This window comes from Vairimorpha necatrix, chromosome 2, assembly GCF_036630325.1.
Source record: "Vairimorpha necatrix chromosome 2, complete sequence".
Lineage (NCBI taxonomy): Eukaryota > Fungi > Microsporidia > Nosematidae > Vairimorpha > Vairimorpha necatrix.
This window is the reverse complement of record NC_088817.1, coordinates 289261-395947: the sequence shown is the minus strand read 5'-3', so window position 1 is coordinate 395947 and position 106687 is coordinate 289261. Positions and strand designations below refer to the sequence as shown.

Here is a 106687-nt window from a genome sequence, read left to right as displayed (position 1 = left end):
ATATTAAAAGAATAATATTTTCCTTGGATTTAAGACTATTATGCAATCCGAGATAACATAACCTCGAATTCTCAAGAGGTGATTTACAATGATATTGTTACTTACTTGTATCTCGTAAAACAAAAAAGCTTGATTTTGTTGTAAGATAGCGTATATAAACAATGATCCCCAACATTACCGGCAAAGCTATAACAAGACAAGCGGACATGCCTTTTGCCCGCAGAAAGACCATTTGATGTCCGCATAGAAAATTTAATAAAATCAAGGGTAGATGCCCGATAAAGTGAGGGTAGCTTAGAAAAGAAGAAATAATAGTTGGTAATTAATTCTATAACCTTATTTAATTTAATTTTAAAGCGGATTTTATAAAAAAACATTTAAGCATCCAGTGACCTGCAAGAATGCATATGTCGTTTCTTATGATAAACTTATAAAATTTGTTCAATTTCGTAAGTGAATACATATAAGCATAAAGATAAATTTTTATGCAATGCAATTACTTAAGTAGCTTAAATTTTTTTGTTAAAATAATGTTTGTTGAAGTTGATATTATTAACATCAATGAAAGTAAAGTAAATGGCTATTATTTGTTAATATTGAGATTTATAATTGTCTTACGGTCATACACTTTTGGAATCTTATGGTAATATATCTTTTAATTATTTATTGTATTCTTTAGATGAAAGATCGGAGTACTTAAGATATACTTATCATATTTCTAGATATATTACTAGTCTTAAATAGCTCCTCGTCTAATATCAGTATTATATTTCTTTTCTCATGTCTTTGAAAAATTTTCTTTCTATAATCTCAATACTGCCGTAAATACCAGTATGCCATATAATAATATCTTGATCAGGTTAAGATCTATTTTCTCTTGTTTTATTTTACCTAAAATTACAACGAGTAGTATTTCACAACACCGTACTCTTTTTTTTTGACTTATTTTAAGGTTGGTTATATATCCGTATGATATTTTAAAATTCTATTTAAAAAGAAAACTTTGTCGGATTGCTACGGTTTTCACCCTGGTTAGGGTTTAAATTGATATACTTGGGGAAATCATCAAATGGCACCTAAAATTTTTTTATTGCTTTGAAAATTCATCATACTGAGCTAAAATTGTTGTACTTTCTTACTACTCTAGAACAATCTAAGACATCAAATAGACCCAAAAAAGACTTCCCGATGTTTGAAATTGCTGAGTAAACTCATGGAAATTCTGCTAGATTAAAATTGCAGATCTATGTCTAAGAACATTAAATAAAAATCCAATATTGTTGTTATGAGGGCCTTGTCTCCTAAGAAAATAGATCCGAATATATGTATGTTTTCTAATTAAGTAAGAAAAAAAAATACATGCTTTTAGACAATTTCACAAAACACCCCCATAATGATGTTATAAATTTTAAAAACATTCGAAATAAATAGTTTTAAATACTAAATATAAAGCTAATCTTTGTGACCATACAAAATAACTCGCAAATATCTATGTTTAACCCGAATTAAGTATTAAAGAAAACTGTTTATTCTATTTTTACGTGCATTAAATTAAAATACACTAAATAAAAAAAAATTTCTAAAAATGTTATCTGTTTTATATACCATGCTCCTGGATATAAACTTTTTAATTTAGTTTGTTTTTTTGTTTGTGTGTAGCAAAATGTCAAGTAAAAATTTGACGCGCAGAATATCACAATTTTATATTTTCTTAATATTCATAGCAAATGTTTTATATATTATCTCATACTTGATAACAAGCAATACCACATAAAAACTTATTTTGAATTAGTAAATTTTTTAGATCCCATATTTGGTCGATACGGAGGTGCCCTTAGCTCAGTGGTAGAATGCGATGCTCATTGAGCAATGGCTGGGTTCGATTCCCAGACGCACCAAAATTGTCTCTCCTTCTATGATGCAGTTGGAACAACTTAGACGATATAAATGTCCAAAATAATCATTAAGTTATTTCAATGAAACCTGTGTGTGTCCAGCCACAAGGGGATTGGCATTTAGTGTAGAAACGTACCTTAAGGCCAACAAATTATCACCCTTGTTGACTAAGTGATACATAAAAGTGTATGATGGGTACGGCCTAGTTGGAGCCCATGACTGATGCACTCTAGAGTGGGATCCTAGAGCTAACTAAGAGACTAGACGAAGTAGGGCAATAGAAAGTCTCGTTGACCCTATCCTACATGATTCTGTAACACGGTGACCGAAACTAGTGAAAGACTGGTGGTCAACTCAACCCAAAAAACGCCGGGCTGGTGATGTGATCGTGTAAGGATCCGTGTGTGCAATACAGATGATTGTAGGGACCTTTGAGTCTGTACTATGATGTCTCTCCTCGGGTTATAGATAACCATGCTCGTAAAGTATATCCGCTGTGAGGTCACTCTGGACGCGATTTGAGGTATAAATGGAAAGTGTTCTCCTGGAGCTAAAGTCCAATGGATACGGCGGAGCTTGTTGCACCGGCAAGTTGTATGGAGGAAGTTTTAGTGAGTAAGAATCTCACAGTACCAGTTGGATGAGGATCACGCCCAAATCCCTTTGGTCCCTAAGTAAGGTTTTTCCCTACCTCATACTTGCAACAAAAAAATTTGATGGATACGGCATCAACAAAAGAAATAAATAATTAATTTTGTCTACAATGCATTTTTTAAAGATTCAAAAATACGTTAGCTATACAACGAATTAAAAATAATCTATTATGTTTTCACTTTGTTAATATCGTGTTTTTACAAATAAAACAAATCTAAGACTATTGCAACGCATGGTACACACATAATAAATTGTAATTAGAATATGAAAAATATTATTTGCAATATGATTTTAAACTATCTACGGTATATATACTGTAACTATATTGTTGTCAAAATCAAATAAATATAAGTCAAAAAAGGAATATAGAACATTTTTTATAATTTTATGATATAAGAACCTGAATTTTACAAGTAACTCTTTGTACTTGACAACATTTCTCTATTGTTGCTAGTATCATAATATGGCGGAATTGTTTCATATACATTTTGTCATTAATACTTATATTACATGATGAGAAATGTTACGAAAACGTTTAGAATTATGCAGAAAAATCACATTATTCTTAAATTTAATTAATTAACAACTTAGTACTAATATTTTCATAAAATTTTAACCTAAATTTCCGCAATCATTTTCACAAATTACAGATTTTGTTCACGAATATAGATATTTTTGCTTGTTTAAAAGTCAAAATTCGCTAAAGAAAAAATGCTAAATTTAATTTCTAACTCGATTATGCACCTAATTAATTTAGATTGATAAATTAGAAAAATGTTGTAAAAATTTAATTTTTATTAATTCTTCACTTAAATCAAATATATATATATATAATTTTCCGTTTTGTATGTTGTCTATTTTTTTAGTAATGATTGTTTTTATTCTTTCTATTTTAGTAATGATCAACATATATATATATATATATGATAAATTTGCACGAGTTATTACTTCTGAATACAAATTTTTAAAAAAGGGATGACCTTCTCCTTATGATTTACTCAAAATTCTTGTAATCATATATTATTTTTTCAATTCAATCTATTATAAAATTTCGTGTATCGGTCTTACATTTCCAAATATCTTGTATAAATGATCTTTCAATAATAAAATATATTTAACCATACACACTTTTTATTCAGAGATTAAAAACATCGGCCGTATAAGAAAATCTAAGGCACTGTTTTAACTGTACTATCAAATGTATTTTCTTATCAATACTCAAAGACATTTCTCGGGGGTTGTCCTAACATTTTTTTTATTTGCTAGTAACATCATTTAAACATATTTTATTGTTTGTATTAGTTAAAATCTTATTCATTAAGCGTCATTGTTAACAATCTCTGGTATTATTAATAATTTTTATTTTTTCTCCATTGCAAACGGGTTTCTACGTCAAATACCAATTTGAATGAAATTTACAGCAGTTAAAATTATACCATTTTTGCATAGCATGTTCTGAAAACATCTTGTAAAGAGTATAGATCATGCATTTTTAATATATTTTTTTTTATCATGTGGCTTTTGCAAGTTTTTATAAATGCATTTGTAGTATATAGTTACTTAATTATTTTGCACATTTTATGATTGTGTAATACTTGAGGAATATATAATATTACTACTTTTAATCAACGAAAAAAAAAGAATTGGGTCGTAAAAAAAGTTAATTATTTTGTAACTATCTAGTAAAAAAAAATTCGAAGTGCGTGTAGTTATGCTAAGTGAATACACTGGCTTTATATGAAACTTGTTTGTTTACTTGTTTTAATATTAGCACAAAAATATTAAAAATGAGTACATTTTTTTTATTTGTTTGTTGTAAATTATGTATATATCAATACATAAATGTCAAAAAAATCATTATAGATATTTTAACAAATAATTTGAAAATTAATGTCAGTGTTGTGTTTGGTTAAACTTTATTAAAAAACAAAAAAAAAGTTTAGATATATTAAAATATCATTTTTTGAAATCTAAATTAATAAGATTTTACACTTAAAATTATAATCCTTTAGAATATTACTTCTTTTAACATTTATGAAGCATAAAACACACCAATATGTAAAAAAGTAAAGACTAAACAAAAATTAAAATAACCTTTGTTAATTTAATTTGAAACACTGCGCAAATGAACATGTGAGTAAATAAAGAGAAGTAATTGTGTTAAAAACAAAGATAAAAATTTAAGTGCAACTTCTTTATTATGCAACTAATATAAATATCTATTGTAAATTTGAATTTTAAAGTTCAAAAGTATAGATTTATATTTTAATATTGATTAGTGTTGTAAAAGGTGTGAAGGTTAGACGTTTCAAAACTTAACAACTAGATTACCCATAGATAATATGAAACTTGATAAAAAATTACAAAAATACTTAACTTTTAAAAAAGTCTAACATATCGCAAGTCATGGTAGTAATTAAGAAAAATATAGCACCTAATGGGAATAAAAGCATAATGGACATATTTATATTTTAAAAGTATTTATATATCACTGTAGTCAAGTTACTATTGTGAAATCTCTTTAACTAGTTGGCATTAATAATTTACGATGTTAGACAGAAAAAGGCGATTTTTAAGAAAAAAAAGATGTTTATTTTGAATTACTAAAAAAACATATTATTTTATGAAAAATTATTTTCAAGCATTATATATTGTTTTTAATTGGAACAGGCAATATTGACATAAAAAAAATGAATTATATGTTATAAAAAATAAGTTGGCATACAGTACGATAGATTATGTAAAAATGAGCAGAAATAAGATTGTACACGAGAATATCTATAAGCATTTAAACAACCTTTAATTTATCACACTATTTTGTATCGGTAAAATGCAACTTTAAATATCAATTGTAGAGTTGATAAAAAATTCGGGAAGACTTTTACAGTCGAGAGTGAAGATTAAAATAAATGATTTTTTTAAAATTGGACTGGGTCTAGTATTTGAATTCGTACAAACATCTAAATGTGAGAAAGCAAAAGGATATGTCAAAATATCTTAGAAAGTTTATTAAAAACAAAAGTAAAAATCTTATAAAAGCATAAATTAAGTCTAATGTCCTGAAGAAAGCTAAAAAGTCTATTTTATAGAATTAAAGATGAGAATGGAACTAAGATTTACAAAAAAAAACAACCTTAAATATTCTTGTACTTCTTGTAAAGGCAACTAATAAGGGAATGTAGTGTAAAGACACGAATGCTAGAAGATTTATTGAGCTCATATATAACATTACTGTATCTAGAATATGAAGGATTACCGTTCAAAAGAGACAACGTTATATTGTATGTTAACAAAATCTAGATCCGCCATAAATTAAGACAATAAAATATTTTATATATTTGTGGAAAAGCAATTATATATGAAGACATCAAAATTTTATGATATAATTCTAGTAAAAGACAAAAACAATTATTTTTATGGTTTGATTTGGCTGTAATCTTTGGAAGATATACAACTACATAAATTATGAAGGTAAAAGATGGGAGAACATTAATGTTTTAGTAAATAGCTGTATAGAGAATGAAAAAAACAATGTTGTTTCAAATTGTTCCAAACAAAATGCCTTCATAAGGCTGAGCTATATAAGAAATAATGTAATTAGATACTTCAAAAATACCCGACGCATTTGTATTATACCATGCTACCGTTAGTAAATTTGTATCTTTATATGTTGTTGTAATATCAACATGAGGAAAGTATTCAAAATATTTTTGTTGTTATTTTTGTAATTTTTTCTATTCTATCGTGGACCATTCTGAGTAAAATATTTAAATTAATGTTGGAGGGAAACAGGACGAATTTAGAAAGAAGGATTTTAAATATTATTTTGATATTTGAAATATCATATTAGTCTTATTTCCAATGTAAGCTTTTTCAATGCTATAGTCATCGCACTACACAAATATAATATACGTGAGTTGGTAAAAATTGATTATGAAGAAGAATAGAAATAAAAAAGCAACATATTATTATTTTATAATTTAGTCTAATAAAAATAAATACTCTAGATGCACTTAAAGAAAGACTTCAAGTATATTCTTTTATTAGTATAATGGATTTTTTGTTTTATTAACCACAATGATTTAGAATTCACATAGAACCCTCTTTTTTAAATAAAAATATAGAAGTCTTTAAAACAACATATATTACGATCTTGCAATTATTATTTCTCTTATGCTATTGTAAATATGGGCAAAGCATTTTGTTTTTTACGCTAATTTTATTCTTACCAAGTTAAGTATAAATAAAGGATGAAGAAAAGGGAATTTAAATTAACACAACATTCTATTGGTAAAAATTCGGACTTTGAATAAATGATTAAATTTTTATAAAATTACACATTTAAATTAATGCCAAAATTATCATCAATAATACATATTTTATCTTTATACCATTTGGATTTATTTTATATGAGAGACATAGCGCGATAAAATATTAAATTTTGAGATATATGCATGAGGAATCGAAAAAAAAAATTTGAATGAGAACAACCATTTGTTCGCAAAATTCGTGGACGACACTAAATTTTAAGTATGCGAATATGCATCTCAGCAATTATTTACAATTCAAATGACGCTTTCTAAATTGGCCAGTAGGGTTTATGTATACCCCTACCTATAAATGTAATATTGTTTTTATACAAAATGGCTGTTATTTGCCGCTCCTTATATGCCTCCACGTTAGCTCTTTGCTCAAATTGATCCTGCCAGGGGTGTGTTGTGTTTATATAATTGCTGATGACAAAAAGGAAATATTTTTGTTGCAAAAACATTTTTCAAATGAATATTTTCTTGGTTCTGATTACATAAAAGGATCATGCTTACTCAAATTAAAGTCAATTAGTTTATTGGTTTTCAATCACACTCGCCCAAAACTTATTTCTTAGGAAATAAACCTCAAATTCCACTTAGACTTGTACATAATATTAGATCTTATAAAATTCAAAGTTATGATAATTTTAAGATTAAAAAAAAATATATCTGTAAGAAAACTGCAATTTGTTAATGCATAAAATTGAATAAATTTAACAATATAATTTGATTTTCTATATTGTCTGTTTTCTAGTAATGATGTTTATTACTTCTTCAATTTTAGAAATTATTTGCATTTTATATTTACAAAATTTTAAATAGACTTTTCTTAATTTATGTAAATCCTCTAGAATTTGCCTAAAATCCTCATAATTGTCTTTTATTTTATCTTCAAAAAAGTTTATAATATTTTCAATTGTATCTTTTAAATTTATTCGCTCTATGACTGTTTTTAGTTTCCAAATATCTAACTTGTAATAATCTTTCAGAAGTAAAGAATCATATTTTAATTTAATATTATGACTTTCAGGTATAGTAAATCTCGCCAACCTGTCAATAAACTTTAAAATGTTGATAGTTACAGTATTGTCTTCTAGATTCAATTGTTTAATTCTGTCAATAAGTGATTGAAGCGTGGTCTTAAAAACGTCTCGATATTTATTACTTCTATGGCTTATATTAGTTCTTATGTTATTAATTACTTTTAATTCATCTTCATCAAATTTAATTTGTAATGTTTTAATTGTAAATTCTGATAGTTTTCTATTTTTTTCTTCTTCTATTAAACTAAATTTTCTCTCCATGTGTTCAAGTTGATTATTTAAATATTCTTTAGTTCTATGAGTTTTGTCGTTGTCAGATATAATTTGTTTTATGTTAAGATCAAAAATTTTATTGCTTTCTAAACTACTATGTGGCGACAACTTCATATAAATTTCATCTAAATCAACCATACTTACATCTTTTATTTCATCGTGTGGTTCTGCTAATATTTTTTCAATGTCGAGATCAAAAGTTTCATCAATTTGATTATTTTGAGGAATCTCGGGGTCTATGTTGCTTGTGAAAAAATTGTGTTTTGTGCATTTTATCAACAAATTAAGCAAAAACATAAGGGGAGTAAAAATATTTTTTTAGAACAACAGTGAAAAATGTTTTTAATATTGTTAAATTCAGATTGTCGAATCTAAATTCTAAAAAATTCTTAATATGAAATCAAATACAGGTTTCGGGGCAAAAAGATCTTGAAATTAATTCTAAGATACATAAATTTTTATTAGCTATTAGTGTGCAAAAGGGTTTTTTTTATAATCTATAAATTTTTATATTATTTGATTTGTTTTTTAGTGGTAACTAACTGTGAAATAAAAACTAACTTTAATTATAAGCATTTAATAGAGAAATTATCACGTTGTGCTATTATTTTACAAGTATTTTTTTTTATAAAAGGTTTAACCATATTCTAAGTATTTTCATTATGATGCTGAACTCGGATAAAATTTCGAGCAAGTCTGTTGAAAAAAAAATTAAATAGCGTCGTCTTAGTTATTTTAATTTATGTGTGTACTTATTTGTATTATCGGTTTGGTATAATTGATGGTGTATTTTGATATAATCTTGTCCAAAGTCAAATTCACTCTTTCATTTTAACTTGCAATGTTAAATTTTAATAAACTCTTATGCTAATATATCAAATTTCAATAATACCTACATATTTTTTTTTCTTATTCGCAGCTTAGCAAGTTTTTCCTCCTAAAATGGTGCAATCTATTTATTTTTTTTTCATATTCAAAAATGGCAGATTTATATTCTGAAGCATGAACTGTACCTGGTATTTCGGCGTGTCTAAATAGGATTTTCATATATTTGTCAATTATTCTTAGTTTCTATTCATGACTTGGTCAAAAGATGAAATTCTGTCCTGTTTGTTTTTTCTATGTTAGTAATGAGTTTTTATTTGATAAGAAAGGTGTTTTCTATGCAGCTTTCCATATTATGATGTTATGCGCACAAACGTATACTTTTTAGTCCGTCATTTGTGTGTTGACGATGTCATTTTTTACGTCTACGTTTTTGCTGTAATCGAGACATGACAGCCGGCGGTTTCGAGTCTTTATGTCCTACTTTATCGCAAGAGGTACAAGAAGGATGTCTATTACATAATCATTTATATAATGACAACAAAAATTGATGGGAGATCGATTTGAAAGTAATTTCTCTCTCGTGAAGATAAACTATCGAAAAATATTAAAAAATAACATTAAGTATAAATTTATTAAGTTCTAATAAAACCTTAGTGGATTTTATAGAAAAATCACACTGTTTTTATTTTTACAACAGTCCATTTCAAAATCTCTTAAGATTGCATCAAACTAACAGATATTACACTTATTGACTCATTTTATAAATTTTGAAAAGGGACTGTAACATAATTTAACATGGTTCGTACAATTAATGTAATAGAACTTTGAATGTTTTATCATGGATGTTCCAGGCTCTTGTGTTTTCGTGGTCCATACTTGATTTTTAACCTCGATTTTTATAGATTATTGATATATTTCCATAACTATAATCAAGGATCTTTAATACCAGATTCTACAGTATATTCACTATTTAGATATAAACTTGTACGTCTACAAATTTCGAATCCAACAAATTTTAAAAACCAAAAACTACAGAGCAAACCAATTGTCAAAGAAAAAAAATTAGAATCTAATATTTACAATATATTTATCTGAAAATATTTTCAACATCAGGTATATAATGAAACAATACAAAAGAAGAGTATGATCTTCTTGAATAAAGCTATGCAACATTCTAATCCCGAAATTATTCTTCTTTTTTACGTGCTAAATCTGAGCTCAGGCCGTGAAGCGAGATTGTTTTGTATGAACATGTACCTAGAAGTTTAAATTTTTAAATTTATATAAATTTCATTCGGATTAACATTCCTCGAGTTAGAAACTTTTTTTCTTTTTAGAAATAGTTTTCCCTTATGGTATGTCTGGAGCCGCTTGACAGTAAATCAAAAATCTTCTAAGGCCCTAATGAGACAATATGTTGGCTAGTGAGCGAAAATTTACTAAAAATAATTATAGAATGTACGAGTTGTCCTATTATAATAGTTTATCATTGAAGATTCATACATAGACTGCCACAGGTTCAAAAATGGGGAAAGACTGGTTGTGGGACATCAATAGAATTTTTTAAAAACTTCATTTTCTAATGCTGATTACCTATACGAAATTATTTGTATATTTTGCATTCATATACTATAAAACATTAGAAACTATACTTACACAAAAATTCTCGTGTGTCAGCTTCCAGTATCTTCAGGACTAAAAAATTTTATGTCCACTAAAATGGCTATATCAAAGATCAAAAATAATAGGAGGGTTATTTAGGTGGCAAAAATCGTTAAAAAAATAATTGCAAAAGAGGAATTTGTAAAGTCGCCAATAGAAGAAATACTCATAATAAACTGTTTATTAGGGACAACAAATGAGCCACATTAGAATTGAAGATTAAAATAGTACCTAACCGTACTATACATACAATTTCCCAATTTCTTAGATATACATAAAAACGAAAGAGCCGTATAACATAGAAAATAAATTCTATCTAAAGTGCACAAACTTAACAAGACAAATCCTCACTGTAATTTATGATGAAGGTTATATAAACGAAGCGTATGAGACTACAAATTTGATAGAAGTAGTCTAAGCATATCTTAACTGTGTTATTATATCTAAAAGCAGGATTAAAGGATTTGAAAATCTTGATTATTGGATGAACTTAAATGTTGGAGAACACGTGTAATTTATTAAAAATCAAGAGTTGACAAGATAGACATAAACTTTTTAAGGTTTTTAAATTATACTACTTTTATTCTTTTTCGTTTATCTTAAGGTAGAACCCCTATAGAAAAAAGAAGCCCGCCCCGCCGATGCGCCTTAAATTTATAACGTTGATCATCGCGTTGTGGCCATGGTGGCGGCTTTAGATACGATGCAGAAGAGACTACAAATTTAATAGAGGGGGCCTGGGCACATCTACAATGTAATATAATGGCTAGAAAGGGATCAAAGAAAGTGTATCCCAGATTTTTGGAGGAATTCGAATGGAGAAGAAGTTGCGCAATATATAAAAATATCATTTGAATCAAAGAATTTTGATTGAAGTAATCAAAGTTTTTTTAAAATAAAATGCTTTTATTATTTTTTTTCGTTTTTTTAAGGTCCCTTGGAGAAAAAAATTCCGGGCTCGGGCCGTTGCGCCGATTAGGTTTATAATGTCCTTTAACCCGGAGTCAGAAGCTGTGCTTACATTAAGCAATAATGGGGTCGAATCAGAAGGACCAGAATTGTTTTTACTTTCTATGATTTAGTTGACAACTAAGATGATGAAAATGCATACAATTATATATTTAAATTGTCAATGAAATTTGTGTGTGTCCTTTTAAAAGGGATTAGCATCTAGTGAAAACGCACTTTAAGGCCGAAAAAAGCAGTACTACTCTTGAGGTGACTTAATCATACATCGAAGTATCTAATGGGGACGGCCTAAGTCGAAGCCTTTGGCTGTGCACTCTAGAGTAATACCTAGAGATAACTAAGCGACTAGACGAAGAAGAGCAATAGAAGGTCTCGCGGACCCTATCCTACAAGATAATGGAAGGACGGTGGACTAAACTAGTGGGAGACTGGTGGTCAACACAGCCTAGTAAAAATGCCAAACTGGTGATGTGTCAAAGTTCTGGGCCGTTTGTGGAATACAATGAACGTGAGGATCATTGAGTTGCCAGATGGTTCTCTCCTCGTGTTATAGATAACCATCTTCGTTGTGTATTCAGCTGTGAGGTCACTCTGGGTGCGATTTGAGTTATAAATAAAAAAGGTTCTATTGAAGCCAAGGTTCAATAAATAAGGCGCACCTTGCTGCGTCAGCAAAATATTTCTATATAGTTTTTTTAAGTAAGAATCAAAATGCCAGTTAGATAAGAATCACGCCCAATCCCTCTAGTTTTTATATAGGTTTCGCCCTCCCCCTTTTCTTGCAAAGAAAAAAAATGTTTGAGATCTGACAAAACAAGTAAATTAAAAATTGATTTTTTGCCATACTACGCAAAAACTTTCAAATTTTACGATAATCAAGATAATTTTCTTTGTAGTTATGTTCAAAAGGGGGGAATTGGTAGTCATTAAAGTTATGATACAATAAGAATGCATCAAAAATGGGCCGATTTTCATTTTGTACATATATAAAACCAAGGATCAATTTTCGATATCTTCGTGATTATATTGTCGTGCATAAGAATTATAAAAATAAAGGCCAATAGGCGAATAGAAAATAACATAATAACATAAAAATGAAATTTTTTTCATGTATTTATAAATTAGACCAATATCGTACATTAATTTGTAAAAAAAACCCTTTTCTTCTTATGTCTCAATTTCAGTCTATATATGTCTCTCTTTGTAGTAGAGATGATTAGACTTGCCGTCACTTGTCTTTCCTCATCACTTCCGACTTTCCAATCTTCTATATTCTATCATGATGCTTTCAAGTTCTTTTCAAAATAAGAAATTTGATTTTTACTTCGACAAATGTTGGTATATCAGGGCTTCTTCAGTGCATTCCTTGGTATTTGACAACCACGTCGTCACATGTTAATACATATAAATACATCTACATTTAAAGACATACATCGAGACATATCATTACCAGAATATTATATTTTTTAAGCTTCTGCGTTTCCACCTCTTGAAATTATCGATTAAGGAGACTCCGATTTCGATTATGAGCATTTCTTCATACTTTCTGTCTATAACTAAAAGAACCGGTCTTTTAAGTTTAATCTTTATATCGTCTCAATGAATGTGTCTACCCTTATTTCGACGTCTTTATTTGAGACTACTTTCTGTACAGAATGACTCTTAAGTTTCTTTTTCAATTTAAAATCGTATTTTTTGCACAGTAATAGGTGAATGCATTTAATAGATCATTGGTGCTTCTTTGGTAGGCGATAAAATTTTTTTTTAAAAAAAATTCTGACCCCCTAAAAATGAAAAATAATGATTTTAAAATTTCTGATCGCATACCAAAGAAAAGCATGAAAATCAAAATAAAGGCAATACAAAGGCTTTTCTATGGTATTAACGACTTTTTAAACTCACGACTTGAGTTATAAGTCTTGAAAGAGCAAAAGACGTGCTTTAAATGCAATGAGATTTTAAATGTTGTATTATTTAAGGAGAGAGAGGTTAAAAGTGTGCTATACAGGTGTGCTAATTATAAATGCAGTGCTAAAAGGTCAGTTAACAAAGGAAGAAAGTTACCTTTATATAATTTTTGTGAATTAATATTTTTAATTTTGTGTAGGAGTATTTATTTAACCTTAGAGGCAAAACTAGGAGTTTCATCATCGATAGTTTTCGATGCAAAAAAAAATAATTAAAGAAAAATGTAAAAACAAAATGTCTAAGAGGCTTATTATTGATGGACCAGGAAAAATTGTCCAAGTTGATGAGTCTGTAATTTTTAGAAGAGGTAAAATAAGAAATGCACCCAGTTGTGATGATATAATCCCTGATACTGTTTGAACACTTGGTATAGTAGAAGCATCTAATCCTATAAACTTTTACATTACAGTGGTGGATAATAGGAAAGTCGAGTGTTTAACAGTTACTCTAGAAGGTAAAATAGGTGTTGGTTCGATTTTACATAGTGATGGTCATCCGAGTTATCTAGTATAGCACAAAATCTTTGTCTTGAACATAAGGAAGTAAAGCAATCTATCGGGGTTAAATCTGAAGATGGTACTCATACTAATAACATTGAGAATGTATGGTTGAAGATAAAATCTGAAATGACTAAAGAACATTGAGTTAAGCGTAAGGAAATTGATTCATGGCTCAATGAATTTATATTTAGAAAAGGTTTTTGTATAGAAGACAATTTTAAGAAGTTTTATGACTGTTATGTTGATTTATTATATAATTTACTCAATTAAATCAAATTTCTAGTATTTTTTAACGTTTTTTTCATATTTTTTTCGTTTTTTTCCTTTACAAGGGGAGTCTTGGTATCCGATCGCATACCAAAGAAGCACCGATCATTGTTTCTTCTCGTGTAATCTGGTCCTGACATTTTTTTGAATCTAGACGTCAGGTGCTCAACTGTAATATTAGCTTCTCTACAATGTAGACATTTCATTCTCGTTCCACAGAATATTTTTCTGTCTTTCAAGTAACAGAGGGCAGCTTTCCGCCTTATAAGAATGATTCGTGTTATTTTTTATTGCCGAGTCTTTTACAGGTACGTTTTCGTTTGGCCTCCTCAGTTCAACCTTTTATGTAAGGTTTTTGTTTTTATCTCGTTGTACAGTCTTAGTTGGGTACAAAAAATTTATATATAAATAATTATGTCCAGACATTAAATATATGCTATTTGGGTCAGTGGATCGGATTTAAATTTATATTTAGATTACTACATATTTTTAATGTACCAATCTATGTAAATTTTTTCTTCGCTATTATGTTATTACATTACAATCCGCAATTTCGCAAAGTTTTTCACTAAATTTTTTTCTTTTGACACCAAATTGTCTCATACTATTTTACACTATTTCTGATTTATTAAAAAAAGTTCTGTACATACCAGATGAAACTATAATTAAAAAATTAACTTAAGAGCAAAATTTTAATATCAAAGATAAAGGTTTAGCAGATTAGAGAGATAATATTCTGACTTTAATAAGTTTTTATAGCAAACATTTATCCTCGTTGCGGTCTGATCACGGGGTTTAGAGTAAAAAATAGGTAATAATAGGACTTCGCCAGTTGCGCTCATTGCTTATTAAGTTTTTACAAAATGTACTTATATCTGGTATATTTCCTGTTTGTTAATAATTTTTCAAAACAATAAAAACACGACCTTCTAAACAGCACATTTCTATCCTTAGTAGCCTGTATTATATTAGATTTTATTTAATAATTCTAATCTAACTTGTTTGTATAGAGTTTGACAATTAAGAGTCTATTAATACTTAATTTTATTTTAAAATATGCAAATAAATACATGATAAGAGATGAAGATAGAACAATCTCACAACGTGTTTTATGATGAAAGTATGGTTTTTATGTGTTGAAAATATATATTTAATAAACTTAACCTTTAACTTACAATTATCTTTAACATTATGTATTTTAATATACTAGCAACAACTTATTATTACAATCAAGATTACCATGGGAAGGATTTTGTATATTATTTTTGCCAATGATCCAAATATTGTTCGAAAACGCTAAAATTGTAAAAAAAATGACCATGGGAGTAGCAAGAAACAATCAAACAATTTCCACATAAATTTATATTAGATGTTAAACAGTATCAGTTCGTAGTAACAATTGTTACATGCCAAAACTTTTATTATATGAATGTAATTATTTATTATAACTTATGTAAAATTTGAAAGATGTTAAAATATAAATGTTGACTTATATAAAAATTGTAAATGAATTTGAAAATTTTAAAACAACATAAATTACACTAAATGATAATGATTTGTTTATTTTCGCAAAATGTTTTATCTAGTTATATTTTTAGGGGCTTTTTTTATTTTCTGCTTTTTATTGATGATGTCGATAATCTCATTGTTTGAGCTAATAATAAGATTCTTATTGTCACAGAAATTATAATACTCTATATTTATAGCCTCCAAGTCTTCTATAATTTGATTTATAGTCTCAACATCATGTTTCTTAATATTTTCATAGTAGTATTTAATCGTTTCAATTAAATCTGGTACAAAATTAAGGTTAATTAACGTTTCAACTTTCCAAATATCTATCTTACATCTATCTAAAAACTTTAAAGGGGCGGGCTTTATATTTTGATAGCGATTTTCTGATACAAAAAACTTATTAAATTTTTCAATGAAATTTAAAGCATTAAGTATAATTGTTTTATCCAGCATTTTTATTTCCAAGATTTTAATTTTAAGCAATGAAATTCGATTCTTACATATTTTTCGATACTTATTAAAAATTATATTATATGCAATTTTTTTCTTATTTATTGTTTTTTTCTCTTCTAAATTTAATTTAACATTCGATGGTTTAGAAATAATCTCATCGATTTTTTTTTGTTTTTTCCTTAAAAAATCAATATACTTTGTATTCATATCAATAAGTTTTTTATTTAAATTTTCTTTAATTTGTAGAGTTTTTTCATCGTCAAATATCATTTGACTCTGATTGCCAGTACTAAAATTTTTTTCACTTTCTAAATAAACATTTCCTGACAACCACATTTCGAGATCGTCTAGATATTCTATGTCCATACTTTCTATCTCTTCATATGGCTCTGCTAAAATTTTCTCAAGGTCGTTAACGTATATTTCAGTTACTTGATTATTTTGTTGAATCTGTGATTGTGTTTCTCTTGTAGATAAATTATATTCAGTACTTTTTATCAACAAAATAAATAGAAGCATGGGTTAGTTTATAATTATCTGTTTATATTGTATTTATCAAATAAAAAAAATTTTATAATTTACTCTTTTGTGGTTTAAAGGAGTAAAAATCAAAATGTTTAATTAATAATACACAACAAAGATATTTCATTTTAAAATATTAATTTTTAGTACATTTTTAAAGTACATCATTTTAAAAAAGGAGTATAAATTTTTTTTGTAAAAATAATAGGGGATAGATTTGATTGTCATATGTCTAATAAGGTAATTTTTCTCGAATTTTTTATGCTTTTTCAATTTAAGCAGGCTGGGAGTTAAAATGTTGTTTATAATTTTCAATACAATTATATACCTAACTATTTAAAATTAACCCCTTAAAATTTTTTATCCAATAAGAATTTTACATACACAAATAGGCTAATTTAAATTTAATTGTAATCACATTAACATAAGTTTGAGTCTATTTTTTTTTTGCACTTAATTTGTACATAAGTTAGTGATCGGGTTGCCATTAATCCTAGATAAATCATGGTTCCGACATTAAGACATTCTTTTGCATACACTTCATTGTACACCTTCTAGCAGTTTCAGAATTAGACTTTAGAGCGTTATTTTGAAATTCTTAATTCAAAATGATCCAATAGCATATTCTGTTTTCTTGTAAAAAGATGATAAATAACAATCACAAATTATATTTAAAATATTAATATTGTGATGAGAAAGCATCATATTCAACAACTTGAATATACTAAATATTCCCCAGTAATTTATATAACAAGCTCTAAGCAAAGACAGAAAATGTATATCACCTAGTGCCAGAAAAGACATAAATACAATGAAGTATATTGATTTTGCTTGTAATGTATTTTTTATCTATTAAATTTTTTTACAAAAAATACTTAATTAAAAAAATTGTGAAGACTAATGCACGTAAGTCATGATAAGAATGCATAAAAAAAAGAAAAGACAATTTTCTAAGATGACTTTCATCACAACGACTAAAATTAAATTTATACTAGTTTTCATCGAGCTGTATTCTAAAATTCACATAAGAAATTTTTTTTATACATATTTAATCTCTTTGCTACATTAGCACTATAAATTCACGAAAATTGGACAGAGAAAACTAAAGCTTATAAAACAGAAAGATTTACAAAATTCAATATATCATAATGACGACTGGATTAATATCAAATATAGATTTATCTGATGGTATCAAATGAAAAAATTATGTTAAATTTAGCACTTTGAAAAAAAATATAGATAAAACATCAGATTTTTGTTTTTATTTATAAAATTTCGTATAACCAAAAAAACTAATCAGGAAAGGGCTCCAGTACTGAAAACATAAAGAAAAAAAGCTATTACAATTAATCAAAATATTTGAAGCACGAAAGAATCTGTTACAAGACGCAAAACGATTTTTTACTCCGAGAAAACCGGCCACCCATGTTTATCAACCATCGAAAGATATATAATAGAGAAATATAAACTTCATGAAAATATAAAAGTTAAAATACAAATATTAGCTCTAATCAAAACTTTTTATGGCGATATAAAAACAAAAATTAACCAATGAAAGCGATTTGGACTGTGAGACGATTTACTTATTGAATACACAGGCTGTTACGTGGCTTAATAAAGGAAATTTAAGCTCAAGAGAAGAAGGAAATTTATCTGCATTACAGGCCGAAATATTTCTTAGAGAAACAGATAAATTGCCGCACTGTCCGAATGCACAAAGACATTAGATCGTATAGCCATCAATGTGATCGTGTGCTTTCACATGATTTCATGAGACATCACAATCAGGCACTGCGATGCATACACCTGCAGTTGTGTAATAGCAATGGATTATCACATGCTTAAAGAATTAGAAATCATTCAGTCCAGGAATGTGTAGCTAACGAGTATGTTGAGATACAAATTGACGGCGAGATAGTTAAATATCAAAGTAAAATATAACAAGCCTTATCTACTAATTGTGACGAATTAAGGAAAGATGTCCGTTGTCTAGGTTGGAATCCCAAGCTTATACAATATGCATGATGTAGAAACAAAAAAGAAACATAAATGCGGCTTGCTTTTAAATTCTAGGGTTCTCTCTACAAAATTATGCGAAAACTATTTCTTACGTGATGACTTGGACCGAAATAGTAACTAATTAGTGCCGCGCGCTTATAAAAAGCTCCGATTAGAAACGAGAACAAAAGCTTGCAAAGATCCTTGAAAATGACAAAAGAAAAGCTAAACTATGTCAATTGGATTTGGGCTTGATTTTGTTTAGGAAGGAGAATTCGAGAGGCAATTTATAAATTTCATAAGAAACTCAGGAAATGTTAAGAGGGACAGCGTATCTTGTGAAGAGTAATTAGTGAGTAAGATATTATTATGTAATTTAGATAAACTTTGACATGGACAATAATTGTTAATAATTTTCAATATAATTTTTTGGCCTTCTACTAAGAGAAAATATTTTACTTTATTTTTGTTGTCTCTTCTTTCAAGCTTTAAATATAAGTCGATATTTTTTTTTTCCAGTAAAAAACTTTTCCCATACTTTTTTTCTCTGAAAATTCTACTTGTTTATGCATTTTATTTAATTTATTTATTTTGTATAATTATCAATAATCAAGTTTGACATTATTCCATGCCAAGTCTTTGTCTTTGAAAATGTTTCTCTTTTTAAAATACAAATTTTCTTTTTTTTTGCCCCCCTCAAAATGGCAAGAAAGGCTGGTAGAAGAAATAAAAAAGCTAAATCCGCTGCTACTAAAAGAAGTAGATTCCAAGTCAAGAGGCGTAGAAGAAGAGAGTGTAAGACTAATTACAGACACAGAATCAATCTTATAAAACAAGATTATAATAAACAAGGTGCTCTTAAGTTCAGACTTGTAGTAAGAAGAACTAACACTAAAGTCATTTGTCAGATCACCAGATCTTACATTGACGGGGACAGAGTCTTTGCATTTGCAGATTCCACTGAGCTTAAAAATTATGGCGTAGATTTCGGCTTAAAGAATCATTTCGCTTTTTATGCTACAGGATTTTTAGCAGCAAGACGAGCTTTGGCCAAATTAGAAATGGACGATCTTTATAAAGCCAAAGAAACAGATGGAACTTATACAGTCACTGAAGATATTGATGAAGAACGTAGAGCATTAAAAGTATTCCTTGATATTGGTTTATCTAGAAGTACCAAAGGAGGAAACACTTTTATTGCCATGAAAGGGTGTTCTGATGCAGGAGTTTATATTCCTCATTCTGAATCTAAATTTATCGGCTATGAGAAGAATAAGCCTTTTAAGGCTGACGAATTAAGAGACAGAATTTTCTGTAAACATGTCTCTGAGTACATGAAAACACTAAAAGAAAATGACGAAGAGAAATTTAAAATCCAATTTAGTGATTATATTAAGAAAAATATTGAACCAGACAATATTGCAGGAATTTATCAAAATGCTTTAGATGGCATTATTAAGAACCCTAGTAGACAAGAAAAAGAAAAGAAAGATTATAGTGGATTTAAGAAATTTAAAGTTGAGAAATTATCATTAGAAGAGAGAAAGAAGAGAATACAAGAGAAATTATCAGCACTTAAAGCTAATTAAATTTTTATAACTTATTGTTAGTAATGTTATAAATTAGTAGTAGCATGAATTTGTTTGGAAACAAACAAATTTACACTCTGACTCATATTTATTAATTTTTTAGAAATTCCCTTTTTTTTAATATGCAAGATTTAATTAATTTTCATCTGTATATAAGATCCAATATCAATTATAATATGTTGACGTTAGCCGAAATATGAGGTTTTAGAGTATTCTTTTTATTATTGCCCATCCTCATAAATTCGAGGATGTATTTATATTTAATTCTGAAACGTTGTTTCAGAATCATCATGTTTCAGATGTCAAGAAGACAATCTGATTGGTCCGGACTATCCGCCGTCCACAATAATATATTTACATGTTTATATATAATATAATTTATCAATTATAATTTATTCATTTAATAAATCTTATATACATAAGATTTATTAAATTAGATATGTTTTAATTTATGTTTTACAAATAATAAATTAAATTTTTATTTTTTATAAAATGAAGGTAAATTTTTGACAGTATCAAATAATGACACGTGTTTTTTTGATCAAAATTTTGATAAATTTTTCATCTTCTTATTTTTATGCTGTTTTTTTATTCATGCTGATTTTTTTTATTTTATCTTTTTTTTTCATTTATTTTTTCCCCCTCAAAATGGAGGCCAAATACGCTATCAATGTCTACAATGTCCAAGGTACTAAAATAGAAACACTTTATACCAACAGTGAAGTTCTTACCATAGGTAGTGGCTTATTCAATAGTATAAGAATACAATTACCTTCTATCTTAGAAATACATCTTAAAATTTATTTAGAACAGAAGAAAGTTCTTGCCTTTGGAAATGATGTCAAATTAAATGACTTGAATCTTACGATAGGCCAAAAATCAGAATTTGATATTGGTGATACTATAAAGATTCATGGAAGAGCATTTCAGATAGAAATGACAAAACAGAATGATTTAATTGATCAAAATAAGGTTATAAAAGATTGTCCTGAGTCTCTTAAAGAATGTTGTAATTATTACGAATTTGATACAAATTTGTTTATGAATGGAGAAAAAAATCAAAGCAGCATAAACAAAGAAATGTGGAACCCAGAAATGATAAATCAAAAAAATGAAACATTAGAAAATAATGAAAAAATTGAGAAAAATCAAAATATTATGGAGAATAAAATTGAAGATGAAATGACAAGTAAAAAGAAGACTAATATAGAATCAGAAATAACAAGTAGTCATTTTATTAAAGATGGAATAATTTATGAAGAAATAAAAGAGAAAGTAGAAATTCATGAAATTCAAGAGATAGAATTTACAGAAGAGAATAAAATCGGGGAACAGGAATTAATAACTGAAGAAAATAAAGTAAGAGAACAAGAAACTACTTTAGAACAAGAATCTACTTTAGAACAAGAATCTACTGTAGAACAAGAAATGTTTAAAAATAATTTCGAAGTACAAGCTGCTGTAAAAATCATCGACGCCTCATCTTCAGAGACAAAAGCAGAAGAAGCTTTAGAAGGAGGAGATCTCAGTTTAATAAAAGAAGCCATTGTAAATAAACAACAAGATCTAGACGAAGAAATAAAAGAGACCATTGACTTGTCAGTAGTAGTCGACACGCCTATTGACCCACTTATTTCTAAAAAACAAGTGAAAGATTTGGGAGATGCGGTAATTGAGAAAGAAATCTTAAAAGACGCGGAGAAATTAGTAGATGATAAAATTAATAAATCAACAGAGAGTATAAATTTGACAGAAATGATAAACCAAGAAATAGAAGAAGAGAAACATGAGAAGATTAGAGAAGAACAAGAGAAAATCGAGGCAACAGAAACAGAAGAGGAAAAAGAAGAGGTTATATTTATAAGAGAAAGTGAAGCACTTAAAGTACCAATAATAACTGAAACAGAAGCAAAAGAAATCAAAGCAGAAGATGAAAAGCCAAGTGTAAACGAAGATGAAGAAAAGCCAAGCGAAACAGAAATGTTTAAGGCAAGTGAAACAGAGACAAATTTTACAGAAGAAAAAGCAAGTGAAACAAAACCAGGCGAAATTAAGCTAAGTGAAGAAGAAGAAGAAAAAGCAAGTGAAATAAAACGAAGCGAATCAGAAGAAAGGCCAGGCGAAATTAAGCTAAGTGAAGAAAAGCCAAGTGAAACAAAACAAAGTGAAGCAGAAATATTAAAGGCAAGTATAAACGAAGATGAAAACATAGTCGAAGAGGAAAAGACAAGTGAGCCAGAGCCAAGCGAAATAAGGCCAAGTGAAGCAGAGCCAATTGGAGTGGAAGAAAATGTAACTGAAGAAAGAGAAGACGAAATAAATGAAGAAAAAGGTGACGACGAAAGTGAAGAAGAAAAGAAAAAAGATAAACCAGTAAAAAAAGGAAAAGATACTAAAAAACGACCTCTTAAGGAAACTGAAAAAAGTAAATCAAAGGCCACTAAAAAAGTTAAAGACAGTGAAAGAGAATCAGAAGCAGGGTTTGAAAAATTAAAAGTAGAAACTTTACCAGAGAAAACTACAAAAAAGAAGGAAAATACCCCAGAGAAAAATACAAAAAAGAAGGAAAATACCCCAGAGAAAAATACAAAAAAGAAAGAAGATCAAAAAATGTCATCATTTAATAAATTAACTGTGACCCCACGATCCACACGTAGGGCATCAAGGGCTCATGAAAGCGTAGAGACAGTCCCAGTCGCAGTACCAAAAAGAGTCAAGCGAGGTGCATCTGTAAGTTCTGAACAAAAAAATGTCATCGAAACTCCATCTAAGAAAACTAAAAATAAGAAATAAAGTTTAATTTTACTAAAAAAATGAATAAATTTTTTATTGCGTCACAACAACAATTTGTTTGTTTCACATTACGTCATAATGCATAAAAAATAAATTTTTTCAATTTATTTCTTTTTTATTTACAAGCTTATAAAATATTTTACTAAGACATAACTCAGATATATAAGTAAATAACATAATAAATAGAAATGTAAAATATGCTGAAGGTATACTCATTAATATCCACATATTCCCACCTAAGGAAGTATCTTGAATTACAAATAAAGTCAAGAAAAGTAATAACAGGCTCAAGAATATAGCCACATAAGAATAAATTGTATAAAAAGATATCAGCCTTATTTGTCCAAGAAAGACACTAAAAAATACAATCAAAGACATAAGATTATTCATGCCATTATATCCAGCCACTTTCCCGTCTCTTCTGACAAGATCTTTAATAAAAAACACGCCAAGTACAAGAAGGAAAACTACCAAACCTTGAATAATTCCGTAAATTATTCCTAGAAAGATCACGGATTTACAGAAAAAGCTCGTTGTCGATTTGTATTCCCTGGGATTTCTAAGTAAATAATCTTCAGGAAGATCTTTGTCAAAGCAACAAATAGTAGCAGGAATCAAGGAAGTAAATAAAACATTATAATAATTTAAGAAAAAATTATTATAAACTGGTTTACCAGAGAACCCAGTATAAAAATTATACAAATATTGTATAATAATCAAATAAATATTCTTATACAATCCATTTAAAGTCACTTTAGAAAATCTAATGAAATTGTACCTGCCGTGAATAAAAATCAAATATTTTAAACTTCTGAAATCTGGAACTGCGAAATCTGCAGAAATTCCTGCTTGGTTTCCTTCTTTGCCTAAAATGCCAACTCCGACATGGGAGGTTAATAACATGGGCACATCATTGTTACCATCCCCAATGGCGAGTGTATTCTTTTTGAAATTTCTAAGTATTAAAGCTATTTGACTTTTTTGTTTTGGTGTCGATCTGTAAATTATAACTGACTTGTAAGATAAAATATTTGGATTTCTTAATTCTTCGTCCACTCGTCTGCCTTCTATAGAAATTACACTATTATCTCGTAAATTAGTCATTAATCCAGAATCTATTGCACAACTTAAAGCAGTCTCTTTTTTATCACCTGTTATCATCCAAATCTTAATACCTGCTTCTTTTAACATTTCTATGGTCTCTTTGACCTCATCTTGCAATTCATCTTCAATAAAAGTAGTGCCAATGTATTCGAGATTTTTTTCTAATTTTTTGAAGAAAAAATCTTCTTTTTCTTCGTGATCTTCAAGATTTACACTTTCTAGATCATTTTTTAAATTTATTAATTCTTCATTTGTAATTTCTCTGTAAGCACAGATTAATGTTCTGTAACTAGAATTTTTATTAACTATTTTTGAAACTGATTCCCGGTTTAAAATTTTTACATTGATTTTTTTTTCGTCTAACATCATTTGATCAGATCCTTTGGAAAACATGAAAATCTTATCTAAAAATTTTACTATAACAGACATTCTTTGTCTAGACGAACTAAAATCTAAAATATATTCTATATTACATTTTATATTAATATTACCAATTTTCAATAATAAAAAATCTTCTTCTCTACGCAATAATTGAATACCATTGGCTTCTAATTTCTGTAGAATACAGATTTCATCTTGAGAAATTCCTTCTAATTTGCCATTTAAAGGTTCTACACTGTTGCAACACAACAATAAAAAAGTCAAGAAAAAATTTCTATAAACTTCATCTTTAACATTAGAAAACTTAATTAGATCAGAAATTTCATCAATATTAGAGAAATTGAACTTCAATTCGCTAACATCGATTATTTCTTCACTGCCTAAAACATGAATTTTTTTAAATACCATTTTGTTTTTAGTTAAAGTGCCTGTTTTATCACTCAGGATATATTCGATCATACCTAAATCTTCAGTGACATTAGAATTTCTACAGACAGATTTAATTCCGTCTCGCTCAAGATTTTCATCATGTGAAATATAAAGCGCGTGGAACATTCTCGATACTTCTAGAGTTACAAATAAAGACAGTGGTATAAGGTAACTGAACATAATATAATTAGTACCTGTCAATTTTAAAGCATCAGAAGAAAGATAAGTTCCCAAATATAAATATTGTAAATTATTTTTTCTAAGAAAGAGCGAACCAAGTATCGCTGTAGAACATAAAAGAACGAAATAGATTACAAATATTATCATTACAATTTTCGTGAGTTCCATTTCAAATAAAGACGTGCCTTTTCTAGGCATTACATTACTTTTTCCAAGTTTTGTTTGTCCACCTACTGCTACTATATAAACCAAAGCACTGTCTACATTTTTAAGCTTCATTCCTCGTAACAAAATGTTTCGTTCGTTACACAGAAATTCGCGATCTTGTGTCGTCAGCGTACATTCAAATTTATTGAATACGTCACCTGTGTCTTTTACAGTTGAATTCTTGACATTTTCTAATAGGTCGTATTCACATTGGCAAAAGTCATAGGACATTTGGTCGCTTCTACTTTCCGCACAGTTTTGTAAACAGTCTTTTACAGTGTGAGAAGTTTTTTTCTTCAGATTCGATTCTCCATCTAAGTTACTCGTGTCCACAAAACAATAACCTTTACATTTTTCTTTAATTTTGCTTAATAAAAGTACGCAGTCTCCAGGAATTTCTTCTTCTGGTTTTAATATTACAAAATCGCCTTGTTTTATATCTTCGGCGTGTATTTCCTTACTATAAATCATTTTGTCTTCTATATAAGCGACATTTATTATTTTCATATTGACAATTTTATCTTCTTTGTGCCTTTTATAGTCTTCAATTCCGTCTTTTATCATAGAAGTGCCTGTTACAAGCGAGAAAGCAAGTAAATACGTGTAAGGATTGAAAGGCGATATTTGCGGGATGGTGAGTAAGACCATCGTCAATAAAAAGAAAAGATTACTCGGTTTACTGAGTTGATGATACATATTCACAAAGAAAAAAGTGTATTTGTTGTATTTAGAAGTAATGATTCTGTTTTCTTTTTTCATTTTAAAGAGGGTTGATTAACAAACAATATTGTTTTTTTTTAATATAAACAAAAAAAAGTATAAAATTTATAACTTCAAAATTATCAATACAAGCTTGAGTAATTATTAATAAATAATAATAAATATTTTTTAAAATAGTTTTATTCTATTTTTATTAAAGCAGCGACTCCTTGTCCAGTGCCAACACAAAGCGAAATAATTCCATATCCTCGTAAATTATTATTTCTCATAACATTCAACAATGTCGCCACCAATCTGGCCCCAGTGCACCCAATAGGATGACCTAAGGCAATAGACCCTCCTTGTAAATTTACCTTATGACTTGGTATTCCCAATTCCTTGATACAATGAACAGCTTGACAGGCAAATGCTTCATTTATCTCAAAATAATCAATATTTTCAATAGTCAAATTATTTTTACTGAGCAATTTCCTTACAGCGGGCACTGGTCCTTGTCCCATAAGAGAAGGATTAGTTCCTACACACACATAATCGACTAAACTTCCCATAATCTTTAAATTTAATTCACTTGCTTTTTCTCTTTTCATTAGCAAAATCGCAGATGCGCCGTCTGATAATTGCGAGGAATTTCCAGCAGTGCACACGCCATTTTCTTTGAAAACAGAGCGCAAGTTTCCAAGTTTGTCAAGGCTTGTCAGACGAATACCATCGTCTTTATCAATTACTTGATTATTAACCACAACAGGAATTATTTCATTACTATAAAGACCTTTTTCTGTTGCCTCAAAAGCTCTTCTTTGACTTTCTAGAGCATATTTATCTGATTCTTCTCTTATAATATTATATTTCTCAGCCAGTAATTCGGCTGTCTCTCCCATAGACAAAAAACATTCTTTGACTTTTTCTTGGTCTGTATCAAGACAAGTAGACTTCCCTTGGTCGATAGAATAAGATGTCATTGATTCAAATCCCCCTGCTAGTCCTATTTGTATTTCTCCTACTCTTATTTTATTTGCCAGAGTGTTTACTGCATCAAGTCCTGATGCACATTGTCTGTTATAAGTCGAAATCGGCACTGTCAAAGGAACGCCCGCTCGTAGCGCGCCTATTCTCAGTGGCTGTGTGCCATTCAATGGCGACAATCCGTGGCCGAAACATATTTCGTCTATAAGTTTCGCTTCAATTTTAGTTTTTTCTAAAATTCCTTTTATAGCGTAGTATACAAGCATATCATTAGTCAGATCTTTAAAATTTCCTCTTGTTGCTCTAGACAACGGTGTTCTTAAAGCTTCTACTATCACAATATCATTATCAGAAGACATAGAGGACATTTACCCCAGAAGATCAATTTTTTTTTATATGAAAAATTACAATTAATAATTGGTCATAAATTTCATAAATAACGATTTATCACAACTTTAAAGTGTAAAATCTTCTTACTAAATTAGTAATGTCAGTTTTTAATAAAGATTTTTAATGTATAGAATTTTGTCATAATAATTGTAAACATATAAAAAATATTCTTATCACGTATTTATGGTTTACTTTTTCTTTTATTTGATTTTGAGTTTGATCAGTGAAATGTTTTTTACATTTGTGACTGGATTAAAAACGAAGATAAAATATTTTAAACCCTTAAAATAAAAAATATATTTTAAAAAGTAAATGGCAGCTTTATTTTTATCATTTTATTATGATTATGTAAATTGCTTAATATAAAAGTTTTATAAACATTTTGTATATAACATTAATATTATGTCTGTTTTTTACTAAGATCATTTAGAAATTATTACCTTATTTGTAAATTCATATATCAACGTGGAAACATCTTTTATTATAAAGATTATTTATAAAATTTTAATCAAATAATTGTAATATTATTAATAAACCTTTAGAAAAACATTGTGATATTATTTATTAACAAAAAATCCTGTTTTTTATAATTTTGATTAAATCTTTTATGATTCAATATATTAATTATTAAATATGGTATATTAAATATAACGAATTATGTTCATATTACAATAATATGAGTCAACTTATTAATTATACGAATTTATGGATAGACGAAATAGAGGGAGTCTAATTTCAGAACTAAGTATCATAATAAGTTGCAAGCAATTACGCGACAAGTCAGCGCAGTCATCATATGTCAGTGTTAAGGCATAAGTCGATGTAGCGAGATCAAAAAGATTTTATAATAGACAGAGCACCCACTAAAATTTCTAAACTAGATTTAATAAACGCATGCATAAATAATCCTTCGAATAAATTAGTCTTAATAATCATAACTGGCAACAGATTTGCATTAGCCCAAAATTCAATGGCACAGAAGAGCTTTCTGAGTCAAAAGAAAAAAACTCTTAAATGACCTAAATATTAACCAACACTATACATACATACAGTTTAAGCATTCGAATTCTATGTAATACTTAATTTGTCTTTTTTTTAAAATTTAAACCTTAATAATAACAAAAAAAAATTTTAAAAACAATAATTATTAAACTCCTATGAGATTTACAATATAATAAATCCAACTATTAACTTACAATTATCTTTAACATTGTCGAGAATAAAAAATTATTAACCCCAAACAAAAAAAAAGAAGAGATTGTAAGTTCTGTCGAGGCATGAGACGTAAAAAAATGCAGTAGATGTTAGAATGGAGATGGTTGGTTGTCTAACAGAAGAGAAGGCGATGACTTACATCAGTCAAGGAACCGGATAGGTGAAGACGTAGAGGAGTTATGAAGGAAAATATTGACTGTAAGATCTGGAACAAAAAATATCCAGATTAAGTGTAGTGGTAATCTGCGATGACCTGACCAAACAAAACAAAGCTCATCACATTATTTGTTTACTATTTTTAACAAATATTCCATGTTCATATAATGGGGCACTATAATCTGTTGGAAAAATGGTCTATTAAAACTTCTTGTTGTTGTTTGTTTACAAACAAACATATAAAACTATAAATAGCGAAAACCCAAAAAAAGGCATGGTGAGCAAGAAGATGAATACAAACGCTAAAAATAGAAAAAGCATTACTTTTGAAAATACCTTTAATCTCATCGAGACGTATCTCCGCCTAAGATACGTCATAATCCTACCATTCACATTTAAAACTAACGAGGCATGATAGCTGAAGCATTGGTGTTTAAAAATCCAGAAAGATTCAAAACGAGAAGAATATAAAAAAGGAATTGTGTTATAGTTGATAAATGAGAAAGACGGACAAGATCTAAGTCTATTGTTGGAAAGGCATGTGTAAGAAAAATTCCATGCCCCTAGAGTTTATGTATTATAACAAGGAAAGAAAGTACCGTAAAGAACAATACTAGAAGAGATAGTAATAAGCGAAAAAGTAAAGCGCTGCCCAAAGTCAGCTAACATAAAAAATGCATTTTTATTTTGAGATCAAAGTAGTAGAGATAAATACAACGCTCAGTTCTAAATTTTCGCGGGTATGCTGAGAATATATATTTAGAAATTTAAACCTAAACTTACAATTATCTTATACAATTTCTAAACATATTATTATACAAGATTTAAAATTAATCAAATTTATACTTAAAAATTTACATTTCAAATTATACAAAACAATACATAATAAGTAACCTTATGAGCTCGGGATGAAATGAATGAAAAGAAATCTGCGATAAATTGCGATATCAGCAGCACAAAAATGGTTATTATGGCACTGGATGACGAATATAAATACCTAGGAGTTCTAGACCCCGGGGAAAACAAACAAGTAATAGTACAATTGAATTCATTAAGGAAAAATAAAGTCACGAGTAAGAATGATAAGCAATACCAAAATTAACGGCAAGAACACCTACAAAGCTATTAAGGATTTTGCTATCTCAATAATAAATTTTAATGTCGAAGTACTAGATTTAGAACCGTAGATATTTGAGGAGATAGACTCTGCATTAGAATATCATTGAACATCATGGAGGCTATTTACAACCGGCATGCAAAGAAAGGCATACCTGCCCCGTTATGCGCTTAGAAGAGGACTAACTAGTGGAGTATTTAAAAGTGTATGCTATTCAAACTAATATCGGACTTCGAACAAACGGTCAATATCTACCCTAGAAGACGAGCTATTATAATAAACCAGCATAAAAGAAAACTCACTTATCTCTAATCAAAGCATACGTTTCGAAAAATATAAGCTAAAAGATATGGAACAGAAATCGTTAGCGGAGGCACAGCTAACTACCAATACAACAACATAAATAATGCAACATGACATATAAAATTGTTCAGGGCAAAATAAAATGAAATAGTCGACATTAAAAACTCATCATTATGGCTTAAAGTAGGTAACACGAATATCAGGACAGAAAGTAAGTTATGTGCCCTACAAGACCGAAATATATTTATAGATCGATTATAAACTGCACTCATTGTAATAAATCAGCAAAGACTGTGGATCATCTAGCTACAAGGTGCGAAAAAATGCAAGGACACGATTACATGAGAAGGCATAATGAAATTGTTATATTGATCCACTTACTTCTGTGTAAAAATATAAAGTTCAGCCTAAGAAGAAATCAAGAAACCACTCAGTACAAAAAAAAAGTTGCCAACAAAGATGTGGAAATGAGAATAGACACGACGGTAAAAACGGACATAAAGATCAAATATAATAACCCGGACATTGTCGTAGTAAGTAAAAAGAACAAATTGATCAGAATAATCGAGATAGGTGTCACATCACAAGAAAACCTACAGCAAATAAAAAACGATAAGTTAAGAAAGTATGATGTCCTTGCGAACAAACTGGCTTAATATATGGGGTTTAAAACAGAAATAACTTCCTATATAATCACTTGATCGGTATAGTGATCAAATTTCACAAATCTTATACCACAAGACTCGAAATTTCTAAGAAGATAACAGCGTACATCCAAATGATTGCGCCAAAGAAGACGCTAGAAAGCAATTCTCTGGAATATCGAAGGAGAGGAGACGAAGCCGATGCGGAAAGGCCCATGAAGCCGGAAGCTACTACAAGCAGAAGACGCCAACACGAGACCTATTATTGTTAAATTAGAAGTATAAACTACACTTAGCAGCCCCTAATAAAATTTTTTATTTATAAGTAACCTCGAAATTATATAAAACAAAACTGAATAAATAGATGTTAAATTTATAAAACAATACTAAATTTTTTTAAATTAAAAATACAATTTATTTACAATAGTGGACACAAAACATTTTATCTTTCTGATTATTCATAAATGCTTCATTTATACATATTTTGTTAGTAGATGTATGTCTTATCATTTCATAAGTATCTTTAATATTCTGACTTATTAAATCTCTTGATTTTTTGTACAGAATTTTTTCTTTATTTACTACCACTTTGACTTCAATTTTATATTTCTCATCAAAATGTATATTAGAAACTCGACTATAAAAATTTTTAGCGAATTCTAAGCACTTATTTTTATCCAAAAATGCTGCCAAAAAAGAATCCCCTTCATTTCTCAATTCTATTCCGCAAAATTGATCAATTAATTCATAAAAAATATTATCATGTTCAATAATACTCTTCGCCATTTTAAATCGATCTTTATTCCACAGTTCGGTACTTCTTGCTATGTCTGTAAGTACAACATACACAGAATCTATTTTAGACAAAAAAGATCGCTTATTCTTCTCATAAATCTTATAAGATTTAAAATAATGAGTAATTAGATCATTCATATTGAGATTAGTCTCATAAACTCTGTCTTCTTTATAATCCCAACATTTTATAATTGACGATGATTTAGAAGTCGAAATCTTGGTAGATTTGGAACACACCATTTCTTTAAGTTTTGTATCGCCATTAAATACCAAAAACATGTCGTCTTTCGGTAGTACTTTCGCTTTTTTTCTAAAAAACAAATTCATAAGTTCGATGATAAAATTGTTTAATACATTAAAATATTCCAACAAGCAAATTCTGAATTTACAGAAGCACATAATAAGTTTTACACAATAATCAAGCATGTTTTGAACAAACAAGTCTTTAGAAAAATCCATAGAGCCAAGGGTGAAATTATTCAAAAAATATTTAAAATTTTTAAAATTTTTTAAGTAAACAAAAACATTAGAAAAAAAAGATGAAAAATTATTAAAACACTGAGTTATTGAGAAAAATGCAAGTTTTTCTATAAAAATGTGCATTCCACATCAATAAGATTTATTTATAAAATTTTTGACATTTAGTAAATAACGCGTTTTAATTGTGTAAATAAGATTAATAATTGAAATAGTAAAGTTTAAATTTTGACTTAAAAAAATGTCAACAAACAAAATTGAAAAATCAAGAATTAATATATTTTATTTTAAATCCTCAACAATATGATCAATTTAGTTTTCATTTCGCGAAAGGATAATTGATACATGTCAAAATTCCCGCCAATTTAACGAATTCCAGTAAAAAATCTTAATTGACATGTCTCAACAGCTTTTAAAAAGAATCCAAATAATGTGATATTTTTTTACAACACGGTTGTTTAATATTTACTGATGGTTTATTGTATTTGATGTTTATAAGTGATAAAAGATTTATTATACCGATCAGATCTATTGTGAGTGTTTTAAATAATTATAAATATTAATAAAAATTGAACAAAGACATGTCCGAAAAATGATATAAGCTAAAATTTAAATCACTTGTCTAAAGTTTCCTAAACGACGTCAAAATTAATTGATCAATAAAGAACTTAATCTGCCACATTTCTATTAACAAGTCAAAAATTAATATAAACATATTAGCTCAAAATTAAAGGCTGCTTTATATACAACCACAATAAGAAGAAATGAGTATTAGTTATATTTGCAAATAAGACATATAAATATAAAAACAAACAAAGTGTGACACGTCATAACTTAATATACAATACACATCATGTTATTTATGCCTATAAAAATTCTATTGTCTACTGCAGAACTAAACTATATTTAGTGGTTATTTTAATTTACATAAAAAGAAACATGTACATCGAAGCATATAAAAAAAATTTAATATATTGTAGTAAGCCACAAATAATTGTTTTGTTTGTTTGTTTATTATGCATAAAAACTATAAATAGATAAAATTTTGCATAATGCATAAGAGAAAAAAAATCTAAGTAGAAACAAAAAATTGGTTTTTAGGAGTTAAAGTCCATGGTGTATGGCGGAGCTTGCTGCAATATAATTTAAAAAAGAGATATTTGATAGGATACAATCGCCCAGTATTCTCGTTATTTAGTCGACATGTTGCGTTTTGAGGCTCTACGTTCAATGACAAAATAACTTAAATGCGGTTTTCAATGTAGATGAATATATTTAGATATTAATTTTTGCATCTTTTTTATTTTTCTAATTTTGCCTTAAACATCACTAAAGATTGTCAAGCCTTTTCCAAGTACTTCTTACGTAGGTAAGCCTATGATCTACTTCTCCTCTCCAGTAGTCCACCGAGGTGCTCTCAGTGGACTACTGGAAATTTGGTCTTTAATTTCGAGTTTACTTCCTTGTCTTGCGTGGTTCCTCGCAATGTTCTATCCCAATTAAGCACATATTGCATTTTTACATCCAATTTAAGGAAAGAATGTTGGGCAAAGTGTCGTATCTACGAAGTTTATTATTCTATTTGCTGTTTGTCTTTTTATATTAATTTAAATGGATACAAAGATTACACAATTGTGCTTATGAAGTTTAGAAGCAATCAAAGATAGAAAGATGTTATTATTAATTTATTTATTACTATTGACTATTACATCATTAATCTTAAGGATCGTACTGACAAATTGTACTGCACTCTGCAACTGACTTATTTTACTGCTCAAAGTATCAAAGATATTCAGTGTCTTCATATTATTCTCATTAAGTTCAAGACAATCTACGCCTAAAAATGGATTTTTACTTTCAATTTGTCTTTTTCTCAATTCCGTGAGTGTTTTAAGTGAATCAAAGTTACTATTTTGGGCCAGGAGTAGAGGCACTTGTTCTAGTGCTCTACTAAATGCAATGATACATTCTTGTTCTTCTCCAGAATATTTTGCACTTTCTTGCTCGATAAAAATAGACGTAGAAATTTCTGATGCTCCGCCGCCATAGACTAATCTGTCATTAATAAGGACATTTCTTACTGCACACAGGCCATCCTGAAGTGATCTCTTCGCTTCTTCAATGATCATGTCATTTCCGCCTTTTACAATGATAGTCACGGCTTTCTTCTGTTTATTATTTTGGATTATGATAAGCTTTTCATTTTCAGTACCATCAGAAATTTCCATGACGTCGGCTTGGCCCAAATCTTCATATTTCAGATCTTCAAATCTAGAAATAATATTTCCATTTACGTGTACTGCTATCAAATCAAGGTCATTTCCTCCTACCCATCTTATAGCTGGGAGATTATTTTCCATTAATAAGGAATTTGCTTCATCATCAAATCCCCATTGGCACATTACAAGATCTACTTTGGCGTCTTTTAGACTTTTTATCATATCAAGAAAGGTTTCTTTCTCATAATTTTGTAGAGCTTTAAATTCTTCTGGATTTTTTATAAGCAAACTGTGCTTATTTTTCAATTTTGGTGGTTCAAATGGACAAGCTAAAAGTGCTATTTTCGCATTTTTATATTCTTTTTTCATTTGTGGATGACTAAATTCCTTTTTTATGGCCATTCCTTTTATGAGTTCTGTCTCTGACACATCATTGGCAAATTTCTTCTCGTAATTTATGAGACTAAAATCCACATCTTTTCTTTCTACGTCTGCGACTGATAAAATGGCTTCTACACAAATTTCGGCAAATTTATTGTGTGCTTTAGACACGACTTTACTGTACAAACTCGTCTTAGCTGCATTTAGCATGGCTTCTTTCTTATTCTTTATAGGCTCAGATATTTGTGTAAGATGGTCTATCGCTTTATTAAGCATATTGTCATAAGTTTCTGCTATTCTTATAGGATGAATTCCTTTCTCCATGAGTTGTTTACTGTTTTGTAGCATAGCATTGGCCAGTATCAATACTCCCGTAGTGCCATCTCCTATTTCATTATCTTGTGCTTCACTCAGCTGTACAAATAATTGGGCTATGTCATTGTCTGTCATGTCCATTTCTCTGAGAATTGTGGCTCCATCATTAGTGACTGTTATTTCGTCGTCTTTACTTTGTAGTATTTTGTCCATACCACATGGACCAAAAGAAGAAGAAATGAAATTCGTAATGTTATTTACGATGGATATATTTGTATAAATTGTGTTTTTGCCTTGTACTCTGATATTTGAATCATCAGTGATTTCAAAGGCTTGACCAATTTCGTCAGTGAGGAGTTGAGACATTTAGGGTAAAAATTTAACTAGTAGAAAAATATTGGATTTTTAAAAATTAAGTTTTGAAATATTTTCCTTTTTTGGAATTTAATTTTGATATTCAATTTTATTCTGTAAAATATTTCGTATGCCTCCATGATTTATAAAAAAATTATAAATTTTTTTTTTATTTTTTGTAAAATATTCCATGTGTTTCTTCTCCACAAAATACACATTTTTCTAATGCGTCTTTCGATTCTGTAATGCATTCCTTGCAATATTCGTGATTACAATTAGTAAAAACAGCACTAGATATTTTCAGCCTACAAATAGGGCAGATATTTTCTAATGACTGTGTATTAATTCTTATATGTGAATATTTACAAGCATCACCATATTTACAATAACCAGTCTTATTAAAAGGAGTACAAATAGTTTTATGTTCCATTTTAGGGATGAAAAATGAATTTAAAAATTTTTTATACCCCAAATTGGTTATGATTTTCAATTCCAATAAAGTCGTATTAAAATCACGAGACACAGGTTTAAAATATGAAAATGTAAGCTATTTTATTAGAAAAACGATTCAGATTGTTGTATTTGTCTTTCTTATCCTAAAAATAGTTTAATTACAGATTGCAACCACGTCTTCTGTAAAGAATGTCTCATGGAGATGATAGAATTTTCCAAAAAATGCCCGATCTGTTCAATAGAATTTAAAAATGTCTTCAAAGTTAAATTGATTCTACTTAACGAAATACGAGATACTATTTGTTTTAAGAAATTGGTATCTTGTAAAAATGCGAATTATTTTGATTTTCCGTATTTGGCGGTTTATTACGAGGAATCTTTTGAATTTACCGTTAATAAATTAATTTATCAAGCTTGGGATGGACAGCCATATTTTCTGAGTGAAAATATTGTAAAAAAGATAAAAAAAGAAAACAAAGAAGCGCCGTCACTTATATTTGGGATGATACGTAAAATTACGCCTAAAATTATAAAAAAATATAAAAATCTGACCTGTTTGTCTCCTCATCTCCATGATGATTCTGTGATTTATATTGTCGAAATAGAAACCTCTTAAACGGAGACAAATTCGTAAACATTTCTTTTCATTTAAATCTTGATAGAAAATTCACACAACAGACACAATTATAATCTTTGGATAGATTTAACAGATTTTCGTATTTATAAGTACTGAAGGAGAGCGAAGTAAAGAAAAACTGTTTTTCTTTGAAAATCCTGGCGTACATAACGAAGAAACAGTACAGTGAAAAAACACCATCTTTGACATAAAACGGGTCAAGAATATTCTAATTAGAAAAAAGATAAATAAAATAGAAGAGAGTCCTTTGAAAATCAAAAACCACATAGAAAAATATAGACAAGTCGATCTTGCATGTTCTTTAACAAATATTTCTGTAAAAAACATAATATTTTTATGATCTAATACACAAAATTAGCATTTTCAAAAATAGACTAAATTTTCTTATAACTAAGATTATTATTTATTAAACACATTTCATTGCATTAAAGATTTAAAAAATTCATTAATTTTCTCTGTATCCCATAAATATTCCCTTTTCCTGTTACTATAAAATCCACTAAGTTTCTCATAATATTTTTCTTTATTTTTTTTTTCTAATGTAAAATTCAGAATTTAACTTATTTCTCCATTTACATCTGAGATTGTCTTCATAGTAGAATTTTCTACTTTAAAATTTAAATTATTAATTTGTGTATTTATTTTGTTTTCTAGAGTATTTATTTTTTCTTCTAAGTTGTCAATGTTTTCTGGTTTTTTGTAGTTTCCTTCTTTTATGCATTTTGTTAGTTCATAAATTTGTTTCTTTAAATTACTATTTTGCATAAATTTAAAAGGGACAAGAAAATAGTGCAAAACTACATTTTAAAAAACACCCTCAAAATATTTGATTAAATAAATGAATAGCTCTTCATAATCTCTCATTCTTCTTAGCACTTGACCTTTCAGAAGTGCACTTACAGCTCTAGCCACTTATTCCTCTACGGCATCTTTTTAAGTTGAGGATGTCAAATTTATGAGTATTTTTTTATTGTTTTGTTTATGCACAATAAATTATTTATGAGTTTATTTATAACTTTGTTTATGCACAATATATTTTTATTAAGTTTGTTTATGCAATAAATTAAGATATAAATTATAATTTGTTCATTTTTACTTAATAGATTTAATTACTGTTCTTCTTCATCTTTAAAGCTTTAGCTTGTTCTTCTAATTCTTTAATTCTAAGTTCAGCTGCTTGTTTCTTAGCAATGTGCTCCTTCATGGTCACTCTATTTTTAAATAAGTTTCCCTTCGCTCTCTTCCTAAATAATTGATATTCTTCTGCATTAATTTTCCCTTCAGCTTTCATGTCTTTTAATTCTTTCCTCATAACTCTGATCTTCTTAATCCATAAAGTCTTCTTATTGAGTCTAGCATTCGCAGTACCAAGTCTCTTTCCTAAGCCCATGTGTCTTCCTTTAGCAACTGCTTCCTTGTAAATTCGACTTCTTCCTTTGGAATTATATTTGTCTAATTTCTTGATGATTACATTGTCATCAATAAGCTGACGGATTTGTTCCCTAGTACTAACTTGGTTAATCTGCTCTTTACCAGATGGATCTAACCAAATCTTGTTTTTACCACAATTTAAAACTTTGGCTGCCATTGAACGTGCTTTTTCGCTCTTGTTGATTTTTTTTTCAGATTCCCTAAAATTAAGAAATTTTCACTTACATTTTTGTAGGGCAAAAAATAATAAAAAATTATAAAAATTTCTAAAAATTTATTCGGCTTCACATCCGCAGCTCCAAACTCCTTCTACTTTAGTACAATCTTGTATCGGCTTATTTAATCTCTTGTTGACTATATTGTGAGCTTTACAGAGCCATTGAACAAAATTATCATGTGAAGAAACTTGAGGAGGATTGAGACTTAACAATTTCTGGAAATGGCCTGCGCACTCTGCGCAAGGAAAAAGCGAGGAAAGAAGATAAATGAACTGTAGTGTGTCTCTTTTATGTTGTACAGTGGGGAATGCGGGGTATACGGCGGCCATGGTATGTAAAAGAGTCCAAGTTGATCTACCAAGTCTTTCTTTGACTTCCTTGTTTGATAACTTCTTGTTGTGGATTAGTCCTATCTCACCTACTTTCGGAGACACGCTTTGTATCACAGACTGGCCAATGGACTTATCAGACATCGAATTGGGGAAAAGGTAATGTTTCACTAGGAAACCACACCATAGAATTAGTAAAATGATAAATATTCTAAGATAACTTTGTTCTTTGTTCATGTTTATTTATTATTTTTTTAATTAATATATTTCCAGTGAAACATATAAAAATAAAAGTAACAAATATTAAAGACATATAATGCGCTTATTCGATTTATTTTATTAAAATTCTTATTTGTATACGCTAAAACATGTTTATCTTGTAACAGCCATCAAAAAAAAAAATTTAAATGGAATACACATTTTTACATGTTATTTTGACAAAGCCAAGTTTTTATAAAAGAGGTTTCTGAATTTTCAATGTGACAAATGAAACATGTCATATTAAAACTAACACCCTAGTATTGTAAATGATATATATTAGCATTTTAGACTGTGATCTTCTAAATCTGAACCATACTTTGAAAGAATTAAAATCTAATAACATTTCTCATCTTCATCTTGATATTCTTGATACATCATTTGTCCCTAATATATCTTTCGGCCCATCAATAATAAATAAAGTATTGGAATATGATTTCATTTTCGACCTACATTTAATGGTAGCATCCCCTATTACAATACTTGACCTTATTAATCTTCAAAAAGTCGATACTGTCTTTGTACATTTTGAAATAAAAAATTTATCAGACACATTAAAATTTTTAAAAAATAAAAATAAAAAAATAGGCTTGGCTATTTCTCCAGATACAACAGTGGAAGATGTTTGTATGGACGATATTATAAGTAAAATATTGATTATGACAGTGTATCCAGGATTTGGTAATCAGAAATTCATAAAAGAGTGTGTTAAAAAAATTAAAAATATTGATAGGGCAAAAATAGAAGTTGGAGTTGATGGAGGGATAAATTTGGACACTATAGAAGATGTGAAAGATTTTGATTTTGTAATTATAGGATCATCGTACTTTAAGGTATCAGATAAGAAAAAATTTATTGAGACAATTCAAAAATATATCAAAAAATAAAGTGTAAATATTTAAATATATTTGAAAAAACACATATTATTATGAGCATTATTAGGTTATTTGACAATCAATTATAAAATTAATGTGACTTATAAAATATAAATTTATCTATTTATTTATGAGTTCAATTTTAAATTATAATTTATATATCCAATCCCCGATGAAATCATAAGATATCCATCTTCATCTTTTTTTATTTGATATCGGAAATTTGTAAATTTTTTTAATATTTCCAATATCTCAAAATTTTGTTTATCGGGTTTCGAAATTCTTATTCTACTAATGTCACTACTAGACAAAGCCAAATATATGAAAAGTATATTATTAAGCTTATAATCAAATATTCCTCCTCTATTAACACTTTTTAACAAATTATTAGTGGCCTCATTTGAAACATCTTCTGGTTTTTTTATACCTCCATCTTCAGTACTATAAAATATTCCTTGTTTTGATTCACAAAACACTGTACACTGATAACCAACATATGGTCCTGAGTTATTTCTATTATAAATGTTTGTAAAAATTTTTAAACTGTAATCTTCTAATAAATCAATTAGTTTTGTTGACATATCATGTACATAAGTGGAATTTAATCGGGCACTAATTAATAAAGCTCTGGTTTTTTCTAAACATTCTGTGTTTATAATGTCAATATTTTTTATTTCTTTAATAATCCCACATGTAAAATGTACTTCTCCGCCATATGTGTCTATTTCTGCTTTATCATGACTATAAAAGCCTCTTTTTTTTACTTCTAGTTCAAGATCTGGAATATTAAAAATTTTTAATAGTTTAAAATATGCGATACGAATTATATCGATACAATGATTTTTATCTGTCATGCCTGTAAACTTTATTGTCGTTTTTGTATCACTAAATGGTAAGATTATTAGTAGATTGTGAATGTAATTAAACATTTCGTCTGTACATTTGTATTCGTACGTTCCGCCTACTAATCTCCCTGGTACGAAATGAAGATTATTTGATTTTAAAGAATATTTTGAGCCTCTTGTTAATTTACAAATAAGTTTAACAAAACTCAGATTGTTTTCTTTATTAGTAAAAGGAATTTCTATAGTTTTTTTGGTTAAAATTGATAAAGAGATTTGTGTATTAAAGTTTAAGTCTCTCATTAAAAGGGGCAAAACTTTTAATAAAAAATGTCAGTTATTATATTAAAAACGGGCAATTTATTAAAATGTCATTAAAACAATATTGTAGTTTTTAATAACTTAAAAATGTAAAATATTTAAATTATGAAAATTAATTTACATAAAAGAATCCCCCTTACTTTTATTTTGAACGTTAAACAGAAAAACCCCGCACTTCATTATTTATACCACAATAAGAGAAAATACAAATACCCGGAAAACATAGACCAAAAATTTATTGAAAATCCGAATGATCCGTTTTGGATTTCATTATCAAATAAAATTAATATAGACAAGCACACATGCTACAACGAAATTATTACAAAATATTTTCGAAAACAAGGATCTTCGTGGACTAAACAAAAAGACACTTTATTATTAGATTTAGTAGAACAAAATACATCTTGGTTGTCTATCGGCTTTACTTTAAATATTCATCCTATTCAATGTATTAAAAGATATTGGAAGTTAGAAAATAAACGAGAACCAGCATCATGGACAAAAGAGGAAGACAAACAATTAGTAGATTTAGTAGCTAAATATAATAAAAATTGGTCATTGATATCAACTTTCATACCTTCTAGATCGAGAAGTCAATGTTTACAAAGGTATAAAAGGTTAGATGGCAATAAAGGAAAATGGACCAAAGAGGAAGATGCTTGTTTGATCGAAGCAGTTAATAAATATTATTACAAGGGATGGAAGTATATTTCCGAGTTTGTTCCACACAGAACGGATTCGCAGTGTAGAGAGAGGTGGGTTGACTCATTAGACCCTAAAATAAAAAAAGGGAAATGGAGTAAAGAAGATGATGAAATTTTGATGAAGTTTTATGGGAATAATTGGGAAGAGATCAGTGAAATGACTAAACGAAGTGTTAAACAGTGTAAAGATAGATATAAAAGAATAAAAAACAAAAAGTTTAAAAAAACAAAAAAAAATAAATCTTCTATATGACAATGTCTAAAAATAAAATACTAATTACTCATATTAAGCTTTTTACCTTGATGCTATAAACTTATGAACAATTTTGTCCCCTATATGATTTTTAAGATAAATTTGACAGTTAACGGTATTTTTAAAGATAAAAATCTTACAGCATATTTTTGTAACAAATGCTGTGTAATCAAAGAACCTTTTTATAAAGAAATAAAATTAGAACACAATCCTTTAGGCGGATATATCAAAGATGATAAATTTTTGTATTACACAAAGGATAAAATTTATTCGCTTGATATTAGCAAAGAAGACCTCTCTAAAGAGGTGTGTAAGAAAGAGTCTCTTGATTTTGTACTTTTCCTCAATGATAAGTTTATTGTCATCAGTGATAAAGAAATCCAAATTTATAGAAACTTAGTTCTGTCGCAAGTTTATCCCGTCAAAAGAGGCGTATGTGTAGGCGCTATTCAAGATGACAAGTTATATTTGGCATATGAAGACGGCAGCGTCTGTTGCTTGGAAGATAATAAATTAGTAGAGATACTCAAAATGGACGAGAACATTTTATCTTTTGATGTATCAGGGAATAAAATTTGTATATCGTTTTTTAATAATAAATTGGCTGCTTGTGATAAGTCAGGGATAAATTTTTTATACACCGAAGTATCTTTCATTATAAAAACAGCGAGATTTTGGAAAGATCATATTGTGACATTAGATGAAGAGAACAACTTCTCATTGTTTGATCTAAATCTTAAGATTATTTATAATGAGAATTATGAAGGTAGGTTAAGTAATTTTGAGATAAAAGAAGATGTTCTGTATTTGATAATGAAAAATAACACGATAATTATAACAGAAGAAATTAAAGAATATATTTGAGAAATAAAAAAAATTTAAAAAAATGTTGAAATTGTAAAACACATTTTAAAAAATTCATTGAAATTGTAAAACACATTTAAAAAAAAAGTTGAAATTGTACAACTCATTTAAAAAAAAGTTGAAATTGTACAACTCATTTAAAAAAAAGTTGAAATTGTGTAACTCATTTAAAAAAAGTTGAAATTGTAAAACACATTTTAAATATAAATTAAGACTTTAACTATAAAGAATCGAAATAATAAAATATGTAATTTAAAGTTTAAATTCAATTTAATAATTTATCGGCTTCAAATTTATCAGCTTTCTGTCTTGCTAAATCTAAATAGTACTGCTTCTTCTTTTCTTTAAGTCCTTTAATCTTCTCTCTTAATATTTTGGCTTTTTGTAATCTTTCCTGCTTCATGACTTTCTGTTTTTCTAATGAAAATATTGCAGTCTTAGATTTTTTCTTTTCATCTTTCCAAGATTTTTTAAGTTTACTTGCCATTTGTAGGGGCAGTTTTTTTAAAAATTTAAAATTCAAATTTTTTACCCATAAAAATGTCAGCTGAAAATGAAGTAAGATCATACACAAGTGATCCTCAGGAATTACAGCATATTATTCGTATTTTTAATACAAACGTAGATGGTACCAAGAGGATAGCTCATGCTCTGTGTGCCATCACTGGCGTAGGAAAGAGGATATCTAATGCTATTTGTAAAAGAGTAGGAGTTGATGTCTTAAGAAGAGCAGGTGACTTGAATTCTGATGAGCTTGAAAAGATTCAGAAAGCCATTGCTGACCCCACAAGCGTAGGAATTCCTACTTCATTTTTCAATTTTAAAAGAAATCCAGTAGACGGAAATGACGTGCATTTAGTAAGCACAAGAATGGACGCCGAGTACAGAATGATGCTTGAAAAGGGAAAGAAGATGAGACATGTTAGATTATGCAGAGTAGCCTGTGGATTGAAAGTCCATGGTCAAAGAAGTAAATCTAATGGAAGACATATTAGAGCAGGTATGGTATTCCGTAGAAAATAAATAATTTACTAATTTAAAATATTAATTTTTTTTTACTGCATAAAGATGAAACAAGAAAAATAATTTAACATAACAAAATTATATAATCTTAAACCATTTTGAGATTTAGAAAACTATTTAAGAAATCTTAAATTTATCAAAAAAATATAGTTCATCTTCAAATAAAAGGCATTCTTCTCTGCCTCCTTTAAAAAAACCCCTTTTTTATTTATGCATTTTTGATTGGTTTAAAGTTGATCTTATTTTTCAGTTATTTTTTTAATTTGTTTCTTCCCCTGACAAAATGTTTCAAATATTTTCATAAATTGTACCCCCTAAAATAAACAATGACTTCAGCAATAAAAATTAAATCTTATGTACAAAAATGTAATGACTGTGGAGAAGCACAGAATATTATAGAAGACTATAGAAATGGTTTTAATGTTTGTGGTAGGTGTGGTTGTGTCGTAGGCAATCGTATCATTGACGAATCAAGTGAATGGAGATCTTTCTCTGACAGTAACAAAGCCGATCCTTGTAGGACTGGAAGTGTAAGTAATCCATTTTTGGACACTGAACAATTAGACACAATGATCTCATCTGTCCCTGGTACATCTTCTTATAACTTACAGAAGATCCAACTTAAGACAGCCATGAGAGGCCCAGAAAGGGCTCTAAAACATGGCATAAATTTAATAACTGCTTTTTGCGACAGAGCAAATATCACGAAGACTGTGATCGACAGAGCTTGTCATATTTTTAAAATCGTAGACGATAAAAAACTTCTTAAAGGTAAAAATATCGAAGGTGTAGTCGGCGCCTGTATTTACATAGCCTGTAGGCTGGAAGGCTGTCCTCGTACTTTCAAGGAAATCAGTCTCATTACAACTGTACAAAAAAAAGAAATTGGTAAAAGTTTTAAATTAATAAGTCCACATGTGGAAAATTTAACTGTCATGTCTACAAAAGACATTGTAGCAAGATTCTGTTCTGATCTTAGACTGAATATAAAAATCCAAAGACTCGCTTTTTCTATTTCTTCGCGTGTTTCTGAATTGGGTATCTTGGCCGGTAAGAGTCCCGACTCGATAGCAGCCGCCATTATTTACATGGTCACTAATTTGATACCAGAAGAAAAGAAAGTACAGAAAGACATACAATATGTCACAAATGTAACTGAAGTAACAATAAAAAATACTTATAAAGATTTGACAAATTTCAAAAATGAAATAGTTTCCACAGATTTTGTATCACAGGAAGCCATAAATAATTTGCCAACTTATTAAAATTAAATAAAGAATTTATATTCTGTTTTTTACTAAATGATTTCTACAATTTTTTATTTTATTGAAAAAATAGTAAAAATTTTTATTTAATTGCATTAGAAATTAACTTTATCTTATACTTTTTTGACTTAGATAAGATAATTTAAATAGCTTTTTAGATGAGAATTAATAAAGATTTATCAATTTACCAAATCTGGAAGTTTTTATGATTTACCTTTCTTATTAAAATATGTTTTAAAAAAAAGTTAAAATGTACAACTCGAAACATCAATTGTACGTGATTAATGCTTTCCCCGAGGAATAATGCATGGCATAATATGTAGCGGTGAGACAGAACATAAAAAAAAATATAATTACTTTTTGTTCAACGCAAATTTTTTTCTTCATTAATCGAAGTTATTATTAGAACGAATCTGGTAGGTGTTGTGCTGGGCACCATAAGAATTTTAGCACTGCTTTGACGCCATTCTATTTATTCGTCGGGCAGAACAAGTGTTAATTTTTTTGCAAATTTTTTTTCCGACAAAAAAAATCTGAGCTTAATTATATCAATTTACTCTTGATAATATAGTATGCATGTAAATTTGTGAACTTTAGAGAAGATGAGACTATAAAAACTCAATTTAAATCATTCCTAGACATGGTTATAATTAAAATAAAAATAGATATTTTTTTACGCCTTTCCGACTATACAAAGTGATGCCTCAGTAAGGCCTTGCTACTACCTAATATATATATAAATATTTATTGTTGATAAATCTAGATATTTATATATCTGTTAATTTCCTGTTTATACAGCTCAATCAACATCTCGCCAAAAACCTTACCTTTTCCCTAACCAACTGACAATCTTTCACATTTGCCTATATTTTTGCAAAAACTGTTAATAAATTTCTTTGTATCTGTTCATCAAAAATCTTCATCTGATTTATAGATCTGCTATTATAGGCTACAATTTTTTAATCTAATTTAGTCATAATACCACTTACAAAACATTTCTTTTGGTAAATAACCTAGTTTCGGCATTTTGAATGTGATTTATCGTGCCCTCTGCTTAAAAAACCTTGCGAACTTTAATGTTTTTATCATAAGATAATGATATATATTCCTCATAATTGCTATAAGAATTTTTATTAAATACCTTCATGTAACATTACAAGTATCACAAAATAAATCAATATTAATTTGTTATTCTATCTGAATTAAAAAGAAACGAATTTGTGGCTCTATTAGTTGAAATTTTTAGCTTAAAATTCAAACCTTATCTTTAATAATTCATAACATTATTACCCAATTGTGGAATCGTGACTGTTTAAAATTAACTGAGTATCGGAAACGATGATAAAATATTAGACATGAGATAAACTTTTAATAAATCCCTTTTAAAAATACAAGATAAAAAACATCGAATAATTTTAGGTTAGAACTAAATTAGGAGCAGTTTTATGTTCATTTTTATTTTTTTCAAGTTTTTTTTCAATAAATATTAATATTTAGCACATGTCGTTCGAGATTCAATCAAATTAATGGATAAGTAAAACATACTAAAGAAGAACATGACGAGTTCTAATATTAGGATTTAATGTAATTAAACTTAAATTATTGAATGTGCTAGAAAAACAATGTTTAATTATCTGCCTGTAGGTCCTAAATTTTATGTGTAAATAGAGAAAATTAATAGTAAAAGCAATTAAAGAAAAATTTTTGACAAAAATATATTTTTTTTACACTTTATAGTATATAAGTTATGATATGTTTTAAACAATCACCTTAAACACATAAATAACGTACTTGTTAAAATTAAATTCGTTTTTGCGATTTTACCTAAGCAATTAAAAAAAATATTTGCAAAAAAATAAAGATTGAACGTTATTCGCATACTTTATGTATATTGTCGACAGTTGTCGCAAATGAAGCAAAATGTCTGTAAGCAGCATTGATAAATTCAAAGAGAACACAGCAAATAAACAGTAGGTAAACAAAAACATTTTGAATCATAAACATAAGAATATTAAACAAATACTCTTACAAAATTTTATTCTAAAAGTTTAGATACCATACTTATATAGCTGTTTGATCAAACACTGTAAACTTCCTTTATATTTAACGAATATGTAACGCCATACACAAGTAATAAACAATCACATGTGATAAGAAAAGTATCCGCGTTTTTTAGTGAACTTTACAAACTTGATCGTCAATACTATATTCATATACGCATTAATAATTATGTGTACATTTAACTCAATGGAATAAACATACCTAAAAAGGTAAAAAAAAATGGAATTAATACATATTTACTGTAAATTTTGTTATTTACCATTTATTGAATATATAATTTCATATGTCTTTTGTAAAAAGTTGTATTAAAATAAATTGCGATTCTTTAATGTTCAAATTTGCCTATATTTCTCCGAAGTATAATTAACCTAGGTAGGCCCGATATTTGTATCAGACCTTTATTGAAAAAAATAACACGAGCCAACATTAAAATTAGTAAACGAAATGATAAAAAAATATTAATATATATATATAGCATGTAATTATAAGAATGTCAAAGATTATTTGTCTCCTTAAGCAAATAACCATCCACTATTACCATGTAAAACCCGAAAAATAACCTTAGGTTAAATTATAAAGTCGGAAATGAAGGTTTGTGGGCCAAGAGGCGTTTAAATACAAAAAAAATCGATAAAATAGTTTTGTTGTAAGAATATGTAGACACCCTAAAGTATATTTAATTATTGGGTTACAAAATCATGTATTAAAATTTATTTTATACCTTTTTGACTGACTTTTTATTTATTACAATAAAAATTGTTTAAAAAACAGTATTGAATATATATGCAGATATGTTTTACAGAAGAAGTTACAATATCAACCATGTGTGATTTTTTTATTTGATTATATTAGGATATTTTTTTACAAAGCTTTTCCAAAAATTGATTCTTATTTATGTTTGCATCATACATCATATTTATACTTCAAAGATAGTCATATAAATTATTCAGAAAAAAATAATGATACAATCATTTTTGAAATTTTTCAGATTTTACATTCGAAATAAAGATATGAGAAAGTACGAAACTTTAATTAAATTCAAATGACATATAAAACAACTGCATGAGCAAATTTACTATAGATGCGCGTAAAAAGCAACGAAAAGCATATTTTATATATATATATATATATATATATTAATTTTATATTCAAAAAAATTAATGTGCTATAAAACGAACAAAAAAAAACAAATATCATATATATTTAGTACATTTAAAACTTTCTTTATTAGTCTTTTATATTAAAAATTAACTTATTTGATTATTTCATATTTGAGGATTAAAGTTGGAACGTACAATGTCAAAAGTCAGAAATAAAATAACAATCAGGATAATAGTATTAAAAAATGAGATAAAACTATTTTAAAACAATTTGAGTCTATGAAAATATGAAATATTAATGAAAAATATTAGTAATAAACCCATGTTTTCAGTCATGAAAAATATTTATCGATATTTCTTTATTAATACAAAGATATTATGTTCGATTATCTCCGATTCAATTGACGCTAATAACAACCATGAACTGCAAAAAGATGGTGTGCTCGATAATAGGATTGCAATGGAAGGCGTAGAGCTTGAATATCTAAAACTTAATTTAAGTACGTTAAGTCCCAAAGAACTAGACGTACTTAATGATGTTGTCGATAATCATTTGATTAGAAAAGAAGATGATCATTATTTACTTCTTGCTGAATTAAGTAAATCAATAGAAGTTTTTAAAGAACTCAGAATAATAAATATAGAATTGAACAATACCCCCAATAAATATGACATTATCGATATAAATAATAAAATATTGAGTGAACTTAAAATAAACAGGAGAAGAGTCTATGCTAAGGTTTATAATCTTCACTGTTATTCAGTAAAATATTTTATTTCACTGAGAAAACTTATAAAAAAAGCGGATTTGTCGAGAAATAAGATTAAGTTTTATTTATTTATACTTGGTTTGACAAGAAAAACTTTAGAATATATTTATGTAGCTCCTATGCGATGCCCCGTTAAATCACATTATTTGTATCTTCTTAGATTTTATCACTTGTATGAAAAATATATTAGATTAATTATTAATAACATTAAACTTCCTACAATATTATATCATACAGAAAAATGTATATTAGAGGAGGCTGATATCGATGAACTATCTTTGATGAGGATATTAGCTCGACTTAGACCATTAAGAAGGAATATTATAAGATATTACAATGGTGCAGAACAAAGTTTTTTATTTTTACGAAATATAGAAAACATTGTAAAAGAAAATAAAAGCAAACGTTAAAAACCAACCTACAAATATTATTATATTTTATTCGTAGAATATCTGTTTTTGTAATAGTTACGCTCAGAGAAATTTATTTAACATGATTGAACATTTAAATGGTAATATGCAAGACAAATTTTTAAATTACACTTTCTACAACTATGTTATAGAAAGATTAGTCGTATTCATTGCATCTCAGCTCCAATAGAATATTCTCTCATCGTAAAAAACATACTTAAACATCTCCCTTTCGTATAACAACATTCTCCGAAGATATAAACTTTGTGCTTCGCCTCAATCTTTGAAATAATCCGTTCGATGTATATGATGATGTCATGTTGGGGTATTGACATATGGACCCATTACTTAGATCACACGATCTCGGGATCACTGTATATACAAAAACGGTTCATTTAAATGTCAAAATAATTTTCTAGTATATTATTATACCTATATTAAAGTTTGTAGAAAAAATATAATGCGTTTGTCATCCTAACATAATGCGCAATAGACCTTCCCATCCGACTTAAACAACGAATGCTACGAAAATTTATAAAAAATTAATCTGGCATTTGCTTTTATTGTGTACATTATGATATTAATATTCTTCCTTGAAGTGTTGTCAAGTGTTACCCCTCATACATGACCATCTTTGATTTAATATTGGCGATTTTTATGTAATAACCTATTTACATTACATAGATATCATACTATGTATACTTTCAGACACGTAATTCGTAGTTTAAACAGAATTAAATATTGGATTATATTTTAATACGTTTATTTTCAAATGCAGTAAAATGGTGAGGGTTTATATGTTATTTCTGTTTTAATTATTATACCTTTTATAAAAAATAGGTACATGACCGTTTGGAACCCGCTTTGGGAAAATGAACCCGCATTGAAAAAATTCAAAAAAAGGGAAAAATAAAAAAAAAAAAAAGGGACTTAACGATTTATTTTAAATAATGACAGAAGACAATTTTTCCGGTGATTTTTGGGAATTTGGAAAGCCCAGTGAAACTGTAAAAGGTACTCATAGTGTTCTTCTTTGTTTATGTTAAGATCGAATATCTCTTATCGAAATGAGCCAAAACTAACTAAATTATATGGTGTTGTGACTCAGAATCGCTAGATGTTATAGCATTTATGGAGTGATTCTTAGTACTGTGCTCCATCCCTTCGCTTAGCTAATGTGGCATCATATGCTATCCATTGATTAGAGATCATAAGAGAAACAGGTTATACATTTTCTTGTATTACCTCAAGGAAAAGCAGTATTTCTATAAGTTACAGAAACGATCAAGGCGCACGTCGATTCAGCATCAAATGTTTCCAAAATAAACTTTTCTTTATATTCCATGAATGAATACATTTCATCACTAAAAACCTCATCTGCCTCAACAAACATTGTTTTTGCCAATTTTGCCATTTTTTTAAAGGGGGGTCCTTTAAAATTTCAATGCTGGTTCATTTTCCCAAAGCGGGTTCCAAACGGTCATGTACCAAAAAATACTTGTTTATAAATTATTTTTATTTGAATAACAACTAGTAATTCCTTGACAAATTAAATTATTAAGATATTTTACTTTATTGTGTCACTGAAAATTCTCAATTTTTTTCTGAAAACAATCTTTTATTAAAAAGACTAGCGTATGCTTTCCCGTTTTGGAAAACGGGATTGATATATTGTTCATGGCATTTATTTCTACTTTATTTTTTGAGTTTCCATTTTGGGAAAAATAAATTTGAAAAGGAAAAAACATGAATTTACAAAATACTTTTTAGTAACATATAAGGAGTAAAGTTGAGCTAAAAACATTTAATAATTACAATGAGATAATTTTGGAAACTTCTAAGCTCAATTTTTGACACTTACATTCAACTTTTCTTTGGTTATTATTTTTGTCAATTTTTTCTAGAAGGGTTAAATAAATTCTAAAAAACGATTCTGACGATATTTTGGAACTGAGTTCTACAAAAATAATAATTAAAACAAAAAAGTATCAACTTATAACATACACACTTACGATAGTCAAAATCCTTCAATGAGTTTATATTTGATATTATAATAACACAATAAGCTATAATATGAAGTTTAGAAATTTCAAAGTCACAAAAAAGAGGGGTAAAAAATTAAATAAAATTCTTTTATATATATGATGATGATGATTAGAAGACATAAACTCAAGATTAAATAATTTTAATGCTAATACACTAAAAAGACTTACCTGTTAATAGATATATCTATTTCAATGAAAGAAACTTTTATAGAGAGTACATATGAAGTATGCTATCAAACTAGGGGTTGACTGAAACTTTTAGTAAGAAATGCGATGTGAGTCTAATGAAATCAAAGTACCTTTTCATCTTTATACAAAATGATCGAGAACTTATATCCTGCGTCCTCATCATGGTGTGTCATTGGATACAAATTTCTTGCTAAGGGTCAAAAAGGCTTTACAAATGCTTTTACAGCTACAAAAACTTGTTGTGGCGACCTAGACTTTCTATACTCAATACAAATAAGAATAATTTATCGCTTGCTTGTTACCATTGAAATTAACGAAACGGCTTTCTGTCAAATATTTTCTGAAAATTTCACCTAATTCTGTAAATTTTATTTATATGATTTTGGTTTGTCCTATTTGACTCAAAACTCGACTTGTATTCCAATTGTAGTAATAGACAACTATTTGTGTGTTATTACGTTTCCTCTTACTTACAAATTAATTGTACTCTTCATGGCAGGGTATTCGAAAATTTTTTATTATTTTACATAAGTAAGTTTATACAAGAACAATAAGTACATTATTATACTATTACAATGTATTTTTTACAAAGCTTTTTGCTACATATTATCTCAAATTCAAGAGAAATTAATTTTGATTTTTAATTTGTAAATACTCTGATGAAACATGAAAAATTCAATGCAGAAAACACCTTTGACTAAAAAAATGTTAATTCTCACAATTTCTCGAGATAATTACATAACTATGCATTAAAAATTCTTAATTGATGTACCATCATATCATTAACTTCATATAATTTTTTTATAGATTTTGTCATTAATTTATTAAATAGCGTTTTATGACTAAATTAATATGATTTACATATTGAGAAAAAATAAGTTTAAATATACTACAACGGGATATAATAATATATATTGTCAATGATGTTGTAACACTATCGGAATTGGAACAATTATCCACGATAATTTAAAAAAGGAGGAAGGCCAAACTCGGAAATTACGATATCTTGGAAAATGAATTGGGCCTAATGTACAAATAAAAAGTTCAAATAATTCCATACGTCATTACATGGATGGAAATGTGAAAACATATCACATAATGTTGTTAATACCATCGTCCTATCGACTAATACCGTCTTAGATTCAAATGTAATTATAGAAAAGACACTAGAAAGGATTTCATTTAAACACCTCAGGGACTCGCTGAGGGAGTATCGGGGACCAAGAACATAGCAGAGGTAGCTAGAAGGTTGTGTGACCAGATAGAGCTCGCAGCTTTAAAGGCAAACTGAAAAAAAGAATACAAACAAAAGCTTCAATAAATAATTAATTCGCCAATGATGCTTAAATGAATTGTTTCTTCTTATATAGATTTATTTAAAAAAATAGTGTATATTCTCAGATTTATACTATAATTTGAGAAATTTCTCCATAAAACAATAAAAACATATTAGTATTCTGGAAGATATGTGCAATAGTTTCGATCTAAAAATTACGTATAGATAAGTGGATGCTACAATTAGGTCTAAATAAAAATTAAAATTTATAACATATATTGTATTTATATTTAAGCAAAGGATCCGAATTTTTAAGTTTGAAATTTTAGTATTAAAACAGTAATTTCCAAAGTATAGTTTAAAAATAATAACAAATATGCTCGCCCAAATCCCATGAGTGCAAGATCATGGTTTTTTTTATGGTGCTTACTTGGAGCAGTATAGCGTATTAGAAACACCAAAATATTTGAGGAAAAATGTTGCCGACTAGACAAGCATACATTTAATTGCATGGCGTAAGAAAACTCTTGAGAGTATACAATAGTTGTAGATAGGAAGATGACTTGACAAATATTGTAAAAAATTTCTAATAAAGTAGCACGACTGTATTTGCATTTGGATATCTTTGAATCGCATATTAATTTTAAACTTTATTTATTCCTCTATCCTTTTTATATCTATTATACAACAATACATATATTTTTTTTTTAATCTGAAATATTCTTGAATATTGAAAGTTGTTACGATGCCGAGAATAGTATGATAGTACGAACTGTTGGAGAAAATACGTAAAAGATCTCCTAAAAATTATAACCGTATAAACAATAATATAAACTACAATATTTTTAAAATTAGTATTAGAGTTTAAGGTGAAATTAAGATAAAGGCGAATGTAATTTTATGACATATGATAGCTCTTGTAATTTTTTTATAAAAATTATAAAGAAATTTCATTAAACCTATTATGAACGTATACAAAAATGTTTTTTAAGAAAATTTGAGATTTTTATTAATGATGCTATAAGAAAACGTGCAATTTTCCCGAGTATTTGCAGCATCTATTACAAAGATTCACTCGATATGATTTTGTTCTTTCACACATGCTGTGCTTTGGAAAAGCGAAAGACATATAAAAATATAGATCAAAAAAAACCAATAAATACATAATTTACTTCCGAGAAGGCACTAAATCATTATTCGTGCTTTACGTCTTGTCTCTACCATTTCTGCCCTCATTTTCAGTTCTTTGCCCACGCTGATTTATTCGTTAAGATTATATTTGACATCTATAATCCAAAAAAATGTCTCCAATTGTATTATAGATGATAAAATAATTTTAGTGAAGTATATAATATTTAAATTTATTCATGTAGTAAATATCATTATGTAACAATTTCATTAAAAAATTAAGTTTCAATAAAATTAATAGTATACTTACGTAGTTTAACGTCATGGAATGACATTAAGCCTATTAATATATTATAAATCCTAGTTTTTCTTACGACAATTAGACTAATAAAAAAATCCATATACGTTCAGGCAAATTCTAAAAAAAATAAAGCTTACATGTTGTCAGATAAAAAAAATAAAACAACAGTCGTGATATTGCAAATGATATTCGGATGGTTGTGTGAAAAGACATCAATATTACACGTAAAATATCAAAAATACTAAATACAAAAATTAAATAATTACTTTTCTTGTAATGGCATTATTTTGTTTATAATTTCAAGTTTTAATAGTTTAAAAGGTGATAGTTGAAAATTGAACCCACGTCCTCATTCATTTTGAAATATATAACTAATCTGTATAAAAATGATGATACATTTTTTTACAAATAATAGACAAATGGTAGATGTGCAAATAAAATTTCTTAAATCAATGTTACGTTGATTTGAAAAAAATAATATATCCACAGATGTTAAAAAATGCTCCCGTGAAAACTATTTACTAAATTTGTAAAGTCAAATTCGAAACATATAATAATAACAAGTATTGTTCGGTAATTTTGAGGTTGTTGAAAATATAATATTGATTTTTAGCAAGTAGAGAGCCCCATGTTTACACTTAGAAAAAACATTTACTTGATGTTTAGTATTATTTTATCATTATTTTGTTCGAATAAATTTGATTTAATTGACTATAATAATAATCAAATAGATGAATTATCAGCCGAAGGAATTATATTGGACGACGTAGAGTTAAAATATTTTAATCAAAATCTAAGTATGTTAAAGCCCGAAGAATTAGGAGTGTTAAATAATGTCATTGAAAATCAACTGATCAAAAAAAAAGATAATCATTATTTACTTCTTTTAGACTTAAATCAAGCAATGAAAGTCTTAGATGAAATTTTAATATTAAATAAAGCATTAAACAATATGTCAAATAATTATGACACATTTGTTAATCTGAATGATGATATAATAAACGAAATTAGAATAAATAGAAAAAAAATATACAATAAGATTTATAATTTAGAATGTTATTCGGGAAAATATTTTATAATTTTGAGAAAACATTTTAGGAACTCAAGTTTGCCGAATAATAAGATAAAGTTCTATGTATTTATATTGAATTTTATACAAAAAATTATAGAATATATTCATGTCATCCCGTTCCAATGTAATGTTAAAACACATTATTCATATCTACTCAAATTTTATCAGATATATGAAAAATATATTAAAACAATAATTAATAACATTCCACTTCCCATAATAATACTTCATACAGAAAAATGTATACTTGAAGAAGATATTGAAAAATACCTTAAGAAAAATATTTTATCACGCATGGGTCCATTGAAAAGAAACATCATAAGATTTTATGAGGATATAGAACAAATTTTCCATTTTGTGCAAAATATTGAAAAAATGATAAATGAAAGTATAAATAAATAATTAAAATAATGAATTATAACAATCTTATTAATTTTTTAAGGTAAAAAATAGTTTTTCTACTTTCTCTGCACTAGCTTAATAAATAAAACCTACTTTACTTATAATTTCTTGATCGTCATATAAAATATTGGAGCCGCGTTTGATTTTTTGGCCTGTTTTAAGTAAAAATTGGAAAATCAATTGATCAGTATACGAATAAAATATTATATCCATATTAATAGATTATTAGCATTTTAATTTCATGTTTTTTTATATATAATATTCGTAAATGTGTAAAACTATATCAAGAGGATCTTTAATTTTTATAGATCTTTAACATCGATAAATTCAAAACCAAATAAATTTCTCAAACCAAGTATAAATGTACCTTCCATGGGTCCCCACCTTCTCGTCTTTGCATATTGCGTCTTCATTTACGGGTATTCTGCTCTGTAGATTGAAATATCTTTTATATTCTCAATATATCCCTCAAAAAAAAAAATTCAAAATGGCGAACCGAGAGTTATTTTTAAGGTATATAAGTTTAAAATATGTAATTTATAGAAGAATAAAACTTTTCGTTCTTTAATACTGCTTAATATCTGATTAGTAAGTATAAGATAGCTCTAAGATTCCTTATCATGAGTCTTACTTCGTATATTTTTCCTTTACTCTATAAAATTAAGTGATTTTTTAAGTAGTCTTCAATTTGATATACACTTGGACTCAGTCAAAAATCACTGACACTCCTATATATCTACCGTGGTAAATAAGTGACCACAAAGACCAATTATGTGTAATCTAATTCGGATTATTGATAAGACACTTTTAAATTTAATACCGTCAAATTAATGTTTTGTTCCCAAATAAAAGAATAAAGAAGGATAACAAGGAACTAAGTATTAATCAACCACCTAAAATAACTTTTTTAAAACAAATTTAATACGTATAAATAATGCGCAAAACATTGATGTGCTAGTTGCTCTAATTCAACATTTTTCAAACACACTAATATTATTAAGCAAAATATAAAAATAATTATCATTAATTGTAATACTAATAATTGTATACATCATTTCATTACACAATAAAATCGAGCATTTATTAGATAAATAATAAAAAAAATTATTCCTGAAATATGATCGAAATACTTAGTTTTATATATTTTAATAGCGCACGCCTATAAAATTATGTAAAAAAATAAAGATTTTTTAAGTATAAACATTACTGTGGTATCTTTGTGCAGCACAGATCCACAAGAAGAATTGTTTGTTTGTTTACACAACAAACATATAAAACTATAAATATAATTTCAGCCCTTATCCATACATAAACAACAACAACGATGAACACCAGACGAACTAAACAGAAAACAATCACAGGGAAGAACCCTATATCTAACAACATAAATAAAAAAATTGTAAATAAAAATATTTTAGAGACATACTTCGAATTAGGATATGTCAATTTGAGCTCAAAAGATGAGAACCTAAACGAAATAAAGATGAAACAAAAAACTGACCAAGAAACGAAATTAAAAGGATTAACCTTCTCAATGAAGATAGAAGGATTAGAACATAATTTAACACAAGAAGTGAAAATTATAGAACAGATAGAAGTAATCGACATCATAAAATGGTGCGATGAATTTGAAAATTTGATAAATATGAACAAATGGAACAAACAAATACAATTTGCAATACTAAAACAACTAATAAAAGATTCGAGATTAGTAGATTTTGATAAGAATCAGTCTTGGAGAGAAATCAAGCGATATTTGATAGCTTTTAAGTTTCCGCCAGAGGAGCGTAGATATTATAGGAGAAAATTATTAAACATACATCAGACTCACTATGAAAAGATGCAAGACTATTATGACGCAATCAAGGAGATTTTAGTAATTATAAAAACCATGGAACAGTTAACTGAAGCTGAAGTAGAAAAGTTATTCGACGAAGCCTTCCACGCAGGACTAGGAAAGTTTACATACGGTCGAGTAATAGAATATGGTCTAGGAACTTATCGGGACTCTTTTGAATTTTTGAAAAGTCTTGAGAACAAGATCAGAATCAGAGCTAAAGAGATGAAAGAAACACGCAACTCAGACAGTTACGAGAGCAAAAGCGTTTTCAAAAAAGACGACAATAATACGAATAAATTTACTGACAAATATTGCAAGTTTCACAAGCACTGTAATCACACAACAGAAGAATGCACAAAATACGATAAGGATTTTTATAACAAACAGAAAGGAAAAAATCAGAAAAATAATTTTTATTACATCAAGGAAAAGGTGAATAACTTTGAGAAGACACAAATCAAGGGAAAGATAAACAATACAGTAATTGAAATAATGATAGACAATGGAGCTAATAGAAGTTTTTTGAATGAAGAAGCAGCTAAGGAATTAAAACTTGACATGTATGAAACCGAAGAAGTAACACTCCAATTCGGAAACGGATCGACAGGACGCACTCATAAGAAAGCCAGAGTAGCGATAAAATTAGAAGGAGTAAAGAAAAAAATTGAAGAAGACGTATACATATACAACGAACTACCTGTAAAAATGATTCTAGGCAACGATTTTTTGCTTAACAATGGCTGGCTACTGGATTACAAAAATAAGTGTGTAATGGTTCATAAAAATATGATACCTATGATAGGAGCTGATAAGATCAATGAGGACGAAATGGATGCAATATTGTATGAACGAGTCTTATTGATCGAAGATGCTAAAATTGTGGAGAACTCGGAAATACCATACAAATTAAAAGAATATGTGAAAAAGAATGATGATTATAAAAAAATCAACATAAAACCTATAAAACTATACATTGAGGATAAAATTAAAGACCATAAGTTAGACCTGAGATATTATACGGTCCCATTAAAATACGAACAAGAAGCAAAGAAATAAATATTACGACTTCAAAATAACGACATAATTGAAAGAAGCAGAAACTACTATGCGAGTCCTTCTTTCTTTATTGAAAAGAAAACAAAGGAACTAAGATTAGTAGTTGATTATAGAATAGTCAATAGATTCATCAAGGATGAGATATGCTTAATACCAAAAATTTTCGAAAACTTACTTAAACTCGGAGGAAACACGTTTTTTAGCAAGATTGATTTAAAGAACGGCTTTAACCAGCTGGAACTGGACGAATATAGTAGAGATATTACAAGTTTTACCATATTTGGAGAACAATACAGGTACAAAAGAATACCTTTCGGCATCAAATCTGGCCCTAAGTTGTTTCAGAAAACAATAAATCTAATACTAGATGGGATTGAAAAAATAATAATATATATTGATGATATTGTGATATATGGAGAGACACCTAGCGAACATAACCAGACCTTGTCTCAAGTATTAGATCGACTCTCTCTATATAACGTGAAAATAAACTTTGAAAAGAGTATGTTTGCAACAAGACGACTAGAAATATTAGGTAATATAATAGAAGGTAATCAAATACGAATTGATACGAAAAATATAGATAAACTGATAAATGAGAATGCAACCCCAACATCTAAGAAAGAAATCCAAAAAATAATGGGAATAATAACATGGTATCGTAATTTTATACCAGATGTTAGCAGAAGAATTGCTTGCATATCAATGCTGCTACAAGCAAATACTAAAGAAAAGTGGGGAGAACTTCAAACTAAAGCCTTAAAGAAGATTAAGCACGAAATAAAAACGTCAGCACAACTAAATTTACCAGATTTTAAAAGAGTATTTATTATACAATGTGACGCCTCAAATGAAGGCATGGGAGCAGTTATTTTTCAGGCCCATGGAGTCATAGGGTATTACAGCAGGAAATTCAACAACACGGAGAAAAATTATACGATTGTCGAAAAGGAAATGTTTGCAATCATTAAAACATTAGAATTTTACAGAGTGCTTATTCTGGGATACAGAATAGAGATACAGACAGACAGTAGAAACTGCATTTTTGAAAATAAAACGATATCTAAAAGAACGGAACGTTGGAAACTTTTATTGAACGAATACGACGTAACGGTACGCAACATTGAAGGTGCGACTAACCATATAGCAGATAAACTTTCAAGATGCTTTACGATTAAGCTTTCACACGACGAATTAGAGTATTACATAAAACGATATTTAAAAGAAAAAGATGGAAAATATCTATTAGACAAACACGGTAGATACATTGTGCATGAAGAAAAGGCCGTAGAATTTATCGAAGAAATACACAAATTTACTGTACACCCAGGAGTGACAGTTATGTATCAGAATATTAAAAGAAAGTACAATATAAAAAACATAAAAAAGAGAATTTTGCAAGTTGTCAGCAAATGCATTGTTTGCATTAAATGCAAGAAAATCAAAACAAAGAAGAAGAAAAGCTTAAAAATAGAATCAGACCAATTAATGAAGAAGATAAGTACGGACATTTTTGGCCCGTTTGAAATAGTAGAGTACGAACACTCGTTACCTAATGAAAAAGCATTTTTTTTGACGATAACTGATATTTACAGTAGGTATACAAGAGTAATTTTAATGGAAAAAACAACTACTACAAAATTAATAAAGGAATTTAAAAAATGGATCGAAGATTTCGGTTGCCCACAAACAGTAATCTGCGACAATGGAAAGCAATACACCAGCAAAGAGTTTGATATATTTTTAGAAAAACAAAACATTAATAAGATTGCAACACCTATGTATCATCCTTCGTCAAATGGCATCAGTGAACGCCTAAATCAGACAATAGCAGAAGTGATACGAATGTACAGAGGAGAAAATATAGCGAAAGTAACGAAAATGATTATGAGAAGATTGAATATCAACTTCCATAGAGGGATCCATGAACAACCCATAGCAATAGTAACCGGATATTCCCCGTTTGACTTAAACAAGCAGGTTGGAAAGCATGAACCGCACACTATAAAAAATATTGATAATAAAACAAGCAACTGGGAAATGACGAACAACGAAGACATTAATAGATTCAAAATTGGAGATAAGATCTTCTTGAAAAATTTTACAGGATCAAAAATTGATGATTGTTATTTAGGACCATACAAGGTCACAGTAGTTAGTAAGAAGGGAAGATGGCTAAAGATAAGTGGAAAAAATGAATGGATACACATTGACAATGTAAAAAGGATGACCAGCTATTGATTTTTGGTGGAAAGGGCAGATTGTGGTATCTTTGTGCAGCACAGATCCACAAGAAGAATTGTTTGTTTGTTTACACAACAAACATATAAAACTATAAATATAATTTCAGCCCTTATCCATACATAAACAACAACAACGATGAACACCAGACGAACTAAACAGAAAACAATCACAGGGAAGAACCCTATATCTAACAACATAAATAAAAAAATTGTAAATAAAAATATTTTAGAGACATACTTCGAATTAGGATATGTCAATTACATTTGCAAATTTACTAGCAGACAATTAAACCACATTCCCTTTAAATAAGTCTACCGTAAATAAGTTTTTATGAATCGTTTAGAATTAAGATAAAGACAAACCATGGAAAGTTGTTTAAAGTTACAGACAATGATTTAGTAAGCATTGGGGACTCTTCTGCCTGGCTGGTAAAAGGAAACAATCAGGCTAAATCCGAAGCAATTTACTGCTTCCTACAGGATAGAAATATTTTCTGTGGACAAGAGTTACAATGTCCCCATTGTGGATCTCATAGGAAGACCGTTGATCATTTAGCTACTAAGTGTGATCGAATGCTGGGGTTTGATTATATGAAAAGACACAACGAGGTAGTTAGATGCATTCATCTCTTACTATGTATTAAATATGGGTTTAAAAAGACAAAGAAAATACGTGGACACTCAGTACAAGAGATCATGGAAAATGATCATGCAGAAATAAGAGTAGACATGAGAATATGCTAATATAAAGGTTACCCATAATAAGCCTGATATTCTTGTGTTTGACAAGAAGAAGAAAGAAATATTAATAGTTGAAGTTGGTATAACCAACCAGGATCGACTTACTATAGTCGAGAATTGAAAACTAAGATTATATGACCTTCTTGCAAATGAACTGGAACTAATTCTTAACCCGGACAATAATAGTTCCTTATGTAATGACAAAGGATTGGGCGGTGACCAAATATCACAGAAAATACATCAGGGAGCTTGAAATTTTACCCTACCTTGTAGAATACATCCAGTCTACTGCGCTGAAGAAGACTCTAGAGTCTTTCTCTTTAAAACGACGACAAGGATACGATCAGGAGGATGCAGGAGAAGAAGAAGTGGCAGAGCTGTATGCGCAATGGCGAATATGGCGACTGTTAAAGAGGTGGTGTCAGCGAAGGGGAATGAAGCTGAAAATTTGGAGTTGAAAAACATAAATAATGCCACAGAAACCAAAGTCTAAGAAGAGCTAAATCCCATGAACGATCGGGGGGGGGGGGGGCAGCTGTGCTATAATTTTTTAAGACTAATAAAAATTCACTCAATAAGTCTTTTTATTATGAATTGTTTATGAATACAATTTCTACAGGTATGCGACAAGGAAAATCTGGTATTTAAAAGCCCATTTCTTTTCTTTACTTCTTCTAACTCGAATCATAATATAATTTTCCTGTCCACATAATATCAAGATTCACAAAAAACCTAGTGCATCGTCACAGACGATTTTAACAGTAATATAAATATTCAAAATAGACGATATGCGGGCAATATATATAATGACTGCGAACTCTTTCAAAAAATGAAACAATTTACGGTCATTAATTTTTAATATCTAAAAAAATAATTCTTTCAAATTCGCGTTCTGTCAGGTAATTTTTGGCATTAGTGAGTTATCCAAAAAGTAAACATAGGTGTTTACAAAAAAATAGTTAAGGAGTTATAAATTGCTTCATTTTATTGCAAGTATGGCCAAAAGATTAGCCTTGATTTAAGCCTTTGATATTATCCATTGTTTATTAGTTTTTACTGTAAACATGATCTAAAGATTTATAAAAAATGAAATTTACATATTTATATACATTTGTAATATAATAAAGTGTACCAATTTCGAGTTAAAAGACGAGTTACATTTGCGCTTTTTTATAATATACATGAGAAATAGAAATGATCATGTGTTTTCAAAAAAAGAGGGTTTTCATTTCGTAAATTATATATCACATTTAAATGATCTTTAGTTATGGGTATATAATAAATTATAAATGATTAAACTTTGTATTCTAAATTTAAGGTGTTGACTCATTCTAAACATTGCAAAAATATAAATATTAATTTTTTATATTTAATGCCCCTATGTTTTCTGCTAATATAAAAATTATCCTTTTTTACACATTGTTGGTAGTATTTTGTTCAGATAATACTGAATCTTTTTACAATAACAATAGTCATAATATTCAACTATATGATTTATGTTATAAAAGAACGGCGAAAGACATTGTTGAGTGTGAGTTTATAAAAAGAAATTTGAATAGATTGAATTTCGAAGAATTAAATTTGCTTTATAATGTCATAGATAATCATTTGATTAAAAATAAGGATGATCATTATCTACTTTTGGTTGAACTAGGTAGATCAATAGATATTTATAATGAGTTATCTGAAATAAGAAGTAATTCAAATAAAATAAACAACTGTTCCGAAGGACAATTTTTTATGTATGATGATGTTTTCAATGAAATTCAAACGAATAGAAAAAAACATTATTTTACGGGATTTAGATTAAAAAAAGGGACCAGTATTCACATTAAAGCTTTAAAAGAAATGATACAGAATTTAGAATTGACTAAAAACAAAAAAGATTTTTATATATTTATCTGTGATTTTGTTGAAGAATTAATTGGGATTTTAGCAAACAATACACACAATAATATAGTTATCAACAGCAGTATATATTTTCTTAATCATTATCAGACTTTAGAATTTTCCATTCGTAAATTAATTAGTACCATTTCGTTGTCTAAAATACTATACCATACAAAAATGTGTATATTGCAAGAGACTACTATCAATTCTCTTGATCTGTGTTTTATTATAGATCAAATGGAACTGTTAACAAATATCATAGGCAAATTTTACGAAAAAATAGATAAATACTTATTACCTATACAAAATATATGTAATTTGTTAAAAAGTGAGATCAAAAACAAACAATAAAATTTATTTTCAATGAACACAATTTTGTATGTTTTCTTTTTAAGATAGTTTTTGAAAATATTTTTATAGGTTTTTTACTTTGCATTTCTAAGAATAGCAAACATTTTTAAAGTCTACATTCAATTCTTTGTCATTCCGATATATCCTCTCATTGCAATCATAGCAAAAAGGTCTCTTTTTAGTACTTAGATTGTTTTTAACATTTCAAAAATGCTATAATAAGTAGTAATATACAGTATTTTCGACCGTATTATTTATATAGAAATATCTTGATTATGTTACGGAAATCCAAAATTTGCTCATATATTGGACTTTTGCACCATTACAAATGCACGTTCAAATAAACAGTTTAAAAAATTAAAATTTTTAATAATAGAAAATAATTATTATACAATATTATTGTTTAAGGGTAAACGTAATGTCTTAGGTAGGCGTATATCTTAAATTTTTTGTTTTAAACAAATTTAAGTGATGTTTTTACGAAAATCCCAGTTATTTTTTTTAAAAACTCCAATATGTCTTTAAAATAATATAGCTTTTTATTAACTCTCAATCCTTTGCGCACTAAAAATTATGCATGATTGATCATAATGTGCTAATTGATCGTCATATGACTCATAACTGAGGGATTTTATTCCAAAAAGTTGTCATCACATTTATTTTGAAAGTGACTTGTCTTAAACATATGTAAAATAGTAACTGCGTTATTAACATGCACTTTGAAAAGTAAGAAGTTTTAGATTTATTTATATTGCACTTAAATATAGCTAGGCAGCAATCTATAAGGTATAGCTTTTGCCGTTAAAAAATAGACTTTGTGGCCTTTACCACCTAAAAATGCCGAATCTTCAAGATCTCTTAATCTTTAATTTTACAAATTGAAACTTAAATACTTTTTAATCAACTAAAATATAAACTGAACTGTTTTTTTTTTGTTTATTAAACGAATACATATAATTCAAAAAATCTCATTTGCCTTATATGCCTATAGACAGGTTCCATAATCATCAAAAACTCGGCTTTGAAGTTAAAGACACATTAAAACAACAATATTTTGTTTTTATACTTATGTTAACACAGATCCATTTATGTCTATTGCGTTCTTACTCTTTAACAATATCCATATATATATATATATATATATATATATCCTTGAATCACATGAAATGCAAAACTGATTTTGAATCGAGAGTTGCATAGTATGTAAGTATTTAAAGATTGGATATTTTGAAAGTTTTATATATATATATATATATATATACATTCTTCTTTTGACACAACTCTATAAAAAGGCTGCTTTATTTGTATTGGATATACGTTCGATGTCTATTTATTGAAACGTCACCAAGAGACCTATTAGATATGAAAATTACATATTTTGGAGTTGTATCTCATTAATATGATCAATTTCTCGCATTAAATACAAAAAAAGGTGTTTTGTTTTTAAGAATAGTAACAACATACTAACCATTAAATTCGATCTTCTTTTTATTAGACGACATTTATAATGCTAACAACTCGTTATTAAAAAACAAATCATGAAGATTGCTTTGTATATACCAAATTTTCTTATTATATATTGAATTTGCAAACTGAGACGTAATCTTAAAATGTGTGCATTCATTATAAAAATCTCTATTATCTGGCATAGATATTTTTTGCTTTCTTAAAAAACCGAATTGAAAATTTAATATGCAAATATTTAAGTTGCTATTTTTATGTAAAATCAGTTTATTACATATTATTTGTAGTATGACGAATGTTGTGCAAATTACAATTAAAAAAATATGAATATTTAAGCTTTATAACGACACCATGGCATAAACCCAGAGTATAAGTAAACCTAAGCCACATGATATAATGTTTTTATATTAATAGATCATTTGAACTAGAAGAGAATAAAAAAATAGAGGGATTTTAATGTAAACTAAATAATTTAATAAATGTTTTTAGTTCAAGTAAATATGGGATCCATAAAACAGATAGATACAATTTTAATTTTTATCCTTTAATACACTTAATTTAAAAAATTTCAATAAATTGTAAAATTTAAAAACTACGAATTAGCAGTGTATTTCCTTTTTTTACTTTCGTACATTGCATATTATTAAATAAGTAGCCACATATCTATTGTATCATATTAAAAGTTTTTTAAAAAGATTTTCCTGGAAATATAGTATAAGTGATGGTTTTGATTATTGTTGTAGACTGTTAGTCTTCAACATTTATTTTATTTCTCTCCCTGTCAAAACTCTCATTGAATTTTCATGAACAAAATTTACTATAAATATATTTTCAGAAAAGGAAGGGGACATAAAAGGAGATGGATGAGAGGACCAAAGAGCGTCATGTTAGAGAGTCCAGAGGGACTGTAACAAATAAAAAACAATTTATTAAAAGTATTTTAGAATATTACTTCATAACCGGGCGGGTTTCCCTGGGATACCACAATTATATATATCGTATGATATGAACAATTTAATAGTGAAAATATCACATAAGAAATTTTTTTTAAAAGGTATTTTACATCGTCCGATTACTCAGATCCAAGTTGTTATTTTTGTCGAAGATGATAGAGAAGAGTTAAATTTTTTAAAAGGTTTTAGAAAACGAAATAACGCGTCTCAAACAATGTATTTAACTATTCACAAAAACTAAAATTGCTACAGAGACTTGAGTTACAATTAGAAGCCAAATAGATAACCAATTGATATTATTATCCACAATATGTGTTTATAATCATTAATATAATTTTTAGAGGAAATTGAAATATTCACAACGAATATATATATTTAATTATAATTTCCTCGTATTTGGGTGTGTGTTCAAATATGACTGAAAGATGTTTACTTGGGTTTATAATATATGATCTATTATGGTATTTTTTATTTATATAAATATCAGCATTAAGTATTTTGTGGAAATCTGAAAAAAATCCCATATATAAAATTACTTTTTAAAAAACTCAAACAATTGTTCGAGGAAAGATCAAAAAAAACAAAGTATAATGTTGAAGAAATCGTAATATATAGTTTCAAATATTTAGCAATGATTTTAAAATGATTATGAGCTTATAGTAAGGTTCACGTTTTTTTTCCTTGCAAAAAGAAGCAGGCAGAAGCTTTCCATTTAGACCAAAAAATTTTGGAAGTGTTTATATCAACTAATTATGAGATACAAAATTATTTGGTTCAACATAACTTTTTAGTGCAGCCAGCTCCATCGTATCCATAAGCCTTTAGTGCCAGACGTATATTTTTCCATCTATACCTCAATCTGTGTTGTGGGACCTTGCAGCGAAAATACTAGCGCCCATGGTTTATGTAAATTGAATAGAAACATCATCGTACTGGTTCAAGGGTAGATGCAATTATCTGTATCGCACACACGGCTCCTTAAATCGATACATCACTAGCTCAGCATTTTATACACTACGTTGACAGATAGTTTCTCAAACTTGGGTTCCGAGTCACAAATTACATATGAAACAGTCCACGAGACCTTTTTTGTTCTTCATCGTCTGGTCTATTAGTTGGCTTTGAGATCACACCACAGAGCGCTTTAGTCGTGGGCTTCTGTTAGGCCGAAATTAGAAGATACTTTAATGTTTAGATTATCTATCAGAGGTGTTTCTGATTTGTGGCTAAAGTCCTTTCTGCACAGAAGCCAATCTTCCCATGGATAAGCGCACTTTTTTCGTTGAATCAACTTTATAATAATTTTGATTGTATAACATCTGAGTTGTTCCAATAGTATCATGGAAATTAAAACCCTAGTGGTCTTCATGGATTTCAACCAGCCATGTTATAATTTTATTTAGTTGTTATTTTATCGATTTTAATGTTTAAAAGGTCTTTGTATTTTTAGTTGTATAATGATCTAAAGTTACAACAATTTTATATCTAACATTTGTGCGACAAAAAAAAACAGATACTTTGGTGTAAAAACCTAAATTTTATTGAGCGAATTAAAATAAGAATCAAATTGTATAATTTAGCAGAAACACACATAAAAAAAACTATTATGAACTCTTTATACTTTTTTTTATAATATAAACCATTGAAGAAATTATATAAATATCTATCAGAAATAAATAAAAGGCGAACGTATTTTTGTTTGAAATAAGATTGCGGTATCTTATAGTCACTAAAAATGTTAATTTTTATTTTTCATAGATATTGTATCGATAAATTTAATACAACAAAATTTTAAGGTGAATTCCTATCACAAATCATAATTCGAAAAAATAAAAATATGACCACAATGTATCAGTGTAAATTTATACAACATACTTTGTTTTTGTTTGATAAATTGTTCAAATTGTTGTTTTTTACGAAAGTACAATATTAAATATCTAATATAAATAAAAATTTATTCAAATTTTTTTTTTTTATAAAAACACTAAGTATAAATTTTTAGTTTGTAAGCACATGTATCATCAACAGATATTTGTATTTTTGAGATATTTATTATAATCAGTTGTGTTTTATGTTCATTTAAGTCTGTATTCTATATAAAATATATATTGAAGACTTTTTTGTAAAATGAAACGATATTCACAATTTATGAATTAATTTTATGAATTTTATTGTAATATGATCATTTCAATTAATAAAATCCAATATCATTTAAATTTTTTAATCAAAGACATTCTTACGTTTAGCTCATAAAAAAAAATAATTTATCAAAGTAGTAATTCTGATTCCTAAATAATTTTATTTTTGATGAATAGTTTTTTTTTATAATGCATTTGCTTAGACACTTAACAATTCCCTCCTCCTATATTTTATGTATTTTTTATAACATTTCTTACTATATTTTAGTATGCACTTAAAAATGATCAAAGCAAATATTGTAAGGATGATAATCATCAATACACTAAATAAAAAATCAAACCAATAACCCGTACTAGGTGCATCGTCTTCAATGTCAAAATAATTAATATCTTTTTTGATTTTAATAGTATCTTCTTTTTCTATATTAAAGTCCAAAAAATCATAACTTTCATTATAACAATCGGAGATTAGATATTTTTTGCGATTTTCAGTAACGTTGCCTGCGAAATATCTAATTCCCGCTTGACCGAAACATTTAGTATAGATTTCCTTCGTACGATAACACATTTTAACAACTATATCCGGAAAATCAACCCCAGTTTCACAAGTAAAACACGTGCTTTCCATTACAATTTTTTGAATCATATCTTTTATCGAAAATAATTTATCTGAATTGTTTTTATCGCAAAAATTTAACATATTATAATATTCAATTGTGGCATCTTTAAGGTTAATAAGAAATCTCATTTCAGAAACCGTTAAAGAATATCTTGGTTCATTGTTTAGATCATTAATAATATCTATCTCTGCGCTCGATAACAATTCTTTCGACGATGGATATTTTTCTTTTGAATTAAAAATATCTAAGATCATATCAATAAATTTATCCATCATTTGTTTTCTTTTTTGAGTACTTTCATAGTCTAAAAATATTTTATTGTTCCAAATACGAAAAGATGGATGTTTTGTTACAGCATTCCAAATAAGTTTTGCAAAGTAAACAACAGTTTCATATAAAATTTCAATTTCATTAAAGTTTTTCATCAATGTATCGCAAATTTTCTCGTTGGTTTTGTCTATAATAGCGTCCAGTGGATATGTTTGGTTATTAGTTGTTGTAATTACATCGATCATTGTTGTAGATAATTGGACAAAATAAAAAAATGAATACATTAAAGGGGCAATTTTTTTACTTTTTTTCGAAAAAAATACTTAGAAACAACTTTCATTTTCAATTGCACATACATGTTTTATTACAAAGATCGATAAATTCTTCAAGATTTAATTATCAAATATTTCTAATCTATAATAATAGATTATAGAAAAAGATATAAACTAACGAATATTCATATGAATTATATAGAATGTACTTAACGATTTTTATAAATAATTTAATTAGAAAATGGGATAATTAAGGGAATTTATGCACTATAATGACGTCACATATCGATTTGTTCTTAAAGCCTTACTGCATGACAAAGAAGTGTTAATTTTAAATGGAAAAAATCTTGACTGGGCGTGACTCAACGATTTTTAATAAATATTTAACTAGTGTATCAATACACTAACTAGATGTCATCAAGTGAAGTAAAACTTAATTGTTAAGAATGAATAAAACAATAAAAAGCAGTCCGGCAATCGCAGTAAACGTTTAATAATTTGTAAATCATATTTGTTAGTATAAATATATTTGAAAACAATGGCTATGCTGTATTAATGCATTGAACTTGAGCGATCAGAATTAACCAATTATTGGAATATTTCGTCTACCAAGAATACAAACATTAGGACCAAGTGCTCTAGTATACTAATTGAAGTAATTAATGCAATATCTCCGTAAAAGAAACATCCCTTTAAATTATTTAATACCTCTTGGACATGTTAATGCTTACAAAGAATTTATTTTCGAAATCAATTGAAATTTTCTTAAAAAAAACTTAAACGACTATGAAATTAAAAACTGTTATATGAAAGACACAATGATTTAAGAATTATATTCATTAATTGCATGCATTCTAAATCAATTATGTAATATTATACTTTTAATTATGTAAATAGATTAAAATTATAAATTTTCAGTAAAAAAACAAAGAAGAAGATTTAATAACTGATTTGATCAATTTCGATTTCAATTATCATTCTGGCTTTAAAATTTTGACAATTTTAAAAAAAAATTAACCGATAGATTAAACGTTTTTTACCACAAAAACTAATTATTTAAACGTTCTTTTGCTGGAGCATGTCTTAGTTAAAAATTATATTTTTTTCATAAAACATATAATTGAGGAGTTTAAATACCTTTCTTGTGTAATTCTACGGTTATAAATTTGAATTTTATGTTATGAAAAAATATTTTAATTTTATTGATAACACTAACACCTTATAATTAGCTTTTTTATACTAAGATTTTTCTACTAATACGAGCTAAAAAGTATATCTTACGCGACGACTTGGGACAGAATTGTAATTTTTACACACGCTCTCTAAAATACTTCTATTGAACTCAAACGGAAGCATATACAAACATGAGCTCTTTAAATGACCTCGTAACCCTTAGCTGGCTTAATTTAACATAGGCTTGTTATTTAAGAAAAGGTTATTAAGTCGGCGAGGAACTCTGTGGCTGATAATGGAAAAGTCGAACGTTGTCTATGGAAAGTTAAAGAAGAATAGAAGGTATTATAACGAAATAAACAAATTTTTATTTTTTTTTAAATAAATTGGGCTTTGCCTAATTTTAGCGCGCAGATATTTCGTATGCTAAATTTGAACAGTATGATAACAAAATTAAATGAAAATAAAATAAAAAATTGACTTTTTGGCAATCAACCCTTGAAGTTATGTTTACTTATAAGGAAATCCAATGAGTTTTTGACCAAAACCTAAAAAATATTAAAAAAACAAGTGACATCTCGGTCATGATTTTTCTCATGTCAACTTATATTGATAATTATATATTTACCTCTTAAAAATATTTTTTTTTCATACTTAAAAAATTTTTATTTAATAAATTTCAATATCATGTTTCTTACTTATATCATCAACAAGATATTTTATATCTTCATTATCTCTACACTCTTTATAAAGCATTGATATCCAATTCCTCAATGAATTAATATTCCAAACATTCTTAAAATACAATAAACTAACTGCTGCTACTTGTAAATCTTGATTCCCTACATTAATAAGCTTAGGATTGAAATATAATCCACCAGTCATTAAATTTCTAATATTAATTTTTAGCAACAAATTTTTATCATCATAATCTTCTATAAGCCTGACTATACCATCAATATTATTTAATTTTAGTAGGAGGGTCAAACACTGCCTATATAACATTTTATTACTAGAATACGATGTTATAATATCTTTGATCATCTTTAAAATCTTATGCTCATCTTGTGATGAAATATTATCGTCCAATTTCATTAATAAAAAATTTTTCTCGTAATCATTTACTTTATAAAAATTTCTGATTACGAAACTTGTATCTTTACAATCATAAGTGCATAACACGTTCTCACTTTTTACATCTAAATTTGTACCAGACATCAATTTGTAATATCCTACAATATCATTTACAATTGACGCATTACTATTGGAATAATCAGATAATAAAAATTTTACAAGTGGCTCAATATTATCTCCTACCATTTGTCGTGCTTTAAGATACAATACATAATCTTTTAACACTTCTTTATCCATTTCAAATTCTTTATTAGTAATATATTTGTTTTTTATATTTTTTTTTATTATATTGGATTTTTTGTCAATAAACGAGGCATTTTGCACAATTTTATGACTTAAAATTCTAAACACTGATGATTCAGGTACTTCCAATAATAAAAATCCATCTTCAAAACTCATTTCCAAATTTTTATCGATCATTAAAATTTTTTCATAAATTTTAAAAATTTGCGGATAAAATTTCTTATTATTTGTCAGGAACAAATTAAACCATTTTTCATTATTTTTTATAAACTTGACTGTATTTTTAGTAATATGATTTTCAATAAATTCCAGACCTCCTTCAATATTACCAATTAATCTTTCTAAAAATTTATCGTTCATATATTTCCCAAAATCTTTAAATAATTCAGCGTATTCAAAGAATTTATAGTTTTCTGTACTCATTATGACGTTTATTAATAATATATCATCAATTATGATTTTTTTATTAATTTGATAATTAATTATAATATTAATTAATTCGTCACTTTTTAATATTGTACGACGAATATGATTAGAATTTAGTAAAATGTTATTAGAAATGTCTAAATCTGTTTTTTCAAATATTTCGAAGCACATTTTTACAGTTTCCGGGTCTTCAGATCTCAAAGAATATAAAGCTAGTTCTACAGACAAATCTTGATTAATATTCCATAAGAATCTTATTAAACTTGGATTATATGAATTTGTAAAGATATTTTCTCTATTAAAATTTTTTTTACTTTTATAAAATTCTATAATATTTAGGTATGTTTCCCTATCATTACAGTAATATGATAAATAATCATAAATAATATTATTATTTAAGTCATTTACTAGACTATATTTCATTAATGGGTCACAAAACATTAAAAAATACATTTTTATAATTTCATTATCAGTTGTATACAACATTTTAACTACCACTTCCAAAATAAAAAAGAGGTATTTTTCGTCTTCAGGATTTATATCTTGTTTTTCATTGTCATGATTAAAAACCAGACTATTTACTCCGTTATACAAATCAGAATAAACTTCTTCAGATTGTAAAATTTGATGAATTTTCAAAGTTGATGTTTCGTCTACAACTAAAGAATAAAGAAACATCATGTATTCATTTGTAAATGTAGAATCTTTTGGTACTTTTATTAAATTATAAAAAGGTAAAAAATTTATCTCATAAAAAATTAAATAAGCAAAATTGAGTGTTTTTTCTGTAATTTTTATATTGCTCTTGATTTTCATATTTGGACTTAGAAAATATTTTTCATTTGAAAAATATTCTTCTTTAGAAATTAAATTATTTATATTTACTAGAATTTTAAATTTGATTTCTTCTGGTAATTCGTTTTTATAAAGTTTTACGACTTCATATAAAACGGAGAAAGATGAAAAATTGCTCAAATTTTCCAAATCGTAAGATTTAAAATTTTCACATTTAAAAATTAGAGAAAGTGAAATATTTCGTAAATCTGGAATATTTTGATTTTCAATAAATTTTTTAATTTGGGGCAGATCTTCGATCTGCCCACAATAAAATAATATTTTTATACAAATTTTCCAGATTTTTTTTACTAAATCTTCAAGTTGTAAACAGAAGTCTACACTTATTTCTGGAATATCTTTTATAATTAAATCTGCTATTTTATTTATTAAAGATTTATCTTTAATAATTAGGTTATTTTCGATTAGTTCTAAGATTAAATTTAAGACTTCTTTTTTGAATTCGTAATCAGCTATAATATCATTTTTATTGTGGATATTTATTTTTGAAGTGTCTTTTATTGAGAGTAATTGGGTTAGTGTAGACATTTCGTGGTTAAAAATAGAGTCAGTGTTTTTATAAATATTAGTTTTTAACTCATTGAATTTTTTTATATAATCCATTTTTGGGGTCAAAAATATTTCAGCATAAATAAGGAAAATAAAGTAAAAGAAAAGCTCTTTAATGTAAATTTCTCCCTTAACTTTAAATAAAAAATATAAAGTTTTATACTAGAGTGTTATAATTTCTTAAATATAATTTTATTGTAGTGTTTTAATTATAAATCTCTATTATGTTTTTTTGTACTAAGTTTATATGATTTGTCCCTATTTTCCAGAGACTAAATCCCTTGATTTTTATTATATTCCCTATTTTTATATCATTTTCTTTTACTAATTTGTACATACATGAGCACCCAATAGTCCCAGTCTCGTCTACTAGTTCAATGTGACATATTTCATCAGAGAATTTCTCTACCTTTTTTACTATCATAGCAGCCTCTTCCGGAATTTTATAGTCCTGGGTTTTTAATATTTCCGAGATATTTGTGTCTCCTTTGATATTTCTGAGTCTATCAAAATCAAGTTTCATGATTGAAAAAGGCGTGACTACAGAAGAAGAGGACAAGTTTGCAGAGGACAAGTTCAGAGTAGAACTCTCTTCTTCTGCAATTTCTACTGGTTCTTCTTTCTCTTTGGTCTGTGTGTTTGTTTTCTGTGTGGATTTTCTCAGTTGTGATAAAATATTGTCCATTATGCTAAAAGGGAAAAATGAAATATTTTAAGACCAGAAAAGTAAAGGCCAAATGGAATAAAAATTTAGATATTATCCTTAAATTCTATGATTTAAAGTTCAGTACTTTAATCTGATAATATATTTTAAACACTCATTTATATATCATTATACTCATAGATATATAACCAATATATGCAACAATCAATGACATTATTATCTTATTAGAGTTTAAAAAGCATTTCTGTTAAAGCCATTCGGGACACTGAGTCAATTAATAAGTATAAAATACATCATTGAGTTAATTATTCCTTACGTAATTACTTGAGACGGTATAGTGAATAAGTTTCACAAATCAATACCATAAGACTTGTTAAGAGCGTACAACCAGATGGTCACGCCAGAGAGCAATTCTCTGGACTACCGAAGAAGATGTGAAAAGGACTAGAAGGTTCCTACAAGCAGGAGACGCCAACGCGGAACCTATTATTGTTAAACTAGAAGTATAAGGTACATTGAGCAAATTCATTTACGTCATTTCTTCAATGTTCTTGTCCTAAATGGGAATTTACACTGTTTTTATATACTGTGGTATTATCGTGCTTATTATCTCTGTAGTCTGTCTTTATGTTTTCACATGAATCTTCTGGTTGTAAGCGCCTTGTTAAATTCTGCCTATAATTGCAGATATTTTCATGCCCCGTATAAGATACTTCATTAATGTAAAATCTACCATATTCATTCACATGCTTTTCTTCTCTATATATTCGCCCCTTAGATGAATTTAGTAAAAATCGAACTACTAAAAAATAAGGATAAGTTCTTAAACTTACTAAGAAAGAAAGACTACAAGAAATTACTCGACAAAATGACAAGAATATGCTTGCCATTCTGTAAGCCCCCAAATAAATGTGATAGAACAATCTTCACTCCATACAAAACAGAATATATCAAAAACAAGGAGATCTTAGTCCGTGGATATGTAAATTACTCTGAAATATCTATAAGTATAAATAATAAATTGCCTAGAAAATATTTCGCAGCTTCCAAACCAAAAGAAGGAAACATACAAGGATTTAGAGATCTGATAAAATATTCTGATATTGTAATCTCCTGTATAAAAGATATAAATTATCATAAATGTCCTAAAAAGAGCACACCATACAAAAAAGAAGAAGAAATAATATTCTACGACGAGGAATATGAAGACTGTAGAATCTTGAGATATGAGAACTGGAGAGATCATGACATACCAGACGAAAAGGAATTCATAATATTCTACGAATATTATAAAAATCTGAATAAAACACGGCCACTTGTGCACTGTCTAGCGGGAGTGGGGAGGACGGGCTTCTTTATAATGTACGACATTTTACACGGGGAAATGTACAGTGTAGAGGAATTTATAGAGATATTTATAGAACTGAGGGCACAGAGAAACGGACTAGTGTACTCAGAAAAACAACTCAGATTTCTAGCGGAGACATTTATTAAGCAGTCATGACTGAAATATAAGATCGCCTTAATATTTGTCTATGAAGAAGTTATAAAATATCTGAATATTTTATGAATCTAGAAACTAAGAATCTCACTATGTGCAATAAATGTCTATATTTATAATCTGAGAACTGTCCTGATCATATTATTCCTTGATAGACAAGATGCATGGTGAGACACCGCTTTAGGATGTCATAAGAGAAGTCAGTAATTCCAAATGGACATTTTGAAAGATATAACTTTACATCGTTAGAACAAATCTGCTGATTACTAACTAAGATGGAAACTTAATTTTTCATGCCACAATTTAAGAAAACAATTGCTTATAGTAGAACTAGTCCGTCTCTATGTGGTGGGTTAGAACCAACACACCCATAACTTTTTTCGGCATTTTTGAGAATATATATTTAATAAATTTAACCCTTAACTTACAATTATCTTTAACAATATTCATGATCTTTTATCATGCACTTTAGCTCTGATTATCTTTCTACATTAAATATTTTTAATCTTTTTTAACATGAATAGATCATATTCTTTTGTTGTCCATAATTAAATTAGAATCATTTATTTGCTATAAATATTTCAATCTTTTCTGTGCATGTATAATTTTTAATTTTTTTTTTCATCTATTGTCTATGCTATTGATATGAAATTTCTTATTTTTTTCATTTAATATTTTTTTTACAATTTTATAATTTCTTTTTGATTTTTTTATGCTTTTTTTCTGACTTTGTTTCTTAAAACAAACAAATTCCCCAAAAAAAAACATAAAAAGAAATTTTTTTTCCCAATCCATAAATTTTTAATGCTTCCACCAAAAAGAAAAAAAAGTTTAAAAATCGACAATACTGAAAAGATCAAAGTACTAGACATGAAGGATATTGATCCTTCATGTCTTGAAGAATTTACACTTCCTCCTATTGATTCTGGTATGGAAGCAGAAGAAGAAAAAGAAGTTCATCTTAAAAAAGTTATAGAAAATAAAAAAGGAGATATTCCTGTACCAGTGATATTAGAAGTAGATGATTATGTAAGTATAAGGAATATTGTACCTAGTAAATATTGTAAGTATCATAAAGATGTGAATATTAGTTATTGGTTTAGTGATGAAGATTATGAATTGATAAAAGGATTACAAATAGATGAGAATGAGTATATGAAGATTATAAGAGTTATACAGAGTGAGATTGATGATAATCAAAGGGTTATAAATAAACAAAGACCATTACAAATCCAAAAGACAAATTATACACTTAATAGTATTGATAACAATCAAGCAGTAGTAAATTTAGATAACGTAGTAAATGCAGATATAAATAATATAGATCCAAATAATGTATACAATTTAATTACAAATAATGTAGTAAATTCAGAATCAAATATAAGTTTAATAGATGATAAGATTTATAAAAATATTTATGAGTCAATAAAATACAAGTTTCTTTTAAGAGATGAATGCGCAGAATGCCCTTCCTACGTCTGTTTCAGACGAAGAATTTTAAAACCAAGTCGGAAAAATAGACGAAGTGAATCTCAAGCCACAGAAAAGATTACTAAATTATATTCAGAGTTTATTTTATTAATTAAGATGTCAAATATTTATAGAGAAATACAAGAGATAGATAATGAAATATTAAATGTAGATTTAGAGATTTCTAATATTACAAATGAGTTACTAATTAAACATGAAGATATAAAGAAGAAAGTGAGGAATGTCTTGAGATACCAAGTCAGTAGACAAGTCCATCAGACAGTGACACAAGAAGATCTGTTTCATGATATTTTACATAATAGAGATAATATAAGAATAATAAGGAAGAAGTTAAAAGGAATAAATACGCATTATGATGAAGAAGCCCCTAAGGAATGGGCCGCGTATATAAAATATTGTCAAGATAAATTATAGAAGAGCATATAGAATTATATGTGGAGTACTTTAATATGCAAAATTTATATATTAATATGCACAAATCAAATATTAATATGCACAAATTAAATAATTTTTTATGTATAAATTATATTATATTTTTTTTTGCATAAATATGTTTCATTTATTGTTCCCATGTATTATTCCCATCATAAATATTCGTCCCTTTGACATATTTCTTTATTATTTCCAATATTTCCCCATTTAGAAATTTAATATTCATATTCTTCTCATAAATATTTCTTCTTAATTCTTCTGTATCTTTTTTATGCGCTTCTAAAAGTCTACTTAAGGCACTAATTCTCAAGATATCATTTTCTTCTTTTTTCTCTAAAATGCTGTGTTTCTTTTTATGCCTGTAATAAATGCTCATACTTGTAAATTCCATTTTACAAATTTGACATGTCCATGTTTTCTCTGTTGATTCTTTCTTTGTTAAATTTGGTATATGAGTTCTGCAATGAGAATAAACTCCACCTTTAGACACATTTGCTTCGTTATATTTCTGGCATCCTGTCCACATGCACTTGTACTCAGTTTGGAGATTTAGATGACATATTTTGAGATGTGTAAATAAGTCATCAATATTCTGTTCAGAGCAACCTTCCCATTTACAAGTGTATCCTTGGGGAGGAAGTTTATTTTTATTTGTGTCTAAACTTGACTGGTCTTCAGAGTCCATACAGAAAAGAGGGATACTTAATTTAGAAAGAAGAATCAGATTTAAAAAGAAGAACACAGAAATTTAAACACTCAGATTTAGATTTAAACACACAGATTTAGATGCGACATTATAATTTTTTTAAATGCGCCATTCAAAATATGACAATTTTATAAATTTTAATTCTGACCCCCTTAAAAATGAGAAGAGGCTTGAAAAAAACACAAGTTCATCATCAAGTGACAAAAATCGACATCCCGAAAATTATGCCAAAATATAAGAAGAATAGTAAAAGAATAGAAGAGAAGAAATTTGCAAGAAGTTTAGTAAGGGAAATTAGTGGATATGCACCATATGAGAGTAAAGCTATTAGTATTTTGAAATTGAAAGATATTGCCAGGGCGACAATATTCCTTAAGAGAAGATTGGGATCAAATAAGAGAACTCAAAAGAAGATCAAAGAGCTACAAATTGCAGCATCTGAATAAAAAAGGAATATTTAAAAATATAATATTTTAAAATAAACTTTATTTTAAAATAAACTTAAATATGCATAAATATAATATGTTTATATTTGCATAAACTTATATATTTTATATTTGCATAAACTTAAACTTATATATTTTATATTTGCATAAATTTAAATTATTTTATTCTTCTGCTTGATATTGATCAAGTATGTTTATTATTTTGGCTGTCGTATTATTAAGCTTCTTAAAATCAAATGTAAACACCAATGAATAACAATAAAAGGCTGTTATAAACATCCCTCTCTTCATGTTATTCTGGTCTACATCTGTAGAAATGTAAAGATAAACAGGCGGCTTCCCTTCATCTCCAATATTCTTAAGAAACATGTACTTTAAATTATCATACTTAATATTCTGGACTATTTTAAGAGTATCAGATTCAGTGATACTACGTATGAGATCATATTGGTCACTAGAAGCCCCTTCTGTGTCTTGTTTATAGTAAGAATCTGAACCTTCTAATATCTCCATGGAAATAACTTTATCTTTGAGATCATTGATAAGGCCTTCGAACTGTCCTTCTGATTCTGAAGAAGTCATTTTAAGGGCAAAAAAACTTAAAAGACAAAGAAGCATAAATCAGAAAAGCGTAAAATAACGCAGCATAAAACAGCACAGTGTAATTTAAAAAAACAAATTTAAATTTTCAAAAAAAAAATAATTTTATGGGAGATCCGGGGATTGAACCCGGGACCCTTAGATCTTCAGTCTAATGCTCTCCCACTGAGCTAATCTCCCTTGTTAAATAAAGAAAGGTTTTTACATATTGCAACTGTCCCTTGTAAAAGGGAGAAAGTTTTAACATATTGCAAATGTCCCTTGTAAAATAAAGAAAGTTTTAACATATTGCAAATGTCCCTTGTAAAAGGGAGAAAGGTTTGCAATATTGCAAAAGATAATACATAACAGAAATGTATAAAGTGAAAAAAAAAAATTATATGGTAGAATAAATAAAATTTAAGAAAAACACTTATTAAGTGTTTTAAAATAATTATATAAACTTTGATAAATCAAAATTTTATTAATTTTTTAGTATTCCGGATTATTGATAAAACATTGTTCCTGCTGTTTAAATCTTAAACTTGGGTATATATAAAAGGAATTTCAAAGGACCACATATTTTAGCATTTAATATATTTTAATTCGGGTTGTCGCTAGTTTCAAATATTCAAGCATCAATTTTGGCTAAAGTTAGCTTTAGGACGCAAATTTCGATATAGGGTTTTTTTGTTTTTTTTGCCCCTTTTTTTAAAAATGGAAGAAAGAAAATGTGGAGGAAGGAACAAAAATTAAAATTAGAACAATACATTTAATAATGCATCGAAAACAGAATATGAGGAATTTCTCTAGAGCATATACCTAAGTAAATAAAGTTTGGCGCTGGTTTTGGACCTATTTCTGTTAAAGAAGAATTTTTGAGCGAACGCCAATTACCTTCAATGGTATTGGTGAGTACTCCAGTATTTGGAACTCGAAAGTTTAATGAATGGTTTACCATATAATGTTTTTTTAAATAAGGTGCCCAAAGAATGATAAGCCCTCCACATATCACTATGTATAGTGCTTTTTGTATCAACGAATTTCAATAAGAGATCTATAAGAGTTTTTTATCTCTTTTCTTAATATATAGAACCACAATCTTACGTTCGATAGTACGTTCGTTCATGCCGAAACACCAAACCCCCTTCGCTAATTTTCCTCTGTTATATTTATTTTTTCCGATTTTAGTTTCATCAATTTCAACAATGACATCTTCTCCTCCCATCTTGTTTAAAGATGATAAATATTTATCATAGAGGTTTAATTTCTTTAATTTTTAAGTAAAAAAGATATCGGAGGTTTTGAACAACAGAGAATTTGGCAAATAAATTTACGAGAATAGCCAAAAATTCACAAATTTAGTACCTGCAAAATTGTGATATGATCGAGTTTGGAGTTTTCAAAGAAAGTATTCGTCCATATCGATGTTTGCTTCTTACAATCTTTCGAGGTACAAATTAAAACACAACTCTATTTTCTCGTGAATCTTATTCTATAATCACACACACTGCAAATCTGATTTTGTCTTTTAGTAATTAGATTTTAAACACTATTTCTAATTCTTCCTCCACATTTTCTTTCTTCCATTTTTAAAAAAAGGGGCAAAAAAACAATAAACCCTATATCGAAATTTGCGTCCTAAAACTAACTTTAGCCTCAATTTTATTGACCATCTAACTAAAGATAGTTAAAATTTCTAATATAAGATTTATGAGAAAAGGTCTTAATTTTCTAAGAATATGGTATAATTTATAGAAAATTTAAATATGCAACTTTGAAATATTATATAATCTAGATCTAGATATAATCCACATTTAGGCCGCATATTAGAACGTAAACCTACTTAATGGGCAAAGTAGTGAAGTTTTTTTAAATCGTAAATTTTTTTTCATTTCTAAATATTGGCTAGTTTTTGGCTTATTTCGTCTTATACGTTAAATAATACTTGTCTTACACTATATCATATCTTTTTACTCAGATTATATTATATTATTATTTCATAATCATATGTTTTATAAATGTTCTTTCTCATATAAAATATCATATATCTAGTAAGCTTTTAATTGTGTAGGCAGTTTTGTGCCGTCGTCTTTTTTTTTACAATTTCTGTCTTTTTTAGATTTGCAGATTAAAGCTCTGCAAGCTTCATTTCGTCTTTTTTTGAGGTAGCCACATGATTAGCCTTTTTGCAATAAGTCCTTTTAAAATATATTTCTGCACTAAAAAAAATAAGTTTTTTATTGATTGCATTCTTTTGTTTATTTTGTATCTGTTTGCGTGTTTAGATTTCCGATAAAATTTCACTGTAATTCTTCTTTTTAATTTTTTGGCACGTTAAATGATCATGTATTTTTAGAAATATGTTTTTATGTACAGGATTTCATTATTGTAATTGTCTAAACATATGTATTTTTAGTAAAAAATAAATAATTTATTTGGGCATAATATTCATCTTACTTACTAATTACTTTTTACAAGTATACTCAGAATTTTTCTGACCATCCCAGAGTTCCTCCTGAAATTCACATATTGGATCCTCGAATGCCTCTGCCTGATCAGAAACAAGCTCATGTCTGATTGATATAGTTGGGCTTTCTAAAGTCATTTTAAGGACTCTTGTCTTATATATGCTATATTTTTAGCATCTAGCAACTTATTAGTATATTATGTGTAAAGATTTAAAATTGTTTTATTATTTTTTCTACGTGTCCCTATTCGTACCTTAGGCGTCTCTCCCACGATAAACTATCTTTTTTATATCGTCAAGCCCGTTTATTTTTTCAACTCAAAGTTTTTTTTTGTTTTTGTTTTTAATATTCAAAATCAGCTCAGACTTATTATGTTTTTTTAAAGTAATAGTAGATTTTATAATTTTTTATTGAATTGATCTTATCCATTACATTAAATGTTTACATTTTGTATTTTTCATAATTTTTGTCTTTATTTTTTTTTTCAATCGTCTTAATTTTTGCTTACTATATTTATTATACTTGGTCATTTTTGTCCAAAACATATTTCTTTAATATAAATAGTGACATTCACACTAAATAAAATAAATTCTTTTATATATATGATTAGAATATATTTTTGTAATAAAGTCTTTTTTATATTGCCAAGCCTATTTGTTTTCACAGTAATTTTTTTCCCGCTCATCATATATTTTGTCTTATTTTTTTCATATACAATAAAAGTCTAAGAGATGTTTTTTTATTGTACTGGTAGCTAATATAAAACGTTTGATTATTTTTAAATCTACCTTACTCTGAAAAAGTTGTCTTTAATATTTGTTTTCAATATTTAACTTTTTCTTTATGACATCGTCAAGTCTATTAAATTTATGTAATATAAGATAAAGTTTTGCCTTGATTTTTTCAGCCTTTCATATTTTGCTTTTTCATATACTTTTATCGTTATCTTTGCAACATGTAATAAGAAAATATACCTGAAAGCATCTTTAAATTAAAAATTTTTCTTTTATTAAATTTCACTTATTAATTTTAATTTTACAATATAAGTTTTTTTTAAAGTAAAGTTACTTTGTTTCGGCTCGTTCTAAATTTTGCTACTGTTCTAAATAATTTTATCATGTTTATTTAAAACATGTTTATTTAAATTATATGGTGACATTATTTTTATTTAAAAAATCCTAATTTGCCTTTTAATACAATATATGTTTGTCATAATAAACTATTTTCTTTTTTTATATCGTCCAGCGAATTTATTTGTTACAGCAAAGTTTTTTTTTTAAGCTAGTCATAATTTTTGCTTACTGTTTTACTTTCTCGTTTTAGCATGTTTTATTAATGTAGCTTTATGAAAATCTTTTTCAACCTTTTGTATTAATTATAATTTTGTGTTTTACAATATATGTTTGTCATAATAAGTTTTTTTTATATATCGTCGAGCTTGTTTATGTCTATCTTATTTATACTTGTTGTTTTATTTTTGTACTAGAGCTAATATAAAAATTTTTTACTAAATCTCCCTCATCAATCAAAATAATTGAGTTACAATGTTTGTTTTTTGTATTAATCTTTTTTAAAATTTTTATGTCGTCAAGTCTATTTGATTTTAAAACAGTAAGGTTTTACTCATCTTTTTTGTTCTATTAAGGTAGCTTAGATAAATTTTTTATATAATCAACTTTATCAATAAAAATAAGTGCCTTACAATGTTTGTTTTTTGTATTAATCTTTTTTAAAAATTTTTATGTCGTCAAGCCTGTTTTAAAAAGTATTTTTCCGTTCGTCAATAATTTGGCCTAAATGTTTTTACGATATCAGCTAAGTTTTTAATTGTTTTTTATATATTTTTCATAAATTTTTCCGCTCGTCATAATTTTACTTAATGTTTTATAAATTAAATGATAAATTTTTTTAATTAATTATACTTTTTTTTTAATTTATTAAATCTCCTCTTAATGTCTCAAATTTCTTCTTCATTATCTCCAATCCTTTTCTCAATATTTCTATCGGCCTCCCAAATCCTTCTACCACTTCCACACACATTTTTACTTCATTTATCTCGTCTATTAAATTAGCATCTTCTTCTTTTTCTTCATTATCATAATCTTTCTCTCTCCAATACATTGTACTTCTACTTCTATTCCCACTATCATATTCATAACTTATTACTGACACGGGACTCCATTTAGAATGAGTTTTTCCTTGACCTTTAAATGCTTTACAATTTACTTTTATATTTTGTCGTGTGCCTAATTTACAAATAACAGGTTGGGGTTTTATAGAAACAGGATCAGAACTCTTCAAATCTTTACAAGTTACTACAATAGGAGTGTCAGTGTTGTTTGATATATTTAGGGATATATTGATACTACAGTTATCACATGAGTTTAGACAAGTACATTCTGATTTGTAGAGAAGATCTTTCTTGAGATAAAGAGGAATTAAGCCTAGTCTGTGGCTTATGACCTCGTCTGGGAGAGATGTGTTGTTGATTTCTATTTCTACTAAGTCTATGGCTACAGTTGGGACTTCAGAGATTAAAATGCGCCTGAGAGCGTTAGCGTAAGAAATGAAAGTGTCTTGTAAAATGAACTTGATGAATTGGTCATTTGATTCTTCAATAAGAATTTTCATTTATAAAAAAATGGGCCAAAAAAATAAAATCTTAAAATGTCTAATATTAAAAAATATAATAATAGTGTTAGTTTTCATATTGAATTTACTATTGTGTATTTTTAAAGTTTATTGTTCTTCTTTATATGCTTCATGTTTAGTACACAAAACTAGACCAGTAAATATACCCACTTGTAAGATAAAAGATTTATAGACACTAATTCTAGTGCTAAAGAAGACTAGAGAAGAAATGAGAAGTACAAAGAGGACTTTGTACTGTGGACTGATCTCAGAGTGACAGTAGAAGATGGAGAGGAAAGTGAAGAGAGAAGTAAGAAAGACAGAGAGATAATTTAAATATTTAGACTTCATAAAAGAAGGGCAGGCTTATAAATTAATTAACAAATATAAACTAACAAATATAAACTAACAAATATTATCTAAATATAAACTAAATATTAATTGTCTAAATATTAAATATTTAGACACTTTCTCATGTCTATGTTAGACACAGATATAGACTAATATAAAGATAAATACGACTTGCTTGCAAATATGTGGCTTCTCTCACAAATTAAAAATCTTCCTTATGTGATGACTTGGGATGGAAATGTAACTAATTTACACCGTACGCATATCAAAGAGATCCAATTAGAAAAGAAGCAAGAGTCCTTAAAAAGACTTAATATGTCAATCAGACATGGACTTGATACTGAGTAGACAGAGTTAAACGAGAACTTAATATTGGATTTAAGGAGGAACTAATAAAAGATCTTGTGAGTGTATCTTGTAAAAAGTAACTAGTAAGATTTTGATTAAATAAATTATATTATCCTCAGACTAGGCCCAAATACAAGATCATCCCTCATAAATAATGATCAAATTATTCATAAATTATTCATAAATGAGGAAAGTTTTTAGAAGATTTATAATTTGGTAGTTATTCTTCCTTTCCATCATTTCGTCCCCCTCTCTTAATTTAATAAATGTTGGAGGGAAATATTTTGGAATTATATTTTATGATATTTGGTATATCTTAGATTAAATAATTTCTAAATCATAGTTTCTTTTTATATGTTGCACACGCTAATAATAAGACTTGAATTATTATCATCTTCAAATCAAAATAAATTATTATCAAAATAAATTTGATTATAAATTTGATTATAAATTTGATTATAAATTTGCTTATATTTTTTTTGTTTTTTCTTACCCCATTTTTTCATGCCAGATTTTTTTAAAAATTCTTTTATAAATTCCTCTGACTACAAATCCCTTATAAATTTAATAGATCCACTCCTACTAAATTTCCCTTATAAATCCCAGAGATATGATTCTTTATCTCCAATCTTCAAGAAATGTTCTTCTCTTCTCCGAGAAATTTACACTAAAAATTTCTCTGATAAATTCCAAGTCTCAAAATTTGATACTCTAGATAAGAATTTACTAGTGAGTGTATTTAAGTTATTACAGAGATTATATGTATTTATTAATGATTTATCAGATCTACATGATGTTTCTTTATATCTTCCTTATGCTCTTTCTTTTGATTATCAAGTGAGTCTAGAAGCTTTTAAGGTTATTTCTCTTTATTTAAATAAAGATAAAATATTAAAGAAAGGAAGAATATTACAAGATAATGATATTTTATTAGAAATATTGCTTAATATCAAAAATATTAAGAAAGATGTAGATGGAGATGAAGATGCTTTAGAATATTTTAATAAGAATAAGAATCATATAAATATTCCAGATTTATATTTAGAAGCTCATGGTATTTTGTATAATGAAGATGAGTCATTTATTATTAGAAAATATTGTCTAATAGTTACAGAACAAAAAAGACAAGAAAATTTAAAAGATCTTCAAGGAAATTTAAAAGATCTTCAAGGAAATTTAAAAGATCTTCAAGAGATAAAAAATAAGATATTAAAAAAAGAAGGAACATATATTAATAATAATAATATAAATAATAATATTAATAATATTGATAAATTATTACTACATAATATATATAATAATATTGATAATGAATTAGTTTTCTTATTAGGGGAATTTGTTCTTTTTTTACTTCGTCTTAATTCTGATCTACAAATAATTAAGAATATCTTAGAGGCTGATGACTTCCTCTCTTCTGTTTTATCTTATGACTCATCTTCCTCTTTCCAGAATATCTCTATAATTTCCACTATCTCTGAATTAATTACCCCTTTTAAATATTCCTTAACTTCTTCTGTAAATAATCCAGACTTAGATTTCATGTATTTCTCTAGTATCTTTAAGTTAATGAAGCGAGACCCTGACTCCTTAAATCAATATATAAATTTAGAGAATTATAAAGATTTATTAAATAATTTCGAAATTTATCATAAGAAAAAAGACAGATTAGTACAGAAAATGATATTTAAGATAATGAATGAGATTTATATAAATCATTATGGAGAGATATTTGAACCATTTGAAGATAGTAAATATAAAGAGAAGATTATTAGTATGATGAATGAGTATACATATTTGAGTTGTATGACATTAAGTAAGTTTATAAATTATGATCCATTATCAATACCGGGAATATTTCAAGATGAGATATTACAAATATTCACGAGCACAGAAAATAAATGTGATGAACTAGATAAGAATGGCATAAATAATTTATGTATAAATAAAATAGAAGAAAATAACACTAGCATAAATAAAATGGAAAAAAATTACTGCATAAATAAAATAGAAATAAATAATTACAGCATAAATAAAATAGAAGATAAAATAGATTATTACACTAAGAATGTAAATTTGGCTAAATTAGATTTATTAGATGATTTATCTTTAAATCAAGAAGTAAGAAATAAAATATTAAAAGAAGAAATATTACATTTCTTCTTAGAAGACATTTTACTTGTACAAAATTTCAAGTCTTTGTCTTTCTTAAGGAATTTCAAGAAATTCTTAAAACATCATCCAGAATTTAAAGAAGAAACTAAGAAATTTATAAATAAAGCAGAAACTTACACAGAAGCATATTTCAAATTTGTAATATATTTAGAATTTAAAGATATAAAACTAGACATAATAAAAATATTAAGAAATAATAATACAGAAGAATGTTATAAATGTGTAATGATTTATAATACACATGAAACAATAATAAATACTCTATTATTACAAAATGAAAACAAAAACATTATAGATAAAATAGATTTCATATATTGGATATTTAAAGAATATAAAAAAGACTTCTTTAATTTATATTTTGATATGATGGAATTATTTAAAACAATAATAAATATAGTAGAAGAAAAAATTAGTGAACAAGGACATTTTATAATAAAAGAGATATTAGAAATAGGAGAAAAGAATAAGAAAAAGGAATATATAGAATATATATTGAGTAAGATGTGTGATAATAGTCAATATGTGGATATAAATAATGTAAAGAGAAGTAAAATCAAAGATGATAAGAAAGCAAGTAAAAATAAGGAGGAATTAAATAATATTGAAGATATTAAAAATGACGTCATAGAAAAACAAACAAAGTTATATGATGACGTCACTACTAAAAACAAGAAATTTATGAAAAATATAATTCTGGAAAATGTGGGAAATTGGAAGCAGTTTTATCTTGAGATATTACTAGAGTGGATATTTACAAATAACAATGAAGATTTACTCATGCATGAAAATGAATTACAAATGCATAAAAATAATGTTAAAAAAATAAAACAGCATGAATTGCATAATGAAGAAACTAATATGCATAATGAAGAAACTAATACGCATATAGAAGAAATTAATATGCATGAAAGACACTGTAATAGAATACATTTACATAAGATGCCTTTTAGTGTCGATGAATTATCAGATTTATTCTGTAAAATTGAGAATATTGATCTCTCCCTTAATAAGTCCCTTATAGATTCCATTTCCCTTTTTATTTTTACTAATAATCTCAGATCTCCTCTAAAGTTCCTTGATAATCTTCTTTATAATTCCAAGTCTCCTTGTTCAGATTTGATTATTAAGATTTATCTTAAATATTATAAGCCCAAGTTTCTTATAAAATATAAGCCTGTTTTAGAGTCTCCTCAAATATTTCATCTACTAGTAGAAGATTGTAATTATCCAGTCTTTTATGATGACATAGACAAGTGTATTAATATTATTACTAGTACTAAATCTTATAATAGATCTTTCTTCTTATTAGTAATTCATACTCTTAAAGAACTAACATATAATATGGTATCCTTATATAATATGGTATCCTTATATAATAATTCCGCATTATATAATAATACAGCATTTTATAATAGTACCACATTTTATAATAATTCATCATTATATAATAATTCATCATTATTTATCAAGTTTAAAAATATATTTAAATTCGATATTAAAAATCATAAGATTAAGTTGATTTACATTTTGTCACTTATAAAATATTATAAGTCTCAGAATAAAGATTTAGAAGATTTACAAGAATATTTAAATTATACTTTAGATTTATCAGAGAATTTAAAATACAGAATATTATGTAAATGTATTATTATTCAGATATTTGGACACAGTAAATGGGAAATAAAGAAAAGTACTAATGATTTGGTAGATCCCAAATATGATTTCATAAGTAGAAATTATCTAGTAGCTTATCATAATATAAGAATATTTAAAGATTATGTCAGTAAAGAAAACAAAGATCTTAAGAATTATGACAGATCTTCTTTACTAAATATTATAAAAGACAAAAGTCTTGAGAATTGTCATATCTTAAATATCTTAACAGAGATCTTGTTTAATAATCCATCTTATATAAAATATATAAACAGAGAATATATTCTGAATATATTTCATCTTTATATTGATGAGATAAATCTGAATATTAAAATATCATCTGATGACTCATATAATATTGGGATGATGTTTATAGTCCAGTGTCTAAAATGTAATAATAAAAAGAAGATGAAGATGATTTATAAAATAATAATGAATAAAATAAAACAGAGTAAAAATCATAAGATATATAATTATATAATAATATTATATAGAAGTATAAATAAAGATGATAATAAATTAGTGAAATATTATGTGAAGAATAAAGTAGTTGAGAAAATATTAAAGAAACTTAATAAGCAAACTGAAAAAGACATAATATTAAATAATAAATTAGATACTAATAATGACACTAATGGAGACTGGAATTATATAAATAGTAGAAATAAGATTAATTTTATATACAAATTCTTATACAATTTGTACACTACAAGATACGGAGACTTAGATCTCGACTTATCAATGGACTGGATAGACGAGTCAAGATATTATGAAACATATTATTCAGAGAATATTACCCCAGAAGAATCATCACTAGAGACTTATGAACTAGTAGAGAAAAAGAAGAAGAAGAAGAAAGAGAAAGTGACTTATAGTAAAATATACCCGGCGAAATATTTATGGAAGAAGGAATTCCAGATAGTAGAGAAGAAACTAAAGAGTAAAAAAGAAAAGAAATTATTTATAGATAAAATATATAAGAATCTACCCGAATATAATCTACAAGAAGATCACGACAGTGCAATAGAAGAAGACAATAATAATAATAATAGTATAGTAGAAGAAGACAATAATAATAATGATAGTATAGTAGAAGAAGATAGTATAATAGAAGACAATGATACAATAGAAGAAGATAATAATTCATTAGATATATTCAATGATACAATAGAAGAAGATGATGACACATCTTCAAGTTTGGGGGACGAGGAAGGAATAAAACCAGAAATATCCCCTGAAGAAATAGAAAACATGTCTGAGTCAGAAGTAGACCACTTCCTTCTTTCCTGGTACACTACAAGAAAGGCCTCATCTTCTTCTTATCTCCCTATAAACAAGGCATTCCTCTCAAATTTGACATCTTACAAATATAAATTCGAGGAACAAGAGAGGAGACTCAAAGACGACTACTTCTTATACGCCCCGCCCTATGAGTCATCTTCAGAGGACACGTCATCAGAAGAAGAAATGGGAAATATAAAGACTAATATAGATTTAGAAATATATAAAGAGTTCTTAGAGAAAATAATAAGAGAAGAATATACTATACAGAAAGAAATATTAGAATTTATATGTATAATAACATATAATAAGAAAGTAATGACAACTACCACTGAGACCATAATGAACTATCTTGAACATGAAAATACCATAAATCAAGATAATCGAGATAGATTATCTAATCGAGATACAGTATCTAATCGAGATAGAATATCTGATCTAGATACAGTATCTGATCGAGATAAGTTTACAAATCAAGACAATATAATAAATCAAGATAATTTAGATAATCTAGATAATATAGATAATGAAGATAGAATATCGAATTCCATTGTAAAGGCATGTGTCTTGATATTAAAGAATATGGTAATATCTTCAAAGAAACACATGGGAGATAATAAAGATTTAATAAGCAAATTAATAAAACTCTCAAATATAAAAGAATACGCTGAAGATATTATCTTCTTCCTGGGTAGAATAAAATGTAAAGAAGAATTAGACAAAGAAACACTGAGAAATTTAGCAGAGACAAGGAAAATGGATTTCCCGTCTATGACGAATGTAGACTTTGATAATTTCTGCGAAAATAATATCAAAGGGGATAAAATCAAGGAATTTATAATAGAATTTCTAAATCATGAAGAAATTGATATTGAACAAGTCATAACCTTAACTTTACAATATTTCAAACAACTTAAATCTAAATTAAATAGTGAATATATTCATAATGAACTAATTAACAAATTAGATAAATTGACAGATGATGAGAAATACAAAAATAATTGGAAATTATTCGCAATATTTGATAAATTTATAAATGACAATATCATTATAGATAAATCTATTATTAATAATTATAGTAGAAAATACGATGAAATTAAGAAGATAATTAATGATAATATTAATGATTATTTAGATTGTAATGATCTACTAGTCCCTTTCTTGTCGAAATTTAATGTTTTAAATTTCAAAAATAAGAAGGAATATTTCTATGATAATATCCCGGAGAAAGGGGACTATTTATACATTACAGTAAAAAGAGAGTCAATCTTGTCTGACTCATTTTTCCAGATTATGAATAAATCCCCCAGAGAATTAAGAAATAAAACAATAAAAGTAAAATTCAGTAAAGAAGAAGGAGTCGACTTAGGAGGTCTCTCTAAAGAATGGTACGAGTTACTAATAAAAAGTCTAGTAGACCCAAACAGGGGCCTTTTCATTTATACCTCAGAGAAGAAAGATACAGTGTATCCTTATAAGAATAGTAATATAAATCCAGAACATTTAATTTATTATAAATTTCTAGGGCGATTACTCGCCCTATTAATTATTAATGAATATAATATAGGAATACATTTTTATAAATCAATCTACAAATTCATAATCAACAAGAAATGTACTCTAGAAGATTTAGAAGAATTAGATCCACAATATTATAAATCTCTAGTATGGATAAAAGATAACAAGATACAAAATTTAATACATTTAAATTTCACAGTAGAAACAGATAATATGGGAATATTAGAAATAAATGAACTAGTCCCAAATGGTAAGAACATTTTAGTAACAGATGAGAATAAAGTAAAATATATAAATCTAATATTAGAAAATAAACTAATAACTAGTATTAGTAAACAACTTAGTGCTATAAAAGAAGGAATATTTGAGATAATAGATAATATAAATATATTTAATGAGAAAGAAATAGAATTATTAATAAACGGGGTACCAAATATAAATATAGAAGATTGGAAGAATAATACAGAATATTATGGATATACTAAGAAGTCTAAGAATATTATATGGTTCTGGAAAGTGGTAGCGGGACTTAAATCGGAAGAAAGGGCATTATTATTACAATTTTGTACGGGATCATCAAGAGTACCTTATGAAGGATTTGGAAGTTTAAAAAGTACGAATGGAGATCAGAAGTTTAATATTCATAAAATAAAAAGTAAAAGATTGCCGAGTTCACATACTTGTTTTAATCAACTGGATTTGCCTGAATATGAAACTTATGAAGAAATGAGGAGACATATTTTGTATGCTATAAATGAGTGTAAAGAAGGATTTCAAATACTCTAAATAAATATAGTAAAATTTAATAATATATAAAAAGATAATTATAATGTGTTTTAAAAAGCCGATGAAGAGATTTATAAATTTAACCAAGTAGTGTTTAAATTAGAGGACATATGCTCTAGTATACTTGTCTTAACATGAAAGCACATGTGTATTATAATGGAAGGTCTTTTAATTGTCTAATTTGACATATATCTAATATTACATTTTAAAGTAAATTGGCCACTTTGCAAAATTATATTAATCTTCGTAAATACTAGAAGAATGTTCCCGAGACCAATTCTTTATTTTATCTAGTCTTGTGAATAAACGGGAGAAATCCGCCTCAAGCCCGACAGTTTATTTATAGAAAATTAGACATAATTTGACAATGCAAATATTCTGAAATTACAACATGTTAGATGCACGAATATATTAAAAGTATCAATTTAACTGTTATTATAGATTTATTTCGAGAATTGAACTTACCTAAAAAAAAAATTCGATAATTTACATGTAATACTTATTAATAATAAAAAAGTCTTAAATTATTCTAAAGATCGTCATCTTAAAAAAATTAAACAGGCTAATGATAATATGATCATGAAAATATAGCACAATAAAACTAATCTATAAGAGACAAGTTTGTCTAATAGGCCACTAAAATGAAAAATTGTACTTAATTGCTTCTAATATAAAAATTAAATCGCGATGCAATTTCGTACTCAATATAAGAGGATAAGTATATTGATTAGTGTATAAACTAGATTTAATTGATATTGATTAAATCTTCTGTTATATAGATCGCTTATGTCATTATATATACTTATGCTTTTTACAAAAACAATGTCTTCGTTAGATTTATTCATAACATCTTTATAAAAGATAAAGTATACTATATAAGGAATCAAAGCTGTGTCGAATGTTTTTTTGAGCGGTAATTTTTTATATTGCAAAAAAATTTATGAATAGATTTGAGCTCGGACCGTAAAATTGAAAAAAATTACAATTTATAATACTTGAATCAAAATTCTACGCATGGATCGATTTTCATTTGTGTTTTGGCGCTACTTCATTTTCTTGCCCCACCCCCTAAAAAAACATTAATAAAAAGATACAAAATCGTGTTATTTTTCAAATCTAAACATTTTTTTTGAGGGGGGCAAGAAAATGAAGTTAAGGTATTTTTATTTTTTGTCGATTTGAGAATTTTTAAATGCCTCCTGCAGATTCCTCATTAAGGGGTTAAAAAATTAAAATTTTTTAACCCCTTAATGAGGAATCTGCAGGAGGCTATTAGAGAGCTAAATATCTGCGAAGATGCGTGCTTTAGGAACAATGAAGCAGCAATTGATTTTTTTTTAGATAAAGTCTTTTAAAAAGATCGATTGCTTCCAGACATTGTTCGACATCAGAACGAACTGTTCTTATGAACATTAGTGGATGTTCAGGCTACATTGACGGTAAAGCTTATCGTTGTGTTAATAAAAAGTGTAGTTCGAAGAGCTCACTTAAAAATGGTACGATGTTTAAAGGAATAAGCGTTTTATCACAAAATTCTTAGAGCATTCTATGGCGGGGTATTTAATTATACTACTTACCAAGCAATAGATCTGTGCAAAATATGTGAAAATTCATATATTAAAATCAAGGATACAGTGATGGTAATCATTGCTTCTAAAAGCGATGATAGATACCAAATTAAAGGAACTTCTGTTCGTGTACAATTTGATGAAACCGCCATATGCAACGGGTTAATTGTATCTAATTCTTCATCAACTTTGGATTCCATGCCTATAATTCAATGGATTATAGGCGGCATAGTAGGAGGTAATTGTAGAGAATTTGTTCTTGAATTGCTACCTAATCGACAATCTAGTACTATTGAAGACTTTTTTAGACGCAGAGTAAAACGTGGCTCTATTATAATTACTGATGGATACCCTTCATATCCATCAGCCTCTAGAAATTTTGGCAGTGAACATTACATAGTAAATCATTCGCCTGGATTTATAAATGCAGAAGGAGACCACACAAATAATATAGAAAATTTGTGGTCCCATTTGAAGAATGAATATAGATCGAGAATGGGGCTTAAAAGGCATAGGATTAATTTATTTCTAAAAGAATTTGCTTGGAAAAAAAGAAATATCAATCATTTTAATAATGATGATCATAGGTGTGCTTATATAAAAATTTTAGAACTTTGTAGGTTGGAATAAATAAAATTTCTTCTAAATAATTTTTTTTTTCTGGGGGCAAGAAAATGAAGTAGCGCCTGTGTTTTTGCATCTTAGGTCACATTAAAAAAAAATTTTTTATAATTTTTTTAATCATATTATACTGCTATGATAGAACGGAGTAGCTTGACAATAAATCGAAAAATCTTTCAAAATCCACTTGATGTAATATATTGGATGACGTAATGATTAAAAGTATAAAATTCCCTGGATAATGCAGTGGCTTTGGAAATTTGTACATTGATTAAACCAGGCGTAAATATAGGTGGGGGCAGTATGTGATTTTGATAAAACTCCATATTTCTATTCCATTATATCATCTATAATTATTTGTAGCATTTTACCGACAAGCAGTCGACATTCTGACCATACAAAAATATGAGGAGAGCTGGAATGTCTTCTGCTCAATAAAATTATTTTATATAGCAAAAAAAAAGGTAAGTATCCAATTTCAAAACTAGAAGAGGACAAAGAATCATCAGTCTGCGGCTAAACAGTAAAATAAAGAATATAAACATATATAAAAAATGGTTATATTGTATTTTACTTGGCTGGATTAAATATAGATTCACAAAACATGAAATAAGGCATACTTTTATGATGCAGTCGGGACAACTCAGATGATGAATAATGTCAACGATAGTCATTTAGTTGATTCAATGAAACTTTTGTGATCAATCACAAATAGCATCTAGTATAGAAATGCAGCTTAAGGCCGAAAAAGCAGTATCGCCTCTGTGGTGACTTAATGATACATAAAAGTATATGATGGAAGCAGCCTAGTTGGGGCTCATTGCTGGTGCACTCTGGAGCTTACTGAGAGACTAGACGAAGTAGGGCAATAGAAGGTCTAATGGACCCTTTCCTTCAAGATTCTGTAACGCGGTGGTCGAAACAAGTGAAAGACTGATGATCAACGTAGCCCAATAAAAAATGTCGGGCTGTGATGTGGTCGTGTAAGGAGCCGTGTGTGCAATTAAGATGATTGTACGGCCTTTGAGTTAGTATGATGTCTCTCCTCGGGTTATAGATACCCATGCCCGTTAAGTATATCCGCTGCGAGGTCACTCTGGATACGATTTAAGGTATAAATGTGAAAGTGTTCTTCTGGACCCAAAGTCAATGGATAGGCGGAGCTTGATGCATCGGCAAATTATATGAAGGAAGTTTTAAGTGAGTAAGAATCATATACTACCGGTTGGATAAGGACACTTCCAAGCATTTCTGTCTTCTATCTAAGAGGGTTAATTACCTCTTACTTGTAAATAAAAAAAATCAATTTTCGGCTGACGTCAACAATCATAATTAAAACTTTATTTTCACGTCAAAAATACCTATTTAGCTATGAAGAAAATCCATGCTCCTCAAGCGGCGATAACGCTCAAGATATTTTTATAAACAAACGCCAACTTAAAATTTTAACTGTAGATTCTAAAAATTTATAAATTCTTAATAACTAATTACAGCGTAGTATTTGACAGATGCGGTTCATTTAATTAATAAAACTATATTTGATATTTACTTAGACTTTAATAAAATATATCCATTAATTTTTCTAGTTTGTCCAATATTTTAGATTTATCACTTTCTTTTATAGTTATTTGACTTATCAAATTCCAAGGCATACCCATTTTCCTACATTTATTAAACTGTATACTCTCAAAAAACAATATAATTCCATAACTTCGTATTTTATAAATATCTTCGCTGTCTGCGCTCATCATAGCACTTTTTAGTTCTTGAAAATTCGTCATAAGATATGTCAGTGGTATCACATTATTCATTATTTTCTCTATTAAATAATAGATATAATTAATATTATTTTTAATATTGTCGTTATTAATTAAAATATAATAAGTTATCGATAAATTAATAAGAGTATCAAAGATTATTTCCGGGTCGGTAATGAATTGTATCGTGTAAATGTAAAATAATAAATTGTGGAATTCTGGGATAGACAGTTTAAGATCGAGAATAGACGAATATTTTAGTCGTAGAAACATTAACAATTTGAGGTTGGCGAATTTTAAATCTTCATGTTTTATTTTGTTCTGTAAAAAATATTTACATTTAAGAAATGACAATAGATAATCAGTGGGCACATTTATAAGAAGATCTTCTGGACTAATAGTAGCATTTTCGTCTGTATGATGCGTCTGTTCAGTACTTGTACTATTATTATTAGCACATTCTTTAGAGATGTATACAAATAACTCATTAAAATAATCAATTAATATCAAATTATCTTGGTTATTGCTTATTATAAGATGTAAATCATAATATGCACCATAATGAAGGATATCCAAATCGAAAGGTACATTTTTTCTTATATCTTCACAAATGTCATTAATAGAAGTGTCAGTAAGATGTCTGGTGGTAAATTTTAACCTACAGAGAATTGAAGAATAAAGAACTTGTTCGAAATTTGGAATATGAGAAGAACAAGAAATTAATACGTGTAGAAAATTAAAAAAAAACATTTACTGGAGGGATAAGAAAAAATATAAAGAGTAAATATGTTTATAAGATTTTTGAATGACTTTATAACCTTCTGTAAACTTTGGTTATAAGTAATCTGTCATCTTAAAATATAAAAAGAAAATGTCTTTATTTATCATAATGGGGGATAGAAATTATACAAATATATCACAATCCCCCCTCAAGACGGTTAGTCTCATTTAATTTTCACATCTACCCCAAGCATACCCTTCAGATCATAATGTCTCTTCTTCACAAGCCTACCATTACTAAGTTTTACAATATAAGAATCCTTTCCACACTTTTCAACAATTTTTCCTGTATCCAAAAATCTTCCTTTTTCATACTTATTAACACCTGCCAAATTTTCTCGTTTAGCTATTCTTACCAATTGACCTTTACTAAATTTTTCGATCTTTCCCTTTCCAAACCTATTACAATATTTCCCTATAGGGCCATTTTCAAGCATTACGTCTCCAGTTTTATCTTCAGTCGCTTCTAATGGTGTACATTTTATTCCCATATGATAGCTCTGATTATATACATCGATACTTTTATACACTTTACCTTCAAAAGTTTTCGCATCCGACTTTAAAATACTTTCTCTCAAAGTTTCTATAACACGCTCTACTCTTCCGTTACTTCTATGCGCTTCTATACTTACTTGTCGGTGTATTATATCGAGATCTCTACAAAATTTTCTAAATTCCACGTTAATAAACTCTTTCCCGTTATCTGTAATAATTTCTTCTGGTTTCTTCCCTTGCTCACATAATCTTTTCAAAAATCCAACAACATTATTACTTGACTTGTTATTTATAACTACTCCCCATACTCTACGTGTAAAATAATCGATAGCAACTAAAACATATTTCTTCTCATTTTTAAAGTCTATCAAATCTAATGCAACCTTCTCTAAGTATCTCGACGTATCTACAAATTTACAACCACCCATATTTTTCCTGTTATATATCTGACATTTCTGACACTGTTTTATAACCTCGTTTATTTCTTTCTTTACTCCTGGCCAATAGTATTCTTCTCTCATTGCATAATAAACACTTGTCATGCATCTGTGGCCTAATTTTTCATGATATTCTTGGATTAATTGTCTCCTTATATTCTCAGGTGGTATTTCAACTTTACGTCCTGAGTCAAATTGCCAATATTGCTTTCCATTCTCGGAAGAAACATGTGCTTTCCATTTACCTTCTGTTTGCTTGATTGTTCGCTCTTTATTTTTCATTTCTTTAATATCCTCTTCCATATTTATTCGACTCAACGCATCTGCTACCACCATCTCATCAGGTTTTTTATATTCCACGATAAAATCATATTCCTGTATCTTCTCGATTAAGCGATTTATTCTGTTATTATAAAAAACGGTTTATTTCTTATCTCCACCAGTGCTTTGTGGTCCGTTTCTATCTTGAATTTCCTACCTCTTAACTCGTATTTAAATTTATCAATGCCCCAATATATCGCAAGCATTTCCTTTTCTGATATTCCATATCTTATTTCGGTAGGTGTTGGCTTTTTAGATGCCCATTGTATAGCAACCCATTCCCCATTCTCATTCTTCTGAAGTAACACCGCACCCAATCTCAAATTGCTAGCGTCTGTTCTTAGTATGAACTCCTTATTATAGTCCGGTAATCTTAGTCTTCCCATATTTCTTAACACATTTTTCATTTTAGTAAATTCCTCTTTCATCTCTTCCGTAAATTTCCACGAATTTCCATTTTTCTTCAAACTATCTGTCATTTTCAACGTCAGCCCGGCATAATCTTTTATAAATGGTCTGAACCATCCAGTCAATCCTAGAAACCTCCTCAATTCCGTCAAAGTTTTTGGATCCGGATACTCCAAGGCTTCATTTTTCTTTATTTCGTCGGCCGTCATGTCTATTCCATTCAGCGTCACACCTAATAATTTTACTGCCGCTTGTCTAAACTGTATTTTCCCAATATTTAATTTCATTTTATTTCTCTTAATTCTTTCTAAAACTTCCATTACTAATTCATCGTGTTTACGTTTATTTTTGGCATGTATTACTATATCGTCCATGTATACCTCAACACCATTTCCTCGCAAATCTTCAAAAATCATATTCATCGTTCTCTGTAGTATCTGTGAAGAATTTTTGTATCTCATCACCATACTATTCCATTCGTAAACTTTTTTATTAAATTCAAACGCCGTCTTATGTTTATCTTTTTCTTCAATTTCAAAATGGTAAAATGCTTCTTTGCAATCAACAACAGTAAATATTATCGACCCTTGCGTAGCTCTTATTATTTCTCTCATATTAGTTAGCTCATACGGGTCTTTCTCGACTAAATCATTCAACCCTATAAAATTACTAACTACTCTTACTTCACCACTTGGTTTAAGTATCGCTCTTATTGGGTTTCGCCATTCCGAAGACGATCTTCTTATAATTTTTCTATTTTCTAAATCATTAATATATTCCTCAGTCTGTTTGATCAAAGCCTGTGGGATCGTCTGCCCCTTTCTGACTATCTTCTTACCCTCTGGAGTATCTATCTTACACTTCTCTAATGTACAATAACTTATAACCTCATCTCCTTGTTTAAAAACTTCTTCATATTCCGCTTTGAGATCTTCCAACGTAAATGCCCTCTTCAGTAATCTTCTTTTCGTCTCTTTATTGCTCGCATATATTCTTTCTTTATGTCTTCTATCACTATTATTACATTCCTTTAACTTAACTCGTTTTGTCTTTCCACTTGGTTTATATTCTTTATTATCATTACTGCTACTACAACTTTGGTTTTCGTCTAAATTTAAGTACTTATTAAACTTTTTATTATTTTCCTGATTATTGTTCCTTCCTACATAGCAGTTCCTAGCCATATGGCCAAATTTACCACAATTAAAACAATTCCTATTATTTCTTATTTCTTGTACTGTATTCCTTAAAACTAAATCTTTCTCTTGAATTTCTTTTCTCACAGTTTCTCTAACATTCTCAGCTATGACCTCCATAAGTTCTCTCCTATTTTCTTCTTCTTTTTTAGTTCTTTCTTCTCTACATATTTCCTCCTCTAATTTCTCAATTATTTTATAATATTCGTCCTCTTTACTAATTCTTTCTACCATGAAATTTTTTATTTCTTCACTTCCTTCCATAAATATTCTCTGCTTCCACAAACTGATTTCTATTTCCTCCATCTTCAACCTATACATTATTCTTCTAACTTCTTTTAATAACTTTTTGGCCTCTAGACCACAATCCACACTTGTAAACTGACGATTCGGTATCGCCCCCATGTCTTTATTTATCATAATGGGGGATAGAAATTATACAAATATATCACAGAAAATAAAAATGTCAAGATAAAATAATAATATAATTGGTTAACCTGCACAATGGAACCTATTTTATTATCGTCAAATGTGGAAAGACTCTGGATAATAAAAAAAGCCCCCATCTTAAATGTAAAATGGAGCTGGGAGAAGACAGGCAATCAAGCCAGCTAAGAATGACGAATACCCTTACTTTGCTTCATAATCAATTTTTCTTGCTAAAGAGAAAGGGAACCTTCTTACATATGATTTCAATTACTTAGGATTGTGATATCTTCTTTGCGATACTTTAAGATTTTCCCTTTAAAAAATTTTACAAATAATGACACTTGTTGAAGCTTAGCCGCACAATTTGAATTTTGGCGAAAAGCAAATCAGTTATCATCTATGTCCATATCTTCTTCCATAAGATATATTAGCAAAAATAATACAACCACGGCGGTTATAGGCCGAGGATACATCATCGTACTAACTCAAAAGTCCCTAAAATCATCTGTATTGCACACACGGCTCCTTACACCGCCACATCACTAATTCTGCATTTTGTGTTATAGTTTACAACCAATCTCTCGCTAGTTTCAGCTACCGTGTTACAAAATCTTGTAGGATATGGTCCACGAGACCTTCTATTGCTCAACTTCGTTTGATGCCTTGATATTGCCAAGGATTTTGCTTCGTTGTGCACCGACAAGTGGCTATGTGCATATAAAAGATTAATTCTACATTATTTTAATCTTGGAAGCATTTTTTCAAAACTAGATGTAAATCACAAAGACGATTTTTCATTATTTTTTAAGATCCTTATTCAATATTAAAGTATATAAAATGCATATACATGAATATTTAAAAAGCTAAATATTCATTTATATCTCAAGTTCAATATTTCAATATTCCCAGCACTTAGATCAGTCTAAACCGTGCCTGTCAACCTTCACAATTTAATTCACTAAAGCGACATACTCTTTGAATGACATTTTATACACTCAGTCGGGCTAGGTTTATGCTAATGATATGTTTAGAGATACACTAGAGTATAGATTTATCGAAACAAATTCAACCACTACGAATTTTTAGAGCTTTGTTACAGCTCTTATAGGTAATACTTCAATGGCAATTTTTACTTGTGAATACAAATAGTAACCACAAAAGTTTTTTTTTGTTGATGTATTATTCTTATAAATTATACACTCGTTTACAACTACTACTTACTAATATTAATGTAATTAAACATTTTTAAATGTGTTACATTTAACTAAGGTTAAAAAACTGATATTATTTTTTTGTTTAAAAAGAAAAATTAACTTAATAAGAGAAAAGTCCTTTATTTATGCACTTCTGATTTTACTTAGTATCAGCCATGAGATGAAAATTGAAACGCAAATAAGAGAACATGTCAATATAATCAACACATTATTTGCCTTAGATCGACTCTCGTTGGGGCCATTTTCATTTTTTTCATGTAAAACTTCTACTTTTTCTGATTTACTTGTTATACTGGGGCTGCCGGATTCTACTTCTTTTGATTCACTTGTTTTGCTAGAGCTTTCTGGGGTTTCTGTTTCTGGTTTATTTGTTTTGATAGAGCTTCCGGGTTCTACTTTTTCTGAGCTACTTGTTATGCTAGAGCTTCCGGATTCTACTTCTTTTGATTCACTTGTTTTGCTAGAGCTTTCTGGGGTTTCTGTTTCTGGTTTATTTGTTTTGATAGAGCTTCCGGGTTCTACTTTTTCTGAGCTACTTGTTATGCTAGAGCTTCCGGATTCTACTTCTTTTGATTCACTTGTTTTGCTAGAGCTTTCTGGGGTTTCTGTTTCTGGTTTATTTGTTTTGATAGAGCTTCCGGGGGTTTCTGTTTCTAATTTAGTTGTTATGCTAGGGCTGTTTGATTCTACTTCTTCTGGTTCACTTGTTTTGCTAGAGCTTCCGGGGGTTTCTGTTTCTGGTTTATTTGTTTTGCTAGAGCTTTCTGGTTTTTCTGTTTCTGGTTTATTTGTTTTGCTAGGTTCCTCCCCTTTTTTTTGTGTGCAAACCGGGTTATTTGACTCACTTAATTTTTTTTGGCTTTTTTTGTGATTTAGAACATAAACGGTATAAAGGTCGATACGATCAAAATGGTTTTGCCAACTTTCTGAAATTTTAATTTCATTTAATTTGCGAGGATTTGATGATTCTATGCTTAAAGGCAATAGTTTAGATTTGACACACTCTTCTATTTTGAAAGTTTCTGATCTCCAAAATTTACTGACTATATCTCCAGTTTTACAATATAATAACTGTATGGCATATTTTTTGGATTCTTCATATTGAAAAGTAAGACTATAACAATTTTTATATTTTAAAAACTTTTTTTTGATGTTCTTATCTATGTTATTAAAAGTTGCATCAAAATTATTTATAAAATTCTTATCTTTTTCAAAAGGAACAAATGTAAAAGGCAGGTCAGGTTCAAAAACCTTTGAAGGGTTTTTAATCAAACGTTCAAATTGGGGTTCTGTACTAGATATATTTTGTAATAAACTAAAAATGTAATATCCCGGTTCATATTTAAGATTATCTCCTAAAAAAATCGTGCAGTCTTTTCCCTTTTTATCAATAAATATAAAAGCTTCGTTGTTGGCTGCTATTTTTAATATAAAAATAATTGCTGCTAGAAACATGGTGTATTATTTTTGAAATTTTTTATATATATATGTTCTCATTTACTCAAAATATCATAAAGGAGGTTTGATAATTACGAGTTCTTATTTGAGTACACATATCATATATTTAGAATTTATATATAATTTAGCCAATATTTTCTGTATTCTCAGAGGATACCAAACAAATAGTAAATGATATATTATGAAATTATTTATTTTTTTAGTGTGTTAAATTATAATTTACCCAAAAAAATATGTAGAAAAAGGTATTTGTAAAAAAGGTAAATTGATATAGGAAAACATTACTATAGGTTGACAAACACAAACGGCATATGGTTATAATAAACGACGCTTCAAAAAGCCAAAAGTGGAACTTATTAGTGGATTAGTGCTATTTTTTAAATAATAAAATACTATGAAAATTTATGTCACCGTCCGGAGCGGACGCAAGGGAAAATGCTTACTTGAGAAGGGTAAAAAATTAAGTAAAAAAATATCCGTCCGGAGCGGACGCAGGGGAAAATGCTTATTTGAGAAGGGTAAAAAATTAAGTAAAAAAAATACCCGTTCGGAGCGGACGCAGGGGAAAATGCTTACTTGAGAAGAGTAAAAAATTAAAAAAAAAAATACCCGTTCGGAGCGGACGCAGGGGAAAATGCTTACTTGAGAAGAGTAAAAAATTAAAAAAAAAATACCCGTTCGGAGCGGACGCCAGGGAAAATGCTTACTTGAGAAGGGTAAAAAATAAAAAAAAATTGGTGTTTATTTGTAATTTGTATTTAAAATTTCTTTAATTTTAATGTCATGAAAATAAAATTGAATAACAATGAAAGACAAGAAGTTTTTGTCTTTTTACAGACTGGTATTGTAATAGACATAATACAATTTAATAAAGTGAAATTATGCAGAAAAGATGATAATGGAATTATTATAGATGAAATAAGTACTAGGGATCTTAGATTGCTTGGAAATGAATAAAGTACTAAAAATTTTGTTTATGTTTTTTTTCTCTTTTTTTCATTATTCCCTCCCATTATTATAAAAATAAAACAAAAATATACCCCTAAAAACTCGTGACAAAATTTGGGCAGTCATTTAAGACGAACATTTATTTGTTCTTATTTTTTGGTTTGATCCTCACTGAAGAGATTTTTTTTTATTTTCTACCCCTTGCGTCCGCTGCGGACGGGCGTCCGCTCCGGACTGTGACAATTTATACTTCATGAAATACGTATCATGATATGTGATTGAAAAAATTACAAAAGGTGATAAATGTACTATTGTAATGACAAAACACTCGTTTATAGTTATGAAAAATTTAAGATAAGTATGTAGTTTGTTATTATTTATACCAAACAAATCTGACAAAAAAACAATTTTTTAAATATTTTCCTCTATACGGCTGATAGTCCTGGGGACTAAGAATGGTCTTCCTGACATCTGAAACATGTTCATTCTAAAAAAATGTTTTTTAATCAAATACAAATACATTTTTTAATGCATTGACATCATATATATAAAAGAATTTTATTTAATTTTTTACCCCTCTTTTTTGTGATTTTAAAAATGTCAACTTCTTATAATAGCTTATTATGTTAATATAATATCGTTTTTAGATTTAATGTTTTAATTTGATAATTGTAAGTGCGTATACTAAATGTTAAAACTTTTTTGTTTTAATTCTTAATTTTAAAAGGCTTGGTCTCAAAATATCGTCAGAATCGTTTTTTAGAATTTATTCAACCCTTCTAGAAAAAAATCACAAAACATGTACCAAAAAAAAAGTTAAATAAAAGTGATAAAACTTGAGCTTAGAAGTTCCCAAACTTATCTCATTATAATTATTAAATGTTTTTAGATCAAATTTACTCCTTATATGTTACTAAAAAGTATTTTTCAAAATCATGTTTTCTCCTTTTCAATTCCTTCTTCCCAAAATGGAAATTCACAAAAAGATTAAAAGGAGAAATACATATTAAAAAAACTAAACATTTAGATCCCGTTTTTAAAACGGGAAAGCATACGCTAGTAGTTTATAAAAGATAGTTTAAGACCGCAACTAAAGAAAGATTACATCTCTCCTAAGCCGAACTTGAGAGAAGGCATCAATGTAAAGAACATAAGGGTAAAAGAATACCAATACAATCGGCCAAAGAATTTGAAAGCACAAAAGAATCTGTTCTAAGATGCAAAACGCCTTTTAACTCTGAGAATACTGTTTACACATATCTATCAACAGTTAAGTTGCGATGTAACCTCCCCCACCACCCAAAAAAAATAAAAAAGGGTAAAAAGACAACAAAATTAATTAAATATAATTTAAAATTAAATTCGGGCGCTAAAATCGTAATTTAAAAATGATATACTATTAATTTTAAAAAAGTTGAACATTTTTTCAAGTAGTGATTCTCTATAAATTAACTTAAAACGAGCTATATAAAGTTTTCGAATTAGATTCATTAAAGAACCATGGCAAATTCCTTCTTTGCGGAATTTTCCTTTTAATTACAGACCACATTCCCTCAATTGTTTGGGTGTAGGCGCCTGTTGTTGCATTTACAAAATTTTGGCTATGATTTACAGTTAAATGTAAATAGTTATAATCCGGACATAGTTCCGAACCCCCTATATAACCTCGCAAACAATCAGTAATAATTGTAAAACCGGGTGCAATTTTTCGTTTAATTAAATCGACAAGAGTAGTTCTTGATCGATTTTCAACAATTTCGAAAAAAAAGAATTGCTGTCTCCTCTTACTACTCTACCAACAGCCTAAACTTGGTATTGAAGAATTCTAACGTTTTGGTTTTTACTTTTAACAAGCAATGTCTCGTCTATTTTAACCATGTAATTGAAACCTCTTATGGTTTTGTTTTTTATGTAGTTGAAATAGGATAAGAATACAGCGTTATTAAAACGCGTAAACCAGCGAGATACGGTACTACTATCTATATCCAAT

General features: G+C 27.8%; 34 protein-coding genes and 2 non-coding genes across 37 annotated transcripts; 15 read left to right on the top strand and 21 right to left on the bottom strand.

Moving 5' to 3' along the window:
- The first annotated feature begins 1827 nt into the window (after positions 1–1827).
- On the top strand, positions 1828–1898 carry VNE69_02903. Its single transcript has one exon. It is a non-coding gene; the product is annotated as a tRNA-Asn (tRNA).
- A 5696-nt stretch (positions 1899–7594) lies between these two features.
- Positions 7595–8473, bottom strand: VNE69_02109 (uncharacterized protein; the record flags this gene model as incomplete). Its single annotated transcript, XM_065472656.1, has 1 exon — positions 7595–8473. The coding sequence occupies one exon, from the start codon at positions 8471–8473 to the stop codon at positions 7595–7597; it is 879 nt and encodes a 292-aa protein (XP_065328728.1).
- Positions 8474–15948: 7475 nt separating this feature from the next.
- VNE69_02108 (uncharacterized protein) lies at positions 15949–16857 on the bottom strand (the record flags this gene model as incomplete). The annotated part of the gene is made up of 1 exon (XM_065472655.1): positions 15949–16857. One exon carries the CDS (start codon positions 16855–16857, stop codon positions 15949–15951), a length of 909 nt encoding a protein of 302 aa, XP_065328727.1.
- A 2702-nt stretch (positions 16858–19559) lies between these two features.
- On the top strand, positions 19560–20447 carry VNE69_02107 (ribosomal protein uL18; the record flags this gene model as incomplete). Its single annotated transcript, XM_065472654.1, has 1 exon — positions 19560–20447. The coding sequence occupies one exon, from the start codon at positions 19560–19562 to the stop codon at positions 20445–20447; it is 888 nt and encodes a 295-aa protein (XP_065328726.1).
- A 648-nt stretch (positions 20448–21095) lies between these two features.
- Positions 21096–23240, top strand: VNE69_02106 (forkhead-associated (FHA) domain-containing protein; the record flags this gene model as incomplete). The annotated part of the gene is made up of 1 exon (XM_065472653.1): positions 21096–23240. The coding sequence occupies one exon, from the start codon at positions 21096–21098 to the stop codon at positions 23238–23240; it is 2145 nt and encodes a 714-aa protein (XP_065328725.1).
- Positions 23241–23339: 99 nt separating this feature from the next.
- On the bottom strand, positions 23340–26300 carry VNE69_02105 (putative phospholipid-transporting ATPase (DRS2); the record flags this gene model as incomplete). The annotated part of the gene is made up of 1 exon (XM_065472652.1): positions 23340–26300. One exon carries the CDS (start codon positions 26298–26300, stop codon positions 23340–23342), a length of 2961 nt encoding a protein of 986 aa, XP_065328724.1.
- A 140-nt stretch (positions 26301–26440) lies between these two features.
- On the bottom strand, positions 26441–27592 carry VNE69_02104 (3-ketoacyl-coA thiolase, peroxisomal; the record flags this gene model as incomplete). Its single annotated transcript, XM_065472651.1, has 1 exon — positions 26441–27592. One exon carries the CDS (start codon positions 27590–27592, stop codon positions 26441–26443), a length of 1152 nt encoding a protein of 383 aa, XP_065328723.1.
- A 3871-nt stretch (positions 27593–31463) lies between these two features.
- On the bottom strand, positions 31464–32303 carry VNE69_02103 (adenylate cyclase; the record flags this gene model as incomplete). The annotated part of the gene is made up of 1 exon (XM_065472650.1): positions 31464–32303. The coding sequence occupies one exon, from the start codon at positions 32301–32303 to the stop codon at positions 31464–31466; it is 840 nt and encodes a 279-aa protein (XP_065328722.1).
- A 1703-nt stretch (positions 32304–34006) lies between these two features.
- VNE69_02102 (T-complex protein 1 subunit epsilon (CCT5)) lies at positions 34007–35602 on the bottom strand (the record flags this gene model as incomplete). Its single annotated transcript, XM_065472649.1, has 1 exon — positions 34007–35602. The coding sequence occupies one exon, from the start codon at positions 35600–35602 to the stop codon at positions 34007–34009; it is 1596 nt and encodes a 531-aa protein (XP_065328721.1).
- A 157-nt stretch (positions 35603–35759) lies between these two features.
- On the bottom strand, positions 35760–36020 carry VNE69_02101 (pre-mRNA-splicing factor (CWC24); the record flags this gene model as incomplete). Its single annotated transcript, XM_065472648.1, has 1 exon — positions 35760–36020. The coding sequence occupies one exon, from the start codon at positions 36018–36020 to the stop codon at positions 35760–35762; it is 261 nt and encodes an 86-aa protein (XP_065328720.1).
- A 49-nt stretch (positions 36021–36069) lies between these two features.
- VNE69_02100 (RING finger protein) lies at positions 36070–36659 on the top strand (the record flags this gene model as incomplete). 2 transcript variants are annotated; one of them, XM_065472646.1, is made up of 2 exons in its annotated part: positions 36070–36115; positions 36163–36659. In XM_065472646.1, 2 exons carry the CDS (start codon positions 36070–36072, stop codon positions 36657–36659), a joined length of 543 nt encoding a protein of 180 aa, XP_065328718.1. The 2 variants fall into 2 exon arrangements, with proteins under 2 accessions (XP_065328718.1, XP_065328719.1); XM_065472647.1 differs by lacking the exon at positions 36070–36115 and having other exon boundaries at positions 36240–36659.
- Positions 36660–37235: 576 nt separating this feature from the next.
- VNE69_02099 (uncharacterized protein) lies at positions 37236–37445 on the bottom strand (the record flags this gene model as incomplete). Its single annotated transcript, XM_065472645.1, has 1 exon — positions 37236–37445. The coding sequence occupies one exon, from the start codon at positions 37443–37445 to the stop codon at positions 37236–37238; it is 210 nt and encodes a 69-aa protein (XP_065328717.1).
- Positions 37446–37785: 340 nt separating this feature from the next.
- Positions 37786–38268, bottom strand: VNE69_02098 (ribosomal protein eL19; the record flags this gene model as incomplete). Its single annotated transcript, XM_065472644.1, has 1 exon — positions 37786–38268. One exon carries the CDS (start codon positions 38266–38268, stop codon positions 37786–37788), a length of 483 nt encoding a protein of 160 aa, XP_065328716.1.
- A 117-nt stretch (positions 38269–38385) lies between these two features.
- VNE69_02097 (sulfhydryl oxidase (ERV1p)) lies at positions 38386–38895 on the bottom strand (the record flags this gene model as incomplete). The annotated part of the gene is made up of 1 exon (XM_065472643.1): positions 38386–38895. One exon carries the CDS (start codon positions 38893–38895, stop codon positions 38386–38388), a length of 510 nt encoding a protein of 169 aa, XP_065328715.1.
- A 290-nt stretch (positions 38896–39185) lies between these two features.
- On the top strand, positions 39186–39803 carry VNE69_02096 (ribulose-phosphate 3-epimerase; the record flags this gene model as incomplete). The annotated part of the gene is made up of 1 exon (XM_065472642.1): positions 39186–39803. The coding sequence occupies one exon, from the start codon at positions 39186–39188 to the stop codon at positions 39801–39803; it is 618 nt and encodes a 205-aa protein (XP_065328714.1).
- Positions 39804–39919: 116 nt separating this feature from the next.
- Positions 39920–40936, bottom strand: VNE69_02095 (RNA 3'-terminal phosphate cyclase-like protein (RCL1); the record flags this gene model as incomplete). The annotated part of the gene is made up of 1 exon (XM_065472641.1): positions 39920–40936. One exon carries the CDS (start codon positions 40934–40936, stop codon positions 39920–39922), a length of 1017 nt encoding a protein of 338 aa, XP_065328713.1.
- Positions 40937–41059: 123 nt separating this feature from the next.
- On the top strand, positions 41060–42775 carry VNE69_02094 (F-box/WD40 repeat domain-containing protein; the record flags this gene model as incomplete). Its single annotated transcript, XM_065472640.1, has 2 exons — positions 41060–41828; positions 42021–42775. 2 exons carry the CDS (start codon positions 41060–41062, stop codon positions 42773–42775), a joined length of 1524 nt encoding a protein of 507 aa, XP_065328712.1.
- A 265-nt stretch (positions 42776–43040) lies between these two features.
- On the bottom strand, positions 43041–43262 carry VNE69_02093 (ribosomal protein msL1; the record flags this gene model as incomplete). Its single annotated transcript, XM_065472639.1, has 1 exon — positions 43041–43262. One exon carries the CDS (start codon positions 43260–43262, stop codon positions 43041–43043), a length of 222 nt encoding a protein of 73 aa, XP_065328711.1.
- A 53-nt stretch (positions 43263–43315) lies between these two features.
- VNE69_02092 (ribosomal protein uS13) lies at positions 43316–43798 on the top strand (the record flags this gene model as incomplete). Its single annotated transcript, XM_065472638.1, has 1 exon — positions 43316–43798. One exon carries the CDS (start codon positions 43316–43318, stop codon positions 43796–43798), a length of 483 nt encoding a protein of 160 aa, XP_065328710.1.
- A 326-nt stretch (positions 43799–44124) lies between these two features.
- Positions 44125–45063, top strand: VNE69_02091 (transcription initiation factor IIB; the record flags this gene model as incomplete). The annotated part of the gene is made up of 1 exon (XM_065472637.1): positions 44125–45063. The coding sequence occupies one exon, from the start codon at positions 44125–44127 to the stop codon at positions 45061–45063; it is 939 nt and encodes a 312-aa protein (XP_065328709.1).
- Positions 45064–48546: 3483 nt separating this feature from the next.
- VNE69_02090 (uncharacterized protein) lies at positions 48547–49404 on the top strand (the record flags this gene model as incomplete). Its single annotated transcript, XM_065472636.1, has 1 exon — positions 48547–49404. The coding sequence occupies one exon, from the start codon at positions 48547–48549 to the stop codon at positions 49402–49404; it is 858 nt and encodes a 285-aa protein (XP_065328708.1).
- A 5567-nt stretch (positions 49405–54971) lies between these two features.
- On the top strand, positions 54972–55817 carry VNE69_02089 (uncharacterized protein; the record flags this gene model as incomplete). The annotated part of the gene is made up of 1 exon (XM_065472635.1): positions 54972–55817. One exon carries the CDS (start codon positions 54972–54974, stop codon positions 55815–55817), a length of 846 nt encoding a protein of 281 aa, XP_065328707.1.
- Positions 55818–63077: 7260 nt separating this feature from the next.
- VNE69_02088 (putative SP-containing protein) lies at positions 63078–63938 on the top strand (the record flags this gene model as incomplete). Its single annotated transcript, XM_065472634.1, has 1 exon — positions 63078–63938. One exon carries the CDS (start codon positions 63078–63080, stop codon positions 63936–63938), a length of 861 nt encoding a protein of 286 aa, XP_065328706.1.
- Positions 63939–68692: 4754 nt separating this feature from the next.
- Positions 68693–69667, bottom strand: VNE69_02087 (putative SP-containing membrane protein; the record flags this gene model as incomplete). The annotated part of the gene is made up of 1 exon (XM_065472633.1): positions 68693–69667. One exon carries the CDS (start codon positions 69665–69667, stop codon positions 68693–68695), a length of 975 nt encoding a protein of 324 aa, XP_065328705.1.
- Positions 69668–71497: 1830 nt separating this feature from the next.
- VNE69_02086 (heat-repeat protein) lies at positions 71498–74089 on the bottom strand (the record flags this gene model as incomplete). Its single annotated transcript, XM_065472632.1, has 1 exon — positions 71498–74089. The coding sequence occupies one exon, from the start codon at positions 74087–74089 to the stop codon at positions 71498–71500; it is 2592 nt and encodes an 863-aa protein (XP_065328704.1).
- A 151-nt stretch (positions 74090–74240) lies between these two features.
- On the bottom strand, positions 74241–74720 carry VNE69_02085 (uncharacterized protein; the record flags this gene model as incomplete). Its single annotated transcript, XM_065472631.1, has 1 exon — positions 74241–74720. One exon carries the CDS (start codon positions 74718–74720, stop codon positions 74241–74243), a length of 480 nt encoding a protein of 159 aa, XP_065328703.1.
- A 757-nt stretch (positions 74721–75477) lies between these two features.
- Positions 75478–76203, top strand: VNE69_02084 (hemolysin III-like putative integral membrane protein; the record flags this gene model as incomplete). The annotated part of the gene is made up of 1 exon (XM_065472630.1): positions 75478–76203. One exon carries the CDS (start codon positions 75478–75480, stop codon positions 76201–76203), a length of 726 nt encoding a protein of 241 aa, XP_065328702.1.
- Positions 76204–77004: 801 nt separating this feature from the next.
- VNE69_02083 (uncharacterized protein) lies at positions 77005–78105 on the top strand (the record flags this gene model as incomplete). Its single annotated transcript, XM_065472629.1, has 1 exon — positions 77005–78105. One exon carries the CDS (start codon positions 77005–77007, stop codon positions 78103–78105), a length of 1101 nt encoding a protein of 366 aa, XP_065328701.1.
- A 145-nt stretch (positions 78106–78250) lies between these two features.
- Positions 78251–78808, bottom strand: VNE69_02082 (zinc finger C2H2 domain-containing protein; the record flags this gene model as incomplete). Its single annotated transcript, XM_065472628.1, has 1 exon — positions 78251–78808. The coding sequence occupies one exon, from the start codon at positions 78806–78808 to the stop codon at positions 78251–78253; it is 558 nt and encodes a 185-aa protein (XP_065328700.1).
- A 179-nt stretch (positions 78809–78987) lies between these two features.
- Positions 78988–79275, top strand: VNE69_02081 (ribosomal protein eL36; the record flags this gene model as incomplete). Its single annotated transcript, XM_065472627.1, has 1 exon — positions 78988–79275. One exon carries the CDS (start codon positions 78988–78990, stop codon positions 79273–79275), a length of 288 nt encoding a protein of 95 aa, XP_065328699.1.
- Positions 79276–79437: 162 nt separating this feature from the next.
- On the bottom strand, positions 79438–79857 carry VNE69_02080 (uncharacterized protein; the record flags this gene model as incomplete). Its single annotated transcript, XM_065472626.1, has 1 exon — positions 79438–79857. The coding sequence occupies one exon, from the start codon at positions 79855–79857 to the stop codon at positions 79438–79440; it is 420 nt and encodes a 139-aa protein (XP_065328698.1).
- Positions 79858–79983: 126 nt separating this feature from the next.
- On the bottom strand, positions 79984–80055 carry VNE69_02902. Its single transcript has one exon. It is a non-coding gene; the product is annotated as a tRNA-Phe (tRNA).
- A 4199-nt stretch (positions 80056–84254) lies between these two features.
- Positions 84255–84956, bottom strand: VNE69_02079 (DNA-directed RNA polymerase II subunit RPB3 (RPB3); the record flags this gene model as incomplete). The annotated part of the gene is made up of 1 exon (XM_065472625.1): positions 84255–84956. The coding sequence occupies one exon, from the start codon at positions 84954–84956 to the stop codon at positions 84255–84257; it is 702 nt and encodes a 233-aa protein (XP_065328697.1).
- A 1203-nt stretch (positions 84957–86159) lies between these two features.
- Positions 86160–93065, top strand: VNE69_02078 (ubiquitin-protein ligase (UBE3A); the record flags this gene model as incomplete). Its single annotated transcript, XM_065472624.1, has 2 exons — positions 86160–88837; positions 88886–93065. The coding sequence occupies 2 exons, from the start codon at positions 86160–86162 to the stop codon at positions 93063–93065; spliced, it is 6858 nt and encodes a 2285-aa protein (XP_065328696.1).
- Positions 93066–96810: 3745 nt separating this feature from the next.
- On the bottom strand, positions 96811–97761 carry VNE69_02077 (uncharacterized protein; the record flags this gene model as incomplete). Its single annotated transcript, XM_065472623.1, has 1 exon — positions 96811–97761. The coding sequence occupies one exon, from the start codon at positions 97759–97761 to the stop codon at positions 96811–96813; it is 951 nt and encodes a 316-aa protein (XP_065328695.1).
- Positions 97762–102414: 4653 nt separating this feature from the next.
- Positions 102415–103746, bottom strand: VNE69_02076 (putative SP-containing protein; the record flags this gene model as incomplete). The annotated part of the gene is made up of 1 exon (XM_065472622.1): positions 102415–103746. The coding sequence occupies one exon, from the start codon at positions 103744–103746 to the stop codon at positions 102415–102417; it is 1332 nt and encodes a 443-aa protein (XP_065328694.1).
- Positions 103747–106687: the final 2941 nt, after the last annotated feature.